Source organism: Anoplopoma fimbria, chromosome 13 (assembly GCF_027596085.1).
Source record: "Anoplopoma fimbria isolate UVic2021 breed Golden Eagle Sablefish chromosome 13, Afim_UVic_2022, whole genome shotgun sequence".
Lineage (NCBI taxonomy): Eukaryota > Metazoa > Chordata > Actinopteri > Perciformes > Anoplopomatidae > Anoplopoma > Anoplopoma fimbria.
The window spans coordinates 8,277,439-8,421,617 of record NC_072461.1 but is presented as its reverse complement, the minus strand read 5'-3'; the positions used below and the strand labels follow the sequence as shown (position 1 = coordinate 8,421,617).

Below are 144,179 nucleotides of genomic sequence, written 5' to 3'. Positions count from 1 at the left end.
ATGATCAAGATGAATGAATTAATAGAAAGATGTTATGAAAATTGTATTTCTAAAACATCATTATGGACCAATATAACTAATATTAATGCCCGAAAAGATTAAATACAAAATTTGCAACAGTTAAATAACTATTTTATTATTTACAGAAATCAGAATATTTAATTTCTCTGGAAATGTTCGCCCTGTAATATTCTGTAAATCACAAAGAAGATTCAGACAACATTCAATTAATGTTTCATTAATCATATTTGTTCACAAATAATAATACAAAAGGTATGATGCAAATTATACCGTCTGTTCAAATTCAATTGAAAGGAACTGCACCCTTATGCATGTGGTTTATTCCACTGTACCGAACTCACATTGAACCCTGACTCCTAAACGCGGAATTAATTGAACCGTGGTTTTTGTGTACCACTATACCCATTTTTAATGCATTATAAGTAAGTGGCACTCAAATGTATTATTTCCTGAAATCAAACAGCCAAACACGTCGTCTACAAAATGTCACAGAAAAGCAAACCACCATCCAGGTTACTTGCTACGCTACCTTATATTTGAGCATGATTTAAGATAAAAGGGGATTCCCGCTTCTCCCCTTTTTGGTTCTGCTTAAATAGAAGACACTGGAATCCCCCTTTAACCAAAATCTAATGCTATGGTTGCAGTCAACTTATAATTATTCAAAACTAACCTTAAAAAAAATCACCTAGTTTTCCTAAAGTTTTCTATGAGACATTGCTGTTTTTCAGTTCCTGGACTTAAAGCTTTAAATCTACCGACTCGCTGTGTGAAAAATGTTGGTGATTGTTGCAAACTCTTGTATCTGCAGTGGTTTTAGTCTCAAAACATTGCCTATGCATCAAGGCCACTGCCACGGTGCAACGTATCGACCATTGTTTGATTAATGACGGGGCCAATCTCTGCTGCAATCATCTCTCATCCTGTGGTAATCACAGCCTCACTCACTCGCCCATCTGTCTGCTCTACTTTCAAATCACACCATCTACCTGCCAACCTGTCTGCAACCAGAGCCCAGTAATGATCTGATCTGCCCTTGTTTCTTGGTGTAAAAATAGTGAGATACATAATTAACATCATCGCTCATAACAGCTCCAATAACTGACTTTCATTTGGGGGGGGACGGGGACTGAAGGATGACGGTTTGGCTCATCTGAAGGCAGAATGTTGTTAGTCCAAAAACTACTCAATCATCCCGTCTTAACACTTCCTGCATGGCGATTGGAAGGTGGCCAAACACTGCTGCAGTTCTTTATTTGCACTTAATTTAGATGGTTTGGCGCAAGGCTGTTGTGTGTTGTAAGTCTGTGTGTGTGTGTGTGTGTGTGTGTGTGTGTGTTGTGTGTGTGTGTGTGTGTGTGTGTGTGTGTGTGTTGTGTGTGTGTGTTCTGTGTGTGTCTCTAGTCTCTTCTTTCTCCCTTATCGCTCACTTATTCGCTCCCTTTCTGTCTTACTCTCCCTATTTCCTCTGCTTTTCTTTTGCCATCTATTTTCCGTTTTTCTTCCATCTGTGGTTTCACTCATCTCTTTTTCTTTTGTCTTCTAAAACTCCCCACCTCCTCTCCCCTCTTCATCACTCTTTCCCCCCCTCTCTTTGTCCCCCATGTCTCTTGACTCATGGTTTTACTTGACAATCTTCGCTGGCCGTTAGTCTGCATAGGTCGAGGGGTTATGGAGTTCAATGTGCTTTAACAGAGCCAGGTTCTCACTGTGGAGGCTGTCTCGTCTGGTTTCCCCACACCAGGCTGATAGTGGCTAGCTCAGGACGTGCTCATTATTTGCCACACAGCCACTGGTGGCCCTTTCCATACTCACACATACACAGACACACACAAGATGAAGTTATTTAGCTCGACAAAGACATGACTGACTCATTAAAATCTGAAAACTCAGACTTCGGATCCATCGCTAGTTCAGCCCCAGGTGGGATATATAGCTCACTGTGCAGGAAGCTGTGTATTTTGTTTTAACATGTAGGATAACATTTTTTAGCTGTGTGGTCAGCAGTAGTTAGTTGCCAGTTTTTACTGACTTCTCTCTTCTTTGAAGAATACATCTGAAGGCCTCTACTTCTTTATGATCTCTGAAAGTTGAGGTCCATTGCAACTTTCTGCTTGCACTTTTGTCACTGTAACACTTTGCAACTTCATATCCTGAATGTAATTCTCAAATTCAATTTACAGGTAAAGGTTTTGAATCACATCATCTTCATCAGCTGTAACATTCACTAGCCTGGGTACTTGCTGTGTTGTCCCTTTAGATCCTCTGATGACCCCCAACTCAACCAACTCTTTAGGTTCTTTGTCCACAGGGACAAAGCTGAAAAGCACTTGATGACTGCATCACGTTCACTGACAGTGTTTTCTTTTCCATTCCAGGAAGTTTGACATCCGTGGTATTATGGTTGAATATCAATGCATTGCCCGTTTCATTACGTATTGTAACTCCTGAATCTATGAGTAGAGGCAAAGCCCTCTAAGAGCTGTTGCTATTGGGTTCATGTGCAGTCATTTCTTTCCCTTGTGCCCTGCATGGTCCCCCTTACATCCACACTTAAGATGTTTATCAGCCATGCGACCATAGTTCTGCCAATACAACCAACATTTCTTCAGCTATTGTTGGTGGAGCCAGAGGGGCCCACAGCTTAGATATCTACACCTTTACTCAAAGAATCTGGAGTTACAATACGTTACTAAAGTTTTATATTGTATAAGCTTCTCCCTCTAAGAGCTGTCGCTTTTGGGTTAAGGGTGAAGCTGATGTAGTCCATGCCACACTGTGACACCAGGGTCCACAAGCAGACAACATACACCAGTTCACAAAATGCCATGTGTAAGAAGGTGACAAAGCACCACCCGTGCCATGGTTAACACCATGTCAGTCCTGGGTGGAGAGAAAAAGGAGACACACAGCAGAGTGTGATGATGAGCGGCTGCAGGGCTCCTCTTCTCCGTCTGCGATACTGCGGTTGAGGTGCTGCTTTGCTCCTGAAGGTGTGTTTCATCATCCACTCTGCTCCCATGGCTGCTTGGTGGAGATGAGCAGTGGCGCTCTGGAGGAGTGGTCCAAACAGCCCATTGGAGTGTATGGGGCCATCCAGCAATTAACATTTGATCTGGGGGGGAAGCTGCAACATGTGAAGCCAGATGTTCTGCTGCATCTTTGTTTGCTGTGCTGTAATTCTTGTCACAACCACTGTAGAACAGCCGCGTTGAGGGTCAGGAGAGCCGTCATAGCCTTCCAGATGTCCAGGGCTGGCTCTGGACTTGGTGACCATTGCATAGAGAGTGGGGGACAGCAGCAAGCGCTGCAGCCACCTGAGCTGTACACGTGGTGAGATCAGTAAAGCAAGCATAAACCTGGTCCCGAGGAGATGGCGGTGTGGGCTTATGCGTGCCAAAGAAAGTGGCCTTCGGGAGCAGGATGGATGCATGCCAAGCTTTGCTCTTTGAGCTGGACTACAGGAAATCCCTTTTTTCCGTGTCCCCGTGGACTCTAATGAAGGGCTCGTAGCGTGAAACGCACGCTCTTTACCCTGAAGTAAAAATGAGAGCAGAACCATGGAAGCATGGCTCTTGAATGTCTCAAGTAAGAAATAATGGCTCCTATGCAGGGCACAAGGGTGCAAAAAAAATATTTATGATAACTCTATACACTGTATAGAACACATTTATCATGCATTGGGTGCCAGATGAAGAAACAAATGAAAGGAAATGAAATATGCTACTATAGAGTCTCTGTGACTCAGTTTATTTACACCCGTTTTCCAACAGAATTGACTTCTCAGACTGGGGATTCCAATAAATCAGTGGTGTTTTCAGTCACTTGTTATGAATGTCTGAACCGAGCCCTGGGCCTGGCAGCATTTTCTTGGCCCTTCAGTTGAGTAGTTGCTTGTTTCCCTACCTCTCTGTCTCCCTCCCTTTATGCTCCTCTGCCATACCACCAGGGTCGACTCTGCCATCTGATAGCAGTCCAGTGAGTTCAGCAGAGCTCCAGCGAGGGGAGAAACTTCCCAGAACAAAGAATGGAGCAGTGACCTGGCATTCCATTGCTGAGGAGCCACTGCTGAACTCACTGATTGAATCCTCCCCTCAGCCAGCTCCCCACTCCCTCCATCCTTCTTCCTCCCCCCCACGCCACTCTCTCGCCCCTCCCAACCTGCCACCACCCGTTATTTCACTCCACCTGACTGCTAAAGGGATACAGAGAGTGGTATAGAGAGCCACCGACAGTGAGAGAGGAATAGAGCAGGCGAGCTCTCGATCAGAATGCGAGCGGTGCTTGACTCTCCCAAGCACACAAACAAACCTGTCTGCTGGAGAGTTTGGCACACATTGACCTGACCTTATGGTCTAAGGTTCATGTGCTCTTTGACAAACTGAAGCTCCCAAGTTTTCCTTCACCTCTTAAGTGCATAGCAGAATATCAATGGATCAAGAGTGCCGTGCCTTCAGACTCCCACTGAGAGTTTTTCTATTAATACCTACGACGACAGAAGGGTCACAATGGAGAAAATTATGCATGCACTAATATTATGGTGCTGTTGTCTCCTCTTTAATAATAATATTGTAACTGAAATCCACTTGAAGGCCATTTTATAGCACACACTGGACTTGCATCATTTTTAATCTGGATTCTATCAGTGCAGCATATTCACGAGAGCAGGAGGGCCTTGGTCAAATTCAATACAGCTCTTTTTTTCTGATTCTGAATGCTGGTTTCTCAGAGAGCACTGTTAATACAGTAAGTATGAATCTCTATCGTACTGTTGTAAATTATAAATCAGCTGTTGGACACAGTAGACACCAACACCAATTGAAAAGGTATCCACAAGGCTGTCACCAGGCATAACTATTTTGAAATAAATTCAACCTGGCATCATATTTTGCTGTTAAAATACATTGATGCTTTCATAAATGCCTGACTCCCCCGTCTCTCTGGCTTGCTGTCTCTTTCTCACAGAGCAACTCTGGGTTTTGTTCTGAGGTAAATTTATGATTTTGGCCCCATATATCTCACAGTATTTCACCATGCACAGTCAAAGAGACACAGAGACTAATTTATTCCCCCTGAAAATGAATTTTAATAATCTGGCAGTAGCTAAAATTGAAAGAAAATAAAACAAACCAGAACCAAACCTGAAACCTGAGACATTGTTGGGGCTTACCATGCATTAGGAAAGTCGAAGATCTCAGAAAACTAAGAGACTGGCAGAGTTTCTTGGATCAATCCCTTTTAAGAGCCAATGTGAAAATCTATTGGAATGTTTTTAAGTAATATGTCTTTTTGTTACTTGCTCAGTGTGTCTCTTGGAAAGTACTTTTCCTCTCAGCTTTTCCTCTCTGTGAGCTGGTCATTCTTTTGAGGGTTTGGCATGAAAAAAAGATGAATTTTCCTCCACAGTTTCATGAACGGCCATCAGCAGGAAAAGAAGCAGACCCCTGCATCACTTTGATACACACAAAAGATAAATGTTGCAGGCATACATCCCAAACTTGGTCTTTAGTTGTCCCTAGAAGTTGGCTGAGTGTAGCAGATCGTTTTCATCAGGTTCTCCGATGCAGTCAGATGGAAACAGGCTCTCCCTTTAATTAGAAAAACAGCCTCTTCCAGAGAGGTGACGCCGCTCTCTTTCACTGGAGAGGAAGTACGGCATATGGATACTTAGCTACACTACCTGGTGCAAACGTGTGTGGGTGTTCAGATGTGTTACAGTTTGTCTGTGGGTGTTTGTCAGTCTAACAAACAAAACCGTTTAAGACCATCTGCCTTGTTAATGTGGGAGCGCGGTGCCAGTAGATGCTTTGATAGCAACCTTTGAAACTACGGACATCTGTGTGTGGCGTGGTGTCTATGTGTGTGTGTGTGTGTGTGTGTGTGTGTGTGTGTGTGTGCGTGTGTGTAGGTGTATGCATGTGTCCATGTGTGTGTGTTGTTAGGAGAGATGGCTCCATCTGTTTGTATTGTTTCTCTTCTTGATTGCTCCGCTTCCAGCAAACTTGTATTCTGGGACTGTTTTGAACGCACACCCACGCATGCATACCTGCAGGGAAGCATGTGCGAAAACACACACACACACACACACACAGGATACACAATGAGCACTGAGTGACATATCCGAGTGAGTACAGTATGTGAACAGATGTGTATTTGGGAAAAAGGGTACAAATAGAAAACATTTGAAAGGACAGTGATTGTTATTGTTCCAAAGAGTCTTTGTCTCTTCTCCAAACGGCTGAACATTTGCAGAAGATGGAACATTTTCTAAACTCCATAATTAGACGGGTTGCCCAGAGGCCAAATGTTTAACAATGCGGCTTAATTATTTTTAGTTTATTATAACTAAATTGTTGCTTAATCTTCAAGCATGATTTAACATTTTCAATTTGCTGCTTTAATCTGTCACTTTCTCTCTTCCGAGGAGTTTTATTTTGCTGTGCTATTGCTTGGGAGTATGTGTGTGTGTGTGTGTGTTGGGCGTCATGTCCTGTGATGTCAGTGCGTGCATGTGTGCAGTGGCCCGGTGTCAGGCTCCTGGGATCTGTGAGACATAAGGCAGAGACAGGGGCAAAAGGTTAATAAACACACACATACGTGCATTCACACATTCGTATGCGAACAGAAATGTTAAAACACTCAACAGACATGAGACACATGCATTCATATGTCATCAATCCACATTAGTTTTTCCTTCTAATAGGTTAATAGAAGCATTGGACGCCTTCTGTGGGTGGATGATATTCTTAGCTCAGCTGAGCACAGGTCCAAGCACCTCTCGTTTTTTGTTTTAATGCTGGGAACGTACACTCAAGTCCCTGGAGAGCGCACATATTGCACACACGTACAGCCACGTGTATCGCAAACACGGCACATGTATTGACCCTGGGGCCAGCGGTGCACTGTGAAAGTGGCTTGGGGGGCCCAACAGGGACCTCGCTCTGTCTCTGTTCATATTATTCAAAAGAATAAAGCTTTTTTTTTTTTTTCTCCCAGTAAATTGAAATTCGAAACAAAATGCCGATTAAGAGCTGAGAGACCTCCCCGGAGGAAAGAGCGTTGGCATTTAACATGCAGACCCCGTTTTTAGCCCCAGTCCTTTTCAAAAAGCAACACAGCCAAACCAATCTCCCTGAGAACGGCACAGCAAATGTCTTGCGGATGAGTTTCGGCAGGAGCCCCTGATATACAAACTGAAATGAAGGCTTCATGGTTTATCAAAGCCGTAGTGTTTATTCGACCAGGAGCAAACACACAGGTGGCCTAATAACACTGGCAGTGGATATTTCCTCCGACACATATACAAGAAGACCTGAAAGCTACTGTATGGCCCTCAGTGAAATTTATGTGAACAGGCTTATGTTCACACAGAGGTGAGTGCAACTTGCATTGCACGAGATATGAGACCTTGTATGGAAATAACGAATCAAGTGGCATGAAAACACTCGCACGCACACATATATCCACATTCAGATGGCGATGTTAGTGTTAAACTGCTGGAATGAGAGACTATGTCAGACTCGGGACATTTGGTAAACAGTGGGGTGTGACTGCGCCGTTCAATGTAGCAATGTTAATCCTCTCAGGGGTCAGTGGTCAGCACTTTTAAAAGACTTGTTTGTGCGGAACAATGAGACAGTCACTAGACCAGGATTGCCAGGAGCTGAGACATAGTTGATGATCCTGTGATCAAGTGAAAGCATGGAAAACACAATGTATAATGAGGAAATGTGTGAGAGCCAATGGCTTTTTATTCTATGGTCTGTGTTAAATTTGAGCTGCTGTTGTTTTGCATCTGTGGCTTAAATGCAACCATATCTCCAACAAAACATGTATAACTTGTTGGATTTACCAAATGCATTTGAAACACATATGTAATTGCTGCCTGAACCTTTTTTTTTTACAGTCTTAAAAGTGTGACGTTCTTATACTAAGACGTTGAGGTTTTGGCATCCAAAGCAGAGGACTTTTTCATAGGTTTAGCCCTGTTTAGATTATGGGCTTAGGATAAATAACGAAGTAGAGTTGCTGAAAAACACAACCAGAAAAACCTTTGATTTACTTTTATTTGTCAGAAGCAGATATAGCAGGGGAAACAAATGAAGCAGTTGGCAATGAACATTTTGCATCATGAGCATTTTGATTTGACAGCAGCTTATGCATCTGTTAAACCTTTTTCTCATTATGATGATTAGAAAAAACTGATCCCATTGGCTTTACATGTTCTACAAAACAGTTATGTAAACGTATATGAGCGCATATTTTTAAGGGTTGCTGCGTTCTCATAGCCTTTTACCATGTTTCTCAGGTAACATTAGCATAGTAGAACACTAGCCTGTGTGCTTACACACACAGTATAGTGATGAACACAGACTGTGAGCCCACTTGCACACATGAGCACACTCAGTAAACACCACCTATCTCAGTCCGTTTGTGCCACTGCTCCGAGAGGCCTGAATTTATTCTTTGCCTATTTATTTGATGTTGATGAAAGAGTGGATCAAGTCCAATCGCATCAATCACATCAAAGAACTGCTGCGTAACGCGAAGAATGGCACACATGATGCTAACACACACACACACACACACACACACACACACACACACACACACACACACACACACACACACACACACACACACACACACACACACACACACACACACACACACACACATAGGTGCACAGGCACTCAGTCTGGTTAAACCTTTATAGTTTGATCAGTGTCTGGATCTTGAAAGAAACTTATTTTCCCCCTTTTCAGAGGAATGTGAAATATCTCATGGAGACAGTGCGCTTGTCAGCAGTATAGCAAGTCTATGCTTGGCGAGCGATCTCTACAACTACACTAAAGATGCAAGTTGTATTAACTGAGAAAGGAGGCAGGAGTATGGCTTTATAGTATTTACCCACCACCGTCTGTCTCTATCTGGGGGTCAAAGTAACGCCGTCTTTCTCTACAGCACCACATGCACACTTTCTCTCTCTTGGCATCCTCCATCTCTCATCCCTCATGCTTCCCCACATACAGTAGATGGAAAGAAGGCATTTAAGGAACTCCAGAGAGAGTGCTGTTTATTTCCCACAGGTCAGCTGATGCGTTCTCCTCACCATCATGGGCATTATCCATAGCCGGCCCGCCGCTGCCGAGCGGACAGACCTGCAAGTGTCTGTGTGTGTTTGATGCGACGGGCGTGACGAACATGATACATCTCATCACATGCTTCTCCTTAGCGGATTAACAGGCGGGCTTCCAGCAGCATTTATGCCAATGCTCCTGTGGGGACTGGCTTTGTGCAGGCAACGGGAAAATTCAATCACTGCCTAAAGGATAGGAATGGGCGGATTGTAACGCTGCTTTGGTTCCATTTCCGTGTTAACCGCTGTTTTTCAAAGCTGGAAATGAGGAAAGAGAGAGAGAGAGAGAGAGAGATGGAGTGCAACTTCCCAATCTGTCCCGCTGATATTTCTGACTTTGTCGTGGAGCGAAGTTGTGGCAGGATGGATTGAAGAAATGGATCACCACGACACACTTGGTGTCTATGTCCAGACAGATCTCATGATAAACCAGTTTCTCAAGTTTGCATATGTTTAAATCCCATCACCTGTGTTGCTTATAAATCTTGGTATATGGAAGAGATCCAATCCAAATGACATTTCCAGACATGAGAACCTCCACAGCATTTTGAAGTCAGCTTCTTGTCAAAATAAATCCCAAATGCGAGCATATGGAAAGGGAATATGAAGGATTAATCTATTCCTTTTTTATTTCCTTAAATTGGTTTTGAGTTATACAGACTTCTCTCACTAGTTTGCCTTTTTTGATCTCATCATAGCCCAGCAACAATAAGTTATTTCCCCATGACGTTCAAACTTGCATGCCCTCTAATTTTAAATTTGCACAAAATTCAAGCATATAAAAAATATGATTAAGGATGGTTTGACATTTTCTGACATGGTGTGAAAATATGTGGTATTTTAAATGAAGCACTATGAAAAAATAACTAAGACTGCACACAATAAAAGTACCTTGACCTCTGCTGGCACCAGGTATACTCAAGTTCTCAAACCAAGTTGAAAAAGAGAGAAGAGGGGAGTTTTATGTATGTGACAAGCTGCGTGTGACTTAGAATTTCCAACGTTATGCCAGAGCACGTTGGTGCCTCTGATACACTATACTAGACATCTGTTCATGCATTTATGCCTCAGAGGATATTACAGCGTTGATAGGTATCTCCTGGAAACATCTGCCGAGAAAGACACCCCAGTCCCAGGCTACATAATACAATTGTCAAATACACTCGAGTATAGTTCGCCAAGCTTGCAAAGGGAAGATCCCGACGTCTTAATTTGATCACAATATTACCTACACCGGCGCAAGCACTATGAAGGCAACTGTCAAAAAACTAGAAACCTTATCAGCACAGTGTGTTCATTATATAAGTCTTCACTCACATTTTTTTTCTCATTTTGTTTGGTTTGATCCCTGTGGTATTTATAAAAACACATCCATACATTTGCAGGAACAGGCGATCCATTCTTGAGTGTATTTGACAGTTGAGTTGACTGAGACTGAGGTAGCGGCATCTTTAAAGACAGGCTTTTACAAGTGCAGATGTCAGATATTAAGGCAATACCTGTCACACTTTCAACTATCCTCTACATTAAATCTAGTGTGGCCCAGGTGCCATTTTTACAACAGGTCAGTTTTTACGAGCATGGTGAAGAATGCATCATGACTCCTTTAGTGCCTGGAACCTATAAATGTATTATCATGAGCTTGACTCAGGACTTTGCCCCACCTCTGGCAGGTAGTTGTCTGAGGTATTGTCAGTCATACATCCAAGAGTGCAACTGAATGAGTAATGCATGTGTGTGTACTTGAATGTGAATATGCGCATGAATGCTCCGGTGCTTGTATACCTCAGTGGGCTGCGAGTGTTTGTGAGTGTGGCTGCTGTGGGACTGCAAGAGGAACAGACAGAGAGAGAGAGAGAGGGGGGGGAGATAGAAAGAAAGAGTGAGCAAACTAAAGCTGCATGACGAGTACATCGGGCACAGAGCCCCGACCTGGAGCGACAGTCCGAACACAGTTACACCGTGTCCAAGCAGACAGTGAGGGGTAGAGGAGATTTCCCTATGGAGGATGGCCGGGGAGGCTGGACACCTGAACACACACACTGATACACACACCGACAGCAAGCCTGCACTTACAGTCCCGCAAGCAACCATGTTACAAAACACAAACAAATAATCAGACACACACAAAAACGCATATATTTTGTGTGCAAAAACATAAATAGATGAGTTCACACACTTGGGACGCACACAGACAGTCGGAGATAGACTATTGGGAGGCATTTTTGCATCTCAGTGGGCTGAATTTTTCCTTACACCTTGAAATGTAAAGTTGACTTCCACTTCCCATCAGCATTGAGTCCTGACCAGAATACACAGTGCACACGAGGTGACTGGGGGTGAGTGTTGTCCTGCCCCCACCTCGGTGCACTATCACTGTCAAATTCCCCTCACGCACGTTCTCTTTCTTCACCGAGGCAGCAGGGGAAAAAAAGAAGAGGAACAAACATCAATGTTGAGGCAGGAATAATGCAAATGCACATGATGCCTGGTGCTTCCTGCAATCCCCTGAGATGTGCAATGTGAGTAGAAGGTGGGGTGTCATGTGTGTGTTTGTATGCAATGCTTTTTTTTTTAAAAAGTCATCTGATTGACATATTTAATACATGCCCTGTGATGATTCTGTGTGCATGATGGAAAGACAAAAACATCGGGCTCACAAACAGAAAAAGCTGAAGAGAAAGTCATGTATAAAGTGCTGTGGATGATAATTAGCAAGAGACAAAAGGGGAAATCTATTTATACTATAATTTACTTAGAAGGAAATAATACTTTAGGATATGCATCATACGAAAAATAAAAGACTGTGTATTGGGAATAGACAATATATGTGATTGACAAGGAGATGAAACGGTTCATTCCAGGGCGCCAAGATGACAATATTTCAATGTGACACTCTGTTCTCAAGGAGACCATCATTGAAGAAGAGCGCTAACAGCTATCACTTGAAAAGACTTGTGTCAAGTAAAATCTTACACTTATAATGTATTGTCATCCACAGGGAGGAGACGAAGAGGAGGGAAAGAGGTAAAAGAAACATTTCTGAAGGATATGTGACCAATCTAGTGTTTCTGATTGGCAAGTGTTATCCCTCAGGGTTAGTTTGGAATTGTGAGGGTGGAACAACCGTCAAGATACCTAAGTGGCTTTCCTACAGTTGATTCTGAGACAGTTCTATTACTGACGTGTCATACTTTTTTGAACCTGTCTGCGTCTGTGAGAGGATGTCGGTGACAGAGATGAATTTAGGTCCCAAATGGTTGGGGCCTTCCGCAAAACACAACCTATTGATTTCAGCATCCTACTTCTTATAGATGTTATATACAAGTTTGGGAGCATTTTTATTGCCTCTCAACGGCTCTCAACATGGCTACGGCTGAGCAACTTGCTCACAGCTAACCGTGCAAACATCGCATCGGTGCAAACTACGGCGACATTGCTGACTGTACACGACCAAATACTGTGTCTGTGCTGCAAAGCAGCTAAGCAATTTGATTGCGCTCCACATTTTGACTCAGAATTATGTTCTGTGATAAAATCCCCGAATCCACAACGAGTCGACATAGTCAAAATAGTCAAAATTGACCAAGTGCGCTTAAATAAATAGGCTAAATGGACCAAATAGACTATGATGGCAGGTTTGGAAAATGGACCCCTGAGGCCACTGAATGTCAGTAACTAAAAGGTTATGGCAGATAGGATATGTCAGTGTCATGACTTTTAATAAGTTAATACACTATCTGTTTGATCTCCAATCGTGGTCAGAGGTCATGACTGAGTTTAACCTTAAGAGGTCATGAGGTTACAATCGTTATTTTTTTGTTTCAGCTCACAGACATTCATCAATTGTTCTCACAAGAGTGGAGGCCATTCAGATTTTGATACAATTTAACATGGGGAAGAAAGCAGCTGGGGTGGTAAACAACCCAACTGGACAGCCCTGAGTGCAGAGCACAGATGTGTGCCGCTGTCTTACAGGTCTAACTGCAGTATGGAACCACCTCTCTCTGACACTCAGCGTATGTCCCTGACTAACAGGACAGGACAGGATGTAATGCTACTTATGCCAATCAATGATATTTTTATTGACCAGAGAAAATAGCTTTGTCAATGCACTCTCTCTGATTAACTAACCTCATCATTGATAGTATGAGCTATTGCGTGAGAGCATCGGAGTGCTCGTCAGAAGGGCCATGGATGAGGAGAGGTTTCTCTGGAACATTGATCCCTGTCTCTTGGGCACTGGGGTGCTGTTAACATTACAGAAGGAGGATAAAATCCTTCACAAATACTACTGAACATTAGGCAGAGAGAGTGGGCTTAAACTCTTAGTATAATAAGAAGAAAAGCTTTCAGAATGACTTTGCCTGGCTGCTACATCTCCTTTAGTTTGTCCTTGTTTTTTTAAGCCACAAAGATATGTCTTATCATCGTGTAGGCTTGGAGGTATTTCCCTGCAAGTGTACTAATATCACTGTGATTACCCTGTCAGCATGAGATGATTTTAAAGAACCTTCTAGTACTTGCTGATTTTTTGACAAGAGGGTTTTTATTTGAAGTTAAATAATTTGTTGGAATCCAAGCCATCACACCATTTAAAGCTGTTTACTCCTAAAAAACAAATGATAATGTCCAACAGTATTACCCTGTGGTCGACCTCAAGGCAGAGAGCACAAACTTGTTCTTCTCGAAAAAAGAAGAACCCGTCTCTCGTGTATTTATCTTGCAAGGTTTTGCTGAAAAGACAAGACAGCATTTTGTGCAATTACACTCAAGGTTAAAAAAAGTAGACGTCTGTATGTGTCTTATATAAGAATACAAAACTAGTAGATGATTCTTTGCTGGCATTTTTTTTCTTGAAGGCGGATGAAAAAATGTGAGACAACAAATGTCTTGCTTCATTATGTATGACTTTGTATCATTTGGATTAGATTAGTTTCACTAAAATAACTTGTGGTTTATCCAGTCTGAGCCAGCACATGACAAACGCAGGAATGCTCGACTTAAAACACTCCAGAGTGCTAAGGAGCAACAGCTGATAATGACATTTATGAGATTGGTGAGCATTTAATGACCAGAAAAACAAGAAGAATGTTCATCTCTAAAGCCAGCCTGGTAGTCCACTTTTAAACCACATCAGGGTGGAAGTTTGGCCTACAACCATAAAGTTGCATTGTATTTGCTTTAATGGAGGCTTTAATGCTGAAGGAAATTAGGAAATGAAGTCAGGCTTAGACTTAAACCTGCTCCTAATTAAGATTGGCTGAAATTATTAGTTTAGGCTACTAATTTAACTGCTGTGTATTCATGCATGCCAAGCTTTTTCACAAGGAAGCCCCCATTAGAAACTAATTTCTTTCTTTCTGTCTTGTTGTTCATCTTACAGATATAAACCACCTTAATTTTGACTGACATAAGCATGTGATCATTCTGTATATTTCACTGGCCTGTAACGACATGCTCTCAAACCAATAGAGTATCAGCCGGGCTTGGCTCATAGCAGTCGGCAGTCAGATTGCTACATCGGCTTAGTTGAATTTAAAAAATATTTATTGTTGTTTAGTTCACATCGGACTACGTGCTTATGATATTAACTGCGAGGCTGTGATATTTCTTCTGCCGTGGCGTAAAATCGATATGTTCTAAATAAACCTGAGTGGCGTCTCGGCTCAGGCGGCTGTTTGTTACGACGTCGTTCCGTTGGGCCTGTGAGTGTTTAAAAAGGTCTGATGGAGAGTCATTCATCCAGACATTCTAGACAGCCACCAACTTGCTGATATGGAATATAGCGTCTCGATAGCTTGTTATCGACTGTTCTGGTGTTTTATCATTTATTTTGATAAGTGAAATCAAATTCTGGAGGCTGGCCAGGCTGCCATTACCCACCGAGCTCCTGTGGAGGAGGCCAGTGAGAGTGTAGGCGAGCTCTCAGGTTTGTGTGGGTATGTCTGCATATATGATGTGAAACAGAGAGGAAAAAGATGGCATTAATGTCCATTTGTTATCTTTCCGCTTGGGTGGATAAATCGACAGGGAGCCTATGAAGTCAGCGGTATGCAGCCTGGGACAGGGCGCAGAGGACAAGGCGGTGCCTGGCTAGATCCCTTAAAGATGTTATTAATGGCCGTAGGCTCACACACACACACACACACACACACACACACACACACACACACACACACACACACACACACACACACACACACACACACACACACACACACACACACACACACACACACACACACACACACACCCTGTTTGCAATGCATAACTCAGTAGTAAGCCTCTTTCTGTGTTCTGTCACAAGAGATGGTGAGCAGAAAGCAGAACAGGGTGACTTTATAATCCTGCTGTATTTATACTCCACCCTGCTGACTTCTGCACTTCCCACCCTTCTCCATTCCTCCTTTCTTTCCATTTCTTCATCATTTCTCTTCGCCCATCTCCTATATACACATATCTGATCTTATCTGGCTTTCAAAACCTAACCCTCTTTCTTATATTGTATTTCACAATCGTTTTTTATTTTTTATTATTCCAACAGGGTGCTTTCGACTTTTCTCCATGTCCTCTTTTTCCATCGCGTTCTTCCAGAGGCTCGTATTCGTCATTTTCATTCCATCGCCTCCTTGTTCTTCTTTTTTTTTGCCGTTTCTCAAAGTTATAGGGGAATCACAGATCAGAGAGCAAAACTGCCCGACCACTTTCCTGTCCTCTTTTCCATCTGACCCTGTTTTACCTCCCACTGTGTCTTTTTTCTCCACTTCTTTTACTGCGTTTGCAGTTTTTTTCCTCGTACTGTACTTCTTGTTTGTGGCTGTTTATCCAAAACCCAACAAGACATGAACGCAACGCATAGAAGCAGTGATTAAAAAGCAAACATGTAAGCTAAAAGATAAAGATGGTGAGGGTGAAAGAGTGGGAAAGAGAGCTCCTTTAGAGCATGCAAGCAGTCCCAGAACAAAACAATCTCAATTGATAAATAGCACTACAGGTAGGAGGAAATTTATGAATTATTGATTTGGGTGTGAACTGTCCCTTTCATGGCTTCAGCCATGAACCACAACGTTCCTTGTTTGAGTCTGGCCAGGGACCTTTATTGCACATCGGCCCTCCTTTCCCTCTCCAGTCATTTCTTGCGATCTTTCTTCTCTGCGCTTTCTCTTCAGACATGCTATTGCCAATGGAACTTTATTTTTACCAAAGTTGTCTTGTCAGCAGGTCCCCCAAAAGTTTTCCGTGGATCCTCAGAGTTTTTAAACATTACTACAAAAAAAAGCTCTGTGACAAACTTTGAAACCCTAGAAAAAACAATGGTAAGTTATTATTATGATAGAGGACCTTAACACCAAAAGAGTGACAACCCAGACAGCTTTTCAACCTGAGTCAACAACAATAAGTCACACTTGTCTGTCTGGTCTGTTTCTTTTCTCTTCTCAATTTGAGACATCGGCTTCTTCTGGTTATTTTACTCCTTTATTCTTCTTTTGTTTCTGGTTGTTTCATGATTATATAAAATTTAATTTTATGAATCGTTTCTCTATGCCCAACATGTTGCCCCTGGAATTCAAGATGGACTAAGGTATTTTCATGATTGCAATGAATGCAATACCATTTGTTTTTATAGCTTACGCCACTGTACTCTGTTAATAAAAAAACAAGTGAAACTAATTCCTCCTATTATGTGCTTAAGTGTCGGCTTTTAAAGTGGCTAAACACCAAAGCGCTGCAGGGGCTGTGCTGTTGTTACAACTCTGAGAATATTAACACTGATGTTAAACTGGTGTGCTGGCTCAGCCACCACAGCTAAAACTTTGTGGTACAGTAAAGCTGCTCAAGCTTTTGTGGCTTCAGCTGTAATACTTCAGGTACAAGTGCACATTAGTGTGTTCCATAAAACCGCTCTGCTTAGCCGTGGACCACTGGCCATGGCGTAAGGTACGATGGGCCCCCCGTGCACGCTATTATGACGGGCCCTAGTTATTTACTGCCTCATTTATGTTGGAAAGGGATAAATACTTGCTTGGCTTGCTCATTTAATTAAAAATAATGTTTTGTCATGGTTTTTTACAGTTAATGTAGAATTAGCAGATTACTACTAACTATCTCTTCCCAAAAAAAGTAAAAGAAAACCATGATGGGGATGGGTTTGCCCTTTCTAAGGGATATAACAAATGGCACCAAATTTAGTATCACTTAAGCCTTTCTTTGAATATAAGCATTTCTCCATAGTTGCTATTATATTCACACATATATGCCCATTTTCTGACCATCATTTTTACCAACTCTGTCCACAGGTCCCCCACCCCACAGGCCCCTATGGCATCTATGTTTTACACCCAGTACAGTACAGTTTCTCAATCTTAAATATGGATAAACTGGCAGTTGAGTAACCTCAATTTTCATCAAAAATCTCCTCAAGTCCCTTTGCCAACTCTCATTATTTATTAACAAGTTAATATGCTGGTATTAGTGTGAAAGAGAAATATGCAACAATGATTGATTTCTCATCTCGCTTGCTCTCCTACAGTCTCTGTAGTAGTAGTCTCCTCCTCCCCCGTAATGCCACACAGAGGCACAGACAACTTAGACAACTTGTAAAGCCAGATAAGGAGGCTGAGAGCACATCTCACTTTGACATATATAGGGTCATTTTTACAACCAGTTTATACAATCTTTGCCCTTTAACTCCTTTTCTTTATTTCGTCTCCTCGCATGCTCGCAAATTGGATGGCAACTTTTACATGCCAAGTTTGACATATAGAGGGTCACGGGAGTCAATCGCAGCAATTTGGCGTGTGTGTGTGTGTGTGTGCATGTGTGAAGTCTGATGTGTTTAAAGCCGGACATGCTGCTGTCATAAACATAACCAGAAGACACAAAATGCCCTGTGAATCGCAGAATTCCCCTTCTCAACACAGACAGAGATTTTATTGGACACTCCTCAGTCCTGTTTGCACCTTTCTTCTCTGAGTGTGTCCGAGGGAGAGAAGGGGAGAGACGGAGAGTGAGAAAAGGGAGGGAGGGAGATTTACACATCTGCAGAGTAACAGAGTAACAAGCACTTAAGCTCGGGCATGGGCAGTGGAAGGGGCGTGGCCTTCTCTCGTTAACTTTAATAAAACACTCCCCCAGTCAATGCCCCCGGCTGTAAAACATCCCGCATCTCCACTCCAGCTGTATGTCTCCAAACTTTCCCTCTAAACATTTGATGATTCATACTCGTTAACCAAAATCTGGTAGATCCTTAAGCAGGTTAAGTCCACTCCACATAGTGTTTTATTGTACCATGTTGTATTATGATAGCATCTTTCATTTGGAATGATGCATGCGTATGAATATGTGAGGAAATAAACAAGCTCTGTGATATCATCAACACAGATCAGTCTTTTTGCCGTGAGGAGGGAAGGAAATTAAATGAGGGCTTAGGGAAGAAAAAGAGCCGGTAAAGAATAGATTGAGGGGGAAAAAAAGGAAAAGTGGAAGAATGAGAGGGTATTGGGAGGTAAAGAATAAATTGAAGAGGTACGGAAAAAATGTAGGTGTAGAGAAGGAGAGATGAAGGTATAGAGATGGATATGAGGAGTTAGGGAGGGAAAGAAGGGAGTGGAGAAGGAAGTGAGGGTCTATAAGGTGCGTAGGAGACCTGAGTTCGGAGAGTTCTTCTTCCTGACAATACTTACATGGAACATCTCAGTCTGAAATTCCTCAAACACTCCCATTTAAGTCCTATGATCCAATATCTTCTCTCCTGTAATCTATCAGGCCAACTGATAAATTAGAATATATGACAGCTCCACCCCTCTCCCAGATGTTGAAGTATATCATCAACGTGTCCACGCGTCGCCTCCCCCGACTCAGCTTAATTGAAAATGAATAAATATATTTTCTTCCGAGTTAATCTAATGTGATTTAAGAGATTAATCTTGTGAGAGTCAGGAGGGCGCTGCGCTGGTAGATCTAAATCACACCGCCACCACAAACACTACCGGTGGTGTGGACATCTGACACATCCAGCTAATCAAGGCCGAGGTGGTTACTGAGAACTGCACTCCTCACATCCTAACGACTGATGAGTTAAGGAGATATTATAACCACAACACTGGTGGGGTGTCAAGGCTGGTGTTTGAAGTAGGGTGATATGTGACTATGAAGTTATTTAATGAAATTCCAAAATACATTGCTAAATAAATAAACAATTACCATTTAAAAAAAACTGTGGGGGTGATTGTAGGCCAGAAAAAGCACTGCAGTATTCCCACCATGCCCGCAACAATGTATGTGAACCACCTACGGGAACTTACTGCTTAAACAGATGTTAATCACTTAATCAGATAAGAGGCCGAGCTTTATGAAGTTTAATATATGGAGACACACACGTTCACATGCAGACGTGCTGAGTGATGCAGCGCGGACGGCTGATTAATAAGTTGGGATGCGATGCAATCTTCATCTTTATTAAGATGTTGAAAGACACAAGACGTTAAGCCACACACACACACACACTTCGTCGCACACAGTAGGGCCTGCAATAGTGAATTTGCTTTATGAATGACCACACGCAAACACCACCATATAGAAAGGTGATTGGTTTTAAGAGCTGTGACAACATAATAAGACACAAGGACAAAACGATTGAGTATGAATATGCAAACGTGTCTTTAAATAAGCAGTGGGAGTAATTGCAAAAGGTGGTGTGTAAAGAGTTGTGGAGCATGAGGAAGAAGATGGAGGGAAGGATTGTTTTTGGCCCAAGAATAATGGACAAAATGAGTGCAGATGGAGGAGGCAGATGGTTTCATTTGTGATGGGCAGCCCAGGGCTGCCATGGTGCTAGATGGGTAATGGATATTACTCCATGGAGCCCAAGGCCCTTCCTGAGGATTGTGGCACGGTGTCAGTCACATGTTGATAGAGGACCAGTTTAGCATGTGATCCTTTAATTGTCCAGGTTTTCAGTGAGAGTAATTTGACCCTTTTTTCTGTGACAGAGGGGTGGGTGAGGGGGTGGGGAGGCAAACGTGCCCACCTGCACTTGATAACCTGGGACTGGTTGAATAACATGCTTTTGTGTACAAAACATGCAATTCATCCTCTCACGTCTCTTCGTCCATTTTTCGATCTATCCATCTGGCTTTCTGGCTGGCAATGTGTCATATATTTCTTGTCGTTGACTAAATCTTAAAAACATGTGGGTCACACTGGGTAAACTTAGGATTTTTCCATTCCCGTGTTAATGCAAGCTGAATGTTCTGCGGGTTAAATCTGGGTAAGAGAGATGGGAAGACTACAGCAATAACAGGAAACATAAGGAAATAATGGCGGCACTGGCCAAGACAAACAAGCTGGATCAGAACTCCAAGAGACTTGGATAAATGGGAAAAATGAGAGGACAGATGTGGACAAGATAGGGTCAGGCAGATGACATCCTCTCGAAGCTTCACTGATGTTTGCACGAGAAAATTGTATTAGTGTCTCATTTTAAAAGTGGCAGCAGACTTCTTGAATCCCTTGATCGGAAGTTCAATTAAACCCTCTCCCCGGTTAAAAAAGTAACCAAACTCATACATCGCTTCTGAAAAATGCCACAACAGAACACTGAAAAACCGAGTCGCAGAGGTTCTCAAAAGGAGAGTGATTGTAAATTCAAGGCAAGGTTAGAATTATCTATGTCTCAAAATCACAGGATTATCAGGCCACATCTGTTGGCCATTCACTGGCTGCATATGTTCTAATCATGATGTGAAGAGTAATTACCATTATGGAGCTTTGTGAACGTGTGAAGCAAAGACAGCGGGGCACCATATTTTTTTTTTGTATAATGCTTCACATTCCAGAAGGGTAGTTGAAAGAGTTAAGAGTGACAGATCTTTGGACATGTCACCAGCAAAACAGCTCACGATGCCCAGATAATAGGAAACAGAGGGAATGTCAGTGTGTGTTTCTGTCTTTATGTGTGTGTTTGTGTGTGTGTGTGTGTGTGTGTGTGTGTGTGTGTGTGTGTGTGTGTGTGTGTGTGTGTGTGTGTGTGTGTGTGTGTGTGTGATTTGTTGAAAGAGAGTGCTAGTGTCTCTGTGATTTGTTTATAAAAGACCGTATTTTTTAAATTGTGCATGTGTGTGTGTGCTGTGCAAAGAGAGTGCTAGTGTCTCTGTGATTTGTTTATAAAAGACCGTATTTTTTAAATTGTGCATGTGTGTGTGTGCTGTGCATGAGGGTGTGGTAAAGCTGTAAGGGTAAAGGGTTAAGTGTGACTAAGTCAGTGTGTTAAGGTTTTTATATTTTTTAAACTTAGTTACAAGACTGCAGGTTTTTTTTCTCTCTCATCAGTTTTACTTTGAATAATGACATGAACAAAATAAAGTTTAATAGATTATGGGTCAAGAAATTTGGTCAACACACGTTCCTCAGTTTCGTTGTTGTCTGTTCTCAAACTTGCTCTGCTGGGTGGCTGAAGTCACTGTCCCACCTTAGAGCATTTATGCTTTTGTTAATTTACAGTTTCTTTGTGAACTTCCCAATAGTTGTGCAGAACAAAAGAGGCGGTGATAGGAAAAGGGAAAGTCCTCTGTTTTATATCGATCACAATCCTCAAAGGAGCAAATCGTTAAATGTCTGCTCTGTAGGGACGGACACATCGTGACGGACAATTCGTGACTGCTAAGAACCAATCAGGTCGCGAATGTGGGTGTCTGCGTCAAGACTACAATGCAACCCCAGAGTATTCGAAATAACACGGTGTCGGTAGAGTTTTAATGCCTCTGTTTTGGGGTTTCTAAAACTTTGAACTAGTGCAGACTCTAGGTGGAAACTGAGCAAAAGATATGTGCTTTAAAGCAAAAAAGGTCTTAGTGCGGATGTAGCCTAAGTGACAAAGTGTGTATGTGAATGTGTGTGATTTGCTCCTCTGTTGTTGTTATTTATTGTAATAGTAGGTGTGTGTGTTTGGTTCCAGGTCCACTTTAAGGTATCACAACCAAGTTTTCCTCTCCTCTCCTCTCTTCTCCTCTCCTCTCCTCTCCTCCCTTCCCCTCTCCTTGTCTCACCTCTCATAGACAACCCAGCAATTTGCCTTAATCCATATTGACTGCTCTTCCATGACCTCACTCCATAGGGTCCAGGACTGAGGATTTACTCTGAGACAGCCAATCTAAACAACCTGATTTAACTTCTTTTTCTCAGTATGACTGTGTGTGTGTGTGTGTGTGTCTGTGTGTGTGTGTGTGTGTCTGTGTGTGTGCAAGAGAGAGACCCAGAGAGGTAGCTGTAGGTAGGTGTATGTAGAAAATGTGGCAGAGCAGCCTATGTGTATGTGAGTAAAGCTTTTCACTATCAGCCTTTGACATGATGAATGGGACAAAGATGTAAAGTCAGAGATAAACCAAAGCCCCAGTGGCTCGCTGGGAGCCAGGCCATAAAAGTCTCCTCTCTTTTCAAAACCAATCGTTAGCTCCATACATGCGGGCCTGTCCATGCAACCAAGCACATACATTTTAACAGCAGGTTTGATCGTGGGCCTGCTACATGCAGCTAAACAACCACACACAGAAAAAAACTAGACCCAGATAGACGATGAAGGGGAAATCGTTAAGTGAAAGTGTTTCTTTGCTCACTGACTGATTGTTTCTCGCCTCCAGACAGACTCTCATCAGTGTAGAACCTGTCTGTGTACAAGTGTGTATGTGCATATTCAAATTTGTGCTTTTTTTTTGCTGAGTGGGTGTGTAAATACGTGGGATTGTGCAGATTGCATGTGGGTTGGCTCGCCGAGTATTTCATGTGTATAGGTTGTACCACCAGCTGGGTCAATTTCTATCTCTTTGCTTAATTAATGGTTTGCCTCTGGCACAACTGTGTAGAGAGCGCGGATCTGCTCTGGCAGGTTTTGCAGCTAGCTGCGCTGTGTAGACACAAACAATACACGTGCACAAACCCAGGTGCTAAACTTATATGGGAAGACAAGCAGAGAACAAACGGTAGCAGCAATGCATCTCTCACGTAGAATTGCCAGCTCATAGCAGAAAATAAATCTGTAAAAATAAAGACTCTTCATTGCATCCTTACATTTTTTTTGCATGTATTTTATGGAAGATTGGGAATTTAGCAGTTTGTGTGATTCAAATGATTTCTCTGTTTCCTGTGGCTGCAGAAACCCTAGTAACTCAAGGAACAAAATTGAAAAATAAGTTTGTAGAAAGAAAACTGAATTAAATGGCATTTTTAAGGACTTAGATCACATCCTTCCCCAAGACCTACTGTATTTCCCTTAATAAGCCTTCTTCATTGTCTAACTTTGTGCCATTATTTGTTGGCCTTCCAAAACAATACCCTCTCTTCCCCTCCACTCCCCAATCGCCGGCAAACTCTCCTCAATCTGTCCTCTCCTATTCAAACATAGCCCTGAGATGTGGATGCAGCCCTTGTTTTGGGTGTTCACGTATTCTGCCCTTGTAGGAGGCAGGCATTTGATTCACTATGACTTCAGAAAGCACCGCAGATCCTATTCAGGGTGGTGCTCTTTTTCTCGTGCGGTGTTATTAAGATGCATATGTTTAATTTATGATCAGAGCCTTTTCAAAGGGGATCTCTTGTCTCAGAATCAAGCTTTGTCCATATCTTCCATATATATTGCCTCATTCTCTGTCTCTCTCCATTTCCTTATCCCCTTTATCATGCTGGTGCTGTCATGCCTACATGGTAGACCCTCAAAGAGAGTATACCCTCACACACACACACACACACACACACACACACACACACACACACACACACACACACACACACACACACACACACACACACACACACACACACACACACACACACACATTCCTGTACAGCAAGCGTTCGTCTCAACTGAACAGGCGCACATGGATTGCAGGACCCTCAGAGCACCAGGAGGAAAATCCCCAGCTGATTCCAGTTAATACCAGAAAAAACAACGTTAGACATGGCGTGTCTGATGTGCTATTGTTTCACAGGCAAAGGGAGCCTATCTGAAATATATCCTGTGTCAAGTCTGTAATGGAACAGGCAATAAATCTCTCTCAGGTTTGTCAGTCTGAGATCGGTTTAAATGGGCCAGGGAATAGCAAGAGACGGGCTGACAATGTGTGAGATAACCAATAACCGATTGGAATAGATTTGGTTAAATTGGAGCTGGGCATTAGTGCTAGGTAATAATGAAAATGTATGTTTTTTAATAAAGCGAGTCATGGCAGTCATAAATTATGCATACGTTAATCAAGTCCTTTAAATAAATGGTTGTTTGTCTTTGCTGTGTTAAATGACACCTGTGAGCGTTTTCTATCAACAGGATGTCAAAGTTGTTTTTAATGTCTTACAAAATGCATATGTGAAAATAAATAATTTGTATAAGTGTTTTTCGGAAATCTGTGTTTGATGTTTGGCTCAGGTTAGGCGACAAATGCTGTTCTTTACTTGCACAGAGCTGAGCCTTGAGCAACTTTGCAAGGTCTTACACAGAGCAGCACTGAAGATGTAGAAGACAATCTTTTTTTGATCCTCTGACCAGATAGCTACAAATATGTCAATTTCTGTTGAAGGATAGCAAAGTTACGCTACAATTTACAGTGAGAAGCTTGAAAGCGGGGAGTCTTTCAATATGTTTGCATATTAACACAGCTCTAATAGGTCTGTAAAGCCAAATTAAGACTGTCATATAAAGCTAATGAGAACAAAGAGAAAGTAGTTGCAAAGCTGAACTTATAAACACAGTGATTGGGCCACAATGGCACCCAAAGCTGAACAGAGTTTTTTAATATCTCTTCTTGCTCACCAGCACAGCCAAACGTGCTGAGCCAATCAAATCAGGAAAAAAAACTTTTTTTTTGCTATATTTTTATATATTAGTGGAGGAAAGAAGATAATGTGGACTTTTGGTAGGAAACAGGATGCTAACAACAATCTTGGGGGGACCTCTTCTCTTCCTCTTTGCTTCTCAGAGCTGGTCACCGCTGCAAAGAGTTGCCGATCAGAAAAATGTTAAAACTAAACTGAATCAGTAATTTTTCTGGTGAGAATGATCTCTTTAATACAAAACGTCAGGACAGCAACATTGTAAATTAAACTAAAAGTTATTTCTATGCTTTATGAATAGCAGCAATTGATGCAAATAGGTATGAGACAGAACTAAAGTGAACAGTGACCCCATTACTGTATCATATAAGTTGCTGTAAATGACCAATTACTGCGCAGCATGTACCTCCGCCACAAATGTTAAAAAGTCATTGTGTGATTTGCATAATTAACCGGCTGGTTGCCCGGGTAAGGCTGTCGAACAGCGACTCGCCCACTCTCACTCTAACCTCCTCTCCCTTTTTCTCTCCCTCTGCCCGTCACCACGGGGCCTCCAGGCCTGAAGTCATGTACAAATCCATAGGAGAGCTGTCATTGCTGCCTGTGTTCCTGCCTCACCAGTGGCAGGTGGTCCCATGTTCCGCCTGAGGCAAGGAAGTGAGAGAGAGGGGCTGAAAGAGAGTGGGAGAGAGAGAGAGAGAGAAAGAGGCCAGTGAGATACCGCTACAGGTAAGAAAGTGAACGTACTTCATGGGTGGCAGACAGTGAGCAAATCAAGACACGCTCATGCTCATTTGCCTTTGAAAAAAGATTCATCCGTCTCCTTTCATCGCCGCGTTTCCTTAAGATGTGAGAGTGATTGACGTGAGGGGAGACCTGTTTTGTCTCAACGCTGCTCAGGCATGACACATGCCAGAGAAACAAACGGCTGATGTGAGGCTCTTTTGCTCAACACATATATTTAGTGCAGTGCATATTACATTTTCTGCCTCGCGGCAAACACAGCGGGATACAAAAATGCTTGCTATTTGGTCCTGCATGAACTTGAAAACTACATGAAAAACTTGTGTGAAGAAATGTATCATCTGGATTGTGACAATGTTATGTTTCATGGTCTTAAACGTGATTGCTGAGTTTTTCTTTTGGGTCACAAGAGACAAGAGTAATGCATGTTATTTAATGAGCCCATGTCCCTGTCCAAGACATTACCTTTTTGAATATCCTGTGGCCTCCTGACCTAAGAAAAAAGTTTCTGATGGACACCAGATGTGTTTTTATGGACGCATGTTATCCTCTATGTGCATGCAGTACTTTGCAGTGAATACTGTCTACATTTCTTCTCCTTTTCTTGTTTTCTTTAGCAATCTTCCGCTCTCATCACTCGCTCCATGGTGTTTCTGTTGGTGTGAATGGGTCCCATGCAGAGAAACACAACAGCCAGAAACCACTGAGTTTCCACTCACACACTGCTCTCAAACTGGTCCACCCGTGGAGATGGTACTGTTTGTTGAGGCATGGGAGAAAGGTGAGGATTCAAAACAGAGAGGGGCATTACTGTTCCCCTATGGGTTGAAAATTAGCAGCCGCCGCAATTGTTTATAACTGTTGCTGGAGTTGCCCGCTGCGGCAAAACTCAAATAATCACTTTTAACTAATGTTAAAGTAATAAGGAGGGCAAAAAAGTTAATCTCTTTTGTTTGTGGTGGTGTAGGATTTCAATGTTATAGACAATCAACAGTTATTTTCAAACTAAAACTTTTGGAAGTAAGACAGGTGCTGTATGTTGGGGGCTACAAAAAACCCTGTAATCATAACATGAATGTCTGATTTTAAATATTTTTCATTCCAGCGTTTAACTGAACAACAAATTAATTCACAGCACATCGTGAGAGACTGTTTATGATGCAAATGATTTGGTTGGAAAAGTTGCTGATTGGCACAATGGCCCCTCAGGCAGCAGCATCCATTTGAGATGCTGGTGAGAGACCCGTCTCTATCTGATAGATCTCTCTCCCTCTCTTTTTCTCTATGCTAAAACATCTCAGTGGAGGCCAGGCCTGCTTGGCCTCTCTGTCAGCAAATGTCACTGCTAATTATGACAGGCTCCTTGTTCCCTAACAAGTCAGCGTTAGCGCTGCTAGGTCTGTTTGACTGGGTCCTACAGATGAATTGGGCTCCAACGACCCCTGTGCTCCGAGGGGGTGCTGCATGAAGGTAATTGCTCCAATATCCTGAGCTGCAGGGATACATAGTGCTGACAAGTTGGTATTAGTCAAACATGTTGGTTCAGAGGGCCGCTCCATGTGCTACTGGCCCGCCGGCCAGCAGGTGTGAGAGTCCGTTTGGCGGATGTGTAACACTGATACTTATCACACAGAGATGGTTGGATTTTGTAATGTGAATTATGTTTAATGCGCCTTACTCCCTTTTGGGAGTGGGTCGGTGCAATATTCTAAAACTGTCAGCAATCCTGAATCAAAAGTACTCCTTAAAGGCTTGGTTCACGAAACAAAAAAAACAAAAACATATGATCTGATTCTACCTTTAGCAGTATCAAACCATGCAGATACTTTTGGTTTTATTTTCCAAAGTTTTAAGATTTATGTATGCCACTGGGGTCTCTGCTGTTTCCCCAATACAGAGGTAAATACACATTTGATTGTGGTGCTAACCGCATTGAAAAATGTCATTGAAAAAAATTCAACAGCAACATTGTTGCTATTGATACTCAAAACATGGGCACACAAAGCCAAAGAGCTATGTGAGATAATGTTTTTTTGTGTGTTATTTGGCAGACTGACACCTAAACGCTTCACATTTTGAACAGATGTTTTCAGTGACTGTGTGAGATGCTCTGTTTGGAGCAAAACAAAAACTGCTTGTTCCACTTGTTCTAATCGCCGTAATTAAAGTGTCACACTGCAGTAATATAAGGCCAACGCTTGTTATTCAATCAGAAGGGCGGTGACATTATTTTCCCGATCCATGTGTTTAGGGAGGTGCTGATTCACTCCGTACGCAGCCCAGCCTTCGGACTGCACTCTGGTTTTCTGGAAGTCTTTGTGATTGATGTTACATTTGGGGAAACTGGAGTGACCTCACGTTTCCCTGGATCATGTCACTGGACAGGGCGCTGAATGATGACATCATATTTCATACAGGACTGCGGAGAAAACTGATGACATCCCAACGCAGGTGTGGACATTGCTCTCAAAGCAGAAAGTTTTAAGTCACCGCAACGTGTTTGTGTACACAGCATGAAGCATGTGAGCTGAATTGAGTCATAATGCCATATCTTCATTATTCTACATTATTCTGACAATGTGGCAACACCAAGTAATGCTGCTTCTCACTTTCCTTTCAGATGTGATTACACTGAACATATTTTTTCTTAGGCAAAACACATCCCAACAATTTCCACCCCATAATTTCCAGAGGCTGTATTTTCATGCCTCTGTGTCTATGTCTATGATTATGCATGTGCGCTGTTCTACTCCGACATGAGTTTAGGTGTGCACAAGCATTCAAACATGAATCTGCGTTGAGTGTCAACGTGATGACTTTTGCGTGTGTGGAAATCAGACGCGAGTTTGCCCCAAGCTCTTATGGGTACTTCATTCCTTCCATAAAAAAAAAAGACAAATTAAGAACATGAGAGGGAAATGGTCTATCTCAGTCACTGAGTGATATCTGGAGAGGGAGGATTACTGGCGTCAGCAGGATGTGAAGCATTCTCACATTCATACAGACAGTCAGGAATGTATGACTGACACAATGGGGCCAAGATTCACTAATAAAAGGACATTATTTTGTTGAAGTTTGATGTGTGTAATAACACCTCAGGAAAGAAAAAGGGAACTTTGCATGAAAATGGATGGCCCGTAGCTGGAAACATTTCTGAATATGCAATGTGCATAACAAATACCCACTCATAAATACCTCGGGGCAAATCTCTTTGTCAATAGCCTATCAGTGATACTCTCTGTGGCAATTGTATTCCTCATTATCAGGTATTCCTGTTGGGAGAAAATTATCTTAATTTGATCAGCGTTCTTAAGCCCTCGTGCAAGCTCGGATCTCAGCTTATCCTTTTATGAGCGGAATTACAAATGGCCCCGGTTAAAAAAACTTTCCATAATGGCAGTGAGAATTAGCAGGCTAAGCATACACTAATGCTATTGTAGCCTCATCAATGATGTATAGCTGAGCTCTTCAATGGTGGCCTTTTCCACAGAGCAACGCCCGCCGGAGGATGAGAGACACGGGAGGACAGACGCAGAGAAAGTACAGTCTGAAAAGAGAATCAACTGGTATTAATAAGAGATTAATGTTCTTTGGCTTGAACTGACACACGGTGCTATTATTCTGCTGCTTCGCTTTGTGCAAGTCTGGCTATTAGCTTTGTCCTGGGCCTATGAATCTATATTTCCTTTTCGACAGAAGAGTCATAAAGGGACAGTGAAACATCAATTTCTTCCTGGGACTTCAAAGAGCGACGTGAGGCCCCGTGCAGCCGAATGACTGCTGCGTTGCACACTGTAGCCAGGAATATCAAAGGCTTCTCTACATTCATTGCCATAATGAAAGAGCAGCGAGAGTACAAAAGAGAACTCGATAGTTGCCCACCCTCTCTCCTCCCAGCTTTTTGGTTGTGATTGTATGTGAGTATTACTCAGAGTTGAGGATAGCCTCTCCAAATTGAGGCCCTTAATGCAGAAGCCTGCTGAAGCACCATTCACATTAAGGAAGGGACAATGTGCTCATAATATCTATATCAGCGGTGTCCTGTCTTAATTCACTTTTATTACATCCATTCATAATGCTCTCATAATGATGAGATGGATCCCAGCCAAGGGATTTTCACAGTGTCACCTTTATTATCACATACTGTGATTTGTCATTTGCTCCTCTACAGGTCCCCGTAATGAGGATAAGTTAGACTTCTCTGAATTAGATCTAAGGATAAAATGCCACCGTGCAATGTACTCTTTATCATTAACCCTGCATTTGCCCACTGGAAGTAATGCACTTAAGGGTAATAAATGGACAGATTTTGGTTTAAAACAAGAAAAAAAAGTAACTCAATACAGTTGTAGGTAATATAACCCTTAAACTGTAAGCACATACCCACTCAGACACACACTCACACAAAAGTACACGTACTAAGTGTGTATGCTGCATGCATGTGCACACGCACAGAGTGACATACTTTGTTTCTCAGTGAGGTTGGGAGAACACACAGCACACAGCTGGAGCCGATGTCGTTAGTACGCGGTGTGATAAAATATTGCAAGACATAATGCATCAAACATAGACATTAAGAAACAAACCGCTTTGTCGCAGGCCAAATAAACATTTGTACTCCCGGGGCTGGGGGCTGTTTGTGGTTTTTGTCTGTGTGTGTGTGTGTGTGAGCGAGCCTTTGTTCATTTAACTGTGGACGGAATGGGAGAAAAAGAAAAAAACAAAACAGACAGCATTTCTGTAAGGCTGCTGAAAAACTGGGTGTAGGTCAGGACATAAAACAACTGTTTTCACACCAGCGTCGGCTGATAACATCCAGCTGAAGAATGAGGAATGTTCTTATTAATTCTTTATCAGCTGATGTTATGTCCCAAACCGCTGGAGAAACATGCCATGTGTGGACATTCTCATTCATCCAAGAAAGTAAAACTGCTTTTCGGAATATTTACTTTGCGATGAAAGATAAGACTCAAGACTTTAAAAGCAAAACTCTCTCTGAGACATGTATGATTGATCTTAAACACAAAGATGTGTGGTATGTATGTACATAGAGGCTCCCACACATGCACTCTTGCTCTCTATACTTGCGAGGACCTCTAATAGACCTTCCTTTTGTGAGTGGAAATGAATTCAGTGCAATTTGTTGAATTGGCGGACAGAATTCATTACAGAAATAGTTAGACCTTTTTGGAAATGCAATTATTCACTTTCATGCTGAGACCACTGTCATGTCTGCACAGTAAACATCCCTGGAGCTGGTTAGCTTAGTTTAGCACAAAGCCCGGAAACAGTGGGAAAAAGACTCTGTTCTAGCCCTTCCAGTCGATAAATAGTGCACCACATAATCCCCCCGCAAAACCACAATGTCTCCTTTTTTACACGTTTTTTTTAAGATAAAGTAAAGATCTCATGTGTTGATAAGTGAGCTTTAGAAGTGCTGGTAGGTGTATTTTGTTACAGTTGGACAGAACGAGGCAAGCTGTTTCTCCTTTTTTCCAGTCATTGCCCTAAGCTAAACTAAGCTAACCAAACCAACTTCTGGCAATTGCCTTATATCTACTGATTAATCTTCTCATTTAACTGTTGGTAAGAACGTGAACGCATATTTCCCAAATTTTTAATTATTCCTTCTAACCACTCTTACTGTATTTCTGCATACCTAACTTTAACAGTTATTCTCCAGCATGGCCTTACTACACGCCACACTTACACCAGACGCTGATGCTGTTGGGATACTGCACGCCTCTTAGGGTATGTAGGCTTGCTATCTAAAATCACACACTTGGGCAGAATTATGCCGGTGTTGTTTGGTTCAGTGTAAAAAAGCAAAGCGTAATGGAGGAGCTTCTTTAAGGAAGTATTGCAGAATCTCTGTATAAGAGGTTTTTTTGACACTAGTGACCGCAGTTTGCATTCTGTCTCCTACAAGCAGTCAGTGTTGGTTTCTTTTAACCTCTTGTGCTATAACCCTAGCATAAAAAAAGCATAAAATAACATACCAAAAATGAATCAAGAATAGCTCTTCAACCAGAAGGCTTATATGCATATTTACGTATTATACTTTCCACTATATTATATCCAAGTATGCAAATCCATTTATGTTACCAATCCAGAGTAAATGGAAATGTAATAAAAAAATGTAATATTATCTGTATCCTCCTTTGTCATATCCTAGCACTTAATGTTACTGAATGTCTGCTACTCTTTACGACAAACTATAAGTTGGATGAAAATACACTTTAACACAACATTTATGAATTTATACATTTGTAAAGATATCCTCAGGCAGTTTCCATGTATTGGCCATGTTAACATGTTAACTCTTTTCTTGGAGATTTACTTCAAAACACTATTCATCTCCATATTGCTATATTACAAATAACATAAATCTTCCCTAAACATTGAAATAGTAATAAACACAATACACATTAATCAATATTAAATATGTCTGAAAAGCTCCATGCTATAAAAGCTCAAAGAGTTTTAACCATGATCATGGCCTTTCATGAATTTTATCCAAGTTGTCTAAACGTAACCAAACCTTAACTAAAGAGAGGGTGGATGGAAAAAAGCTCATATGAATCATTGTCTTTACAGTCACATGGGTTCAGATGTGAATGTGATATATTTGTTTAAATATAAGGAATTTAAGTATTTTGAGGATTGACAAAATCTTCCTCATCTTTCTGTCCTTGTGAGTACATGTACAGACAATAAAACATCCACACACAAACCTTCTCCTCATCTCTCTCTCCTTTTCTCTTGCGCCTGCACAAACACCGGCCAGCCATCACCACTGTAGGTTCCTGCTTTTCCTCTATGAATAGAAGGACCTTGGCTGTCCCTATTGAAAACCTGATTCTTCATTGAATAGGAAGCCCTTGTCCTTACGTTGCTCTGTCTACTGCACTGATGGTGTACTAATGGTAACATCAGTTTCCATCTGTTGTCCATCATTTGGATTCAGGGCAGGGCCCGTCCCAGCAGATACATCCGATTAGTCCCTCTCATCGATTTGTGCTGGCTCATCATGACTTAGTCAACCCAAGGTGTCTCTTCTATGACATGCTGTCTCCCTGTGATTTAGTTTGCCAACGCTCTAAGTGCATTGAGTGTGACAATAAAATCTTTAATCTAATATGCATTCTAAAGAGGGAGACAGTGGAGAATTAAGAGCGAGTGAGGGGAGGTAGTGTTCTCGATGATCTCAGATGTAATGAGAAAGGTTTGTGTGAAGTTTATGAATAGACAGGATACAGACACTAAAGCTTGGAATGCTACACTTGATATTTGATCCTGACCGACAAACGTGTGATTTCAGGTGTAAGATGTGTGCATTAAATGGTTCGTCAAACTTGACTTCTTCAAATTATAAATATTCACAGGTGCCACTAAGTGCCTATTTTCTGAAGTCCTTGTGGAGCCCGTCTCTTCTTGCATAAGGGAGAAATAAGATTATTATCCTCTCAAATTTCACATCTGTGCTCTGAAGAGGTGAAATCGTATTTTCGGCTCATATGTTACCCAGCGTAATCTGCGTTTGCAGTTTGAAGCATACGATAGTGTGAATGGGGTTATGGGCACAATGAATGCAGAATGCTTTCAGTAATTCTAACTGACAACTATCCCATTGCCTGGGCTTTTGCGAGAGCATCATATTTATGAATGTGTGAGCTGTATATCAATGAGATTTGGTGCTACACTGTGTGAATAGATCATTACATAGATCTTTGGTACACTGCTCAATCTGTTGTATCCAGGCGGCAACCTCCGGGTCTGAAAAGTATTTACTCTTAATATCCTATTAAGAGTAAAACAGAAAAAGTAAAAAACTAATTGTGACAATTTTGTGCCTAAAAATGTCTTATTCAGCATTTGGTTGTACTAAGCTCGACCCTAGCTATACAACAAATATGGTTATACTTAGCTCCACCTAGCTCCAAAAACAAGATGGCAACCGCCAAAATGCCTTCTCTAGGCTTCAAAATTTTGAGTCCACAAGCCAATGGGTGACGTCATGTTCACTACGTCCATTTCTCATATACAGTCAATGGCTGCATATCAATGTTGCTCTGTGTCTCAGTAAACAGAAATGACATTAGAGAAATGTTATACCATGCAATACATAAAGTAGCAATGAACTGTAAAACCGTAGGGATACTTTATAGAAATTTGATGAAGAGGAAGGAGGATTTTAAAGGTGTCTTGAGAGGAGATTTTATGTTTCATTTTTACGGTTTATTATGGTATTAAAAGAAAGCCATTATACCTGTAAGGTGCCACTTTGTCTGCATCCACTCAGTGATTTACTTTATATCTCTTTTAATATAAAGGCATCTCATTGACTGATTATTGAAATCCACAACCAAAGGATACAATGGATCTCCATGAGAGAAGGCGGTTAGATTAGTTTTAATTAATGCTTTGCCGAACAATGTGGCGAGCTTTTGCTGCTGTCACATACCTCTAATTGACAGATATTTTCAAGAGAACTTGTTCAAAGGATCCTTTTTGATTTTCATGTCCCTAATTGCCTGGTGGCATGCCTGACCTGCCGTGTTGACACCAGACATGCCGAGCCACATTTTCACATCTTTTTAATGAGTCGGTGTTACGATGCTGTCTCTAATTGTGCTGTTGGCAAAAGAACAATAGCATTTTAAAAAAAAACACCCACCCACCCAGTCAGTCAGTCAGTCAGTCAGTCACCAGCCTTCCCATCTCACCCTGCTGTGACCCCGGCTGTGTGAGCGTACAGACTACAGTGTGTGAGGGCAGGAGAACCTCGGGCTTGGAGCCAGTCACTTGTCATTTTGGCCAGAATGACTTCTGTATTTCAAAATGAAGCTCTTGATGAAGCCAGTTATCCTGTATCAAAAAGGCATTACCAGAATCAAGACCAAAATTGAATTGGACAATAAAACCTCAAAGTTTAATCATTTTTTTTTAGAGGGAAAGACGAGGCTCTGTCACTGTAAAATTAAAAGACACTTTGTGTGCATAAGATATGAATGTATACAATTTATGAAAGAGAATAATAACGGGAGCTGATAGAGATGTAAGAGACGGAGAAAAAGAAAGGAGCATGTCGTGTCTGCCTCTCAAATGTCCTTCCCGTTGGAAAAACACATCATCTGATCACTGATAGCCCATGTTGGTATTGTTTTCCTCCTCCCTAATCAGTAAAATAGAAAAAATAAAAATAAACCCAGCTTTTTTTTGTGGAAATAGAGTTCACGCCATCTTTGCAATGCTCTGCTGGCACTTGCGGATGGGGGCGAGGGAGAAAATAAGCCTGCATGAGAAGTAATCAACGCGGCCCACTAGGATAGTGACAGCGGGTTAAGAGGAGGGGACGGGGAGGGAAAGCTCTGTTTCCATGCCTGAGAAAATGAAAGCAGCTGGGGGTATGCGCTGTGCGCTCTACTCAGTCATATATGCTTGTTATCAAGTGAGTTTTTGTATGAGAGTCTGTGTGTGTGTGTGTGTGTGTGTGTGTGTGTGAGAGAGAGATGGGACGCAGCAGGAGAGGAATGCAGTCATGGCTGTAAAGTGGGTGTGAAAACAGCCATGTTCACTGACCTCCAAGCTGACCTCCCCACCCCTCCTCCCAGGATAGTTGATGGTGTCTTATATATATATATATATATATATATATATATATATATATATATATATATATATATATATGTGTGTGTGTGTGTGTGTGTGTGTGTGTGTGTGTGTGTCTGTGTGCAAACAAAAAATGTGTGAGAAATTTGTGAGTACGTGATGATACTACACAACTTTGTGTGCTGGTCTTGTGTGGTTGCAGCGTGTGTGTGTGTTTGTTTGTGTGTGTGTGTGTGTGTGTGTGTGTGTGTGTGTGTGTGTAGCCCGTGTGTGTATAGCCCATGTGTGTTGATAGCTGTAAGTGAATGTCCCTGAGTTTACAATAGTCCACAGGAGGAGGTCAAGAGGATTATCTTAAAATATTAGCTGCCCTCTCACCCCATCCTCCCTCCTTCTGTCTTCCCTCTGCTTTTTCTCTCTCCTCCTGTAGACGACCAACAGCACCTGTTGCACACACACACACACACACACACACACACACACACACACACACACACACACACACACACACACACACACACACACACAGCAGGAATTTACGACTAACTGCGTCTGGTTTTCTTGACTGGGTGGAATATTTATGTAAAATCTGAGGTCTTTCTTACCATTTTTAATCTTTTATATATTACTTATTGGCTGACAGACAAAAAAAGTAAGAGGAGATAAAGAAGAGCAAACTAAAAAAAACCTCTTAAATTGCCTCTTTTGAATAATACCATTTAAGAATGTATCCTTATATTTTTATTGCTTTTATAACTTTGTATCACATATTATTTTTTGATTTATATTTCAACTCCGACTACTTTGTGCGTGTGTGATTTTAACTTTCCCAACTGCCACTTCAAACTTTTTCTTATACTTAAGAATGTATTGCTGCTCTACGTGACATATAGGCAGAATGTAAAGTTCACGTGCCTTTTCAAAAACGTATTTGTCACATCGAATCCCTCACTTTTAAAACACCCACGCACACACAAATACCTAAAAAGTATTCCATCTAACAGTCCTAAATCTTCAGAAAAACAGACTTTATGTTTAACATGCCAGGAGGCCAAGTCACTATAAACCCTCCCCAGACGTTCCGCACACTGAATCAGTATGAATTCATGTTACAGTTATTTTCGTTGGGCATTTCCTACCTGAATAAAGGGCCTGCTGCTCGTTTTCTAAAGCTTCATAAATCCTCCTTGTGAGCACCTGTCTGATTTAAGGCGCGACAGGCGCGGTTCCCCCCGGCGCACTCGAACTTGGATTTGTCCCCGATTCGAGACAGCTATCCCGGCCGGTCGCCACTGCGGGGCGTCGGGGTCGCTGGAGCGGCGCCTTGAACCCCCCTCGAGTGTGCTCCCCGCAACAGGCTGCCCTGTCAAATCCACCCGGAGCCCAAGCATAGCCGTCATCTCTCAGCATTACGCCATCACTAAGAGGTAGTGAGGCACCGGCACCCTCCGCCTCTCTGTCTTCATGAAACCTGTTGAATAGATGTGACCTTATCCGCAGTTGGATTCCTCACAATTATAGTTAAATAAACGCGTAATGTCTTTTTTCAAGTAGGAGATATTGGGGGGGGATAATGGACAATAGGTTAATGTTGAATTGGTGGAACAGCCCAATTGCAAAATAAATCTATGCGAATTTATTATGCCATATATTATGTTATAATCTGATATTTAATATAAATATTTTATAGAAACATTTATATTATTAATTATATATATATATATATATATATATATATATATATATATATATATATATATTCAAATATATATATATATATATATATATATATATATATATATATATATATATATATATATATATATATATATATATATATATATATATATATATATATATATATATATATATATATATATATATATATATATATATATATATATATATATATATATATATATATATATATATATATATATATATATATATATATATATAGCAATTTGAATTGAGTTCAATTGAACTAAGAGAGAGTAACTGGAGTCCATGGTCTTCTGTGCTTCGCTGCGTCCGTTTGCATGTAATTAAATAGCGCCGTGCGCACTTATCGGTCGGATCTGACAGTGGAGTTTCCAAAAAGCGGTCCCTGTCCTGTGCACCTCTTCGCCCCGTCCCCTTCCAGCTCTACCTCTCGGTAATTGAATTAGCTCGGTTTTGGGCGGGGGGAGGGGCTTGGCTTTGTTCGAGTGACGCCCATTCAAATCATTTCAAACCAATGGGACTATCCCCCGCTCCGCCGTAACCAAACCCACTCTCTCAGTCGGCGTCTGGAGCTGCCTGCCTGTCTTTGCCCTCACCTTCCTGCATGTCCCGGCGTCTTAAAAAAACCAGAACCAAACACAAGAACGAGGAAGACTACACATGGGAGAACGTGAGATCTATTTCTTCTCCTCCTCCTCCTCCTCCTCTTCTTTTTCTTTTTTTTTAGAAAAACCTGCACGTCGCACGATGACTTATATATGAGGACGACACTTTGGGATGCGGACATTAACGAGCGTCTCCGCGGAGAGAAGCGCATGAGAAAACACAACGCTGTCCGTCCTCCTTTCCGACACCGAGAAGGACTCCTCCCCACCTCGGCCGTGACATCTCCGGTATCTCGCCGAGTGAGGATAACAATCTTTTTTTTATTTTAACGCCGAAGGCAAAAGACCGAGTCTAACATCACCATTCATCTGCCAGTGACTGACTGTATGGCTTTAAAAAGTTGCATGGAGAACATGGACATCTGACGTGCGCCGCACGGCGTCATTGGACACATTGAGCCACTCTCTCTCTCTCTCTCTCTTTTCTCCATCACACTGTGGACTGACTATAATCCCCCCCCTGCGCTTTCGGCTGTGGAGTAAGAAGAAGTGTTGTCATTTGCCCTGACACAGGCTACATCCAGCGGCTCCCTGCACAAGAGGGAAACACCACCACACCACCGAGACAGTGCCTGTTGTGCTGCGCATTTGTTGTGTGCTGCTCTCGCTGTTTGCGCGCGTCCGTGGGAGACATATCTTGTCAGAGCCGCAGATTCTGCGTGACATCAAAAAAAAAGCCTGTGATCCATCTGGACGATCGTCCCACATCAGACAGACGACACGGTGACGCGTCGTTTTTTTTTTTTTTTTTTTTTTTTTTTGCAACTTTAAATCCCGAACAAGTGTCACCCCCACCCCCCCCCCCTTTCGAATGGTCACGTCCTCGCTTTTTTTTTTTTTCTACCGTCGCCTTTTTTCCCCACGTTGCGCGCATTTGTATTTGTTTAGCATTCACAAACTGCGCCAGCGGCCACATACGCGTGAATGAGACGCTCATCACCTGTCCCGGTTGAAGCGCCGCCCGTGTACAACCCAACCGACCGCCTGACCGACCGACACTGAAGAGGAATACGTGCCATAAGTTTGGCTGTAGTGATGGTGCAAATGGAAATGCTCATCTTCTTCTGCCTGCTGCTGTTGATGTGTGTATTTAGCCAGGAGCCCAGTTCCAAAGTGGTGGCCGACCGCTACGCCGTCTTCTGGAACCGGACCAACGCCAAGTAAGTGGCCTCACACCGGGAGGGTTTTTTTTTTTAACAATTTTTTACCGCGGAGGGTCGGCGACGCTCCCGTCCAATCCCCACAGCGCATCTGCATGAACCCCGGGGTTCGCAGGTTTGCTGGACCACATCGGTGTTTATTCTCCGCAGTGAGGGCATAATGCCAGTAGCGGTGTAGGTACAGGCTATAGCCGTGGGAAAGGGGCAGGAGTGTAAAAACGCCACTGTGTCTTAATTCCAATGCGTGGCTGCTCACTATCAGCGCCAACCAATCTATAGGTTCAAACCCGTGCGTAATAAGGCCCGGGCACAACATCCATCCCGTGGTTATTGCATCCGCTGTCAATACTGACCGTTTCATTGTGAGTTATTCTAGCTGGTTCAAAGCATGATCTTGTGTTGTTTCTCAAGCTATTTATTTACACGACCCCACTGGACCCATTAACAGCAGTATCTGACTAGTCTCTACGAGGCTAAACGGCCAAACAAGCCCCTCAAAGTCCGTTTAATGTGGCCATTCATTGACTCACTTCAGACTGACAAACTTCAATTGTGTATTGAGAGGGACAGTTTTTGTATGTGGTAATGTGTTGAGGTTATTTACTGCGTGGCTTCGTACTGATAATATAATGTAGCCTATCAGTCAATATTAGAAATGCTCCGTCACCCAATTCAGTAAAGTTACCATAATGCAATTTATTGTCATGCAGCGGTCCCAGCACACCTATAAGTACATAAAAGAGTGCTTCATGAATATAATAAAGGCAGACCACGGCAGACAATTTATAGAAAATGACAAACTCTTCTTTGAGCAATGTTATGGGGATTTTTTTTTATTTTTTTTAGGAAGTATTAATCTTTCAAATACTTTTTGAATCACTTTTTCTGTGAGGAAACGTTTCCTTGAGCAAAAATTATGTTCATTGTAGTTAAGTTCAGAGGCCAACTCAATAAAACATTTCTGTGTGCAGAATTATAAAGTTGGATTGTTAACATTCGGAGCTTTGTAAAGTAACAAAAACAAAAATCCAATTAAATTGGTTAGGATGTTTATTTCAAGCTTTTAGAGATCAAATGATAGATTTGATGAAATTTATAATGAATAATGCACACAAATTCTGGATCTTAAAACCCAGTGTAGAGTTATTACTTCACACTGTGAAAGTTTTTTTATTCCACTACGTGTAGTCTGGAAACCATGGACTTTCCCATGCAAAACTTTTAACAGTGTGCAGCGTCCTCATTCTAAAATGGATAAAGTTACCTAAAATTTGTTTTGCATATCAGTGAGCAGTATATCCTTCTCAAAATATTAATACTCAAACAGTTTATTTAAATATAATGAAATGTTTTCGGAATAAGTATGCGTTTCACTTTTCCCTCTATATAAATAAAAAGACAACGACATCAGACTCAGCACTGTTAGTAGCGAATTGAAGATTTTATGTTCTGTTCACTCAAATTGGCCACACTAGAGAACCTCAGCAAAGTTGAAACAAAAGTTTCTCAGATACCGCTCTAGTCAAACCCCTCTCTGCTCGGACAGGCTGGATTCAGTGTTCAGTGTACATGTTTGTCGAGACGGCGTTTCCCACTCAATGTCCCTGGTGGAGTCAGACTGTACAGCCTTGTCCCCGGCTTATTAAGTCTAAACACTGCTGCCGGAGTTTACAGAGATCTTTCACTCAACTGCCAACGGCACTTAGTATTTGTTGAATAAAATCCACAGCTTAGCCTCCGAGTGCGCACAAAGCCATTAATAGCACAAGCTGAATTTGTTGCACAACTATTTATATTCAGTTTGAAGTTTCGGCAAAACATGATTTATTGCTTGAAGCAATTAGTGGTCAGGGGTAGAAAACGGATGGCTGACTGCGAGCCCTCTCCTGAAGCCGGGGCCGGTCCAGCAGGGTGCGCAGATTCTCGGCCTGATATACCGTAGACCATGACTGTTGTGGTCTTGGTCTTTACTCTGACTTGCCCCGGCTGTTTATTTATGGACCGCTTTTCCTCAATAGAGGCAAACACAATTTTTTTCAGCTGAATGTAGATCCCTACTGTTGATACACTTTCATTAGACTGTATTTTTTATTTGATTTCTTTTTGACCGAAAAAGTTTTGACTTGACTAGCCGCTCTGTTAACTTGATATTTTCCAGATGTGCTGACAAGTTTTCTCAGTTTTAGTAAAGGAAAAAAAAAGAAAAGAGGAAATTTAAGTAAATCTGTTAATCTCAGATCTGTCACACTCACACTGAGAGAGGGGAGAAAAAAAGAACTCTGCGATCCACTTGGCTGCATGCATGTTTTGTCTGTTGCTCTCTTTGCGTCCGTAGTCACATCTGAGAAATAGATAGCTTCCTGAGCCTGACTGGCCCGAGGAAAAAGAAAACAGGTTTTCACAGAGGCTGTAATGCTGCGAAACACCGGTCACTCCGTTCTACTTACTCTAAATAGAGTTTGTTTGACTTTCACCCCTCTGGCTCGAGGCTGGAATCCAGAAAGGTAACACAACAACAGGGAGGAGACGGAGAGATAGCAAACTTGTCTTATTGATGACTCAGTTAATAAATATTGAGTCCCTTTCTTCATGCATTAGGCGACTGTAGAAAGCTGGTGTGGCACTGCAACGTAAATTGGCTCCACAGTCGCACCTAAGGTTCGGCTGCTCCAAGAATTCCCTGTGTGAACGCCCCACGCACATAATGAGCAGGCACATTTGAGCCAACATTACATGTTACTTTATGATGGCAATAAATGTAAATATATAATGTAGTTTGTCATAATGATGTAAGCGGGTAACTTGAAGGATGTTTCATTGTTGGTGTCTGAACACAGCTCCTTTTACTACCTCCTGAAAAAAAAAAAGCCTTTTGTTGCCATTCATTTTCTTCCCCGTTACCAAACTGCAGCTTCGGCAGACTTGAAAATTGCCCTAGCGAGATGATCCATCACACTAAAGCTGCCGTTTGAGTTTGGTTATTGTCACAAAGTCTGTTTTGCTCTGAAATCATTGTGCCCAAGTTGGACGTTTCACATCAGCGTGAGAGATACGTTGTGCTCAGCTCTCTTGATCACCTGAAATGCTCGAAGAGAAATGGAAAATCCATTTATGGAAATAGCAGTGAAAAAACTGTTTTACTAAAAAACTTTTCCGCAAACCTGTTTCCTACAATTAGTTTAGAATTTGATATTGCAAAAAAATGGAGAAAGTTTGAACTAGATGTAGACAAAATTAAGTGAAAGGGCTACTTCTGCTGTGGCTTTGAGTCAATGGTAGACAAAACATACTGGTGCAGCTGAGACTATCAGTAGTATTGAATGTGGAATCTCAGAAAACTGAAATGGAAGTTTTAGTCGTCTAAATGTTTCTGCAGGTTAGAATTTCCTGTATTTGCTTTTCCGGCAGTCAGAAATAAAAGCAAACGGTAGTTTAGTGTTTATTGGTTTAGTGTATCGTAGTTTGCGTAAGCGTTTCCACAGTTCTTTCTGCTGGCTGTTTGTGTTGTTGGCGATTCGGACGGTTCGGGGCTGAGGGGATTTCCATGGTGTCTAGTTGGCTTCAGTCCACTGTTGTGTATCAACTCCAGCATTAAACTTGCTAACTGTTTACTTTTAAACCCCTTTACTTTCTCTTTTGTTCAGACGTCTCTCTCTTTAACATATCTTTTCAGCATTTAGCTCTTCAAAAAAGTGATTTGAGGGAAAGTTTATAGAAATCTTGAAGTTTTATCTGTCCTTCCTTCAGCTTGAGATACATACAGAGACAATTCTCTCTGGTTTCTGCCCTCTGACTGTCTTTGCTTGTGAGTATATATTCTAATGAGGGGACAGCCAGTGGCTCTAATGGGGTCCCAGCCGTAATGCCGAAGAGACGGCCCTTCCCTTCCTTTCTCCCATCCTCTGCCCTTTCTTCTTCCCCTATATTCCTCCTCGCCTTTCTCCCGTGTTGCCTCTCGGCTGCTCTGCCTCTCCCCGTCTCTTTCTCTCTCTCTCTCCCTCCCTCCCTCCTCCCTCCCTCCCTCTCTCTGTCTGTCTCTCCTTGCCGGGGCACAGAAAATGAATGAATACAATTAGATATTTCGGGAGTCCCTCCGCGGTTGATGGTGGAGAAAGACGCGCAGAGGTCAGGCACTCTCTGAGAGGAGCTCAGGGAGAGGTCACACACATACGGCGAGGAATAACGAAGCGGAAAGTTGGCCTGTGAATGACAAAGTAGTAACTACAACTCTCTCCTTGAAGTGGAGGGTGTCATTAACATTAGCAGTTTGATGCAGTTGTGGTCATGGTGATTTTGTATTTTGCTGCTTAAATTGTAGCTCAACAAGCAGCCTGGAAAGTTCTAGTGTGCTGCCTTGTGTGTGTAGTATTTATTCCAAACTTCTGCAACTGGAGGCCCGCGCACAGTAGTAATGTCTGGCTGGTCTTTGTCTGTGCAGGTTTTTGTGTTTTAGAGTGCGTGCGTGTGTGTGTGTGTGTGTGTGTGTGTGTCTAAATGCAACGTACCAAATGAGCCATGAGGTCATATAGGGCTTGTTTCCTCTCCTTCAGACTCATAGATACCAGAATAATTACATCTTTCTCCCTTGGACTTCTCATTACCTGTCACAGACCAGTGGGACATGAGTAAGCGGCATGTCAATCTGGGCTTGTGTGTGTGTGTGTGTGTGTGTGTGTGTGTGTGTGTGTGTACAAACGCTGACTGTACACTAACAAAGGCATGTACGCATGGAGGTGGAATGTTAGTCCATACACCCATCTGTCTCTATTCTCTTTTTATTTAAAATTCCAATTCTTAAAACCTGGTGTTTTTTAAATCAAGTTTACGTTGCCTTTGATTACAATAATGGATAGTTTTTGACCCCATGCTAGTCTTTCTTGTCCCCCCATTATCGTTTTTCCAGCGGCTCGCTCGGAGCTGTGTTTTACTCTCTCCTCTCCTCCGCCCCGGCTCTCGTTCTCTCCCTCCGTCTCTCTGTCTGAGGGCTGATTAGTTCCCGTTAATGACCCCTTGCTCTGTCATTCTTTTACGCCTGTGGCATTGGCAAGCACCAGCACCTAGCCGGGCTGCGGGGACAGCGAATATTAGGGGGACGCGAAAAGAGCGAGAGGCAGAGGATGTAGAAAAAAAAACCAAACCCAAAATTCTAGCAAGGAAAAAACAGCAAACTGAAATGATGGTGTTGTGTGATGTAATACTTCTATTAGGTTTAAATGGCACTCTGTGTTTTCTCACTAGACCTGTAAATGCACTTTCCATTTAAATTAGTTTTTTTTTTTCTCTATTAACTAGAAAATGAGCCCAGCAGGCAGTAGTCAATGCTTAGTCAATGTGCTTGGCAGAGCAGCTGTTCCTCAGCGCGCGGTGGAACGGGGGAGGACTGCTGGCCGTGACCCTTGTGGAGGTGCTATGCGGCGGACAGAAGCAGCCCTGTCGCCGGGGGTGCCTGGTGGTCAGGCTGTTGTCTTGGAAATGCTAATTCAATGTAATGGCAGCCTACAACTGGATAGAAAAAGACATTCCCAACCTCCCTTTTTTTATATACAATATATATATATATATATATATATATATATATATATATATATATATATATATATATATATATATATAAAATTTATATTGATTTATTTATACAAATAATTTATAGATTTATTATTTCAGTAAAAATATGTTTTTCTCCATTAGGGTTTATTACTTTGGTTTTGTAATTTAATAAATACTGTAAGAAATTGTATGTTTTTGAATTATGCCTTGCAGATTCTTTTGAACATTTTTAAAAATATTTTTTGACCTTCATTTTGGTGATTAATTCATCTGTGCAAAGCCTTAGAAAACCTGTGTTTGTTAATGATTAGATACATATTTTTCATAACCTGACCAAGGTTATCGGTGTTGAATTGGTGCTTATAAATACCAGCACCACGATAAATGTTTGTTTATCCACCAAAGGGCAGACTCTTATTATACTGACAGAAATGGACAGTGTTGAATGGCAGCTTCACTTCAGTTGCACATGTTTCCCTCCCTTGCCTGGGGAACCAGGTTTTAATGTCCAGGTTTTTGTTTTCAGAGTAATCACTCCAAGGTCAGCTGGAGTGCTGAAACACTGCTATCAGCCGAGCGATCTGTCTTTTAGCCCTCGTTCAGCCCCGTGGCTTTCAGGGGGAACTCTTCGTAGAGCTCTACTTGGAAACAATAAAGTATTAACCAGCTTGTGCAGGAAAACTCATTGAAAATTACATTTTTCCAATTTTTGCTCGTCGCTTGCCACTAGATGCATGTGTTTGTTTATTCGGGGGGAAATTTTTCTCTCTATCCCTGCTCTCACCGTCTCAGTTTCACTCTAAATGTCAAAGTTGTGGGAAGTTTCCCCCCCATCGAATGTTTCTTTATTTTTCCTAAAGTTACTTTATGCCACCCCAGAGAATCTGCTGGTACAGATCTGCCTGTCCAAAGTTGTATTTTTTACTGCGAACACCTGAGTAGGTTTGCAGTTGATGTGAACAAAGTAGACAGAGAAAGATAATTAACTACTTTGCTGTGATGTTTATTTAGCTCCCATATCTGAATATCTTGTATTTCAACCTAAGACCTCATAAATAGTGATTAAAGGGTATACAGGACTGCTGCCGGTCCATTAAGGGTCGAAACGCCACTCCATGAATCTCACTATTGTGTGTGATAAGTCCTCGTTCATGGCTGAAAATGGCGCTACCATATCCTTCTTCAGCTCCTCTGTAAGATGGAGGCTCAGAAGCAGCTGTTACTGTAGTAACGCTTGGTTGATCTATCACCCCTGACCAGAAAGGGGCGCTACTGAGAGAGGTCTGATACCCTCTTGTGCCCTCTGAGCATTTCAAGTGTACAGTTTTGAGTGAAAGCGACATACATTTGCTTGATTTAAACCAGCTCTCTCTGCTTTGGTTGATTTGACCTCCTTATACTCATTTACTGTCAACGTCATATTATATTTAACGGGAACTGTACACCAGCGTGTAAAGGCCAAAAAACGACTGATGGGTTTCAAAAAATGTTTTCTCTCGCTGTCACCGTACACTATTCAGCTGGAAAATGTGACGGGAACGATTGAGACCGTTCGGTTTTTTTGCCAGACACATTTTCCACAGATAATTCCTTTCATGGTAGGCTGACTTCGGACCTTACACTGCCGTTTTCCTTATTTAACTTGGGGGGCTGCGGGGGAGTGACTGGATGTTTTTCTAGCTGGGCAGCAGTGTGGAGAATAGATCCCAGAAGAGAACACATCTCCAGCTTGTGAATAAAGACCTAATTGACGGGTTGTAGCCGGTTGTAAATGACTCATGAGGTAATTCGTCTTCACAGACAGACTGAGAAACACACAGAGGGACTGTACAGTTGTGTGGTCTGCTTTCCCTTCAGAATTCAGTCAATCTACTTGGGTTATTTCCAAACGTTTATCCAAAAATAGAATATTCAGAAGTCATAAAGTGCTGCTTTTAGCCAGAGTTGATGTTATCACCTCCTCACCTGCGTGGCGCGTATCCATGGATGGCCTCTTGTGTTTTTTCGTTTGGCGTTTTTTTCGTTTGGCGTTTCTTCACTTGCGTTGGCAAAGTCGTGAAAAGGTGAAAGCGCTAATTGTTTCCCTGGCCTTAATTTTAATATGAACACCGCCTTTGTAAAGAGCTGCCACAATTTCCCAAGGACATAAATATAACTGAACAAAGAATGCTGCTTTCACAACGTTCAGTCTACCGTTGTGTCGCGAGACAGACGTGCCAATAATAAGCTAGCTGCGTTAGCCCCGTTTGAATTGACAGTAGAGAAAAATACGAGCAGCCAATGCCCCGCCACCCCCCACCCCACCCAACCCCCCAACGCTAGGCCGTGAGACTGAAAGGCAGCCATTGTTCTGCTCTCTGTCTGTCCACTCCACACAGCCGAGGCCGAAAGTAATGCATGCGCTTTAAACGGAGAGAGAGAAAGAGGGAGGAAAAAAGAAGGGAGGGCAGAGGAGAGGAGCGAGGGAGAATGGTGTGAATGGCTCAGGGAAAAAAGGGAGAGTGCACAGCTGAAGTTGTAGTGCGCTTTCGGACAGAAAAAAAAAAAAAAAAAGGAGAGGAGGAGTGTAACGTGAGTGCCAGACACGAGGGGAGAGTCGTGTATTGGCCTGGGAGTGACACAGTGTGTGGAAAGGAAGAGGTGGCAGTTTCCCTCATTTCCAACTAGCCTTATCCATCCTCTCTCATCTGCCTCCCTCCACACCATTCAGCTCATCAGCTCCCCCCTCTCCCAGCTTGTCTGTCCTTGCCAAGGTTTAAAGATGCATGCTGCTCGCTGGCTGTCTCTCCGTCTCCCTGGTGGTGAGCGGGGTTGGTTGGTGGTGGTTCTCCAGGGGGACAGACTCTCCAGGTCTTCACCCTGAGGAGGTGTCGTCTTTGCGGTCCGGATTTAGTGACACTGGGGCTATTTTCTACAGAGACAGGATTAAGCCCGCTCAGGTTTAAACCCCTGCTTTTGTTTCCCCCTGACACTGAAGACTCCCACGCACACACACACACACAAACACACACGCAGGCCTGTGTTTACTCGGGGGTTGGTTGCTGTGACGCTTAGTTGCATCGTGGTCTTAACTACTGTGACACGTTGCCCACTGTGCCCTTGAAAGTGCATTTCCCCACCGAAGTGCGTGCATCACAGTCGGAATGCCAGGGTGCGCGTAATGTGGCGGCTTAATGGTGGGTTTGGTTCCAAAATGCTATACATCTGCTGTGGAGACAAATTGGCGCAATAAGAATGTGCTGTTTTTGTCCCCAGCAGTAGATCTACTTACCAAGCGAAGGTCATAAAACGATGCGTTCCCTTCATTGTGATGAATAATGTCCATAATTATGCATGATTGTAATTCAAATGGTGGATATCTCATTTTGTCACAAATCTCTTGGTGTTTGTGTTTGACTCTTTCTCACTCAATCTTATAAGGATGGGGGTTTGACTTAAAATATATTGCTAAATAACATTTTTGTTAAACTTAGTGCATTATATATTAAAAGTCTCGTGTCAAAATGTAAAATCAGCTAAACTGAACTTCATCAGCTACTACTTTGGCATGAAAAATCTCCGTTTCAGATCTACTTTTTCGGATCCAAGCCTTTTATTGGGCATACAATGCTCGTCTGATCTGAGCCCTAAGAAGATCCCCGGATCAAGCAGATAATGAATCATGTTTAAAAATGCATAACTCAGAACTGAGTCTGACTTTTTCAGATGAATCTTGGTTTGATGTCGAGACGAGCGAGTGTTTGTGGGTCTCCTCGTCTGTGTGCTTACATACGGGCATGTCTGTGTGTTTGCGGGCAATGATGTGCACGTTTGCGTAGTTATTCGGTCACTGTAGTAAATGTGTGCGTGCGTGGTTATCCTGAGCCGACCTCTGCACGGAGGCCCTCTTTAATGAAGCAGCAGAAACACAAACCCGTTACTACAGCAGAGCACAGCACTATTCTTGACCCAATTCTCTGAGCCTGCTCCTCTGAGAGCCGATTCATAGTTTTCCCATTTCGTGAAGTTACATTGTGTGCGCGGCGGTCTTTGTTAACGTGCTGTGGTTGGTATTCTTGTTTCAAACTGTTCCGAGTGTGTATTTTTCCCCTGAAGGGGAGAACGATTGAGCCCCTGAATGTGTGATAAATCCCATCTTCACCCTCTCCTCTCATCTGAGCCCAGCTTTGACTGGTCTGGCTTACTCCAAACATTATCCCACAAAACCAAATATGACACCCTAAAGAACATAGACCGACAGGCACACACAGACAAACACACACACAAACACACAGGTTTGAGCGGGCAGTTCATTATTTCTTAAGTGAGGTTCAAGTTGCAGGAGATGTGGTATTTATTCTACTTGTTTATTTTCTTCCTCTAAATCAGCGTGCAGTGAGCCTCGGAGTGCAGCAGCCTTTGAACCGGGGCCTATCCCATGACTGCAGCCCTGGGTATTAACCCAGAGCCACTGAGAGGCTTAAAAAGCCATCAGCTCATTGTCCAGAGACACAAACCCCTCCTTCCTCTAACCCCCCCCCCCCGCAACCCCCCATCCCTCTCTTCTCTTCTCCTCCTTCCCTCCTTTCTTAAGAATGCCTTGAGCTGGCCTCTGCTGGCATTCATATTAATCAGTTTTAAGGGTCTAATGAGATAAGTGAGACTTAAGGGGAGTCCCCAAAGTGGCCTAAGCCCTCCGGATAAACAGAGGTGATGAGCGCTGCCTATGGCTACATCCTCATGCACTATGTGTTTTTTCCCCCTTCTTTCACCATTGTCATGCATACAAAAGGTTTTTAATGTCTTTAATCTCACTGTTGCCCTTTGAAAACCAAAACATCACTTAACTAGATTGATTGAAGAGGAAATCACCAACTTTCCTTGTGAATGGCGAGGTGATGATGTGAAGGTTTCATGATTTTGGGTTCTTACTTGGCTTGTGGACGGTTTGAGAAGCGAGTGCATCTGTGAATTTGACCAATATCATTTTTTTCCCCCTCGATATCTCCCTCCTTTGTCCCAAACTCCCCCCGCTGTTCTTCCTCCCGCCAAGTAACCCCCGGAATATAGGCCAGTCGGTTTCCTCCCGCTCTTTTGCTCTTGGTGCCATATTGCCCTCTCTTTCTTCCTCCCATCCTCCCTCCCGTCCTCTCTCCTGTCTCAGAGATTATCAGATCTTTAACTGTACTGTCCATGTGTTTTGGCTCTGGGGGTCCTGCTGAGGTGACCCAGCAAGCCCACTGTCAGCTTTAGGTTCAATGTTGTGGCTGCAGCACTTGACTGACAGTCGCCTGGACTCTCTATCTCATTCCCCCTTTTTCTCTGTCTGTTTTTCTTTTTTTTAAATCTTTTCTTTAAAAAAATGCACCACTCTAACCCCCTCCCTGTTTGTACTTAAGCCTTCACCTCCAAGATAGGGAGGCAAGAGCCACAGTGTGTGTGTGTGTGTGTGTGTGTGTGTGTGTGTGTGTGTGTGTGTGTGTGTGTGTGTGTGTGTGTGTGTGTGTGTGTGTGTGTGTGTGTGTGTGTGTGTGTGTGTGTGATAAAACATGGCAAAAACCAAAAAAAACTAAAATGAGGCACCAGCAGACAAAAAAAAAGAGGTAGATATGGAAGCAATGTTGAATCAGTTTTTGATTTGAAATGTTCAAAGTAAAAAAAAAAAAATAGTATTATTAAGTGATTAAAGCTACTTAGCCAGGATAACCTTCATAGGCAAATTAAATAATCTATTATCTCTAATAATCTACCAATAATTCAAAAGGTTCAGATATCAGTGGTCAGTTACAGGATAAATGAATACAGACATTTTAGAATACCAGTTTGTTTAGCAAAATACACTGGAAAATGTAATGGGATTGATTAGAATTTTTAAATGTCGTTTTTTACATTCCTGCTTCAGAATGTATATGGGCTATTGTTTAAGAGAGGGTCTAAACTATAATAGTAGAACTACTGGAGTAGCTGGGAGGCGGGACAAGTCCTCAGAGAGTTCAGTTTCACCTGCTGTTCTGTTCCTCAGGGCTGCAGGACTCCACGACCGGAGACATTCCAGCCAGGATTAGAGCGTGCATGGCAAACGGAAGCACGAATAAGAAAAAACTGAGGGAGTGAAGTGGCTTTTTTTTTTTATCAAGAAATTACAGCGCATTTGGACTGGCTGTTTTTAGTTTAATGTGCCTTTTGACATTTTTATAACATTTTGTGTGAGATTCTCTGTCATTATTCGTGGTTCCTACAAGCATTTCGTCATTGAAGCAAACATTTCAAAAAGTTAGATTGTTTATATTGAAACACTTTTCGCTGCTCTGGTTCGTGGAAACAATAATGGCAGGCGGCATGTGAGATACAGTCTTGGTCATCCAGCAGAAGGACGTATGCCTAGTTGAGCTAGTATTCTAATTCATATAAATCTTGACTCATTATTACCAACAAAAAAGTAACAAATTGATCACAAAATGTAGCATCTGCTATTATAAAATAAATTCCCATTGTGTTGAGTGAAATATTCAAAATTGTGTAACAAATATAATTTTTCTTCTTTTACTTAATAATTATATGTCCTGGTCGACAAAATAACATTTTACAGTAAAATGCAATCCAATACATTTTTGTATTTCAGTAAAAAATAAAATAATTTATTTTTACATTGAATTTTTACTCCCTAATTTTAAGTTTAAGTTTTCTTCAAATAGATATTAATAAAAGGGGTACTCCATACTTAAATGTGATTTTTGAGCTGTAAACTAAATGATATGACTGTACTGTGATGAAATACATTAATGCTGGTGGTAATATTCATGTTAAGACATTTCTTAATTTCATTTCATGGGTTAAAAATTGCTCAATTTGCCATCTTTTATTTTATTTTTTAATTGAATTATTTAAACTTTATTTTGGGTCCCATTGAGATTTAAACTCTCTTTTCTATGGGAGTCTTGGCTTCTGTTTTAAATCAGGCCTGGACCTCGCAAGGCCAATGCTGAGAGAGATTTGACCAGTTGTAACTTTTCTACGTAATGAGATTTATATAAAAAATAATGTTTTTTATATATCTCATGGCCCCTCTAATCAGGGGCCATGGGATATGTACACACCTTTCCCAACCATAGACTCTTGCCCACTTATTTGGATTTTTTTTTTAAATTGCAGTGGGTGTAGTTAGGCTTAGACCTGGGGGTAAAGTTACACTTTAATATATTTTTTCCCCAATCAAATTTAATGGATTTGAGAGTTTGAGAGCAATTTTGGTTTAGCTTCAGAAATGTTTCCTTCTTTTCATTAAAACTTCTATGGCCTGACAATTTGCAGATGTTTCGGTGGTATTATTTTTCATTAGGTACCGAGTTGAAGTAGATTATTAGCCTGTGGGAAAAGAGATGCATCGTATTTCTCACATTGGATTAGAGTGCGTGCCTGGCTGTGGGTGGAGTGATGAAATATTCATTACTGTTTGTGATCTCTAAGAAGAGTAGTACTTGCAAACCTCTGCACGCAATTCATGAAAAATGAAGTCAAGGTAGACATGTTTTGAGCGTGAATGTGATGGAAGGTTATCTGCTAGTCTGGCTCGTACGACCTGAACCCAAAGCATCCATGGTGGCTGGTTCAACATTTACTCTATGGGAGTTTGGTCTCTTTGTCTGCTCTGAAGATTAGTTTTTGGGGATTTTTTTTTTTTTTTTTTTGTTCATAACTTTTTTGTTCTTTCCATATGTTGTTTAAAAAGATGAATAACATGCGTTCCATGATGAATTTGGCCCTGCATTCCCACTTTTCTCATTAACAGATTGACAGGTGTCAGTCTGCGATTCCGTGATAGTGTCAGCCTCGTCAATCTGAGTGACATCTGGCTCCCGGCTGCTTTAATAATGCAGCGCAGCCACACTTTTCATGTCCTCTCCAGCTCTCCATCGGCTCCTCTCTCTGGGAATGTAGAGAGCTGTCCTCACATTAAGACCAGGTCAGATTGCGTCTGCCGTCGTACATTAGCAGCAAAGCCTTTTCCTGCCTGTATCACTGGTAAGAGGAACATGGCACGAAGATGGCTGAATTATTCACACTCATAATCGGCCTTTATGTCCTGCTGCCGAGCCGGGCCCCACTGTTATTCTAGTGCATAATTGATAGTGCTCAGGAGTGGAAAAGTTAGAATAGCAGAAGTAATGCAAAGCGAAAGTGTAGTCAGGCAGCACAAGGAGGGAAGAGGGGGACTGGTGGGGTGGCGAGGGGGTGAGAGGGGTGGAGGTGGGCCCCTATAGGAGTTTTTTTACACCGAGCTTGTGTTAGCCTTTACGGGGCTTAGGTCCAGCTAGCGTGAGGATCGCGTGTGTAAAGCAGCCAGACTAGTCTAGAGGAGAGGGGGATAAGAGGGGGATGAAAGGAGGAGGGAGGGAGAGGAGATGGGGATCCAGAGTAACAAGGCCTGACACTGAGCCGGCCCAGAATGTGGTCTGTTTTTCCCCCAAAGTTACTCCGAGGCTCCACTGTGGGCAAATATGCTTTTTGAAATTGAATTCAATTTGATATGTGAATGAAAAAAAAGTTTGTTTTTGTCTTTGAAAGGACTGAGGAGGAGTAATCCCAACTGGTATCTGAACAGTAGATTTCTACTCACAGGTTTGGTTTTCCTTTGGACCTAATCCAGCACGTTTTTCTTTTTCACTGCCTGCTTGCTCAGGCAGGTAAGAGAGGCATGGACATCACATTACAACCACGCGATACAATGATCGATAAACAGCAGCCTCCGGAGGAGAGCGTGATTGGCGCTGTTCCAAAAGTAAAGAGAGGCCATCTATTGGGAAATTGAGTGAAACAACCTTTTAAATATGCTTACAGACTACAATACTCCACTCTTGGAAATAGAAAAAATGCTTTCTGTTGCATATTTCATTTAAAGTAACCTGCCATTGCATATCATCATCTTCGCCTAATTCCTCAAATGGTTCATTCCTACATTATTTTCAATTTGGTTTGATATTTCTGCCGGTTTTTGTGAGCTCCCTCCCTTGAACGCAACACCGCTCCGTGGAAGTTTGAAATTCTCAGGTGAAGGTGTTAACACAGCCACAGGTGTAGTCTATTTAACACCTCTCTGACCCTTAACAAAGCCGTACTAACTGCTGCCTAGCTCTGCCTTTTGTGCTCCATAACAAAGCCCTTTAGCTCCTAATAACACCACAGCACTGCCAGTGTCAAGGAAACCTGAGATAAGGTCCACATCAGAGAGTTGGTGGGAAACTGTTTAATCCGCTTCTCGAAACCAAACCAACACACAACAGGCGGGGATCATGTTTGGCAAAGTGGCCTGCTTTGATAGAGGGATCGGATGGTGCGAGTAGGTGGAGCCGGGATGATGGAAAATAGAAGGTAGTCTTTTGACGGAGCTGTGAAAGAGAACATCTGGAGAATAATACAGGGAGTTGTACACAGTGTGTGTGCTAATGCTCCCTCAGAGACACGCACACACAAATAGTATCACAGCAGTATTACATGCTGTTCTTGATTCTGCGGATTAATTCTGTGATTTCCTCCTCTGAACACAATAAAAGTAAATAATTTGCTCAATTACTTCAATTACTACTGTTTTTACATGTATGCATGCTATAATTTTTACTGAAATATACCGAGGAAATATTCTTTGCTCTTTAATTTTTTTAAAACAAGGACTTAAGTAGCAGTGCCAAACAAGCTCCACGTCCGAGATATGTATATTTTTTTAGTCAACATCACTTTTGCAATATATTAGAAAGTATCTTTCACCAGAGTCGCTGCAATGTGGCTATAAAACCGTCGAGTGGAAACATTAGTAGCGATATGTCTCAGAAACTCATAAAACCAATTTACGAGCGCACTTAAGGCCCATACACCTACTGGAGCCATTCTATAAAGATGCAGACAGAGATTGCACCAAACTCTCCCCAATTACCCGCATTTAAAAGTAATAAATGTGGATCGATAAGTGAAAGAGGGCCTGTTAATCGCGGACTTATCCAGTTCTTTCCAATTGGGACTCTCCTTTTCAAACTAAAATTGCAGCATTTACAAGCTTACCATTGATTTGTTTTATTGTTTTCTTCCTACAGGCTCCATGCTGCATTGAGCTGTTTTTTTGCAGTCATTCCCTAGAATGAATGCTTTTATATTTTGTAGTGCTTAAATTCTTAAGGGACTGGCCTGTATCTTATTAAAAGAGAAATTGAAAGGGGCCAGAATGCTTTTGATTGCAATTATTCTTTTTATATGCGACAAATTCGTTTTTTAGATATCCCAACTGAGATACAAATTTTAATTAAAGGAAAACTTCAATAATCAACACAATTTTAAGTAAACAACGTTGCTGCTCTGTGGCGTGGAAACAATGGTGGCTTGGTCTCCTTGTGAAATACATTACCGGTCACCCAGAACACGTAAATGTGGCCAGTCTGTGTCGTTGAGCTTATTTATTTATTACAGCTCGACTCATCGGGGCATTGCTTCAATGCTATTGGCGCTAGCAGGTATGAATTAGACCCTTTCCTGTCTCACTGTGAAGTTTATTGAGAGAACCCTCCTCCCACAGTGGACTTGGACTGTCTCAGATCTGCATTCAGACTCTGATTTCAAAGCGCTACAGTTTCACTTTGAATTTTAGTTGACGATTTCTGACGCCAAACCGATGTGGCTGATAAATCATTCCTCTGTGACCTTTTACGTGCTCCGTCTGAAACAAGCCCCCTCCCCATCGTCATCAATGTAATGTAATTTATATGATACAATGACTTATTAAGCTATCACTAATTAGATTGTACAGCACTTAGATGTGTCATCATCCCATTCCACCATTAATTGCCCCGCTAATGGTTTTACATTTGCACATTTACATGTTAGCTGTGCAATTATTCTATATGGCTTTATGTAGATACATACTGCAGCAATGCAACAGAAATGTACTTCTCCCCTTGCAACACAGGAGTTAATAATTTTCTAGACCTAATTAGTGTATTATCAAGGAAAAAAGTCTCATCAGGAAATGCCACTGCTAATCTGCCGGCTGGCATTTAGTTTAAATACCCACACGACTGATCGGAGGATGATCTACTGTCTTTTTGATACATTTGTCTGAACATGTGTTATTTATGGGCAGCTTTTCACGTAAACAGCCAATTAATTAAATGTCACAGCGAAGCTCCGATTAGCCATATGTTTATTTGCTCACAGAGCACAGCGTGATGTATGACAATTTGAGAAAAGGCAATTGATTTGTGATTGATGTGGTATTATTTGCTTGTCGTGGCTTATTATATGGATTTGTGCATAAACACGTCCATTATTAGAATAGGAGTTTATATCTCAGAGATAATGTCATTTATTTTTCTTCTATTCTTGCCCTTGAAACCCATCGAGAAGACGGTACTTTTTCTGCATGTTGATCTCCCGGTAGAATTGTGTGCGTCATCGTGTCTGTTGTGCAAATGTTTTCCTTCCACATATCTGGACACAGAGTAATTCCTCCCCTCCTGGCTTTGTTTTTTCTGTGTCTCTGTTGGTCTTTTAATTGTGATTTTTTCCAGTGTTTTACAGCCCAGTAATGATTTTATGGCGGGCTGTTTTATACCAATGTCCAAAACCTGCAGCCTGGGGGAGATTTAGTGTGTTGCCGCTGTTGGGTAGTGAGCTCTAATTGGAAGGTCAGGAGGACGTGTTTGAGAGTAGCAGGAGATCACCCGTGTCCTGCAGATTTAAAGGTTATCCAAACCCACCCGCACACATAAATATGTAACTTTCCTATTATTATATTAGCCATCTGTATAGAGAGAACTGCGTGACGAACTGATTCAAAAATTGAATTAAAAAATCTGGCTGAAACTTGCTTCAAAGGATCATTTAGATTACACCATATAGAATATGCGACCTTTCCAAAAAAGAGTAAATATGCTAATATGCTCATTTCATTACATGGTTTGTATTAAATAAGATCACACTGTATATACTGTATTTCAGTGCACAAAGTATTTGAGTTTGATAGGCGCGTACTGTGCTATTCTGGACATTTTAGACGCAAGTGGAATAGTCCTCTTGGTTGCTTTGACACCGGGAAGAGTTTTTCCATCCAGCCATGGCGTCTCTCTTAAGAACAGCTGCCTCTGGTCCTGCATGGCATGCCAGAAGTTAACCACACTGTAGGCTTGGCTGGAAGGCTGAGACGTCTGTGTGCTCCACTCTTATGTGTGTGTCTGAGGGGGCTCCCTTTCTGCATTTCGTGCCACATTTCGTGTCTATCGCCAGCCCTTCTCTCACGCTTGCTTGGTCCTGTGAAGAGGGTGTGGGGAGGGGGAGGAGGAGGAGGAGGAGGAGGAGGGTGGCGGCCGGTAGATAAGTGGTCGATGTCTGGCTTATGCTGTCGATGTAGGCCGGGGTAGGGCTGGGTCACGTGGTGGGCCCACATAAAGATCTCCCTGGATGATTCTTGGCACGCAATGTTTTGAACTCTACATAGAGACACACACACACACACAGCTTGTAGACAGACTCCTATACTGTACGCTCACACATACACACACAGACACACACACACTTCTGTCATTTGGTGCCACAGAAAATGGCATTCTAATGACTTCCAACCTAATTGAGACTGGATTTGATGTGAATTTGTGCACCTGTCTGTATCCATGTCTACTAGTGTGTGTTTCTGTGTGTGTGTGTGTGTGTGTGTGTGTGTGTGTGCTCGGTGCCTTTCCACCCACCCTTGGTAGCAACACAGTTATTGACAACAGAAGGAGGTTGAGGTGAAGGTTCTGCAGACAAAGAGGACCAAATGTGCTGACCAGAGCATCCAGCGACAAAAAGGAGCGAGGAGTGTGGGCGGAGGCGAGGGTGCAGAGAAAGTAGGTGCACCGTAAACAGGCTGGCTCCAACCAACCGGCTGGGTTCACTGACCAACACTCATCTATTTTATTTCTTCTCCTTTTTTTTCTCTCTCTCTCTCTCTCTCTCTCTCTCCTCTCTCTGTTTCTTTTTACTTCCTCTTTTTCAGCCTGCCATTAAAGCAGAAGCAATTGATTTCCCCCCCTGCCATTGCCTACCCCTCACAGCCCAAATCAATACAGTATATCTGCATGTTCACCGGGATACAATACGAGCGCACGCTGTAACAGTGTCACAGCGGGGGTCGGCTATTCTTAAGCCAAGTGTCCTCTTGTCCCTCATCCTCTCTTTACCCGTTTTCTCAGCCTGTCGTGCTCTCCGTTTTTTTTTATCCCTGTGTCTTTCCTCAACCACCTCTTCTAGTCCACACACTCTCTACACCCACCGCCTTGATTATTTCATTCAGATTACGTGCCTCCTCTCCTTCCTCTCATCGATGCAAAGATGTAATGCAGACGGGTGAGAAAGTTAAGAGACTGCAAATGCATTTACGGTGCACCCCCTTCTCCTCTTTGCCTCCTCCTCCTCCTCCAACGCCAAACGGCTTATAATGAGAGTCTGATTGCGTGTTTGTGTGTGCGTTGCATGTGCGTGTGCAGGTAATGAGAGCGATATCGGTTCCCGTGGGGTCAGCCACAGCGAGCACGCACTGCAGAGTAGGACACTCCCCAGCTTGACCCCCCTTTGCCATGTGTTGATATTGCGCGTGGGCGTAAGTGCATGTGCATTTTTGTGTGTGCAGGTTACACTATATATCCAGAGCTCACTCCATCTGCTGTCCCCCTACGCTTTAACCTTCTCTTTGTCCCCAGCCGAGCTCCGTCCTAAGAGAAAACCGAGGCAGGCGAGCTCATGTAAGCCCCTGAAACACATGCAGACCCTTCACAGTGGAGCGATCAGGGAGAAGGGCCGTCACACAGTGGGAAAACACACTGACACCACTTCTCCGTCCCTGTCTCTCTCTCTCGCTTCTCTTCTCTGGCTGCTACTTGACTACTTTTGACTGCGTTCAGCGATTTCTGTAGAGCGGCATCGAGAGCTGTCAGGCCCAGTGTGGAGCTCCCATGCTGGGCTTGCTGTTTCCTCGAGCTCCCCTCTCTGATGACAAATGACCTGCGTCTCCAGATCAGACACCAGTGTGCTGCCGTGGGGGCGGGGTGGGGGAGGGTTTAATAGTGTAAAGTGCCCTCTTATATGGACTGAATTTAAAAAAGGGTGCTAGAGGAAAAAAACACAGTGAGATAGAATGACCCATATCTGTGAGAAATGGACCCTTTGAAGCGACGAGGACCTCATTCACCTTCATTGAGTCACCGCTGCTCTGCGATCAAAATGCAATGTGTGTACTCGTGCCATGAATCATGTGTCGTGCAATGGTCAGGTGAGCGTGACGTTTAGTTACGCAAACATTTGGCACAGCAACACCACCAGGTAGATACACCCATATCTGTGTACAGTACACACAATTAAATAGACACACCTATTGGGAACAATAGGTGTGTCAATGACGCACATCATCAACACAGTGTTAGGAGAATATTCCTGGTAGATAAAAAATACCTTCCTCCTTGGCTAGAAAAATAATAGAATAGGTTACCCTTAGACATTCGGCATAATTTCTTTTAAATTTGACAAGGTGGCATTGCTGAGTAATTTAGGCCTCTTATTTCTGTGTATTACCAAGTGAATGGCCTCTGATTCACTGCTTGTCACAGAACCGGGCGGCCCAAGGGGGGCGGTGTGCCTAACAGTTCCCCTTTGTTCACACCAAGGTTTTCGTCGGGCCTTCAAGAACTCCATTTTTTAAAGAGAAATTCCTAATTCATCCCACATGGTTCCTTCCTCTCGTTTTCTTCCCTTCTTTTTTTCACATTCATGCGCACACATCACACAGGTCACTCCATGGCACACCCGCAGCGGCCCGAGCAGTCGCGTACGTGTACAAACACAGAGGAAGATGCATTTACATTTCCATGCTCGCGCGAGCACACGCACCTCCACCCTCGGCTCCCGCTTGGCTGTAGCTTCCCCAGTCGGTCAGTCAATGTTGGATGTTGCTGATTCAGACAGCTGTCGCAGCAGCATCAGCACTGGGGGCTACGCCAGACAGACACCATGCAAAGCCACGTAGACATTATGCTGTGTGTGAGTGCTTTGGGAGGGGGATGTGTGCATATGTGTCTGAGCATGCATCAGTGGTTTAGGTTAATTCACTTTATATTGTATTCAACCACCATGCATGCTGCAACTGCGTTCCCTATATTCTTTCATAAGGGCAGACAGGCAGCCGTGCTGTTAGAGAGATGACGCCATAAATGAGAAGTCGCAGATTTGACAGCCAGTGTTCAGCGCTGAGTGCTCTTGATGTTGCACCCTCACCTGCTCATTCATCAGAATTTGGCCAGCATAAAAGTGTCTGCCAAAGGAGTTTATTCTGTGACAGATTGGATATGACAGCCATTTGATGGCAATAATGTTTTTTTAGTGATTTGATTCGGAAGAAAATTCGCCCCTGGAATTACCTCCGTGGGAAAGTGAATTAACCTCGAAGTCAAAGGGTCAGTTCACCGAAATTTCAAAAACATTTACCTGTAGTTGTATCTAGTCATGCAAAAAGTTTTCATTTTAGTGGGTTTGAGTTATCCTTTTCTCAGACTTCTGCCTTCACCCACTGCCTCCCACCCACTCAGCAACTGGATAATCCATAAACCCAGAAAGAGTTTTCATAGGCACTATTTCTCTTGTATAAAATAGTTCCAATAAAAACATGCTGAAATCTTATTCTGTGGATTTTCCAGAGTAACTGGGACATGAAATCTAAAAGCCAAAACTATTCACATGGCTAGATACATGATTTATGTTTGTATGCACGGATTCAATGTCACATTACTCTATAATTTATCAGCTAATTTATGCTAAACAGGAACAACAACAACAACAACACGTGTCACTCGCTTCCAAAACATACATCCCACATGGCTCAACGTGACGATGAAAAGTAGCTAAAGAGCGAGCCATCTCGTTTCTTTCTCATCTCTGTTGCACATGTGCAGTACAGCATATCACGTTAGCCAGAGCTAGCAAAATGCCAAATTTTTTCTCAATATTCTACTCGGTTGAAAATCTGTCAAACTACATTTATTTTAGTTTTTCCGTACTCTGTAAAAAGTTCAGGTATCTCAATCGTTAAAGGAAAGAATGGTATCGGAGCACTCCCAGTTTGATGTGTCATGTTTGAATGCATGAGTCATGTGGGTGTTGTCCTTTTTAGCGAGGAAGTCCATCGGTGGTTGATGACTGTGAGCACCACTTGGGGTCCTTAGATCCCAAGAGGGGGTGGGGATGCCCTCCATAGATTAGACACCATCTGTTAGCTGGCAATTGACAAACACATTGCCTTCCTCTGCACACACGAACACATAGACAACCTTATTAACATTATTTACTAATTTCCTTCCTTCTAAACTTTTCCCACCGTCAGCGTCACCTTTGTCCTTTTAACTTTTCACTAATCTTGCTTGTGTGTTGCCAATATTTAATGCACCCATGTCCTGTTTTTCCGGACTGTACTTTCCCTCCCTTTTTCCCTTCCTTCTCTTCCTCCTTCTCCCTCACTTCCTTGTGTCTTGTATCCTCGACTCTTGCTTTCCTCCCTCCTTAACCCCCCCCTCCCTCCCTCCTGTCTGGTGGGAGTGTTTGGGTGTGAAAGACATTGTCATTAAAGAGATGCCCCCTCTCCTGCTGGGAGTAATCATCTATGAAAGAGGACACATTAATGTTACCAAAGCTAACACTGTTTGCTCTGTGTGTGTCTCCGTCTGAGTAGCCCATGATGCCAACATGGCCCACTTTGTTTCCCCCCGTAGCACCCCCTCCTCACACTCTCGCCAAATCCTCCCTCAAGGTCACAGTCACTCAGGCCATACGCTGTGTATGTGTGTGTGTGTGGGTGTGTGTGTGGTGTGGGTGTGTGTGTGAATTTCTCAGTCTGTTGCTGATCCCATGACTCTTGCTTTCTTGTACCTTTATGAATAGAGCTCATTCTCTCCGGAATCACAGGCATATTTTTCAATTCCTATTTTTGAAATTGGCATATAATCCGCCGACCAATTTTGCCGAAATTGATGCTGAACTAAAATAAATGTGTGCATACCTGTGTGAGTGTGAGGGAGTGTGCTTGTGTCAGCAGTATGTGTGTGTGTTTTTTGCGAGTGTGTCGGTGCACAGGCTCTATTTTTCTGTCAGTGCTGTTTGTGTTTGTGTGTGGCATCTCTGTGTTTCATCCTGCCTCCTTGGGTTCAATGCTCTCTGGCTATTTTGAAGGTCAGAGATGACACCGTGGGAGAGGGGTCAGTCATCACTGCCACCCCTCCATCTCCTCCTCTCTCCATCTCTCCATCTCTCCTTTCATGTGTTCTCATCTCTCTCTTGTTTGGCTCTTGGTATGTGGACTTTATTAAATTTTCCTCCGGGTGGGTGACGGAGAAGACAGGAGGGGGATCAGGGGAGTCATCCCCTCTTTGCTGCTTTCATCTGTCTCTCCTCTTTCATTCCCGCGAGGGGACTGTGGTTGGAGGGTGCACGCCGTGAAAAGGTAGCCCAGGAAACCTCTGCCCTCTTTGGGCACTGTGCTCCACGACAGCTCCCTGATTCCATCTGGAGGTCAGCGAGTGGAAGAGAGATAAAAAGATCTCTCTGTCTCTCTCTTTCTCTCTTTTCACATATCACATGCTGCACGTCTTTAAGGCCTTAAGCCTGACAGAAAAGAGAAAAAAATATTGTTCTGCAGCTCTGCTCTTTCTTGTCAATCTTCCTCAATCAATGGAAATTAAGAAATGTGCTTTGCGCCAGCAGAAAACGACACAGCCAGGGAATGCTTTGAAAACTCAGTTAGTTGGATCGTGAGCTCCTGTTTTAATGAACAGGTCAACACTATGGTTTTGCTAATGCGGACACATTCATGATCATTAATATGTGTGTCTTTTTGGTTCAGGGTAGATGGATGTAGTTTTAGAGAAATTGTAGCATTACAGACGTTTATACATTTAACACTGTATTTTATTCGATCCTTATCTACTGTGATAAGGCATTCTTTCCGTTGTGGTCAGAACATCAAGTGTCATATAAGTGTGAATATTATGTTTATAAAACTGAAATGGAAGCCTGTGAAGCTTGATGATTTGAATATGAATCCAAGATAGAAAGTGGTAAAACCCCCTTTAAGTTGAGTTCTCTTTTTCTTTTGTCCAGTCCTTCAGTAGCTGCTCAGTCCTGGTGATACTGTGTTGTTTGTTTTTTCTTTTCTTTTTTTTTCACCATTATGAATCATATGGTGGTCTTCCCTGGGGCTTTTTGGCTCACACTGTCTCTGTTGCAGCCAGGGAATCAGCTGAGGTAATTGATTGCTTGAAATGATCCTTTTCCCCTTTTGTTCTCTGCTTACGCTGTCTGTTTACTGTAGCTAAAGCTTGTTTATTGGCAGGGATTAATTATCCATATTCCCCATTGGGAAAATGGGTAGATAATTAATTAAGGTCGACATCATAGGTTCTATTTTGCCATCAAATAGGGCAAACAAGTAAAGAGGGCCTGCTATTTAAATGACACTCTGTAGTTTTGATAAAACACAGAGACAGAGTAGGGGGCTGTAGAGCCATTCCCTTTGAATTTCTTTATCGTTTCCTAAAACAAACTAGTTCATCCTGGGATGTTCTACTCCCACTCTCCTAACCTTAATGGTGGCCTGCACAGCAGATCATTTGAAAGGAAAAGAGGATGGTTAGTGAAACAGGCAGATGACAATTCTTCATGTACAGAGTTTCGTCCACAGTTTTGAATAATGCAAAACTGAATATACAACTGATTGGGAATTAGACCTGACCTTTTATTTGCTTAATGTGATCATGTCGAGGTCACTGTCACAAGAATATACCAATACTAGTAGTATAGACAAACTGTGTCAGACCAGACATTGTGTTTGCACCCATTGGAAAATTAAAAAAAAAAAATTGACAGGTAAACTATTGCTTTCCCTCTTGTTTTACTCTAAAATCTGCAGCCAACAGAGCGAGGTTAATAATTTGTGTTAACAAGAGGGATGCCAGCCTCCTTCCATCCATCCTCAAATTGTGCCCCTCTTTGCTTCCACCCCTGTCACCCTGCTGATTATACCTGACAGTTCCTCCTTCTCATCGTCAGAGATGACAAAGTGTCTCTCCTTTGCTCTCAGAGAATCATCCCTCACCCACGGATGGCCCAGATCACAGTAGGAGCAGATATGAGACCAGGGAGCAGATCCGTCTCAACTCCCCTTTCTACCTGGAACTCATTTTTCAGCTCCAGGATAGGCGAGCGTGTGGAATCTCTTAGTGGTAAATGTGATTTATCCACAAAGCTGTTGCTTGGTGGCGGCCAACGTGGCTATAGGAGCAGCCAGACTTACAATTAACAAAGATTTATCTGCTAGCTCGACTCTAAATCAGCAGTGTTGATAATGAAGACGCCTTTGGTCGAACACGGGTGGAGTCTTTAGTGTTAAAATCGATTGAGTCCATTTGTCCTTATTTGTGTGTCCGGAAAAGAAAGACATATAGTAAGCCTGTTTTTTTGTTTATTGTCCAGAATGTGTTATTTGAAAATGTGTTATGTATTATTCGTAACTATAGACTGTATATGAGAAGTGGATATAGTCAACATGACGTCACCCATTGGTTTGAGGACTATGGTTTGGAAGACTCGAGTTGGGCTTTTTAGCCGTTGTCATCATGGAATATTAACTTTCGCCATCTTGGCTTTTGGCCGTCGCCATTGTTGTTTATAGTTCGTCGTCATCTTTGTTTTTGCCATCACAATCTTTGTTTTTGGCCTTCGCCATCTTTGCTTTTGTTTCTGACCGTTGTGATATTGTTAATTGTCCATTGTGATCTTTGTTCCTGCCGTCACCATCTTTGCTTTTAGCCGTCACCCTCTTTCTTTCTTTTTTCGCCCCCTGCTGGCCATTAGAAAGAATGCAAGTTTAAGCCACTTCAGCATTGGCTTCACTTTCCAGACCTAGAGGTTGCCGCCTGATTGTCACTTGTAACACTTTATAGGGCACTTTTAAAGAGAAATGGAAGAAAGGCCGCAATACCGATGACAGCTCAAATACCAACTTGCCCCGGTCACTCACCAGGACACCTTATGACCTTGATGGTATATGAGTATTACATAAAACCATGTTCTATTCGTATCCACACTACTGCCTTCGTTTTTCTCCGGTGCCACAATAGAAGGAAAAGCTCCGCCACATAATTTAACACAACACTAGGCTGATATAAGACATTGTATGCAGCAAAGACAGACATTTAGCAGTACGGCATTAGACAGGATTAGGATTATTCAGTGTAGAAAAGAGGCGCCGCAGATGACAGCTTTGGCCACACGTTTCACTAGGTGTCATTTAATACGGCTCCACTGCTGAGACAAAATTAATTCCCTCATGATGACTTCTGCTCGTTTCGTTCTCTTTTATTTATATATTAACCCTCGTTGCATTTGTTCCCTCGTCTCCTTTTTGCATTCCCCACAGTTTTAATGGATTTATTTAATTCCAGCCTTTCTTTCCAATGTGGCAGCATTCAGAATACCACCAATTTGCAGGAAAATTAGTCCATTTCATCTCTGTAATTATTGACATGAGGGGAGGTTGGGGGTGTGTTTGAAACACTCACACTTGGCCATTACTGGTTTCTTTGAAGCATGCAGAAGCTTGCTCTGTCAACAGGTTTGCCAAGAAACCATGACGTGATTTACTGTCACCCGGACAGTTTACTTCACATCAAGTAGTTTACACGAGCATGCAGCGAAACAGTTACCACAATTCATAACCGGTCAGAGTCATAAATCAAAACAGTTTTTACGTCATCTCTCCCGAAATGTTGCCGCATGCCACGATTCATTGATGACAATTTCCCCTCACTCCACAATTCTGTCTGTTGAGATTTGGTGGGGGAAAAAGTAATGTTTGTTTCCAGGGGATTTGGGGAATGGCGGGTCTGAGAGGGGTGACAGGGTTTCGGTTTTAGCTTAATCTAACTCCAATCTGGCGTCGTGTGAAGAAACGCTGAGATTGGCCCATGGCTGGAGGTTAGGTCAAGTCCCCCGTGTAAACCTACAGCATTCCTCAAGCCCTAATGGTGTATTGCATTCGTGCCTCCTGCTGTCTGTGCGTGTGCATGTGTGTCCGTGTGCATTTTCACACCTCTACCATATCAACTTATATTTCCACTGTGTGGCGTAGCATGGGGGGCAGTGGTCCCCGAGGGCTCTGGGTTTATGCTAAGACCATTATAAAGGATCGTGATTGCGGCCGATTGTGTGAGAATGTGTTTATGTATGTCTGCATGGGGCGCCAACAGGGCCCTCCCTCGGGGCTTGGTTTTAATTCCAAATGGACGTGTGTGAACGGGTGAAAAGGGTGTGTGGGTGGGTAGGTGGAGGGGGTCCGTGGATGCAGTGTGTAAAATGGTTATTGTAGCGTAATCAGTGTGTTGACCCGAGCCAGAGTTAATATTGAGGAGCTTGACCTTTTTCTGTTGGCGGGAGATGAAGAGTGCCCTCCATCCCCTGTGGCTTTATGCTTCACCCGACCCACACACACACACATATGCGTGCATATACTCAAGGCATAGTCAGCATTCTCTCAAATGCCAGATATATGGAAGAATCAGAAACAATAATCCCCCCACACACATAAATATATAAAACACACAACGCTCAGAGATGTCAGTCCTCCGCCTCAGTTTCAATCCATTTACAGAACAAATAGACTCCAAAAAACGTATTTGTTTCGATTAAATAGCTGAAAAAGTAACGTCTTCTGCTGTAGCTGAAACTAAAAAACAGGCTGGACGGCTCCATAAGATGCAGGGACAGACTCGTTGGGTGTTCTAAGCGAGTCATTGTTCTTCCAAAGAAAGACACCTTATTCACTCGCTCTCATCTGTTGTTTAATTTGCATCTGGGAAACCTGCCCAGTCATACCTACCCATGCCCGGGGGAAATGGCGACGTACTGTGATCACAGAAAAGACTGGTTTACTGGCAACATCTTTGTCATCCTTGCCTTTCCCCACTTTTCTGACTCAGTTCTTCTCTGACTTCATCTGCTTTCATAACCTCCCGTGCTCTCTCCCTTACTCTCACCTCTTAAATCCTCCCAGTAGTATTACATTTGTGTTTATCCCTCCAGCCTGCCTCCCCCCGTGTCCTCCGAGTCCCCACGGACACATCCAAAGCACAGAGCCCCAGGTAGGGAGCCCTAGGCTGGGCTTGTAGCTGCCGTGGGAGCCCTCACAGGGATTTGCAAGCTCTAGGGACCCTGTAATAGCTGCACAAGGTCTGGTATTGCACCACAGAGAGGTGTAGAATGAGAGCGGGCAGAAATAGAGATAGATTGAGGGGAAAAAATGGATTCAGAAAATAAAACAAGTGGTTCTGCGCACATTTAGGATCATAAACATTTGTAATTTGCTGTAAATCTACACTGCTGGATTATAAATGTAAAGGCCACCGGCATGTATGCCTCGAGCCCCTCCCACATATGAACCCCTGCCTCCCATTTGTCCGACAGAGAGGGAACAATTGGTCACAGCGGTTTCAGAGGCCCTGTCTCGGCCTCGGCTTTGTACGCGGATAAGATGATGTCCCATGCTAGGAACAAAGCTGGATAATTGACCCCCCTTCAGTTTCGCCAGCGCGGCTCATGTGGCCTGTTGGACACAGGCGGCTTCCTGTGCACACATGAATGCACTGACAAGCGTAATCACGCTCACGCACACACGGGCGCTCCAAAATGCAAACAAGTCGCACTGGTTTCACTTTGATTGAACTAAAACAGTGCGCGAGTAAATGTAAGCTCTGTGTCATTTCTGTCTCCCCACCGTCATGGCGCATTTTCACTGATCCGCTGAGTGCCTTTCAGTAGCTGAACATATACACCCTGTAATCTTTTTTGCTTTGTTATGCAGCCAAGGTGTAAACTTTCAGCTTTGATGGACAACTTTACAATAGGCGGGCTTTTTTCGCATTCTTCTGTGTGAATGGAGCGTTCTTGGTGGTAGACCGCTTTTAACTGTTATAGAACATTGGGAAATATTAATGTTAAAATTGTACTAAAAGTAAAAGTTTGGATGGAGTTGATATACACCTTGTTCCGCCTTTTTCTTCATTTCGTCTCTTAAGTCCTGGTCTGTTCTCATTCTCTCTGTGTGTGTACATACAATATAAATACATCATTTCTTGAAAATCACTTCCGTCACATTTTAATTGAAAAGAAAACACATCTACTTTTTGGCTTACTTTAAAAAAAAAAAAAAACACTCTCATTTAGTATTCAAAACAGTGTTAAAATGACTCATGAGGGTTTCAACCTTTAATCACACTAATTGATTTGTTTGTGAGAGAAACAACAGAACAAAAAAGTTACCAAGATAATGTGCTTGAATCTGTGGCCCTGCTTATGAACCAGCGCTCTCAACTCTCAGTGTTTGTTTGTGCGTTTCTCTCTCTCTCTCTCTCTCTCTCCCTCACTGTTATTGAGCTTGTGCCCAGTGCGGAGGTCAGTCACATCAGTCATTCTCAGATGGCCAGAGTAGCAATATACTGTATGCTAATTGTTTGCTGCTTAATATGCTACATCAATCAGGACTAATTATGACATTGTTCCAGCGCTCAGCGTTATGTCAGCAAATGAGCCCGAGTGGGCGAAAGAGGGGGAGAGAGAGAGAGAGAGAGAGAGAGAGAGAGACGGGAAACAAAAACGGAGAGAGACGCTCCATAAGCGGAGTATAACACGAATGCAAATGCAAGTGAAGATGTGCAGTGTATAACAAGCGTCTACGCTTCGTGTAGTAATTCCTGTATCATGATGACTCCGGTGTTGTTTAAACAGAACGTTCTATTTTGATGTGAATTTACTTCCTGCTGTCGCGCTTTCTCGCTATTGGTTGACTTTTGCATTCTTTCAAGAACAGAGGCAATCATCTCCGGCTGAGCAGGAGCTTCAATTACATGCGGCAAAAAAAAAACTAAATGCATAGCACAAATATTATTAAAATGTAGTTTAGCTGGAGCTTTCTATGATTTTCCTCCGCGTTAATCGCCTTTCATGAGTGATTACCTCAGGAATTCCTTTTTAATGGGCTCCCACCGCATGGTAGAAGTGCCTCTTGTTACGCTGAATTATTGTCAGATATTGTGACGTGCCAGGCTATCAAAATATTATTTCTCTGGTAAAGAAACTTTAAAGTAGACACACATGCACGCTCAGCCGTGTACACACTCACTCTCTCACATACACACACACACACACACCTTTTAAAAACTTCTTGACTGCAGTGTGTGATCTCCTGGTCGTTGCCAAGTGCCTGGGATGGGGGCCCTCTGGCTTTTTAATGGACTCCTAGACAGTCCATTTCCATTGTGTGTGGAGAACAACCCTGGTGAATGCAGCAAATTAATCACATTTGGGCCCAGATTGGCTGCCACTTCCCAGAGTGAGCCCCCTTGCTAAGGTGCAACTCAGAGGACTTGCGGGGTCAGACAAGCACAAAATGGAGGGCCGAGGGGAGAACAGGGGGAACTCTTTAGTTTAACCCTCAGCTGAAAGAGGAACAAGGCTGTCATTTTGTATTCTAGCATGGCCCCTTTCGTGCTCCTGCTGGCATTCCTGCTGCATTTTGTAGTAGCAAGTCCACGTGCCATTGTGTGTTTGCGTGAGTGTGTGTTTGCGTGTGGGCAGGCTGAGACAGAGAGCGTTCTAGCTGTTTTGTTGTGGCAAAAGGTCAGCTTGTAGTGCCAGCTGGAGAGAGGACTGTGAGGCCCACTGGGTAGGCAGACGAGGAGAAGCAAAAAAGAAGGGGAGAGGATGAATGAAAGTTGGGGGAGGTGGCGGTGGCGGCGGTGGTGGTGGGCTGGGGTGGGTTGCGGGAAATGATGCAGAGCAGTGTGTTCTATCTGATGTAGTGATCTTTATTTCATCACATAACACATGAAAAGCGGGTGATGCTCTCCGATAAGAAAAAAAAACAACATTGGTTGGGCAGAATGAGGGTATCCTGGGAAGGAGGAGGAGGGGTGGGCGAAGGAGATGGAGGGACGGGAGAGTTTAATGGGCGAGGGAAGGCGAAAAGCATGGAGAAAGAGGGGAAAATAGGCTAAGCAGCTAGAGGAACCCCCTTGGCTGGCCGTGGCCCCTGTTCAGTATGCATCCCCGCTGTTGGGATGATAGTGGGGGCAGAAGAAGCCCATTGTTCCTCTCGGATCTTCCTCCCCCGTTGAAAAGAGAGATGGATGGAAGAGAGGAAGAGAAGAAAGCTAGAGACAGAGAGAGGGTTAGGGTGTGGGGCTGACCCGTGACCCCCCACCGACCCGCAGACACCCGCCACAACCGGGGCTTTTGTCTGAGGATGGGGCTCTCTGCGACCTCCTCCGTGTAAAATCGAACCCTTAGAATGCCCCCCGCCTTGGACCCACTCGAATGTGACAAGGTCAGGGTTCAAACACTGCAAGGGGCCCGGGGGCAGTCAAATAGAACTGGGAAGCGGCATAGTGCATATGTTTTTGTGTTAGAACGTGCGTGTGTGTGCGTGTGCCTGGATATGTGGATATGTGTTTATACGCTTTTGCGTGCAGTTGTTAAAAATCTGTGGTCATGTAATGTAATAAGGGGGAGGGTTAAAAAGAATGGCTCTCCCTGGATTTTAGGGTGGTTAAACTAATGCCGGCTTTATGTTCGTTTCAACACCCTTTCAGTCCTTTTCTACCTGTGTGTGTGTGTGTGTGTGTGTGTGTGTGTGTGTGTGTGTGTATGTGTGCAGTTACTCTGGTTCCAGTTTGCTGCAGGAGCTCATTATCATTTGTCCTCTGGTATCAGCGTATGGAAACAGCCAAACTAACTTGAATGTGTTTACCATTCATGGGTAAGAACGACTTGAAATAAGAAAGGCTTTTTCGTTTAGTATTTTCTCGACCCCAAAGCTAAAGGTGACATCAACCCAGTGTATCTAAAATAATCAGACACACACATTCACACAATATGTCTCACTCTGTTACTTCTTTACCCCACTTTATTCTCTGTTTAGGCTTTCATCATTGGTACATCATGGTTTATATTCATTGGAGAGCCCATATACTGCTGTGAAATCACAGGAGCCTGACTGTTTCCATGTGTTGGCTTTTATTGCCGGTTTCCTGCCTCACTAATGTGGATTTTATCAACTCAGCATGTGGATATTGATGTTTGAGTGCAAAGTAACGTTTCCCCTTCTTTTGAAAAATTCCAACCGAAACCCTCCACGACACAGTCGGTGCTCAAGCTTTGGGGATATGCTCTTGGACACATGTAGACTTAAGTAATGTATAATACAAACACATAAACACTGGTTCTCTTTCTCGCTTTCTCTTTCAGACACACACACACACACACACACAATCGCCACATTCACACTTTATAATAATATGCTTTTTGGAATAAAATAAATCACCGCAAGATCACACGCACCCGCCGTCAACCCCTTTGGCACAGCATCCACCAATATAAACGCATTTCATAGACCTGGCCAGTGACTTGAAAACATATATTAACATTTTCCTCTATATTTCAAGCTTGTCAAAATGAAGGGAGGGTAGATGGGACAGACCGCTTGTAAAAAACTTTTTGACCGATGATTGCCGACTGGAGTGGAGCATTTAAAGCTAAAGCAAGTGGAAGGCAGAGCGGGAAAGAGAGAGTGAGAAGAGCTAAATGTGGAAAACATGAGGAAGCTGGCAGGAAGGCAGGCCGTCGAGCAGTGGGAGATCAACAAAGGGATGGTTTGACATGGCTCTGTCAAACCAGTGTAATTACTAAACACCCCAAATTACATACCCTCATTTAGTTGTACCCTATAATTTACCACTATCCGCATAGCGCTCTTTTTACTCCTACTCTCTGTCCTGCTCATTCCTGCTCTCTCTCTCTTTCCTCCCTCCCTCCCCCCTTCTCTGCTTTGTCTCTCATTCTTTCTCAATTACGTCTTTCCGTTTCTCTACCTGCGATTCTCCTGAGGTCTCCAGTGTTATGTTGCATCCCTGCAAAGTGTCCCGGTGTTATAAAAATTTAATTTCCAAGTAGGCTACACAGTTTTGTTTTTTTTCTCGTAAAAGGTAACACATCTACACAAGTGAAGAAACAACGACCGGGGTGGAGGCCTTGAATAGCAACCAACAGTCATTTGTCCGTCCTAGATACACTGAAAGGAGATATGTTTCCACTACATGGTAAATTCAAACTCACTGGGGGTGTGAGGCCTTGTCGTGAGAACATTTATTTACATTAGTCTCCTGACAACGAGTGAAACATTTCTTCCATAGGCTCAGCCTCTCGCGTTTCCATGGGCAAAATGGAGACATCCATATGTTTAGAAATCAGGAGCTAGAAGCGGGGTTAGAGTGCCCACTACGTACATCTGCGGTCTCCTTTTGTGTATACGCCCAAGTGTTTGTTTGCACACGCTTGCATATTTTTAAGTGTCTTAATGTGCATATGTGCTGATGGGTGTATGCTAGTATTAATCCCCTGTGATTGTCCTGTTCTGATTACAGCCTTGCCAGTTTGCTTGGATTGGCACTGAACGTGGCGTAGGCAGACACCAGACAAGTAGCAAAGCCCCCTGCCACAGACTAAATACCAGGCTAAAATGCCTATATCCAGTGTCCCTCTGTCTCACCCACAACACACTCGTAGGGTTTCCTGTTTGTCTTTCAGTGTGTACCTTTTTGAATGAGCTGAAACCGCTCTCCGTGCCGTCTCGCCTTCTGAAGTGCCTCCGTTCTGTTTGAGAAAGCATGAAGCACTTTGGAGCGAGTTGTGTTCCAACACTTTGTGGCTGTTTGCACGACTTGAGACCTTGCAGAAGGATCAGACTGTCGGGGCTCTCTGTGCCATATCTCTGCTGTGGCAGCACACTGATGATGTCATAAACCTGCTCCAGCCCCTCTAGATCATGGCTGACATTTTCACGGTTGATGGGCCTTCGAATGGGCCGAGCACCTCACATCAAGGAAGGGATTCCATTATCTCGTAACTCATAACTCTCACACACACACACACACACAGTCTACCACGTATTCCCAAAAGGAAGACTTGAGCTGGAGGACACCCGCCCATTTGACACCCATTGTGCATGTCTGAGGAGGTGTGTATCATTCCCAAAGAGGACATTTGGGGTTTTCAGGGTCGAGGAGTGTGTGCTCAGTTGGTCTCCGCGGTGATAATCGCTAGGCGCGGCCTCTGATTTATTGTCCCATCAATGGCCACGGAAACCATCATGGGGGCAATGCAGATGAGCGGAGGGGTAACGAGTTGAAACACGGCAAGAGCAACGAAGAAAGAGAAGGGGCTGTGATCAATAAGAGAGAGTGGTGTCCATTTAGGTAATGGACAGAGGATCATAAGTAGACAGGGTCAGACGCAGTTTCATTATCCACTCCATCCCGATCGCCGTCTTGTGGCCGTGTGCATCTGCCTCGCAGGTATATGCATGAGTGCGTGAGCATCTTAGAACCAGTGTGTGGGAGTGTGTCTATATACCAGTGTCTATATATACACTGGTATATAGACAGGTTGCGAGTCAGCTCCATTATCTCGCTCATCAGCTCTTTTTTTCTCGTCTGGGCCATGTTAAGTGAATTAGAACTGAAAGAGAAGAGGCTGATTAGACAGCCAGTGTGAGAAGCTGACACGTCTTTAAAGAGGGCATTAAGGTGGTGTTCATGAAACGTCCACACAATAAAAACAATGACGCTCTCGGTCCACTCGTCGGATTTGATTACCTCGCTTGAACTTACACAACTCAGGTGCACAGCAGCGTTTGCAGGCGTTTTGAAGATGCAGGTTAAGTTCCCAAAGTCACCTCCTAGAAGCCCATCTCTCTGCAGCATTCCCTATCTGATCCCACCTTTTGCAGCGATGCTTTGAAGTGTATTTGCATTGTGGACTGGCTGCCAGGTGCTCTCTTACCCCCGCTCTCTCTCTTCATTCGGTCGCTCTCTTTGTTCCCTTCGGCATTTTTTTTGGTCTAAATCTTTATCCTTTTATCTCTGACTCTCCTTACCTTTTCTCTGTCTCTCTATTTGTCTTCCGACCCTTTTTCTTCATTTTCTTTCTATTCCGCCATTCACACTCTTCTTTCTTCATTTTTTTTTTTTGCCTCTAAGCCGAAAATGGACTTAAATGGATGAGGTCATGGAAAGTTGTCAACACTGTGATCATATGGCCGCTACCGGCTCTGCTAACAGCTGATAATGCGCTTTCAATGGCAACTCTGTGTTTTGTAGTCACAGGAAAAGATTGAGGGATTCATTTGCTGTAAATAAGGACAGGCTGAAACTAGCTGGTTTCAGGAAAATAAATATTAGAACATAAACTAACTGATCTCAGGGATGCGAATGTGTGGGCACAGTTAGTCTGACTGAGGTGGTGTACCTTTTCAACACACCCTGAGACATCAGAGAGAGCCTGTGAGAAGGTGTTGATTTGATCCCACATCCCTAATACACACACACACACACACACACACACACACACACACACACACACACACACACACACACACACACACACACACACACACACACACACACACACACATATACATACCCTTTATCTGAGGGGTTTCCCTCTCCGCCCAGGAGGAACATAATTAATGATTTTCAGACACAGATAGGATCTCACACATCTCACATGCACCCAGCAGGTAAGATGTAAGTATAGGGTATAGCTCCCTTTCTGTGTGTTTGTAAATGTATGTATGTCTGTTTTCATCTAGCCATGTTTTTTTGTTTATTGCCAGCTTTTTATGTTGAAATCAACAAATGGTGGCATGTTCAGTTGTCGCATATGTCTGTTCCTGAAAAAATATGTAAATAGAGCATAGACATTCACAAACCTGAGGCCGGATTTATTTTACAGGGTCAATGGATATTGGAGGGGGCCCAAAGCCAATAGTGTTTTCTTTATTCCACAAACATCTGAAATATTAACTTAAACAGCAAGTTCAAAACTACCTTCAGTCAATGAAAAAGTGTCTATATTTTGACCCAATACTAAAGTCATTCAATCTAGTCAACTGATGTTAGTAAAAGACGAAAAAACAATTGAGTTTGGCAATCTATATTAGCCGTTCCTCTGAATCTCTCAGCTCTTCATTCATCCCTGTGGTTCTTACTTGACATACACTGCTGTTGTTGCTGATATGCCGACATACTGCCACCGCCGGCCCGGACCTCCTCTAGCCCATTCCCTAATGAAACACTATACTTGCCATGGCAAGGCTTGTCTCTGGAAGTTACGTAATCCATATGTCAATAGTAAGTGTTTGCTGTGTTGTCTCCTCTTACCCCTGGGCGGTGAGTTAATCTTTAGCATCCAGCTGGATTAATGCAGCCAGGACTCAAGACAGCAGAGCCTGTATTGTCAAGTACAACCATATAAACAGTCTTCCTGACTAATCAGCGGATTTGAATGGTACCTGGCGTAAAGCCTTGTTAATACTTTTGCGAAGTACCGTAGGGCGGCCCACCACAGAAGGCACGCGAGCTACGAGCACGGATAAAGGCGTTTATACTCAACGCGTTGTCTGTGCGAAGTTCTCCGAGACCCAACAAGGAGTCGAAACAAATCATTCTGTAAAGAAGTCAACGAGTGTTTCTGGCACAACACCAAGGAGGATTTGTAGTTAACAGTAAACTCATGTCTCATATCAAATATTCATGGTCATACTTTATTTCCATTATACAATTCCTGTAGTTTACTCAAATTTAGATTTTTTAAGATCTAAAAAAACGTGCTGTAATACTTTAAAACCCTGAGACGTAATAGTGAAAATTAACCAATTATTTAACTTCTTGATTGAGGTGATTTGTGGCCTTGTGCGGTGGACTCCTCAAGGCTGCGAAAACTTCCGGAGCCTTTGCGCTTTACGCTAAATACGTGATGACATTACTTTTGGCTAGCGCACCCTCGCAGTGGGGTGTTTCACAATCCTTATTTGTCCCGGGTCAACATTTACACTCACAACCAGTAGCGAAAAAATCTCACAGTTTGGCTCCAAGTTGTTGGTTTGTTTGCACATCCTTGTGAGCAGGATTGTGAATTGCAAGTAAAAGTATCCATGCAGCAGGTATTCAAACAAGCTAGTCAACATGTGGCTAGTCCTGGTAAGATGCTAATGTTCTTTGTGTCACCTCCAGGTTCACGTAGAGCCGCCCTGGGCTACTCTTGTTTAAACATGGACAGCGTAGGCTAATGGCTAACAGCATGTGTGTGTTGCGGATGAGGTGCATCTGCTTTTTAATGTCCCCCCTGTCTTCTAATCACTCCACACACACACACAGTCGCTCTGTCTAGCTGGTTATAAATGGCTGGGTGTGTTGTGCCTGCAAGCTGTCATTAGGAAGCCATTAGGAGCATGCAGGGGAAGGACAAAACGAAACGGAACAGAGCAGAGGAGGAAACATGCAACTGAGATCGTCCTCGATCAGCCACACTACGTCTTCCTCTTCTTCCTCTAGCCCTGTAGCAAACTAGAGGTGCTTGGCTAATGGCTACCACACCTCCCTCCAACTGCCCCAGGCCCCCAGCTCTGCTGTCAGACAGAAAAATATACAAGGAGGATGGGCTGTTGGCGACTGGAGGGGAGGGGGAGTGGAGACAGATGAGGATAGAAATCTGGCAGAGCAAAGGGATACTGGTAGTGGAAAATAAAGAGAGAGAGAGGGGGGGAAAAAAGGTGAAAAGAACAAGAAAAGGGAATAAGGATAGAAGAGACTAAGAAATTACACTTTTGATTTCACAAGTGGCCCCTTGTGTGACACAAAACAGGAGACGGGGGAGGGAGTGAAAAAATCAATAGTCTGACTTTCTTGTCCTCCTCTTCAAGTTTCCCCTCATTTCTCTGCAACATACAGTAGAAACCCTCTTGCAGCCTTCTCTCCCTTTTACTGGCTCTTGTTCTCTCTAAGTTCATCTGGCCCTCTCTATCTTTCTCTTTGTTTGCCAGATAGTGAGAGATTAAGTAATAGGACAATAAACAGATACAGTGAATCAGAGTAAGAGGTAGAAAAACAGGGACAGGGAAAGAGAGAGAGAGAGAGAGAGAGAGAAAGAGAGAGAGGAGTAAATACAAGCTTGTGAATAGCTGCTTGAAGCGTGGACACAGGGTCTCCTAGCAACCGGGACCAGCTATGCAGTTCTTCTCTCTTTGTTTGATTTCCTTTAAAAGACTCAAAGGGAAAAATACACTTTGATTAGGAAAAAGGGTACTGTGGTTTGGTTCTCTATTGACCAGCAAAGGGACAACAACAGGGATTTAGTGCACTTCTTAGAAGGCCGGGCTATAGGGGGAATGGGATGGAGAGGACGGCAAGTGGACATTATACAGTAAAAGGACTTAATAAGGGGGGGGGAAACGGGAAAGTGATGAAAAGGGTTGGCCCGAAACCAGGACACAAGGACACACCCTGTTATGAGAGAGGAGTTGGACCTGTCTTGGGATGATGTGAGGGCTGAGGCAGAGCAAAGGAATGTAGGCCAGACGGTAATCCAGAACAGAGATTTTGGATCGAGGAGGCGATGAGAACAAAAAACGGCGGAAGGGAGGGATGGAGGTGAGAGAGGGTGAGGGATGAGAGGAAGGCAGGCAGGACGGGAGGCAAGAAGAGGGAATAGATAAATGGGAATTAATTTGGAACTTGTACCAGCTGCCCCATATCTGTACCTTCTCCTATATGCACATCACCACTGCTCCAAAACAACCGCGATCAATCTGCAAATTTTCCGTTTGTCTTCCTATTGATGTGCCAATGTTGACATAACCACTGTGTCCAGCAAGAAGAATGAGGATAAATGGCTGTTCGTGCGCATGTTTTGGGGCCCCATAAGCAATGCATTCGTGCAGACGTGTTAAGTTTGGGCTTTTGTTGCGATAGCAGTTTCTGAATTACAAACTGTGAGTGAAGGAACTCATCTGGGACACCACAAGCTCCGAGTAAAAAAAACCATCCGTATATGTGAGTAAGCTTATGTGGAATTGCTTGTGTGTGTTTAAGTATTCATCTCATCTAGCATGAGGGAACAGCGAAGATAAGTGGAGGTCCGTTTCCTGGAAGAACAATAGATAATAGGATCAAAAATATACAGTAAACAGCAGTTATTAAAACTCAGAGGATGGTTTTCAGGAGAATTACAGCTAGTGGAAAACCATAAATAACACTTTGTACCAACGAGGCATTGCTAAACAACAGCATGTCGTGTGCTGACGGAGACGGCGAGCGCAGTTGGCCTGGATCAGAAGTAGACAGGAAGAGAAGGAAGCGGTTCAAAGACGGAGAGATTAGATCATATCTCAAAATTGACTTGGTGGTGCCACCCTTGACTTAAGATAATTAACACCCGTACCTACAGACAGATAGAGAGACAAACTTGGCAGATGGATGTGAGGGAGCAGAAAGCAAGACAGTCACTGGTGCATGGCTTACACCTATATATAAATGTGTTCAGGATTTTTTTTGATTGAGAGCCACTTGTCAAAGAGGACAAGATTGTGATTACAAATGACAGCGGCACCACCTGTTTTGTCAGTTGTAGAAAAAGACAAGACATATCAGAAGGATTTTTTATCAGAGATAGTCCCGCACAGTGGGCCTGGTGCAGGAGGAGAAATTCCGAGTAATTTCTCAAGATCTTTTTTCACACTTTCTAATTAAAAGTAGTATGTCATTTGATCGTAGCTGATTCCAGATAAGTGTATTTCCTTTTCTTTTTTCCTTGTAGCTAGGCAGATGTCTAACATTACTTTGCGAACTCCCTACAACTAATTAAACACTGTGTATTCAACATGCCGCCGCTGCGCACGCACGCCGTCGTGGTCGGCCTGGTCATGTGTGTGGGCACCATGCAGATAATTCACACATGTGTCAGAGTGACAATATGCTGCTGTGTTTGGTGCTTCTGGGGTGGTTAGAGCCAGCCAAAGACACACACACACACACACACAAAAAGAAAGGCAAAGAATGAGGATGAGGGCAGGGTGCATTCCTGCGTAATAGCCAGCCAGCCTGCCAGCCCTTGTTCTTGTTTACTGTAAACACCCTCATGCCAATCACTCGATCCTCTCTCAGTGCTCCGACTCCAAGCCAGCGCATTGCCCCGGGCAAGTTTCAGACTTTTTGTTGAAGCTTGCACTCACATGCAGGAGGCAGCCTTCGGTTGCATTTCCACAAACAACACACTGTGTACACACACACACAAACACACCCACACACACACTATCATGTGGACAACTTTTTACTTCTGCGCAAACGTCCTATTTCCTGCGCGCACGTCATGACGGGATGCCTTCGCAGGAACAAGGAAGGACTTGTGATCGGTGGATACGTGATACCGATACATGCCACAATCCTTGCCAGCAGTAAGTCACCTAATCATCGTCCCCCGAGGACATAACCGTCCATCTTCCTGTTATTCCAATGAACCGAAGTTTCTGTGTGTCTCCCAGCTGGCCAATCACTTCCACACTGTGTATTTGGATGTTTTTTAAGGTGTTGGTGTGCTTGTCTTGGAAGTGTGAGACAGTTTCCTGACAGGCAAACCGCAAGCGAGCTGGAGGGCATTGCCGAAGAGGGGATGCAAAGCTCGGCCAGGTGTGTGTGTGTGTGTGTGTGTGTGTGTGAGGGGGATAAGGAAGGAGTGAGACAGGAGGAGACAGAGAAGAAGATAGCATGACCAATGGAAAGGAGTAGAAAGACGTGTGTGACAGATTTCTCCGCGAGGCGCTGCAGCTCTTCCTGCGGTGGTGGTGTGGTGGTCGATCCAGCATGATGATGACCCGTGATGGATCAACACCGGGGCCCAGGAGCCGCTCACGCCTGTTCTCACCAGATCCGCGTGAAGAGAGGGGGGGGAAACAGCTCCCCGGCTGAGAGTCAAGACACGGAGCCAAGATGGAGAGAGGACACTTGGGGCATTTGTTTATTTATTTCCTCCCATATGCTGTATCCTCTGCAGTGCTACAGTGAGTCAGCTCAATGAGGCATGAGGTGAATGCTCCATCAACTCTCCGAGGATGGGCTGGCATTTCTGCCTCAGGAGCAGCTTACTCAAACTTCCAGCATAGAAAGTGGACCTTCCGTAGGTTTTGGATGGGAACTTCTTCTTTTTCTTTTTTGGCATTTCACTTTAGGCCAGTGGGCTCTTGTAGTTCTTTTTACCAGCTGTCCAGTGCCCTCTCTCATGATACAGAGTCCAAGATTAGATGGACAAGAAAAGCACAGCAAACTTGTGTGTCCATGTGTGTTTTCTTTGAGGCTGCCTGTGTGACAATTTGTTGGTCTCACACCGACGCGTTCACACATTAGTTATAATCTCTCGTGGCAGGCTGAGCGTGGCCCCGAAAGAGAGAGAGACACAGAGAGAGAGAGGGAGAGAGAGAGTCCTCTAATGCCCACAACTTGAGAAAACTGTAACGACGCCATCTCATTAACAAATGTCCTTCTTTGTGTTTGTTTACACCATATGGAGGGTTTGGAGCCAGAAGGGTAAAAGAAGCTTTTGACTCATTTTTACATCCCAAATAGTTTTGACCTTCTCATTGAAATTTAATGTGAAATCTTACCTCTTATTAGTGCTGGTAGGTTCACTGGTTCACATTAGTATGTACAGCAAAGGCCAGGGGGAGGGTTGCAAAGGGAGAGAGGATCAGACACACACACGCACACTCCCACCTGGAAGCTGTCCATTATGGTTATTTACCTAAGCACCGTGCTCAAGGACAAGGGGCAGGCAACTCTCGCACCATCTTTGTGCAGATTTTCATAGTTAGTTTTTTGCATTCATTTGTTTGTTTACTCAAATGCCTTAAATTGCCCATGTGTTTTTTTTTTCACTTTAAAGGGCTGTGCCGGTTATTTTGCATGTTTAAGACAATTATGCAAATCATGCATGGTTCATTTCAATGCATTCCATGTGTTTAAGACACACTATTTGTATTTATAGCCTATACTGGATGCTTCAGTTGGGCAAGTAGGGACTGTTACGAAACTTTTCTCAGTTGTAAACTGACATCCAAGACGTTTTCATTTTACCCCTCAACAGCAACCTTCCCTATGCAAGAAACGACCAAATTGTCATTATCCTTTTCACACCATACATGTATTAATTTTTCATCTAGAATTGATTTTCTGACAGCGTAACTTGTGAATGTGATGCTTTTTGGTAGCTGACTCTTCTGAATCTTGGATGTTGAAGCTTGCTTCAAGCGAGGGAACGCACCAAACGCATCCAATAACCAATGTTAATTTGGAAATAGAAAAGCTAACAAACTTGGATGCTTGTACATTACATTTTTTTATTTCATCCTCACCCTCTAAAAGGAGCTGACAATCCTTGCCACTGCTTTAAACACCGGCCTAGAGTTTAGTATAATCCTTTAAGACTACACACATCATTTCAAATCCAGTCAGGATTAACAATTTAACTACTCTCAACCGTGGCAGTTATGTTTCAAATGTTGCCTAGTGCACTATATTATCCACGCCACCTTAATCCCATTCATCATCCTCCACTGAATTTCTAGACAATAGTGCTCATCTTCTTTTCCTCAAGAAGATGAAGTTCCCTTTAGAGATATTAAATTCTTGCGATGGATTTAGGCAATCCCCGCTCGTGATGACAAAACCCCCACACACAGTGAGTATCGTCGAGGCGAGAGAACTCGGGGCTTGAGAAGCAGCAAACTTCTTACATGAGTTGTAGCAAGGCAAAATGAATTCCCAAGGCCTAAATCAAATGAGTGTGTGTCCAATCACAATCTGATACGTAAATACACACCAATTTGAGGAGAAAGCCACATGGAGATGAGATATGGACAATGAAGGAGGAGCGACATTGTCACTGCAGAGGCAGAAGTGTTACCGCTTCGTTATGGGGAAATATGTTACATGTTTATTTAGCGCTCTGCCAGTTATATCTGTGCGTATATTGGATAAGTGTGTGTGTGTGTGTGCTCAATATAGAGCGAGAGCGTTTACATATGTGTATCTAATGAACAGTAATTTCATTTAGCGAGCAGTTAGATGGGTGGAGCAATCAGGCATCCCATTTCCAAACTCTACCCCCCGGGTCACACACACACACGCACATGCATGCACACACAGACACAGACACACACAGACACACACACACACACACACACACACACACTTATACAGAGTGACTCTGCGACTCCAAATGCATACAGAATAAATGTCTCCTGGCTGCTATCTAGCTATCTAATTATTCCTTTTTTCATTAAATGGGTAAATCAGATTCTAATTAGCTGGGCTGTCATTCAGTGGCCTGGGAGGTAGAGATGGTGAACATGCATTGGACAGCATTACTTGGTGTGTGTGTGTGTGTGTGTGTGTGAGTGTGTGTGTGTGTGTGTGTGTGTGTGTGTGTGTGTGTGTGTGTGTGTGTGTGTGTGTGTGTGTGTCTGATAGCATATGCTCTCCTCTCTGTCCCTAGGGCGAGGTAGAGGTCTCTGGTAATTACTTTTGTTGCACCAGGAAAGAATGCCGGTAGAGAGCAGGAAGGGAAGCCAGCAGGAACCAATCAGGTGTTAGACCTTTGATTAAAGCTTCGTCAGACGTATCAATATGCACGGTTTAGAAGGTAGACACAACTATCCTTAGGATACATGTTCAGTAATTGAAGTACGATCGAAAAACAATGCACATTTGCATGGCATCCGCTAAAAACAACATCCAAACCCACTTTAAAGAACTGTTGCACGTTCCAGCGTGTGAAATGCAAAAAAAATCTGAATTGACCATCCACCCCAATTTGCCCTGCTTTGTTGTACATGTTTTAATGGAGGGTAAAAGAGCCATCAGAGGAAATGAAGCGGAGAAGAGGCTTGTGTAACATTAACCATGGCTCCTCGGGCTAATTGGCCCTCAAGAGACTTCCCTGCTGGAGGAGGACACTTTCTTCTCGTTGCTGTCCTGCAGAGGGGCCACTGTGGCTGCTCTGACTCGCAGTGAGAACATGGTTTGCTAGGCTTTGGTCCTTAAGGGCATGTGTTTTTGCACATATGTGAGTGTGTGAGTGTGTTTGCGATGCTGCGTGGCGAGGGGGTTGTGTGTGACAGCATTCCCTGTCTGATTGGATGCAGCGCTGCTGTTTGTCTACACCCCATTTCAATCGGTTGGATTGATGTAAAACACTTCAGAAATGACTATCTCCCCAAGATAAGATAAACATCAACTCATCAGGATTTCCAGCTCGGCGCGTCCGAATACAAGCCTGCCAAAGTTTCCCATCACCAAACCTGGTGCAGAATGTCAATGTTGCTCACTAACTGATTCTGATTCTAATCCTAACCCAGGCCCCCTCTCTCTGGGGGACCCACTAAAGATTTGTTTGGGAGGCTTTTGAAATTTGCAGGACCTTTGCATTTGGCTCCTTGTTTTGTGCCTGCCTGGTGTTTTAAAGTTTTAATTGCAATGGGGAAATAAAGAGCGAAGACTTTGTGCTGTTTCGATGTGTTCGTATGCGTGTGTCCCGTGTGTTCAAACGTGTGTGTGTGTGTATGCATGTGTGTGTGCGTGAGACAGTGTTTGTAAGTACTGGTGGGAATTTGGATTTGGTTAAAATGGGAACAAAAACATTCCTGCATAATGTTCAGTTTTGAGAATCACCACTCAAGGCACTTTCTCTCTCACACGAACACACACATACACACACTCACAAACACACACACACACACTTTGGGTTTCAAATGGGGCAGGAGGTTGGAGAACGTTTGCATGGGTTCATGGCCTGTCTTCACAAGTTTGTTGCTTTTTGAGTTTAGCCATTTCTGTGCTGTTTGATGGTTCGCACCTAGAAGCAAAGACGCAAGTGGGGCAACGTTATTACAGCACCTCAAAGAGTTCAGGGACACAGGTGGAGTAGATGCTTGGATGAACATGTGTGTCACACTAGGACACCTACTTTGTCTCCTAACGGAAGTTAATATTTTTTTCTTTTACTCAAGACCACAATCATTGACTCAACTTTACTGTAACCAGGTAGTTTAGTTGCATGAACTAAACCACGCGTTGTATCATCCTTTGTTGGTCATAAGAGTCTTTTTAGAGGGACCCTCATCATTTTCACAGATACTGGCATCGTTTTATTTAAAGGCCTTTACACGCCTGGGCCATTTTTTTTGTGCAATTAATTCGCACATCAATATATTTTTCTCGATCTGCCATTTTTGTCATGACTACTCTCAGACAGAACATGAATATTACGTGGCAAAGACAGATTTTTCTTAGCTTTTACGCGCCGAAAAAAGGCCTCAACCAATCACGTTTTGCAGAACGGACATATTGAAAGCATACACTAGAGTGTACAACAGGGAGGCTCTGTGGTCAAACTTCACCTTAACCTTGAAAAAGGAAGCACAGACCATGTCAACACCTTCCACTCTTACCTTTCACAATAAAAGCCCAATATATTTACACTGTGAAACTGTTTACCAGAGGGAACTCAAATTTTGCTAAAAGGAAACTCAATGAAATACCCAACAGTAGCTTACTTAGGCTATACAACATTGTAACTGAACATAATGACAGACGCTGCTCTGGGTCAATATGATCCCTCTGCCTGCTCAAATCTATTCAAACCTTTAAACCCTGCTGGTATGAATAGTTTAGATGCAAAATAGTCACCGGCGAGAATTTTACATTTCTGTGCCGTTTATTCGCCACGCCCCCCTGGTAAATAATGGCCTTTTGAAATGGCAGTGTTGCAAAGGAGATTTTCAAACGTGCTCCTCAGAAAACAACAAACGAGTCATCATGTAAATAGTTTAAGGCTCGCATTTAAAGATATTTGATCACTCTTTCAAACTGCTTCAAAGCAGAAGCTGTTAGCATATTTATGATGGTCTTTTTCTTCATAAACAGCGATTGAAACCTATCCAGATGAATCATCGTCAACAAAGAAAGACAAGAAACTTCTGTCTGCAGTTACACACTCCTCAAATGGATGACATCACCACTTAGGAGGTCGAATTGTATGCATGTAAAAGGTGTGTGTGGTATCGGTGAGGTTGTAACTCATGAGACATTTAATGGAGAATAAGCTTTTGACGATATTACAAGATGGAATAGATGGGTTATCATTTCTTTTCCATCTTTCTTTAATCATTTTATGTGATTACTTTCTGAAAACCATCTTCTGACAGAAAAAGAGAATTCTCTCTCTCTCTTTCTCTCTCTTTTTTCTCCCATGTTTAACACTCTGTCTCTCTCCCCTTTTCTCTCTCAGTTCTGTGTGGGTGTTCTCACCACATCTGGCTGCTGTCTGAATGTACACTGTTATTCCGGCAATTAGGCTTAAAAATAAATAGAATACATTCGGTTTATGCTCGCCCGTTTCCATATAAATAGCAACGAACACACTCGCAAACTGCCCATCTCGTCACGGCGGTCAGACACACGAACACACGCATACGCACACGCACACACACACACACACACACACACACACACACACACACACACACACACACACACACACACACACACACACACACACGCACACACACCCATAATGACTGTTGCTGTTTATGTTTGTCATCCATTTTTCATGACCAATTAGGTGAAATGGAGTGCATGTCTCACTGAAACCTCAGCTATGGCAGCGAATCTCCAGCTTTAGAGGATGCAGACAGAGATGAGCTGTGAGTGAAGTAGATCGGGCCACATGTGTGATTATCATGTGTGCCCCCCCCCCCCAGGAATAAGTCTTTCGCTGTTTGTGCTGTCTATGTGTGCGGACGTGTGTGTGTGTGCTGCTATGTAGACCTTTGCGGTGTACAGTAACATTTCATCAGTTTGGGACCCGCACATCAATCACAGCAGATTAGCTGACACCTCTCCAACCCACACTGCTCTGCTCGCAGCCTGCAGGCCCCCTGACTGATAGGTGGGTGCTACAAAAAAACTACACACACTCTCTGGCCCGATAGCAAACAGATATACAAGGGTTCTCCCTCTCTCGCGCACACATATTCATCCTCCCCCCCTTGCTTATTTTATTTTTCTCCGTCTTTGCTTTTCTCCCACTAACTCAATATTGTTTCTGCCCACTCACTGGATCAGTCTATATTCATGTATACTGTTTTCTTGTCGCTTGCGTGTGTGTATGTGCCTATAGCAGTATTTGTGTGCTCCGGTCTTTTCTGTGTGTATATTCCACTGATTGTCGTGTCCCTCCGCGGTGGCTTATTGCCCACTGGGCTCGCTATCAGCCTGATCAAACGCCCAGCGCTCTGTTTGCCCGATCACACAGGCAGACGAGCGGATCCCCGATGATAGGAGCTCCGGATTACAGTCTGCTCTGGACCACCGACCAATTCAGCCCTGAGGCTCTGGCCAGCTGGGACTGACAGTCTGACGGATAGATGGACAGCCGATAGCACCGTTGGCATGAAATATCCCAGTATAAATTAGCACTATGATATAGATGTTGTGTTCACTTGACCTTCTAACAGAGATGTGGTCCCAGTAGAGACTAGTAAAGGATTAGTCATCACTTGTTGTTTTTTATAGGAGATGTAGGAAGAGAAATGGAAACTAAAAGTTCTGCAAATGATAAAGAATAATCTGTGATCATAAAAGTGAATATAGCAGCTGTTCTCATACTTGAAATAGCAAAGTGTTGTGGCTTCAGGCTTTCGAAACATTTGAACATTCCTACTTGCAGAGCAGTGTTCAGATTGAAAGCAAGGCCAACGTTATAGTTCGCTTTGTTCATGTGAATTTTGACCACTGTAGTGTTAAGAACATCTGCGTTTTAGTGTTACATCTCAGATCAAACTGATCAAAACCTTCTACAAACAGTCCTCCAGATTCCTTTATTTTTTCTCTCCTGTATGTTCATGAAATGGTTTCCAAAGCCTTGGCATTTGTGCCATAGACATCTTCCCTTTGCTTCTGTTTGTGTCCACCTGCGTGTTTGCATTGGCTCGACACCTACCCCAAAGACTTAGTATAAATTAAGTCAAATGAAACACATCTAGAGCTCATTGGACTACAAAAAAAAGCATCACAAATTAAAATCATGATCGCTTTTACAATACATGGCTTTCTCCAGACAGCAGCTGGCACAAGCTTGAACAATGGCAGTGTTTGAGCTGTAATAGGCACAGCGAGGAGTGATATGGATGGCAGGTACTATGAGGGAGCTGTAACGGTGAACATGACTGGCCCTCTCTGCTGCGGTCATATGGGCACGAGCACCGGTGCTACGTTTGTCAGATGTTTATAGCACGTGATGCAAAATCTAATTTCTTCACCGGAGGGCTAGAGTGTGAGCTGACTAATCATCTCAGCATGAAACAAGATGAAGAGAGAATCATAGCAATGCTGAGAGATATCAGATATTACAATAATGAGAACCACCTGCCGAGCTTCGCAAGGCCCTATGGTGGAAAGACGCCCTATCGTATGGTAAAATCCCTGCGCGGTATGTCGTCTTCAGTAGCTTGAATCATACTCTCTTTAAAAAATATATGGGCTTACACAGGCACCAACGTGCGCACCTGAAGACTGCGCCTGCTATTGTGTCTGACTTGGCTCAGTAGACCAGTAACATCAGCCCATGGGACCAGCTCAAATTGGCGGACCACACAGGGTGGGGATATGTGTCGGCGCTGCATTTCTGTGTGTGCGTTTTGAGACTACTCCTTGCCTTTTCTTGATTAATGGAGTGTGAAGGGATTATGCTGATTCAGTTCATAACTGGGGCACGGTGACACAGTCATTACACAGGTGAGTGTGAGTGTGTGTCCTTGCATGACTGTTTTTCCACTCACACACACACAGAGACACACACACACACACACACACACACACACACACACACACACACACACACACACACACACACACACACACACACACACACACACACGCAGGCAGGTGAATGGAGATGGCAGAGCAGTGAAAACGTCCCAGTCCTTTTGTCCTCTGTGCCAAAGGCAAACATGGCAGAGAGCTCTCACTAATCCCCTCCTCTAGCCTTATCTAAACAACACCTGAGAGCAAAGGAGAGGGGAGAAGAAAGGGAGGGGGTGTGAACAGAGAGAGAAAGAGAAGAGTAATGCGGAAACTAAAAGGGATAGATGGTGAATGCGTGCCGGAAAGATGGAAGGAAGGGTGGAATGACATGCTGACAGGCAAGAATAGGAGATATAACAGGTGTGAAGATTGAGAAAGGGATAAAAGAAGTGAGTTTGGCGAGGAAAGAAACAGAGAAAGAGCAGTAGAATACGTGGTGGAAGTAGAATAATTAGAAGCTCAGTAACAGTTACGCTGTATGCTATCACCTATGACAATCTGTGAGTAATGTAATACCTAAGATGTGTTCTGCCTGCTATCAATACAGACAAGGTTTCAAGGGGAATTTCTGACTAAGAAACTGAAAGGAGACCACATATTTTGTGTACTCTGGCAAATCTCCGTCACTTTACAAAATGAATTAATATCCCAGTAAAAATGCAAAACACATTAGCCACCAATGTGAGCACAATCCCGAAAACTAACTATTGTTGTCCACTTTTTTGTAAAAAATCATGCAGATATAACCAACCGGTCAGTAGAGTCCACGTTAAAGGGCTTTACACACCGGGGGCATGATGAATAAACAATGTGAAATTGTGAAATACTAGCCTGCAAACGTTTAGCAAAACTATTAGTACCAGCAGCAATGCAAATGTGCGACAGCTGCAACCCTTTTTCATTAAAAAGTTTGAATAGAGTCGCTCAGGCAGAGGACCAACTACCAGGATCCTGTTGAACCAGAGCAGCGTCTGGCAGTCTGTCTCAGGTAAACTGTTGTATAGCCTAAGCTACTGTAAGCTACTGTAAGCTATTACAGTAGCTATTACAGTAGCTTAGGCTTTTTGCTTTGATTGAATTTAAGTTCCCTCAGGTAAACAATTACGCAGTGTATATGTCTTTTATTGTGAAAGGTAAGAACAGAAGGAGTGGATCAGGTCTGCACGGCCTTTGTCAATGTTGAAAGGAGTAATAATGTTTGATGTGTTTCAGTCTATGGAGCCTCCCTGGTGTTGTACACTGTAGTGTATGCTTTGAATATGTCTGTTCCTCACAACATGATTGGCAGATGCCTTTACTTACTGGCGAAAGCTAAAAAAATCAACCTTGCTCCATAAAACAACCACGTCTCATTTTTGATGCATCATATTTGCGTTCTGTTTGACACTTACCAAGTTAATTTTTATAGAAAGAGCAATTTATCCAATTGGGTTCATTTAAGGCCGAGCATGTACAAATTAACGGCTGAGCATGACTCAGATCCCCTGAAAACTTTGTTAAAAATCTTGAAATGTTTCTCGATAACATGAAATATGTATCATTGTATTGATTACTGTCTGACACAAAAATGTATTTCATTGAGAGCACCACTATCTTTACAGTTTTTTTATTACAATCAAATCAGACACAGTGCTTGCTTTCTTGCCTGGAACAACGCTAGCCAGCACTGCTGCCAAGCTTAAGCATTGTAACACATAACACAACAGGTTTTACTCTTGTGAATCAACAGAATCCAAAAAAACGTTAGTCAGTATTTTAAACAAGACTAGTAAAGAAGGCTGGGAAAACATTGCTGGATTTCTTGCCAATTCCTTGAACCACTTAAGTGCAACATTTCCTTTTGTTTGAGAGACGCTATGATGTGGGATTTTCTCAGCTGCTGTGATAAGGCTTCAGTTAAATGCAAAAGCAGTCTTGTTGGCTTAGACAGAGGGTACAGTTACATTATCGATGTTTCCGGCCTGATCTAAATGAGTATGTACAGTAGGGCTTTACTAGAGCTCCTTCTTGGTTTTTTTTTCTATTAAATGTGCTAACAGGCTCCATCCTGTCACAGACACAACAAGCTAATAGATTATCACATTGTGTTACCGGAGGCTGCTGAAAACTAAAGAGGAGCAGAGGATGGATAGAATGGCAGAGAAGGGAAAGGATTAGAAACACGATGCAGCTGGTTGTGTTGGAAGAATGCAAAAGATATTTGTCTCCCTCCTTCCACCTTCATTCTGTCTCTCCCATGTTCTTGCACTCATCCCTGTGTGTGTGTGTGTGTGTGTGTGTGTGTGTGTGTGTGTGTGTGTGTGTGTGTGTGTGTGTGTGTGTGTGTGTGTGTGTGTGTGTGTGTGTGTGTGTGTGTGTGTCTGTTTACTCATTTAATTCTGAATGCCAGTTACAAGTGTGGAAAGCAGGAGCTGCGTCATGGCATGTTGAAGACAGACAGACAGACAGACAGACAGACAGACAGACAGACAGACAGACAGACAGACAGACAGACAGACAGACAGACAGACACAGACAGACAGACAGACAGACAGACACCCACTCTCACAAACACTCGGAGTGTTTATGTGGAATCCAATAAAGATCGTCCCAGCTGTCTGTCCATCCTCTCTCCAAATCCCCACACCAATAATCACACAACTCTTCCTTTCTGCTTCCACCAAGTCTTAAAACTCTGGTTAAAATGCTTGCATGAGTGATGTGTATGTCTCTGTGTTATAAAATATATTCTGTGTCTCTCTTGGGCCTTAAGACCCATGTGACAATATTCCTTCTGGATTTTTGTTCTGTTTTTTAAAATAATATTCCCATCTCTAACTTCAGCTTGGTAGCAAATGGGCAAATGCTTGATTTATGTGTGTGTTGAAGGAGAAATGGAGATAAATCAAGCCGCAACCAAAACAAAAAAAACAACTGCTTTTTTTCAGCAAGCATGTGAACCCATAAACTGCATGTTTTCATGTCTAACTAATCTTCTAGTGGGCCTACTGCTGTGGTGTCAGAGTGTAAGCAAACAGGACTTGGCTTCAGACGAAACATGTCACAGTAGGTGTTTGGCCAAAGGCGAATCTTGATGACTAGTCTTCTGCATGTTCAAGTGTGTGCATGCATTTAGTGTCAGTTTTGTCTTTGTGTGTGTGCGTGTACGTGCAAGTGTGTGTCTGTGTGTGTGTGTGTGTGTGTGCATGATGAAGTGCCAGGCAACGAGTTGATTGGCCATATGTCTGCACAAATGAGCTCTTTATTTAATAAGGCCGATGAACTAAATTGTCATTACTGTCAACATTTAACTGTGGTCCTCCCTGCCAGATGGTATTTGGTAATATATCACGGTGATGAGCTTTCTCGGATTACTCTTTACTCATTACATGATGAATCCATCCCAGATTACAAAAACGCTCCAGTTTTCTTACAGTCGGATTACCTTGAAGCACTCTTCAGATTTCTCTTCAGCTTGCACTTAGTGTTACCTTAAAAGCCTCTTCAGATATTCTCCAGATATCACTGTTTTTTCCCAACATTATAGTTATATTTTCTGATCTGATTTATGTGACACTTGTTAAGTACAGTTATTTGTATAAAGTTTCACAAAATGTATACCTACCTAATACCTAATAATTACTTAATTAGAATACCAATGCCACTGCCTTAATTGAGGCATTCACTATGGCCCTGTTCAGACCTGCATCAACATGCGTCTTGGGTAATCTGATCACAAGTGTATAGCTCTAACTACTTCACTTCTCACCTGGCATTAGAATGAATCTCCTCATGCGGCTCGAGTGACCACTTGTCATTGGATCACATGTCCCTCTATATGCATATAAACACATGGTATTCTCTGCAGGGAACAGGAACAAAAACACCTACACATCACCAACAAGCTATTAAGCCATGTAACTATATTTTAAGATGCCTCTTGATGCAGTGTAGGCTATATGTCTAGGGCTTTTATTATGAAAGGTCAGAATGGAAAGAGTGAAGCTGTTATCCCTGTTGACAATATGGGAGTAACAAAGTGTTTACTGTTATTTTATTACTTTTATATAATATAGGCACAACGTAACCCTTGGCGACACAAGCTGTTGTGGGACACCTCTCTCGAGTACACACACACACACACACACACACACACACACACACACACACACACACACACACACACACATTGTCCACTTGTAACAGTATCAACCATGAAAGGTCTGAATAGGGCTGAAGTTTGTCTCTTCGGAGGTCGTCTCACAGCACGTCACCCAGGATAATTTCCGTCCTGATATTGGCTGAGCGATAGTGCTGCTCATTCTACTGCTGGCAATAGAGGACCGCTGATGAAAATGTCAGACATGTTTGTTAATGATTGGGATGTCCCAGACGAGGTCAGGAGCATGGGAAGGCAATCAAACAGGGGCTCATCTGTCCTTTCAGCGCAGTGTCTAGCCAGCACTTAAACAGGAGGACAGATATAACCGAACCCTGAGGCTCACATTCACAATATGCGTTTTTTGTTTTAAAATGCACAACAGGTATCCACCCTATGCTGACGTTTTCAAACCCCTAAAACAGAAAACGCAGCTAATTCTGTTTGAAAACTCCCATGTTGCCTTTTTAGTCTGGACTGAAATAAACGGAGACGTTTGGTAACGATGACGTAGCCACCAATGCTTCGCTCCTTGATCAGTCCCCACGTGTCCTTTCCTGATTCACCAAGCCCCTTATCATGTGACACTTATCAGGTGTGGAACAAACCAGATACCAGTCACTTAGATGCTTTTGGGCTAATTTTGCATTCTTACAATTATGAGTAATAATACTTTACACATTGTTTTCTCCAATATTTCCCCTGTGTTACAACATTGCCTACTTTCTCCCTCAAGTATCTTATAAAACACAGCTTGGGGGGCTTCCACTGTATGTGCACATACACATCTTCTTTTGCATTATGAGAGTATTAGGAGGATGGATAAGGGTGACATAATGACAAGGTGAAAGTGTGACAGAGAGTTGTTTCAAGGCCAGGAAGAAAGACTGTTTTGTGAGGAGGAGAGATGAACAGAGGAGGAAGAATAGACATCAAACAATTCTCACAGTCTGCTTGTTGTTTCTTTTGTACATCTTTGTCCTGTGACTCTCTCCCCAGTGCAATTTATTCTGGCAATACTTTAAATCAATGGTTCTGCCATGAAAGCTTCACTCGATGGGACAGAATTAAGTGCAAAAAGACAAAAGGGGAGACTCAAACTCTGCTTCCTTTCTTGCTGTCAGGGCAATACTTCAAACTGCTTATCACCCTGCCAGAGGAATTCATTCACAGATTTTTGGCTTTGGATCAATGTTCGGATTTGAAAAGATATTACTTTAAGAAAAAAAAAGAAGTAACAAATCCTCTTGCTGAGAAGGAAAAGTGAAAGGAAGACATATAAGTCGAGTCATAACAAATTTAACCACAGAGTAGTAATCAGTTGTGTCTAAAGTGGAGACGTGCTGTGGGCTTGGCAGTTTGTCGTTGCGTGCTTTTAATACCGCGTGTTGAGAAACAAACTCAAGAGACAAGGCAGAAGTGCTCGCTCGCTGTTGATGTAGTGGGTGCAATTTTTCCATTCAAGTCAAGAGATATCTTCTCGGTAAGACTGTACAACGTTCCCATTCATACTGAAAATGTTTCTGTGTTGAGTTTTTGGCCATTTTTCTCTTTCTGCCCCCATCTCTCTGTCTGTCTCTCCCTGATGGGGGTTAAGTGTGCAGGTTAATTGCAGCCCAAAGTGGAGCCCCCTGCTGCAGCTAAAGAGGGAATTTTCACACCATCCTTAATGTCCTTTATACTTTCTCTCACAACATCATGTGTCCTCTATTGTTTTTACAGCAACCCTTTGGGAAATACAGTGGGCCACATCACATCTCTGTCTCACTGGCTCTCTCTCACTTGCACAAGGTTACTTGGCACATCTGCAATATATATATATTGCTAAAGCTGGTGTATATTTGTGAAAATATTCAAAATTGTACCCAGAGCCGTTTCATTACCGTTGTTTACAGGGCTCTGAATGTGAGCGTGGTAGTAAAATCCTCAAAGCTTACAGTACGATGTTTCGAGGTGCAACAACAGACAACAGCCCATTTTTTCTCTCCTTGAAGTCTCCGTCTCTTGTTTCTTCCCTCTCATCTGTCATCCCTCCTGTTCTGCCAAAAGACAGCCAGGAGGCAGGGAATAGGAGCGGGGGTAATAACAGGGAGGAAAGGAAGGAAGGAAGGATGGAGAGGGAGATAGAGAGTGGAGAGGGGGAGCGGTGTGTAATAATTGCACAATAGAGGGGTTTTCACCTGCTGCGCTGAGGCCTCTCACAGAGCAAAGGTGAAGTTTAAGATCTTCTTCAATTTTGAAGTTATTGAAGTTCATACACACTGAATATATATATTGGTATCAACGCAGTCATGCAAATGTTGCCAAGAGGGCAGATTACAAACTCTACATACAGCTTTTGTTGCATCTTACATGAGTTGAGGCGGTTCTGAGTACAATTTTGTGGCCTTCATCCAGCAAAGAAGGGTTTCATTACTCTTTAAAGGTGCTTATTAATGTAAATAACTATTTGTTATAGTGGAGTTTTAGCGTTCTGAGCAGATAATTAAGTCACACTCCCTCTTCATGAGTTGGAATCTAAGCGTCTTTGTGCTTTGTTTACGTAGCATGTGACTCTCTCTGTTGTGCCCTACTTGCTAGCTAAGCGCAGCCACTCTGGTTTGCGCTCATATGGACGTTACCGCTGATAACGCCGTTGCGACTAACAGCGTCGTAGAAGCGTAGCGCCCCCCTCCCCCAGGTTAACACTGTTTGCTCTTTCAGCACTGTTTATGCTGTTATTTGCACTGTTCGTCGTTAGCCGCCACCAGGATGAGAGCCGCAATCATAGCTGACTCAGTGTTTCTGTTTTAGTCCTTTTCTTTTCAACAAATATGTGAAGTGTGCTGCTTTGATGAGAAAAGATTTACTGTAGATTTATAGGCCGCTCATCATCCCTTCTCTCTCTCTCACTGTCTCTGTCACTCGCTGCTTACTGTCATTCTACTTCCCCTTCTGTTGGTCTTTATTTGCCTTTGTTTCTTACTCCATCTCCGCACTGACTTCCTCTCTCCCTCTTTCTCCTCTCTAATTCTATTCATGAGAGGTGCACACTCCATCATTCTGTCTCCCTATATCTCTGTCTGCCCTTCATTTTCTCTACACCTTTCTGCACCAGAGCGAGATGAAGGAAGGGAGGGGGGGGGCAGAAAGAAACAGAGAGGGAGAGATGGACAGATTAGGTGACAGTGATAAGCGATCGATCTCAAGGCCAAACAGCCCAGAGAGGATCCCCCCCCTCCTTCCCTCCCTCTCTCCCCTCACCTCACCTCCACTCTATTCTTTTTTTTCTCCACTCTCCACTCCTCCGCACCTCTTCCCTCTCTTCTTTCTCTCTAACCTTTGTTCCCCTCAAACTGACAAGGGTTCATTAAGGATCCACTTTGTGTGTATAAGTGCATGTAAGTGTGCGCGTCCATGTGTGTACGTGTGCGCACCCTTTTGCCTGTCTGCTTAGTTGATAAGTCATGAAGGATTGCTCCCTAAGGTGCCCCTAAAGAGCTTTTAGTGGCTTTCGATCACACACACACAAACAAAACACACACAGACACGCACACAAACAGGTCTCATTAGAGCTTTTCACAAGCACAAAGCACTTGGTTAGTGATTGTTGGACAGTCTTTGGTGCACGTTGCCTTGCGTCCGTGTATTCATTTTGCACTCCTTTTCCATTTCTGCAAAAGGAAACACCGCGAAGACCGTATACCACCCGCCCCCGCCTCCCATCATCCCCCTTGTGCCTCAGAATGTGCCCGCCACAGCATATTGCCCTAACGAGGTTGTCTGTTGATCAATTGATGGTCTTTGTTCCGTACGCCTAAATGGACCTTCAGCCACTCTCAGCAGGCCTTTATGGGAGCTGCTATGGCTTTGGCCTGATTACAATAGAAGCACTTAAAATGCTCAACGCCTGATGTTTTATGCAAGAGCACGCCCGGCCTCGGAAGCGTACGTCTGCTATATTTCTTCGCTCCCTAAGTGTGTGCATTTCAGCTTGTTTTACCTCACGATGCTCATTGGTGGTTGGCCATGAGTTTGCATTCGACATGAGGGAGTATTTGTTTAGCGTAGATGCTGCTGATGAAAATCTGAGCGGCTCGATTGAATCTAGGTGTATAAACACAATTTCTGTTGATTCGCTCAGTCTATTGATTGTCTATGCGTGTTTAAAATTCCTGTTTGTACAGTTTATGCATGTGATTTTGGTTCTTGTCGTGTGTTTGCGTACACGCGTCAATGCTCAAATATGTCGCTGTGGCCTCCTGTGTGTCGGTTTAATTCAGTGCCAATCAACTGTGACCGTGGAAATATTACCCACAATCCCTCTCACTAAATCCCAGGTTTCCCTCCTTTTAGCGCCGCCATCACTTTGCCACCCCTGTCGCATCCTCCCGATAAATAAGCTTTTCCCAGACAATCATTTCCTCCACTGTTTATTCATGATGCATCCACTTCAAATATTTCACCATTCATCGGGCAATATATTGAGTCGAGGCTGATGAATAATGAAAGTGTCTTCGCTACTTGTGTCTGTGTGTGTGTGTCTAATAGTCTATCCGTAACATCATTCAGTGAGTTTTAACGGCAGCCTCGACTTTTGTAGTATTTTGTGAAACACTGATTGTTTCTGGTATTACTTTGATCCATTGTCATCTGTCAAATTTGCTCAAATGTGATGTGCAAGTGCTGTCTATAGTTTAACAGATGCCTCCTCTCTCTGCATCACACTCTCTCTCTTTCTCTCTCTCTCTTCATAAATTGGTGTTTCACATGAGCCTTTTTCAGTCAAACAGCATAAAACTAGAGTCTGATGTTAAACAGACCCCTGCGTATACTGCATGCTGATGTGCTGAACTTCAGAGATGGCCAACTAGATAGCAACACATGATTTTAATTCTAATATTTGGATAATCTCCTTTCCTTTACTTCTTTTGTCCGTTACCTTATGACATTTCTTTCATTCTGCTCTCACACCTTTAATATTCTTTGAGATATTACGTTTTTTGTCATGACAGAAATAGTCATGAAGCTTTTCTTGGATCTTTTTTTTCTTCTCTTTTCATTATCTGGATCTTTCTTCATGTTTAAAAAAACCCCAACTAATTTCTTGAAAAAGGCAGTGGATGAGATACGGCCACATCTGTTAACAGCTGTGTAATGTCAGGAACAAGCAGGTGAGGGGCGTGAGTAGGGATTAATGTATGAAATGATTTGTGTTTGAATTGATCCCCAACACCTGTGGGAGGTTTCAGCCAACCCCTTCTAAGTACACTGCTGACTTGATATGGACCATCTCCTCGCAAACACAAACACACACACACACACACACACACACACACACACACACACACACACACACACACACACACACACACACACACACACACACACACACACACACACACACACACTTGACTAATGCCTCAACTGGGACATCTCTCCCAGGCATCTGTGTGTCTGCGTGTGTGTGTCCGTGTTGAAGGGGCCCCTGCTGGGCCCTGATGGGGACATCAATACCAGGCAGTTTAGGCTTTCGACACACTAGCATCAGAGTGTGGAGAAAAAGCAGCAGGTGGAGTGAGACAGGCACAAAATGGAGGAGAGGCCGAAGTGATAGCATGGGACTATTTTTTTGTTGTAAATGTAATCACGAACAATGTTGTTGCAAATAAACTTGAGAGAAGGTTGAAAAATACATTTAAAATGATATGAAATCAATACAGCCCCAAACTATTAAAGATTGCTGTAATAATACACCATATGTACCATATGCAGTACAACATATGGTCTTAGTTTTAGTCGTTAAGTAACAATTGGGCCCTCTTTTATAATACTATTTGCTAGTCATTTTATTTTATGAGGTCTTGCAGTACCCAGCCGCGGTATGTGGTGAACGTGCAGTATGCGCTGTTGAGGCAGGAGGCCCTGACAGCCAGCTCAGGTCAGATGATGAGATGAAGGAGACAGCTGGGGAGGAGTGTATGTTCAGGGATGGATGGAAGGCATTCTCCAACTACGCTAACTTTAGACCACACATGTCGGTAAACCTCCCCAAACCTGTCCACAGCGTGTCACCACTTGCTTCCATAAAACCCCCTTTGCAAGTACGAGTATGTGTGTGTGTGGGGGGGTATGTCGGGGAGCATTTCTCTGTTCGCCCGAACCAACTAGACCGCATAAATAAACAGCACAAAGGGACCGAATCATTTGCTAGTATAACAAATCCTGTCTCTGTGTTGAAATTTCTTTTTTTCCCCCAGAAGCTTATTGTTTCAATTTCCTGCTCTGCTCTGCGAGTTCGAAAGTTCACGATCTCACAGTTGGAAGTGTGAACAGAATGTAGCTTTTGCCCACCAAGACATGACCTACAGACCTTGTTTCAGTGCCAAAAAAACTTCTGTGTCTCTGCACACGGGGAAAAATAAAGGCAACCAGGCCAATTAGTTTGAATTCAGAACTAGTTTTGGTTCAGCAAGAATCAATCAGAAACTCTATTATCAGAGGGATGATTTGGGAAGGGATTTGTTCGTGCGTGGGTGTGTGAGTGTGGATGTATTTGGATGAGTGGAAAGATGAGGTTTGGGTTTGTGTGCGCAGGAAGGTAACACATGTTGCCCTGCTTCATATTTTGCTTCCTAAGTAATGGTTTAGACAAGGATAGTCAAGATATTAACACAAATGCACAGACACACACACACACACACACACACACACACACACACACACACACACACAGTGGTGCGCTCTCCAGGACAGCACAACAAAGACCCGCTGAGCATCTTTTAGCTTGTTTGACGTGACACAAAGCTTCGGTAAACTGACAGAGTTCCTGCTCCGTCAAACTGGGCCTTACTTAAACGGGGGTGAATTGGGATCAAAGGCAAGGACAGAACCGACTGCTCCCACTTTGCAGAGTTTGATCCCGCTCGCTGCTCTTTCCAAAGAGAAACACACTTAGTCTCCTCAGAGGGAAACAGAAAAGGGAAGGAAAGTTCTGTCGTTCGTGCAAAGTATTCATATGCAGGTGCCATTGCAAGAAAACCTTGTCAATTCGTAACAATTTTGCCTGGAGGTAATTTACGCTGGTGAGATTTTCAGACAGCTGTGATGCATTAATTAAGCCTTTTTTATATATAGAACATGAATCTGGTCCTGGAAAATATATAGAACAGGAATAATATAGGAATATAAATATACCACTGATCACCACTGCAACTTAATTTAGCACACAAGGGTCTCAATAAAGCATTTGTTTATGCTTTTTAAAACAAGTTGCTTCCATCATTTTCCGTCAGATAGAGTTGTCTGCCAGATTGTGCTGTCTGCGTGTCAACACTGAACAAGGTCTCTCTGCAATAAATGCAAGAAAAGTAGCAAGACCGGGGCCTCAGCAACACAAGGATAAACAGCAAACTGTCCCTGAACTGTACATTGTAACATCCAGGGATTTATGTGTTTAGATTTATACCATGTGTATGTATGCATTGAGATTTGTGTAGGTGTGATTGTGTGTAAGCTCGTGTCTATATTATATAGTGACCTTTGCTGCCCTGTATAACACAGATGTTGCCCACATAAGACGCGCAGCACAAGTAGCCGACACACCGCTTAACCCCCTGCCTGGGACCTTGACAGCTTCTCCATAGGAGGCTGACCCTGAAGGTCCTGGAAAATACTTTGTTCATACCAAACACACACATACACACACACACAGATTCTCGGTACATTAATACAGACACATGCGTATACAGGGTAGGAGCTAAAGGAGCATATAGCTTTCAAACAAGCATGAGGAATTAGCAGAGAGGCCAACGTGTCAGCCCCCCCACTGACAAAAAAGCTGTTGGTCCCACTGGAGTTGAAGTTACTGCTCTTTACTCCTGACCGGCTCTATAGATCTCCCTCAGACACGCACATGTGAAATAAGACCTTGAACTATATGTAAAAACAAATATGTAAATTTTTGAGTTTTGGACAGTTTTTTTAAACAAAACAAGCAATGTGAACAAATCACCTTGGGCTCTGAGAAAATGGGATTGGAAATTTTCAAACATCCCCAAAATGAATAGACTAAATGACAAATCAATTTGTCGAAGAGAACATAGACCGATTAACTGATTGAAAATAGTTGTAGTAGTAATGCATCAATACCAATACAATATCAGATATCAGGCCGATACAAATAACTGGATCGGTGACAATGGGGCTGATATTCAATTCAATTTTATGTTTGTATACATTATGGACTGGCATTATTTCCTGTTTGAGTTTTGACCAATTTGTTGCTGCATTAAACACAATTTTACACAAAACACAAGATTTTTTACCAAGTTGCTAGAGTGCAATTTATTCATTTAAAAATAAATAACAAGTCAGTAAATATGTATCTAAGTTAAAAAAGCCATGTTGACTTCAAGCCTGATGTTAAAAAAATGATCCCAGCGACTTCCACACTGGTCTCTGCTAGCCGATACCTAAAAGCCTAGGTATGGTTATCAACGACTGTAAAAGTCAGATCAGTGCATCTCTAGAAAGTAAACACTAGCCTAAAAACATGGAGACTATGCATGACTATAGTTGCATCTATGCAAACAACCTTGTTTTACAGCTGATCTAAGGATTAAAACAGATCACTCTCTATGTCTATAAACAGCAGTCTCTTGTTGGAAATCCTTGCTGCTGTTGCCGTGTGCCGGTGTTGGTTATGAAGGAATTCCATCATCTCTCCATAACCATCTGCTCTTAAAGCACTCTGCATTTTACAATCAGCAGATGCTCTGGAAATTACATCCTCTTTCCCTCCACTGCCACATCAACCACATCTCTCGTCTGGCAGATCTGCAGTTCAATAACAGAGTCATAACACTGAGGACGTCGGTGATTTTAGATTGTTCTTCAAACTTATGATTGAACTTGAAAGTTGTTATCTGACTGGAGAGAAGACAGTCGTGTGGTGCAGCCCCCCTTCTGATAGTTATCGCCATGATAGATGTTCACTGTTCAGATGAAAGTATGCATTAGCACCTTTGTAAACACCAGTTTCGTAACTTGATTTGGACAGTTCCCAGGATGATAGCTATCAGGGAATATTGCTGTTTTCCCCGAATGTTATGGATGTGTCACCACTGTCTCTTGGGGCTGTATTGTGTTGACTACGCTAAGACTAAGACAGGGCTGCACTGTCTAGACCGATGCAGATGATAAAGTTGGCAAAACATGACATGATGTGATAAAACATGTAGCCACATAAAGTAATCTGTTAGCCCAAGTATTTAGTAATAATACACCTTGTTTATGAGCGTCCGTGGGAATAAAATAAAACAATAACGCTGGCAGATTTCGAGCATGGACTGGTTTTGTCTAATGTAAGATGCCAATGTTGTACTGCATTTCACTTGTATTGCCTTAGGAGAGTAATTAGTGTAATTATGAATGGTTGACGTATCATCTCGTTATGTGAACAAGCTTAAATCCATTAAATGTAATACCTTGTAACTTTAACAAGGGGCACAAGCGTGGGAGAACTAGAGGAGGAAAGATATAGATTATAGTGGAAAATGTGAGAAAATCCATTTAGAGCAAACATTTGTGATAGGAATCCCAAACAAGCTTTGCTCAAATAGTTTTAACTCAGCGTTGTGGGTGTTTGATGCCTAACAAAACATTTTTCTAAAGTATGGTTTTGATTTAAATCGGGCTCACGCAATATGAAACCATCCAGGAGCAATCGAGACTGAAATCTAGGAATGATAATGGAAATATGAGAGTTAAGCCCGGGGAGGAAGTCTGAGTATTAACCAATGTAAAACCCTCATTTAACGAGACTGTTTACATCCGGAAAGATGCCCTGCCGCTCACTTGCTCACATCTTAAGAAGCAGCTATACAAGTTGATGTACAGTAGATCAATACATTTCATATAAGGGCAGCATGCCAGGATGAGTCCACGTACTGTACACAGACTTATAAAAATGATGATGAATGAACCTTCACTGTAATCATTGTGATCAAATCACATCAACTCACAATTAATTGGTACCGTATTGGAACTTCCAGATTTCCACAATCTTCAAAGGCATCCCATATGAACCGTTTCTCAAAGGCAAACAGCAAACACATGACAACAGCGATGTATGGACAAGCACAACTATAGCTACAATCTGTCAGCAAGGCAATTACATCCCACGGATAAACACACAACATTTGGCTTCCCATGGCTCCCTCTGTGACATACCTAAATCTGCTGCAATCACAGAAAGCTTGACACACACACACACACACACACACACTATGCATGCACGCGCGCACACAGCAACACATGCAGCGTAGCAGTATACAGTCAGTGGTTTGTGAACTGTGAAAGGGGTGAGGGGTTTTATGAAAGTGGTGACATTATAACACCCTGACACAGCTCCATGGCAACCTACCTTGAAGGTCAGTGCGCGGTTTGCCCGTGTGCATTTAGTCTATGGATATATATGGAGGTGTCAGTGTGGGTCAGTGTGTGTTCATGGCCGTGCTGCCAGACTTAATGATCAGTGGAAAAACAACATGTGCGTCTAGATGAAACAAACAAGACACGTACGCGTTTGTTTCATCCTTGCTTCTATGTTTTCTTCCCACATGTTTACCCTGTTCTCCGAAGCGTTAGCCGCCATCATTTGCAGCTTTTACACCTCCGTACATGCCTTTTTTCTTCTCCCCTCCTCCCACACTGGATCTCTTCTGCCTCTCCCACATGGTATGCTTCCTTTATTGTTTTTTTTTTTCTCTTTATCTGCCCTTTTCGCCAGTTTTCCCTGCTCATTTCACTCCTCCATCCATCTGCTGATCATTTGTCCTGAGAGACAGAGTGAGACAGGGAGTGAGTGGGGGGGGGGGCTTACATAGCAACAACAGAAGAAAAGTGGGCTGACATTCTTCTGTAATGTGCAGGGATGCACCGATCCGATTTTTTCTGTCCCGATACCGACACCTGGGTCTTGGTTATTGGCCGATACCGAGTACTGATCCACCACCAGTTTCAAATAAATAAGCTGTAATCCCACTGTTTGGAAGAGACTGGGGTTCTTCTTTTATGTGTCAGTCAAATTCGGCTTGAATTCAACATTTCCTTCGTAACGTTGCAAAACAAAATGTAATACATAAATACATATATCTACTGAATATATAATATGTTATTAAAATAATAAATTGTACAAAGCTATTGGTCAAAACTTGAACAGGAATGAGTATTCCAGTCTATAGTGTATATAGTGTATAAACATAGAACTAAATTGAATAAATTGGTGCTATTCTCACTGATCACTGATCCGGCTATTTGAGCATCAGCCTCCAGATATCCGATCATGAATCACGAAAGAAGGTAGGGGAGAGGAATGTGCGTCATAGCGTCATAGCCCTTTCATAAAGTGGATATTATGTAGGTCTACTGATCACATACCGCCTTGTTTAAGACAATTCCTGTAAGTCGCTTTGGATAAAAGCGTCTGCTAAATGACTGTAATGTAATGTTATGTAATTCTTCATTACAGAAATGCCTGTTCACTAGAGACGCACCAATTGCAATTCATGATTATTTGAAAGTCTGACCTGCAGATTACGATTTTCTTTCGTTCTAATAACTATCATTGACAGCATACACAAACATTTTTGTTACTTTTCTCTGATGGAAAATTGAAATTCAACGGTGTGTTCATAATTTAACATTGACTATTAAATAACTTATAATTTCCCCAAATCTGCCCCAAGTTACAAGAACTTCTCTCACTGCCACTCAAACAAATCTCAAACTAAAAGTGCTCCAGGTTACTGGACAAACAAAATGAATTGCAGTATATCCAACTTTATCTAACAGGTTTTACTTACCATGAAGAAAACAGGTGCAACACGTCTATACATCAACACATCCCATTTAAATCAAAATGATATGTGTGTGTGTGGTTGTGTCGCTCTACTGTGTGCTGCAGCTGCTGTGGAGGTCGGTCTGGCTATGCGTGACTAGTATGTGAGCATGGTGCCTGTTTGTGTGTGTGTGTGTGTGTGTGTGTGTGTTGTGTGTGTGTGTGTGTGTATGGCACTGACGTTACACATCTGGCTAAAGGAGATTGCCAATGTGCTAAAGATTGCTACCAACGCCCTGTGTGCTGATGGATATATTATGTGTAATTTCCAACAACTATCACAATATTTTAAAGTATAGCAGTATGAGTTGGCTGTACTCACCCATCTTTTAATTGTTTACATACTGACGTTATAGAGGTGAATATTGAACTGATTCAATTTGGACAGAGATCATCCGATGTAATACGATGCAACAGGAGAGTCGGTTGTGTGCTTGCTGTTAGGGCATGGTGTTACTGTCTGTAAATTTGACCGATAAAAAAATCAAAATATGACATTTATCCTGGCAGATTGATCGGTGCATTTCTACTGTTCACAAAAGCAGAGGTTGGAATGCCAGGTAAGAGGATTTGTCAACGCTCAAACTCTACTTATTAAGCTGTAATGAAAGTTTGCCCAGATGAAGGTCTCGGCTTCATTAAATTCTTGCATTGTATTAAAGTGTTCAGAGTCTTTTATTCTCCATATTGGAGTCCTCGGGCCATTCTTGCACACAAGCATTGTTCCCTGAGTGCAATGATCGTCTCAAAAGTATGAGAGAAAGTGCACAATTTTAATTTAGAAACGCCTTTTACTTAATCCAGCCACAGCTTCACCGCCTTTGAAGAGACTCTTTTACTTCCATTTAAGGTCTACACCAGGGACATTATGTAATGCAAGTAAGCATTGTATTCTAAGTACGATGAGAGGAAATGGTGCACATTTTAATTTCAGCATGGTTTTTTTTCATAATACAGTGACTTACTTAGCTGGTGAGACCCTTTTGAGTTCTGTTCAAGCTTTGCATCATTATGAAATGTTTACAATGTAAACATGCAGCGTTTGCTTGTATCTGTGTTTTCACACACATGTTGCCACCACCTATCAAAGTGTTTTCCTTGTGTCACTTATACTTGTGTAAGCATTAACTGCTGCAGACACACAGCAACTTTTAGTAGACATGTGGGCTGATTGTGTTTATCTAACCTGGAACATGTTCACAGCTAGCAGGTAATGGAGTAGACACCAGACCAGCCCTGTCCCTTCCTGTATAGGATGTCCTTCTCTCCCTGTCTCTCTCTCTCACACACACACACACACACACACACACACACACACACACACACACACACACACACACACACACACACACACACACATTAGGAAGACATGTTACACGGCTCAGAGACGTTTCATTGCTGCTGTTCTGTCTCAGCTGCCAAATACCTTGTCACCATAAAACAATGACTTATGATTAATGGCAAACACGTCTCCCACTCGATGATGTATAGCTATTAATTGACACTAACTGCCCATGTGTGACCGCGCATAAACTCGCATGCATCTATGGGCACGCACGCCGACACACACACACACACACACACACAGCGTACAGTATTTACAAAGGGACTGAAGTGGGTTCGAGTCAGCAATGTTTCAGGAGAATGGCCCCGGGGTCTGACAGGATGTTGGGGGATGTGTCATTTTTCCCTGACTCCCTTGGTGACGGGCAGAGACATAAAGAAATCCTTTTACACACAGGGAGATGTACACAGACCCACAAACACACATTCAGCCATTCACATGCATCTACACACATCAGTGTTATACAGCCATAAAAATGGTTGTTTGGAAGAGTTGATGAGCTCAGAGGAAGTCTTTTTTTTTTATTTTTTTAATCCTCTTCCCCTCTGTTTTGGACTTGAGCTGCAGCATGCTAATGCAGACTACATCAAACACTCACTGGAGCCGTACATCTCGCCGATTCACTCGGCACCGAAAGCAGAACAAGAACTTGTCTGTCGCTGCTCTTAATTCATTGTCTCCCTGGGGGCAAAATGAGCGCTGACAGACATAAACGGCAGAAATGAATATCGTAAGATAACAGTCAAGGGTGGCGAGGTGGGAGAAAGAGGGGTGATAAGAGTGAGGAGGCAGATAGGGGGGGTTGAGGGATGGCTAGATGTGTGAGAGGGACAGAAACAGAGGGAGGAGAAGTATAGGAGAAAGGGTCGCGATGGGAGGTTGAATACTTGTGAGAAAGAGAGATGAAGGAATGCATGGGTACGTCCCTGTGTCCCTCACTGCTGACAGTCAGTATATTATACTGGGCTGACCACCTGCTCTGAGCCTGCAGTACTCCCTCCATAAAGCTACAGCAGATGGACACAGTAAAATGCACCATGACTAGCAGATATGCATTCATACGTTTGTGTGTGTGTGTGTGTGTGTGTGTTTGTCCATTACAGCAGATATCCCCCATAAATATATAAAAATAATGCCTACATTCACACACAGACACTCACGAGCCCTCCACCATGTCCCGGAGGCATTATCAGTAACATGTGATACTCTATAGGTCTGATGTCTCCGTGTCTTCTCCCCGTCCCCTCCTGGTGCTGTAAGCCTATCGGCCGGTTAGCCAGCAAGGAATGTGGCTGTCAACTCGTATAACAAGCGACACTCTCACATGTTCTTCCTCTGACTTCACTGCCCTCTCCTTAGGTGTCTCTCTACCTCAATACTAGTATTTTGGGGGGTTGTATCTCTTCCCTTCACAGTATAATGTTCTTCAACCAAATCCGAGTGACAACTTCAAACAAGCTCGTAGATTTTAGAGGATAGCTCGGACACCATTCCATCATCGGTACTAATTGTGCATTGGGTTAGGGCTGGGCGATATGACCAACAGTTTCTATGACGATATAGTTCATTTCAATAACAATATACGTATCACAATGCAGCATGCTTTCTTGTAGTTCAATAACGTCTTCACGAAATAACCACATGGTAAAGCCTAACTCATGTGTGAATTAATTACTTGACAAATGATAATTTTCTCAATTAATTGGAAACTTTAGCCCAAAGCAGTTTCAAGTGAAATTGTAGATAAAAAAATGCATAAATGTTTCTGTCTACTCACTTACTATGATTACATGAACGCACACACATACAGAGTAATCCGATTAAGGATATAGTTTTATTACGCTGAGTTTGATCAGACTTTCAGAGGAATTTGAGTGATATGTGCTTATAATTATCAAGTAAGTGATTCATTCATTAATTAAATGTGTTTCTCGATATCTTGATATATGATTTCATCAGGATACAATTCCATTGAAACAATAAATTATCATATAACCTTATTGCCCAGCCCTTCATTGGGGTCAACAATTGATTTCAATCATGGGGCATGGCAACTTTGCCAGAACCAAGTACGACACAAACAATAATGTCAAATAATGCAGTTTAAAAAACAAAAATCCGTATAATCGACCCCCAAATGTCCAAAAAGACCTACTTCTGGTTCAACTATAACCATGTGCGCACACACAAAGTTTGACTGTGAAATTAGGTTATTGTTACCAACATTTCAGATGGTCTAGATGATCTGGCTAAACCTTTGGCTTGTTCACAACCCGTCTGAATACTTTTTGAGCAGCGTTGGAGCCCAGTTACAGCCAGTGTTGTTGTCGACTGAGAGGTGTGATTGTTAGACTGGTAGATAAATAGTCTGTTGTGTATTAAGAGCTGTCATATGATTATCCCAGAGGGTGGTATTGTCACTTCTTGCCTGTCCCTCAGACAAAAAGAAAAATGTTTTCCATCTCCAGGTTTAAACAAAAAAGAGAATTGCTGAAATGGTGGTCTGGTGAGGAATTAATTTTACAGTCACGATGATTGAGGAGTGGAAACATTGGATGCAGCTATCTGTTCCTCGACCCTCTCGTCACTCCTTTGCTAATCAGTAATAACAAGGTGAATACCCTATTCGGACAGGCGGCCAAGTCCATTCCTGACAGCTGTTAAGATCAAGCACGATCAATCACAACAGTCTCTCGCTTTTCACTACCTCTGCCTCCATTTGTCTTTCAATTCTTTCTTTCTGCTCCCCTCGGTCTTTCATGCTCTGACACCAAACCAATCATCTGTAATTAGACAACTGCACAAACTAAATCGAGAAGTGTTTGCGATGTGCGTTTGCTTAGTACGTGTTGAAAGGTCTTGAATAGGCCCTTTTACGTGTGTACTTTAGGCGGGGTTCAGTCCAAGTTCATCTCCTCTTGGATAAACATATATTTTCCCCCCGGACCAAAATCAACAAATGATCTTTCACTTGAGGAACATGCACACATGTCCTCGTAAGCATACACACTCAACAGGGTATCACATGGTTGCCTTTTAAGGTCCCAGTGCATTTTACTTTCTTTTTTCTTTGGGTTACTGTGATTTGATTTATCAGGCAACGGAACATTGCCTGAGGATATTGAATTGAAAATATATCAGATGTATGAATTTCAACAGGGAGAGGCGAAATAATGTAAATAAATCTGATTTGGGGTCATGAGCGGGACTGGGCCGAGCGAGAAACTCAGGCAGGCGGAAAAGAAAACGGGAAAGAAAAGGGGTGGGAGCGAGAAAATACAGAGTGAATGGAGGAAAAAAAAATGCATCGACAAACAAAAATGATCTTTTATACTCAGGTAGAGGAGGCTTTGACTTTGTAATGCATGCAGCTGTCAGCAGTGTTTAAGCGCTGCAGTCTTGACAGTTCCTGTCAAAGTCTCTGCAGCTTTTGTTTCAGGGATTTCTTTTTACATAAAGAAGCTCACCATCTTTATGGTATGTTTGTCACTGCTCGTTCATCACCCGTCCATCCTATAAGTCAACATGTTGCAGTTTTACAGTGACAGCAATAGCAATCTCTCTCACAGTGTGTGCCGTTTCATCCAGAGGTGCCCTGAGGTTTAGCCTTGAGAAGTGCACATCGGCTTGCTTGGTGTTGCGTTGATTTCATACCGTGTTGCCCTTCATGTCTAAACAACACAGGAGATAGATGACAGGAGAGAACATTTCCTAGAGTATATTTTCCCATAATAAACAAGAAAAACATTTCACACAGGATCTTTATAAAACTCTGACATGCTTTTGTAAGTAATCACTCTCCGACTCCCCAGGGTCACACCTTTGAGCTCTGGTATTTAGGGCAGCGCATTGTAAAGTTCCTCTTTCTATTGAATCTCACTTATTCAGCTGGTTAGATGACTGGGATTGCTCCGTGCCTCTACCTACCACTGAGCTCTTGCTCTGCTCCTTTTCTCGGTCTTTCTGTTTCGCTCAGGTTAGCTATCTGTCCCTGTCCTTCTAGTTTTCTGTCTGCAGCCGCCGGTGCACAACTCAGAGAGGTGGCTGATGGGAGTTCATTGGGTACGGTGTGTGTGTGTGTGCGTGCAGGGCCAGTGTGCACCAGCGTAGTTGTGCGGGTGTGTTTGTCTCTGAGTGTGTGTTTGTGCGTGTGTGTGTGTGTATGTGCATGTGCATGTGCACAGCGATGTCACTGGGCTGTGTAATTGAAATGGAAATGAGCCAATCAGCGACTGCAGTAGTGTGCCACCTCACCCTGCATTCACTTCACTGTTCCAGCTCTCCCAAACTCACTCTCTCTGTTTGTGACTCTGTGTGCAACTGTCTCGATGTATCTGTGTGAGTGTGTGTGTTTGTGCTGACAATACTTGGCCCTTCAGTTTCAGCCCTGCGGGCCTGAGGGGGCGGTGTGAAAATGTAATCAGTTGGTAATAAAGATTATCTCCCTTTTTCTCTCTCTCACACTCACTCACTTATTCACTGACTAACACACAGACACACACACACACATATATATGCACCCACCCTCTGTGTCCAGTTGATTTCCCAGGCTTTGTGTTGTGACCCACAGCGTGCTGGGGCAGCTGTGGCATAACAAAGACATGTAATTATCACCATTTGACAATTAGCCCACCATCCAACTTTGCTCCTTAATTACCGATTTTACTGCTAAGGAGGCCTCCGCTGCCACTCTCAGCTGCTGCTCTTTACTCATAAGAATGAGGAAAGATTGTCGCTCATGATGTTGTCATCAGTGTGTCGTAAAACGGATTGATCGTGATGGTTGGGCGAAGTGCGTGCATGTGTGTGACTTTGGTGGAGGAGCGAGGGCAACTCCATCTGGACGATTTATTTTGTGATTTGTAGCAGCTTTTTTACCGTCGTCTTAGGATCTTTAATGAAAATAAACATTTATGCTATTACTGTATGGATTCTGGCGTATGCCACCGCAATGATTTTACTTTTTAGTGTTTACTGGTAACATGAAATAACTACATATACTAAGGTGATGCATAAAGAAAATTGCATATTGATAAATTAAATTAGCATTTATTTCATTTACTAATGTGTCATATGCCAATTCACAATGAATTTGCCTCCTGCTTTCACATTTAAAGCTTTCGTTTTGTATATATGTGTATACATAAATGCATATATATGTATGTTTGTATGTGTATATGTATATATGTGTGCATGCATGTATGTATGCAAGTATATAACACATTTGTGAACGTAACAGGACACTTTATTCACACCAGGTATGTGGATATGACATTATATACAGTGTTAATAGCAGTGCTTGTATTTATATTGTTAGTGATGATATATATATGTTAAAGAACAGAAAGTAATTAAACTATGAAATATATAATTTATCCGTAAATTAAAAAAACACTATAAGGCTGATTTAACTGTTCATCAGAACACGGAGCAAATGTATAATTATTCTGGATGCCCCCTCCAAACAAAAAATATCGCTGACACATACGCGCATAGCAGCCAATTTTGATGCAGCCGTAATTTACATATTCTTTTGTGCCCACCGGATTAGTTGATCCCGCAGTATCTTCGCAATTACTCTCTTCTATTGACCCCAGTGTTACAGTACCGTCTCCCCCGCTTATATTTCACTCTTTGGTTTTCTCACTGAGCGCAGCCTTGATTTACATTCCGTCGGTGCAACCTCTCGGTGCTCCTGTGTCCTACACAGAGACTGATGTATGTTTGAACTGCACACGTCTGTTTTGCTGTGAAGAACGCTTCCCTCTTTCTGCTGCTGAAAAACTGGAACGGTTTATAGAACAGCAGCAGCCGATTAAAGTTGCCATCGCCATAAACAAGACACCAGCCACATCTAAAACTCCCACATTAGTCCCTTGATAACAGGGTTTATTATAAGGACAATAAACACAGCTTTCTCACAAGTTTTTCCGGGAGACATCTTGGTGATGGCCTCGCACTGAATAGACTTTAAAAATTCACGGCTTTGGCTGCAAACACAGTCATGTCATCCACATACAGTTTTAGTAGATCTCCCTTTAATGATAAATGCGTGGTTGAATAACTCCCGCAAAGACTTGGATTCACTGTGAGCCTGGCAATACTATCTGCATTATTCAGTCTTGCTGCCTCTGTTTTGTATATTCCCTCACCTTCTCTTGGAACCAGGTCCCTTTCTCTCCCCCATCCTGTCTGTTTCTCACCCTCACTCTCTTTCTCACTCGGTGCCATTAGCAGCTTCTGGCTGTCTCATTGCTGTTCCTTTGCCAATGTGAGGGAGCTCACTGAACTGATAATACAAACCTAATGTATGTGCGTGAGCATGGAGGTGTGTGCAGGGTGTGTGTTTGTTGCATATACAGAATATGTGTGTGTTGTGTGTGTGTGTGTGTGTGTGTGTGTGTGTGTGTGGGGGGGGTTACATGTTACAAATGCCTGTCCTGTCCCTTTTATGTGCTCACTCACCCAAACATCCCCTGCTTCATTTGCAGTCAGGGCCACGAGCCACTATTCTGACTGCTGAGACAGGGAGAGAAGGGCAGCTGAAACATCACACACACACACACACACACACACACACACACACACACACACACACACACACACACACACACACACACACACACAGACATGCGCATACACACACTCATTCTTTTCTCTCTCTCTCTCCCTCTCACACACAAACACAGTACACTTACTCACATACACACACGCTGGGGCGAGCGGATGGGAGGATGTGACCATTAAGTCAGTGACATTTTAAAGCAGTGAGAGAGATGCATGGCTCTTCCTGGACCTCCGCCGACATGTTTTAAATGAGATGTTACAGATGAGCTACTCCATGCCTTGGTTGTAAACACCCTCACATTGGTATTTACCCCACGCGAGTAAACACAGCAAAGAGCCATTTCATGCTAGCTCATGCTAGCTCATGCTCACATAAACACACACATGCGCTTGAATAAATACACAGAGCACAACCAGCAGACACATATGATCACATTAATGAGAAATGGCTACGCTGCGATTTGACGCCTTTTTGATTTGTGATATTAATCGTACAAAATAATAACATGAATTAAGTGACGGCGCCAAAAATTGCTATTTGATCTTCAAAACAGATGGTCTGGTTTGCATTGTGATTGTGATTCTGTGCAGTTTCTCTTCCATCGTATGCAGTGATTTGATCTCAGAAAACCCATTCTTTAGATTTACAGCTTAAACATCACATCGAGATAATGAGCAGAGCTGTAGGTTTCATAGGGAGAGCAGATAAGTGGGTGGAAAGACAGCGACACGGAAAAGGAGGCAGGAAAAAAATATAATTACGTTTTCATACCATTGTGCAGCATTGTATTTTCATTAACATCTGAGGATTCAGCTGGTATTTTTAGATCAACTGCATAGAACGAAAGAAAGAAAGAAAGAATTGTCTGTCTTTTGAAGCTCTCTTGCTGAATCTTTACGTCATAATGGACACTTTGTACACGAGAGCCACAGAAAAGTCCAGTCAAGCCAATTTTATGTATATAGCCCAATATCACAAAACTGAAATTTGCCTTTAGGTGCTTTACAATCTGTACAGCACACAACACCCTCTATAATTAGATTCTCAGTTTTGAAAAAAAACTAAACTTTAACAGGGATACAATGGTAGAAACCTCAGGAAAGGCTCAGACATGCCGTTTTGTGTGACTAGAATAGACCTGGAAAATACAGTATGGATGATCAGGATGACACAATTAAATCATAAACCACTGTTCCTGATGCCGCCAACGCCAGACCCGAACCACGCGTCCCGCTATCCACCTTTGAGACGTGAAAAAAGGACAGACTGCACAAACACACAAGACTGCGTGGCAAAGAAAGAGGTCACGATGTTGTGTGTGTGCTGCTTCAGCATGTTAATCCTGAGCCTCCAGAGTCTTCAGGATAAAATAGTTTTAGCCTCTTATACACTGCGCCTGCCCCTTGTGCCTTCCCCAGGCTTGTGGAGCCCTTCTTATAGACAGCAGTGGCACTTTTCAATTAAAAGTTTTGTCTTAACTCTCGTCAGGTTGTGCTCTTACAGCACTAAAGACCTGGTCTCAATTATGAGCTCACAGCACCTGGTGAAATGAGTCACTGACACCAGCTGCGTGTGTGTTTGTGAGTGCGCTGACATGCGTGCAACTTTGTGGTTTGCATCGATCCGTCACTCTCAAGGCGCTTCAACTGTGTGTGTGCTAAATTGAGGGCATCTCAAGCAGGTTCACAGGTGCTCAATGTTTTCTCTGTGTGGCCCATCTGTGACCCCAAGGTTAGGGTCATACCGTCCCACACACAGCCAGAAACTCACAATACAGGATTGCTCTCTAATTTTGGTAGCTGTGAAAATTCCACAGGTGAGAGAGACCTGTTTTGTGGGCAGCAGAGAGGAAATTGTGTGTGTTTGTGTGTGTGTGTGTGTGTGTGTGTGTGTGTGTGTGTGTGTGTGTGTGTGTGTGTGTGTGTGTGTGTGTGTGTGTGTGTGTGTGTGTGTGTGTGTGTGTGTCTAGATGGGAGCTTGTGACAGTGTGTGGCCTTTTGATGAATCTGCCTGTATGTATTGAAGCCCTCTGACCCTGTGTGGCCCGTTCTAGATCATTGCAGTTGTAAAGATGCCTCACCAGACAACCCTCAGGGACACCCAGGCTCTGTATTTTTCCGATCATGACATTTACTGTCTGGACCATCCTGTATCCCCGTGTTCATTTTGGTCGTCTGCTCTGTATTTTCTTTTTTTTTCCTTTTTTCTTTTTACGCCAAAAAATGTTTTCTTGTAAGCATATTTTCTCAGACTGGGATACTTGAGTTTGCTTTCATTGGGAAAGCAGATGTGTGTACGTGTGAGTAAATATCTGCTGCAATGATAGATTTATGGATAAATCCACCCTCCCAAAATTTATTGAAGCCAGAAGATGAGAGCGCTGGAAAGAGTGCTGAGAGATCAAACCTGCACTCTCTGCATATATGCCGAGTTCAAACAGCCTTTTATCCGTGATAATTGAGGCAATGTTGACACATCAACACAGAGATGAATAAAGATTATAATATTTGTCTAAATAACATCACACTTACACTTCATCTAAATATAAAAAAAGTCAACTTTGGATTCAGTGCATCATGCCGCGTTGCAAATTGTCTCTGATTCCGGTTTCGGTTCCGGTTTCGGTTCCGGTTTTGGTTAATGTTTCTGTATAAGGCCATATAACACGAACAGCCTCCTTATCTTTGATCTCTACTGACAACAAAAACTCTAAATAGTTGCAACCTCCATTCATGCTGTTTTTGGAGAAAGACATTTTTTACTTCATTATTTTCATAGGCATTCAAAAACAGGATTAACGACATTTGATCCCTGAATTTGTTTGCCCTTAATATCGAATGAAAATTCTTTGATTGATCTTATTTACTGGTTTGTTATAGTGTCTTTTATAGGACATTTTTATGTTTTCCTGTTGTTTTTAACTTGTTGCTGTTTGTTTTTTAGGGGGGTTGTCTGCATTTTTATGTGTTTTCTTTCATGTACACTGCCATTTTGACAAGGACCCCCTCGTGAAGGAGATTTAAAATCTCAATGTGTTTTTCCTAGAAAAAAATAAAGGTTAAAAAGTAAGATAATCAAATTAACCATTCTCCTCACTCTTCTGTTTTCCAACCAGGTTCCACCGTGGAGACTACCACATCGACGTGTGCATAAACGACTACCTGGATGTCTACTGTCCTCACTATGAAGAATCGGTGCCTGAGGAGCGCACCGAGCGCTACGTCCTCTACATGGTCAACTACGACGGCTACAGCACGTGCGACCACACCGCCAAGGGCTTCAAGCGCTGGGAGTGCAACAGGCCGCATTCCCCGAACGGGCCGCTCAAGTTCTCAGAGAAGTTCCAGCTCTTCACCCCCTTCTCTCTGGGCTTTGAGTTCAGACCTGGCAGAGAATACTACTACATATGTGAGTCTCCGTCATCACTGCTGCTTTGCACAGCGTACATACCAATTAAAAGAAAAAATAACTTGATGTGTTTATTTAGGCTTCTTCCTCTAATCCATTCCCCGTCTGTAGAAACAGAGATTGCAGTAACATATTCTAGAGCTACAGTGACACTGATTAAGCTAACCTCAATATTCTTTATCATATTAATATTATGCTAAAAATACTGTTTTAAGTTTCCAAACCCTGCACAAACCCCACATGCATTCAGAGAAAAATACTTGACACAGATTACAAACCTAGATGGCCCTTTCCTGACCTAATGTTATTCTTTTAACACACCGAGCCAGACAGATATAGAGACAAGCACCCCATTCCTAACCCGTGTTTTCACAACTTCACCACAGAGCTTTGAGAGCGGCATTACAGTGATCCTAGTAGACGCTCTCATGCTGTGCTTTCAGCCAAGCTTTTCACGCTGCTCTCATCGCTCGTGGAGAACTCTTCCCTAAAATGGCAATGGAATTCACAGGCGGGAGTTAAATTGAGACAGTTTGAAAAGTTATACCTCACTTCCCCCGCTGCACAATACTGTCTCCCTCAAAAAGGAGGGCCCTCCTCTCCGCATTATGTTATGCTCTTATTCAGCTCATGTTAGATGTTAAGTTCTCTGCTTTTTGGCATAGAAACTGAGCCTAACCGAGTTCATCTGAAGTTGAAGCCCCTGGGAAATTAGGTTTTATCAAAGCAAGGTGATAGAGTGGTATTGAGCTGAGTTTGTCCTCCCACTACAGACTTTATGGAGGAGTTACTGTCAGAAGGCACAGTCGCCGCCACTCGCTCAAAACACATTTGTCACATGGATACGCTGATATTAGAAAACAGGAAGCACGGGTCTGCTCTCATATTTGTGGCATTAGTGCAATATCATGCAGTGGAATGCATTATTGCTTCAGCTGTTGAGGTAAAGTTTAAACTTTGTTGGCCAATGTATGAGGGGAAAACTGTATAAATTCCTTCTCAGCAAGACGTGTCAGTTATGACACTTAACTCTCTCCTGTTAAATGCTGGTGGTTATGCTATACTTGTGTCTGTTTATCAGTAAAGGTTAGACGTGTGGTGTTAATGCAGCTCTGGGTGGCTGTCAAACCCCCGCGTCTTTGCGTTCTCTCCTTCGCTCAGAGACAGCGTTGAAAGAGTCGGGAGTCTGTTTTCTAAATTGACACCTTTTTTATGAAGCAGTTAACCTGACAGCCAGCCAAGACTTCTGTCCTTTTTTCCCATTTCATGTGTTTTACTCTCTCGCTCCCTCTCTTTCTCACTTTTTTTCTTTCTCTCTCTCCCTGCTCCGCTTACACTTAGCAGGAGAGCTAGAGTCTGGAGTGAAAAAACAAAAGAGTGCCTCTGTAATGTTTGCCGTTGCTTCCGCTGTTAATAGGTGTTTTCTCTCTCAAGCTTGTCCACTAAACAAATAGCCTGAGCGCTTTTCCAGAGGCCCTTCAACAACCAGGTGTTTGGCCATTTGTCTGTTAAAAAGTAATCAGATTTTCTTTTGCTTTTATAGCCGATTTGCATTGACAGTCATACTAAATGAGACAAGGGAAAAATGGATGGTCTCAGAAGTTGGGAGCGTTGATGGGGGTTAGGGAGGGGTTATACAATTCATCTTCTCCTGCAAGTCTCTATTTCTAACGTATATATATATATATATATATATTTTTTTTTTTTTTTTTCATTTCTGTTGAGAGATGCTTGTCCTAAAGGCTAGATTAAATTACACCGCGAACGACAGGGCTTCCATGGAACACATCCATTCTGCTGTTGCACGCCATATTGGTTTAGTGGCCCGCGGCTTCATTGGCTATTGAATGATTCTGGCGTATAGCCTCTCTGGCTACTGCGGCGGATATTAAAGTCATCTACCATGAAGTCATCTGACATGTGATTTCCCACCGCCATTGTGTCCGTCCTGGATGTTCAAAAGTAGCAGAGAAGATGGCTGCTGATGGATCGGACAGTCTCTCTTTAGTGGACAGCATGTAGACCAAAAGGAGGAAGATTGAAAGAGGTAGAGAGGTATAGTTACATTACCGCCCCTGCCAATTTATCAGCAAAATCTATCACTACCATCATCATCATCATTACAGGGGGTCTTTCTCATCCCCTAGCAGTAGAAGCATACGAGACCCTTCAGCTTGCTTTGGGTTTCGTCATTTTTGTTCTCCTTTAATCGTAAGAATTCAGTGATACATTTGTACTCAAAAACTTTCTTACTGAAGAATAAGTAAACATGCTGCAAAAATCACAACAAGAATCTTTTCAAAAGAGTATTACCCGATTACTGTGTTTTTTCTCAGGGATTACGTTTTGGCTGAACATACTATTATTATAAATATTCACAAATTAAGATGCTAAAAAAATATGATTGTCTTTAATCTTTTTAAAAGAGAAAAACTGAATGCTATAGTACACCTGAGCAGGTCATGGTCATTTCACTCAGTGTAAACTTTTCATGCACATTTTTTCAAGTTCTATATCCCGACGGTACTTTATGCTTACATGCACAGGTCATTTACTTAGCAACACCAAACTTGGTCCAACTGCTGGTCAAATTTTGAGATTGTTTGTTGAATCGGTATTCCTCTATTCTCACAATAACTCCTTTCAATTAGATGGTGAAAATAGTAACACCACGAAGTATTATCAGCTCGTTAAGTTATTTTGACTTTATATGTTACAAGACATTTCATATATCCCTTAAGTAATCCAGTATAAACAGAGAATTTTGACTTTTTTCTACAAGTACGATCTCATGGATCCACGACATGGACCAATGAGATAGCTGTCTGTGGCAGGTGATTGTGACAACTGCTGGCTGTGATCAGTGAACACATGATATCCTCTGCTTGAAAACGACAAATCCTCACTTGAACTAAGCCTTGCACTTGAGCAGTGAGTCCATTGTCCTTCATGGCCAATGCTCTGGTGCACAACCTGAATTTACCCATTTTTTTCACCCCACAAGGATCATTAAATATTCATCTTATCTACTGTGCATAGAGATGCTAAGTAACCAAACCCGAATGTCTAAATAATTCATCTCAAACAGTAATTAGTGACTGATTACTTTCAATTTTAAACACTTAGTAACTTATAATTTGAATTGACATGAAGTCTATGTCTATGTCATAAGTCCAATTTTAAATTCAGTGAAGACCACAAACAGTGCCTACAACTAGCTTCAACATAGCAAAGACATTTCTCCTGTTTAAGGTTTGATGATATATGCTCTTCAACACAACACACAGTGGTCAGACTTTGCCCTCGTCGCCCATTTGCCTACATTGTGTGATTGCGTAGTGTAGCGTAGCTAACAGGGCAAACCTTACGCATCATTACCCTCTAAAGCTGGCTATCCTGCACACCTACACTGAACAGAAATGTCAATGTGTCCCAAGGCAGAGGCCACAATCCATGAGCACAAGAGGGTGAGGTTACCAATAGTTAACTGCGAAAGGGCTCATGCACTTGAGACATAGCAGTATATCATCGAGGGGAATTCATGAAATGTGTAATTTCTTTGGTTTTGTAACACTGCTGTAGTAGCACAGACTTATTAAAACTAGAAAATGTATTTATAATCAATATGCCACTGATTTCACTTGAGTATTTGTGTAGAGTACCCGATATTTAACCACACACAGAACAGCAGATACCTTATATATAAACGGTGCTCATATACACAGTATCAGAATATTAATCTTTTTTCTCAGCTCTAATAACTTTCCGTAGCCAAATTACCTGAGGGGATGGGGGATGAAAAATCCGCCCTCTGTGACGTGATTGATCAGCGTTCTTGTTTGTAGATGAAAATTAAGCTGTCAAATCATATTCCCGCCGAGAAAATGACCGTTAATGGTGTTTTCGCCCTACGAGTTCGATGCGGGTCGAGGGTTGATTTGTTGCATCTCTGATAAAATTAGAGAGAGGAGACAGGGTTCTGCTGTCATCTGCTTCAACAACAGAAACAGCTTAATCAATGCTAGCAGGACGGCGGGAATTTACTCAAATGGAGATCATAATTCTTCATTTTTGTTAGTGTCAGCCTCTTGTCTCTGGCAGGTAATTGAGGACAAGACGAAAGCCAGAGTCAGTCAGGAGACAACATCCAGCAGTGATTTCTTTTACAGTTCAACACAAGGCAGAGCAGAGAGAAAAAATATTAACAGAGAAATACATTAAAGACGTAAACTGTACCAGACCCAGGGAGATGCAGAGATTGATGTAATGATGGCCACATGGAAGCATTTCTGCAAAATGCAGTATTACTGCACTGTAGCAGTGAGTGAGTTACAGCTCTGAGGTGTCTGCCTCTGTGACAGACGGAGGGGATAAATGGATAATTTGGAGCCATTCTCGGGTCGGAGTTCACAGTGCGTTCATGGTTTAAGAGAAACCCATCTCACAGGATGCTGATGCAAGCACGTTTGTCTAATATGGACACAACCCACAATCTCGCATTTGAGTGAATTTAATCTGAAAAAGGCAGCAATCCAATATCAGTGGCAGCTCGCGGCAAGAGATGAGGGAGCCGAGTTATGGTGTCTTTAGGCGTGTAAGATGTGTGGCAAATAGGAAACCACTTGGTGTGATCATGCAGCGGCAGATTGTCGGCCGAACAGATGTCGTTTTCTTGCCGTCTGACTTGTTCCCCTACATGGGCTGGTGCTGCTTCTCTCGGAAAACACAATCAATAACACTTTTGCGTCTCACTTGTGGATGTTATTTTGTGGGAGTTCTTTTATAGATATTTCTTGGATTCACACTGCGAGCAAGAGGGATATCACAGCTACACCATTGGAGAAAGAACACAAAGACCCAGAGGTGGGCAATGATTCTACCCATGTTGGAAAATGATATATTTTTTTGTATTTTGCTTAGGCTTCAATCACTTTGCGGATGCCCGTAGGCCAATATGCAACATGCGACACAATTGATCATAAATACCAAGCAGGGAAACCTTTGAAATTCTTAAGGCTTTCCCACAAGATCTAATAAGGTATTTTTCAACCTTTCTGGACTGCTACATGCACACGCAAAGCTCAAACAGATTCTCAAAGTCATGGACTAGCTGGTGTCTGATTGATCATAAATCCTGTGATGCAACATGCTCCTTAAAGCTGCTCCCAAGAGGAGAGCAGAGTAGAGATGGTAGAGAAGCAGCAGCAGCAGAAAAATAGCATTAATGGACAAATGAAACAGAGGCAGGGGACGGTGTATGCAGTCTGTATTTTGTTAGAGCTACAGGAGGTCTGCTAATAATGATGAAGAGCCGGGGCCGTTCCATTTGTGGTTCAGGGAGGGAACATGCATATGGACACCATCATAACTCAGCCCTCTCATTCATTCACGTGAAAAATCAAGCCTGTCATCGGGATTCAGAAATGATCCGGCAACATGGAGTAATGTGAGAGAAAGACACACACAGACTCGCATGGATACACATGCACTCGTATAAAAAAAAATCCATACACATGCATGAACAGACATACATAAAAGCCACACAGATCCATGCTGTCTGGAATGCATTATTATAATCCTGATAGATGGATAGACATTCCATCACCTCTGCCTCCCCTGGTTACTACATCAATTCTTGGCTCCCCTTTTATCCCATCTCTCTCGTTGGATTTGAGGACAGTACTAACAAACTAACCCTCCCCGTGTCACTTTTGCACCAGATATTTTTGCACGTAATGGAGACACTCATGCTGGCCATACAGACCAGTGACAAATTAAAGGAAAACCGTGAATAAAGCGCAACAAATGCAGGTGCCTCCATACAAGACTGTTAATGCATGGTTTGTTAGCATATTAAAATCATGTGAATCATGTGCAGTAGCTTTAACTGTCTCAAGATGTCAAGTGAACACCCATGAGAGATTTTGGAACCCTCTTCACAACCAAGATCAAAGCAACAAATGAGGTAGTGGTTTCGGCAAAACTAGCAGAATCAAGTAAATGCGTATAAGCTAGTCTAGTGAAAGGCCTGGTCATAACAAGCTTATTGGAGTTTCAAGAATATACAGGAAACAGTCAAACCAGCGAGCCAACCCACTGGCCAGACTTGGTTATTAATACACCATGAGCTAAGTAACACTGCTCTTGTTGACAACCCAGAGAGAGCAAAGCGAGCGAGAAAAGTCTCTAATCAAGTTACTTTGAGTTTGACCGCCAATAAAGTAGTCATCACTTTGTCTGCTGGGAAACAGCAAGGCCGTGAAAAGCCGAGAGATCAGAGGAAAAGAGGGCAGTGGAGGGCTGTGATTCAGAGGGCACGCGGTTCCTCTCAGCATATGATTCATGCTCCTAACAGCCGTCTTAAGGAGCTGATTATGATTCACTGTAACAAAGACAAGGACATTTTATCCTTGGCCATTAAACCATTAACACATATATTATTAACCCAGTGCATTGGTCATTATTTTTAATTGGTTATTGTTCATTTATTCATTCTTTTTCATTCCCCCTCTATTATAATACCCACATTTGCGTACAGGCACACATCCACAGTTTTTCTCATTTATTCAGTGGGTGGATTCACGGGCCATAATAATAATATTTTGATTCTATGGGGTACACTAAGTGCAGTAATGACACATTATTATGCATAGTGATTTATTATTGTGTGCCTGCTTTAAAAAACCAAACTCCCCTTAGATTAATAAATCACTGAGTTTATTGTAATTTGAGTGCAAGGATGTGAATGAGCTGATGAACTTCAAGGGTTTTCAGACTTTCAAGGCGCTTTTGATTTTAAAGAAGATAGAGCAATTTGTTGGATTGTCATTATGCGATCTTTCACAAAATGACGATACTTGATGTAGATTGATGTAATAGCGAATAGGAAATAATTGTATCCCCACACACAATTGTGTGATGGAACTAGTGCAATGTTTAATTAAGCATTATCGATTTCAACTCCCTTTTCCCTCTCGACTCACATGCTCTCTCCCCCTCCATCCCTTGTATCTCTCTCTCTTTTCCCCATTGCCTGTGACCTCGTCACCTCGGAGCAAGCGGCATGAGGAATGACTTTGGTTCACTTTTGGCGGCGGTTGAAAGATGCAAGGAAAGAGCAAAAGGCCAGCTATCACCGGGGGGGAGAGTCTCCCTCGGCTGCCTGAATCCAAGTCCTCGTCTTTCACTGCTCCTCCCAGCTTCCCCATTCCCTCCCATTGTGTGCTCGCTGCAGTAGCATCTGGTTAATGGGCCTCTTCGGTGGATAGTCTCTTCCATCTTCTTACACGCGCACATTTTGTGTGTGCACACAAACACACGCAGCCCGCAGTGCAGATAGTTTGTGTAGAATGCGCTGGTAGTATTGAATCTTTTTATCATATTTTTTTCAAATCTTTCTGTCCTGGTAGAATAGTACGCTGCTTTGTAACCGGCTGAATGTTGGAAGGACATTCTGTGAAGGACACTCAGTAATTCAGAGTGTTTCTGTACAACATTCCATTTCATATGGGTTTGTGCTTTACCACATGTGTGTGCTATTGTAAGCTTTAAAGAGGTTGTTTTGGACAGTGCAGCGGTTGATATTACCGATTGGAGGGGGTCGTATAAATATTCCCCCCCTTCCTCTCCATCTGAAACTCCCTCGTTTCTTGAATTCAAGGTTTTTCTTCCACTTGTTTGGTTTAACATTGTCCTCTTTTGACTGATTCCATACCCTGAAACCGAACTAGGAACGTTAATGAATCCCAGCAGTGATTTCTAAACACGGAATAGAGGAAATGTACTCTGGCTGCAAACTGTCTGATTAACTGGATGGAGAAGATGCTACAAAGGTTCTAGAGAGTAATGCTGCATGTGTTTCTGTGTGTCCTCTCTCTTAAACACCGGTTTATATAAACTCCTGGACCTAAACTCTGATGGTGTAAGCCACATGAGTAATCTCGGCAAATCAAAGACAAGGCCAGCAGCCTTCTTTTTTTTTTCAGAGCGCTGGCAGAATTAGCTTGCTAGGAATGCTCAGCGCTGGACACAACATTACAGGGCATTCTGTTTAACCCACCCCGTCCTCCTAACAAATAAGCAGGGATCAAAGGATTAGAGCACCATTATTAAAGCCAGCTGGAGACCTGAAGCCGACTACAGGCATGCTAACATGATGCTATTAATGTTACATGTCCACATGATGGCATACAAGTCTATGCTTGGCTTCTTGCTGTCACCGGACGTTTGGATTTGTGGACATCGGGGACAAGTAGCCTCAATGAATTGTTTACTGAAGTTGTAGTGGACCACTGCAAACCTCTTAAACATAGTTGCCATAAGAGGGAACTTGAAACTGCACATGATTTTAAACCATTCATGCCGCATTGCTTGCTAATCTGCAATATTACATTTGGTGTTGTGGTTTGTGGTGATACTGCCATATGTCTGCTTCTCAGCAATGTTTCTCTGACTATGAGAAAAACCCCAGATGACACCTGAGTCGAGAAAAATAACAAACAAAGCCTTCTCCCAGCAGTTTGATTGACTCACCCTGCAGTATTATTTTATAGCTGAGCCATTACAGCTCCTAAATGACAGATAAGAAATCAATATCCTACCATGATATCATCTAGTGTATTAAGCCAGCGTAAACTTTGGTTTTAGCTCCCCATCGCTACAGACACATGGTTTTATGTCCTCATGTCTGGAATGTGCTGTTGAGTCTTTCATTGAAAGGCAACGGAAATGTGTTTTCCAGATAACATTACAGTTGCAATAAAGCTTGGCTTGGGCTGTGATTGAAACAATGCCGCGCCTAAGCCGCACTGAGCCCACCTGTTTGTTCTTCCGTAATTGGATTCTGCTTCATTCCATTTGCCTTAATGCTGATGCATAATGCAGTGGACTAAGGGGACCAGCCATTACTAGCCAGGGGACAAGGCTTGGAGGAGTAACCCGACCTCGCCTCCCTGCCAGTCCTCCCCCCTCCCGTCTCTGAGACATCATTTCAGGGCCTCTGTCCTTCAAAGCAGCCACTTGCGCAGGCTGCTGGCCTGATGGGGACCAGAATAGCAGGTGTTGATGTTACTGCCTGCAAGAACAATAAGCTGGCCCTCAGCAGCATCTTAATCTAAAATAAACACAAGCTGGAGCGGACGGTTTGGTGGAGGGATCCTCGTCAAACACACGAGTATGAAGAGCTGCTACCAAGAACGGAATGTAGAACCAATGCAATGGCCACATCCAAGCTCAGGGGAGCTTATTTAGTTCATTCATTGTCACATACTATATTTAAAAAACTGCTAAACGAAAACGTAAAAAAATAATAATTATGAATTCCAGTATAGCTATGTAACATACAATTTGTGAAAGCTACTTTGACCACGGCAATTGTGATATCTGTCCCATCGTGCACCGTATGTCGATGAGTCTTCTTGTGTAGGAGGTGGAGAGCGTGTGATTGCCAAATCTATAAACATCACAACAGCTTTGCTAACTGTCATCATGACAGAGACTCCCACTTGCGTTTTTGCCACTCTCATCAGGGCCATACTTCTCTCATGATCAGCTGCCTTTGCTAAGTGGCTGGTGTCGATGGCTGTGACTCAGCTCTGCCCACAACAATGATGAAGATAAGACATCTGGAGATGTGTGCGTGTCTTTGTGCGTGGCCATATACAGTTTGTGCACACATTAAATATGGAGCATTAAGAAGTGTTGGAGGGGAAACGTGGAGCAATAAAAAGAGTGACATAAATTCTGTGGGTACTGGTATAAGACTGAGTGGGTGAGCGACTGTGGTCAAGGTTCATTAGCGGCTGCCTCCATACCAAAATAATAAGGCCTCTCAATATCTCTCTCTCTCTCTTCCCTCCACTTTCTTCTCCCTCTGCATCTGCTGAATATGAACTGAGCTGTGAAAAAAGGACGACTGATCTCAAGTCACCTCTCTTGCACACTGACACATGACTAAGAAACAGCTGATGAAGCTTACGACATTAAAATGGTAACTGCGAGGATGAGGGGGATAGAGAGGGAGCTTGATGAGCTGTGTAGAAGGCTTCAGCAAAATGAAAGTGATTGAAAGAGTATGCAGTATGCATTTGATGAAAAACTGGCATCTTGATCTCAGGGTGCGGAAAAAAAGGAATAGATTTCCATCTCTTCTGAACCTTTTCCATAGTTATCAGTCAATAACTCTGTTAATGAACATATCCCCTGGCTACAGAGACAGTTCACTGCTTTTTCAACTGCCTCCACACGAAATAGAAGCTGGGACATCGATTGCAGCGATGTGTGTAATTCTGCAGACCGGGAGAAATTAGAGAATTGTAAATACTGTTATTTAAGAGGACGAGGAGCAACGCTTGCAGACAGATATTAAAATCGGTATCCTGTGTGCGTATGTGCACACATCGGTCGGGGTGTGTGCCATAAAAAAAATTAAAAAGACGAGTCAGTTGAGCTTTGATGAATGGATACGGCCGCGCTGACAGACGAGAAGAGAGGGTGACACAGCTGGGAGAGAGGGAAGGGAAGGGAAGGGAGGGGTTAGGTAAAGGTTCACTAGAGGGGAGTTGACAGATCCCAAATGGTCGCCTTTGGAAATGCTTGGCTTCATTGCATCAGCTGTGGAATGATTCAGAGAAGACATAAAATGATGCCCGAAAGACATCTCAACGGGCAGTATGGTCTCTCTGGAGATTAGGGTAGTAGAAATGAAAACTAGTTTACTTTATGTAGCATTCATATATCACAATAATGGGCAAAGCAAAATATCCTTAATTTGCTATGAGGTCCTGACACAAGCTGTGTATTTTTAAACTACTGTACTTTCCCCTGCCATGATGGATGCTTGCATTACGCACCCACCATGCTCCAACTGACATGTGTTTGACCCCTATCCTCGTCTACAGGAGAAAGCACCTGGTGCCTCACCACAACACCATTAGTGGTCAACCACACACACACACACACACACACACTCGCACACGCTCTCCACATGAGATATTTTTAGGGGATGTGATATAACCACCATGATAGCTAACGCTCAGAGATTCACACCCCATGGGCTTGACAGGAAGGGATCCATTTCCTGACAGCAACCGCAAACCATCCGCACACGCAGCACATACATCCTCATTGTGTGGACTCTGTGTCCCTCGGAGAACGTTGAGGCTATGGAGAGGAAAATGCATGAATGTATACATATGAAGTATTCGCAAAACATGATATCTTCCAGTTTTTAGTGTTGTTTTTTTTTTTTAGATAATGCAAATTTCTTGATCCTTATTGAGCTGCTGCCAGTTGTAGAATCTAAAATGCTACAATTAAACTGAGCAAAGCACTCCACTTTCCCCAGAGACATTTCCCAAAGCACATCTGTAAATACTTTCTGGCTATAATTTCACAAGAACCATGACTAACCCTACAAAATCCACTTAAGAGTCAACATTAACATCTGAAAGTTTTTATTTTTTTCTTAATAAACTACCTCAGTTTTAACTGCCTCTACGGGGATTTATTCCTTGTTAAAAATCTATTCACGGAGACCTTTTATATGAAAGGAAAATTCAGTCAGGAACTTGTTAAGTGCATGTGTGTCACTATGTAGTATTAACACCTTCTTTACGTTTGTCTTGTGATTTTTTTCAGCCTCCACCATCGCTGAAAACGGGAGGAAAACATGCCTGAAGCTCAAAGTTTTCGTCCGACCATCAAGTAAGTGTTTGCATGCAGCACAAGGCTTTGTAATAGAGCTTGTTGAAGTACACATTTGGATTGGAAATCAAAACAGTTTATGTCTACTTCTCTGGTTACCTCACCTCCTCCTCAATTACCTTTTTGCTCGCTGTCCAACATACCCCTTTAATTTATCACAAAAAAACGGCTCTACTTGCTAAGAATTATTTTTCTGAAAACATGAAAAGGATGATACATGATCACATCAAATGAAATCCAGGTCACTTCATACTTCATCTGAATGTTGCCATGAGCTTTGTTGCTTGGGATGTTTGATTTCAGTGCTGAGAGGGGGGGCTTCAAATGTCACTAACCTATTTGGCATAAACCTCTAATGATCTCTCATTCTCCCTATTTTCTGTTATAGACACCTGTGTGAAAACTATAGGCGTACATGACCGCGTTTTTGATGTAAACGACAAAGTAGACAATACATTAGAACCACGAGGTTAGTATGGCTTCCTGCTTTTTTGATTCTCTATAGTGTGACCGCCCTACATCTGTATGTGTGTCCTGTTTCTGTGCCTGTTTCCTTTGATGCTGTTTGTCTGGAAGCTGCTCTGTCCTTCCACATCTCTGCCTGATGCTTCTCTTTTTCTTCTCCAGATGTTGTGTCATGCCACTGTTGCTTGCATATTAAAAGTGATGGACTTTACTGCATGTCGATATATATTTGTATGTACACTGCGTGTGTAGTGTACATAATTAATGACATATATATCACATTCATGAATATGTCAGTGTACAGTACTTGTGATGGTCTCTCAGATGTGGATGTTTCTCATTCTCACTCTATTTTCAAACCTTTTCACTTCCAGCTGCATGTTGTGCACTTGAGTGCTAATTTAATCATATATAAAAACTGCCATATATATATGGCAATTTGGAATTTTACTTTTCAGTCCTTACTGAGTTGCTGTTTGGCTCTTTAGGGCAGCATTGATTATATTCTGTACAGCATTTTTAACGTCTTCATACATGTGTCTTAACCAGTCCCTGCACTGAAACACCCCACATCACCACCATACTGATGTCTTGTTCCCATCGGCAGTTCACTCTAAGATATAAAACCACACAAATTAACATGTTAAATATAGACCATTTAAAAATGTTTAATTTGGAAAATGAAATTGTAATTACTCACTTTGAAGATCAGAGTTTATCATAAACTGATATTTAAATGGAATACACACACACAATAACATACATACACCAGGCCAGACCCTAGGACATTTGTGGTGCCGATCTGTCTCTCCTCCTGCCAAATTTTCTATCTGCCTAATTTTCCAGCCTTGCTATCCTGCTTGCATCTTTTGATGGCTGCCTCTCACCTCGAATGCTTCCTCTGGCTCACTCCCCTATTATGCTCTCCAAAGGAGGGAAATTAAAACATTCATCCGTCATCTACTGTTGCCATGTCCCTCCACACCCTACCACACACACACACACACACACACACACTTTATAGTTATGTAACTGCGTTGCCCCCTGTTCTGTCAGCTGTCCTTTGCTGTGCATGGTTCAGCTACTTTCCCATGATGCTGAGGGCACATTGCTGATCAGAGATACTTATGCCGCTGCCACACAAGAGGCACTTCACCTGGGAGTTGATTAAAAATATTTCTGTCAAGATTTGAAGCATGACATAGCAACCCAAGTTCACATGGCAACTCAGACGTCACCTTTCCAACTCTTAGAACCTAATGAACATAAGCCCAAACATCTCCGTAATGCACGCCACAATTTAACCTTAAATATAAGATTTCAAATGAATCGCACAATGTTGTCTTTTGTCGGTGATGCAATGTTGCAAAAAAAGCAATTTTTAGCATAAATAACAATTCCTTGTTTCTTTTTATTGTCCTTTAGACGATACCAGCCATGAACCGGCTGAGCCTTCCCGAAGTGACGAAACAAATGCTGCGCCACACCTGCAGAAAACAAGTCCACTCCTGGCTTTGTTGCTGGTCTGCCTATCAGCACTCTTCACTTTATAGCGCCTCCCTCTGTTCCCGGAGGGCATTTACACCTAGCGTGGCCTGAAGCTGCCCGAGGCTGCAGGGAAGAGGCGGGATTTGGGTGGAGCGTGTTTGCTTGATTGGGCATCAGAGCAGGCTTCTCAAGGAACCCTCTATTTTTTTCAGAAATATATTTAAGTGGTCTTTCTCCGTCTGTGAGTGAAAAAAGTTGATGTTGGAAGTGGGAGAGATAGTTCCCCCTCTTAAACTTTCAACTAAGATGCCAAATCCCGTTTTTTGACACTTAGTGATTCTTATTTTCCAGTGACTTTTGACATCCCTTTACATCATGTTTTATTTCATTGCAGCACTGATGTTTACCCACACACACATACACACATATCCATCACCATACACAGACACATGCTTAGAGAGTCAATTACACTACATTACATTACACTAGCAGTCAATAGCAGTAGGGTTTTTACAGTAATATACAGTAGCAGCAGTAGAAAAGTGATGGGGCTAGGTTTTTAGAAAGAACTGTACATACACAAATAAAAATTGTCCCGAGACCTCTCAAGAAGCCTTTCGAAAACAATATTGATAAGGTTCTGCTTGGTTAAAGGAAGCTACATTTTTACGCCTCCATTTTACAGGGAACTGAAGAACAAAGCTGAAAGATGAAGATGTTAGAAAAGAGAGTTATGGTTTTAAGCAGACTGCAAACCACAGCACTGACAAATACGTGTATGGCAAGCACCTTAGCCCGCTGATTTTCAGACTGACCTGGTTTAAAGATAGCGCCCAATTTCCTCTTGAATACAAAGTGTGAGTTTAGGCGAATAAGCTGCTGATAGCTTGAGCGAGTGAGAGTAAAACCTAAGGAACCACCAGGCATCTTTTTCTTGCCCTCCTGTGTAAAGAGCACGCCAGTCAGCTAAATAAAACACCTCTCAAACACATTTGCTTCACCATGACTCACAAAACAGCTAAATTGAAACTTTCTCACCAGACACTTTGCAGACCACTATTATGATCGAGGATCAATATCTTTTGAAAGTTGATCACACAATTTCACGGCAACAGTCACACTCATTTTATGCAATGTTTACTGAGCAGGGCTGCAATTGTTCTCTCCGTTCTATTGGACTATTAGTCGATATTAACACTCCCATAAACATTTGCATCCACAGCTCTCTTTTCACTGATATTGAATGTTGAAGTGATTGTTTAAAACATGATTCCCAGATAAATTTGAAACTTTTTTTTTCTCTTAACTTTAAAGTTTTTCTACTTTTTTGCCAATTGTGTCTCCAACCTATGTATTTGATAGTGGAGACACTGTCTGTGTCACTTAAAACACAGCTTTAACACATAAATATTAGTTAGCTGAATATCACATTCTGTTTATTGCTGCAGGTAGTGCAGGTAGAGCGAGGAATGATGCATAGCTTCAATTAGTTGAAAACACATAGTGTGAATGGAGAAACTATCCATTTATTTCAAGGCAATGCACGGCTGTATTTAGTCCGGCCAGGTTTATGTTAGCACTTACATGAAAAAGGAATTCAGTTTTTAATGGTATTCAGCATCCTTCAGCTCCCACAGGTGCACATGGTCAGTTAGCATAATGAAGGCTATTATGTCTCTTTTTAAAAGAAAGGGACTTGTTTCTGCTTGCTTTTAAAGAAATTTGGATGGATAGAGAAATGTACTCCCTCCTTTTAGAGCCAGTTCTTTGCATTAGAGATATGCGCCAACTGGTTTGGACAGACGGATAGAAAGAGAGAAATAGAGCAAGAAAAAGGAGCACAAGAGCAATTGCATGTCCACCTTCAGCTCCTAGTGTTACAGGTTTAAGTGACCCTTTAATGAGGTTCACAATGACAGGCATGTGGACCCCATGTTGTGGCGAGGGAAGTTATTCCTGGTATTAAAAATAGATGGCGAAAGGCTTTGGGGGTCTCGGGAGGGGGCGTGTAGATTTCCTTCGTGGGGGGGGTTTAAAGCACCAATGACCTTGCAGCTTAAGAGAATTGGTTAGTGAAAGAGATGGAGAAAATGAAAGGGGGAAGCTAAAAAAGAGATGGAAAGAGATGGGAGGTAGCCGAAGAAAGTGTGACTAGAGTGCCTAATAAAACACACAAAACAAAACAACTAAAAATCCATGCCACACTACTGAAAAAAAACCCTGATTCAATGACAAACATGTTGTTCAGTTACATTCTGTCTCAAAAGGCATGCACTGTTTTGTTTTCGCTTTCTTTTTATTTTTGTTGCTGCCTTTTTTTCTTTTGGGTTCTTTTTCTCCCTAGAAAGACTGCCTTTGCCTTTTGCCATTTGTTTTTTGCGCTACGGTAACAATGCTATTAAAGCAGAATAGCAGCTCAGCTATGGGGGGTAATAGGAGCCGAGGCCATTTAATGAGGTACTAATTTTCTGGAGAACACCACAGGGAATGAGCACCGCATAAGATTCAAAATGGGCGCTTGTCAGCAGATTAACACTAGACTTTTATCAGATACCAGCTTCAATTGTACTCTCTTATACCAATACTACTATTCGTCATTATTGCTATTATTACCATGGTTTATTCTGTACACACTTTAACCTGGGAAATGAGGATCAACTTAAAAACTGGATACTGTGTATCCTGAGGTAGTCAACCATAGAACAAGTAGTCTTAGGTTAGTATCTGTTTTGTACCTTTCTGGAGGACAAAAGAAAAAAAAACGAGATCATTGTTAAAACTGTATAATTATTATTATTGTTATGATGATGATGATTATGACTATTATTATTAGGAAAACTTCTTGATGTAAATAGTGTTTGATATTAAAGTATTAATTTGGTTCGTATGTCTTTTCTAAAAAACGAATACGGTATTATCTCTGGGTTTTCCGGAGTGCGTACTGTCCTCCAACAATGCATTGTGTGCTTTGATCCTCAATGCCTATGGGAACTTTGAGCTAATATGAAGGGGAAACCTGTGGGAGCAGTACACAAGTGTACAGAAGGCTGAACATTAGCCAAAACGAGTGGCTCACCTGTTACATGTTTCAAACCAGTCACCAACCTTCACATCTCTTCATAAGGATCCTGCCTTGGAAAGAAACATTTTGGACTTAATGGACGGCTTATTTGTACTTTTTTGCCTTCAGCGTTTGAAAGCATGTCGGTCAGCTCAAAGATCTGACATGAGTGGATTGCTTTTTTTAATGGAAGGATCTCGGCAGTTTCATTATGTGGCATGCGCATGAACTTGATGACATGTATAAAAAAATCAAAAAAAATCAAAAAAGTTTCAAAAAGAAAGTTTTCTTTTGCTCTTATTTTCTTTTCCTTTAAGTCGTGTTAGATTTTCAGATCACTTTCATGTTGTGTGTTTTTGCATCCCCATTTGAGTGATGTCATTAAAGCTGTGTAGTGACAAACTACAAATGTACATAACACAAACCATTGTTGTGAAGTTACAGTGGGGGTCGGTCATTTTGTAGTTCAAAAGCAACTCTTTTTTTTTCCTCTGTAGAATGACTCTTTCTGTACCCGTCTACTGAATTCATCCCATGTACTTGCAGTCTGTCTCCTCTGACTATTCATCCTCTTTCTGCTCTCCCAAGAGGAGGCGTTATGGGAGTGTACACATCAGTGTGTGGACGTTTTTCAGTGTGAAAAAATGTTTGAGACCTTTGAGTTTGTGTGTGTGTGCGTGTCTCATTTGCTGTTGCCGCAGTGAATGGGAAGCGGCAACCCTCTTTGGCAACGAAGAGTGTTTCCCATGCCTTAGCCCTTCAGCCTCTGCCCTGGCAGCCCCGTCTGTGTACAAGACGCTTTCTGCCATTGTGCTTTTACACGGAACGGCTGCTGGCGTCGAAGAGACTACAACAGGGCCCTTCACTTTCTCTCCCTTTTTAACAACCCTGAATCACTTGTCCCCACGGTAGACGTTGGTCCTGGGCACAGTTCAAGGATTAGTGCACCCCCTCCACCAAATCCTGAACTGGATTGTTAGCGGGGTAGAGCCTAACATCGATCCAGGTTCTGTGCGTTCAGGGCAAAGCCTCTCTTTTTCATCAGCTCCCCTCTTGCCGATGAGCCACTTGTTCATTTTGTGCACCTGTCCTGTCCCATTCCTCTTGTGCTTGTAAAACCTCCACCACACCACCTGATGTTCTTCTTCCCCAACCTTTGAGACCCCGCTCCCACTTTGCCATCAGTGGGGAATATTTCCAACCTGCTCTTTTACAGTATATAAACAACAACAAAAAATTTGACAAAAAATGATCTGTATTTGTATATACACGTGTCTGAACTATGAGTAATACAATAAAACAGAAATACATTGCTTTAATCATTGTGCTACTCTTTGTCCTCTTCTTGAACCCATATGCAGTGGGATGAAAGTACAACTCACATGCACTGCAATCATTGTCAGACTTGTAATTAGAAGCACTGACAGATTTGACAGTGCTTCTGATTACAAGGCTAACAATGATCATGATAAGGTATGTATACTGCATTAAACATTCCTACCGTAATACAGCAAATGAACATAACCTCTCACTCAGGTAGAATCATGTCTCATCATATGCCAAATTGAATGCACACACACACAAACACACACACACGCACTCACTCACTCACCCCTCTATATGTATCTCCCTATCAGGGCCACTGCCTAGGCGTCTACGCTGGAATAAGACCCTCTAAAGACAGACTGAGAGGAACACCATCCATCAGGATCAGAATAAGACCTTAAACCTCCTTTCACTTCAGTCGGGCACTAATGAGGACACCTAATAACCTTCTGCTGGACCCCATCAGTGCCATTTAGCTTCACCCTCCATTATCTCTGGTAATTAGACTGAGTGCCAGCAAGCCCTTAGGACCAAAGGGGTGGGGGAAGGCCTCCTGATAAGCCAATTGGAGTGATGTTATGAAAATCTGTGAAATTTGACTGAAGAGAATACTAACACTACTCTCCATGTGGAAGGCACATATAAATAGACGGATTTGAAAGAGAATATGATAAATATGCAGAAAGCTTGGATTCGTGGAGCATAGATATGGTATGAAAGGCATTTTTAGAGGCGCTGTGGGCTAAATTGAAGACTTTGTAGGTGAGAGTAAAACGTGTTGGCAGAGATGTCATGAAATCTCACCCAGGATGCAATCCTCTCCAATCTCATCCTTTTCCAAAGCTGGTACTCTTTTAAGCATCAGAAAAAGTACATCTCTTTGCATGAACACACTTGACAGGATGAGCCAATTAGTGTCAAGTTGTTCTGGTGTTATTACCAAAGGAAGGCTCTGGAGATGCAGGTGTGTGTCTATGAAGACCAATAAAGACAAATCACTGCAGCTCATCAATAAATCTCATGTAATGATAGCTTCGTGTGAAGATGTGTCCCAGATGTGCTATTAAGCTATGATCATAGTAAAGGTCTGTGACCAGCAGTAAGTGTGAAGAGGGCATTGGGATGAGATGGCGTTCAACTGAAACCATGTCACCCTTGAGATGGCAACATGAATGTGCACCGATTTACCTGTGCCTCTGATTCTATTTCTCTTCTGCCAGTGTAGCTTTCTGATAGAAGAAGTTTTATCTTTATACAATAACAACGCAACTGACAGTCTTGAAGAGGCCACTTCAGTAAAAGGCTTTTGAAGGCATCATTCTCAAGTCAGCTGGGTCCCTTATTGGCTGCATGGTGTTTCGTTTCCATGTGAACAATCTGTTTGATTGACAGCTCTGAATGATGTCTTCAGTTAATCGCTCCAGTGGTGTGAAAAGGTCATAAATCACCCAATTATGTTGCCCCGCTTTATGAATAGATATTTTTTGGGGAATATTTAAAATGCCTCCGAGGCATATCAACTTAGTCAACCCCATATTTATTGAGAGGGAGTTGGGGGGTGGCTGCTTGTGCCGCAAATAACTGATAAGCTGAATGCATTTTCAGAGTCACACTCTGGAATGTCACTGTGTTACTGGGTTGGAAAGTTGGAACTGAATTCAAGGTCAGGATTTATGATTTATGACAGCTTTGACATGTTTCAAGAACACGTTCAGAAAGAAAAATAGAAATAATTATAGGGGGACGTAAAAATAAAATTGAAAATGCTGGCTGGAGAAACAAAAAGATATATTTTTTTAACATAGCCATCAGCACATTGTTTTACAGCAGATTTATCAGCACAAAACATATTTATTTGAAACACCTTGTCTCTGTCAAAGCAGGCGGAATATATCTTTCCAGTCAGCTTTGTTTGATCAATACCCATCAAAATAAAATGTCTAAGTTACTTTCATTGTACTTGCAGAGTCAGTACCTCAGAGGAAACAGCAAGTCACAGATCTCCAACTTGCAGAATGTATGAAGCCGTTGCAGAATTTCCAAAACATAAATCAGGCAAATGAACTGCCTCAACCCACTGAAAGATGTCAGGCTGTAAATACTAGAAAGCAACACCTGTAAATGATAAGGTGAAACACTTTTGTTGCAAAGATGTTTGGGGAAATGGTCTGCAGTACATGTACTGTAGGTTTTAAAGATGTTTTATTTGTACGAGGGTTTTTTAATCAATTATCAACCCCAGCTTCTCTCCACCTGTCTTTGTACAAATCCAAGGGAGGTTGCCACCAGCTCAGGTGGAGGTTAATGCATTGTGTTTCACGCAGGTTATTTTCTTTTACTGATGCCTCTCACATGTTGACCTTCGGGGCTGAGAGATGAAGGGCTGCAGCCAATCCAGAGGAGGATTACTGGAAGATGTGACGCCACTACAAAATATCAACTTGAAGGGAAATCAGACAAAGATTGAAAGAGGTGATAGTGGTAGGTGAGGAGCAAGACTAAGGAATCCATGCATGTGTGTCTCTATGTTTTATGTATTAAGCTTGTTTGTCTAAAGTTGAAATCTCATTTTCAAATCATAACTTAAATTGAAAAAAACGTTCCTGTAAGATGTGAACTACAGTAGGATGGATTGTTATCAGTGTTGTGTGTAGGCAGTCAGATGCCATGAAGAGCTATGAAAACAGCAGGTTTTCACACATTGTTTCACACCATGTCTGATGTGTTACAGTGAGTATTCACACATGCTGAAATGAAGGTTTCCTCATTTGAAGTGACAATTCATTTTCAAAGGCAATGTGACCCAAAAGATTCACCACGAAAAACAACAGTAGTGTGTGGCATGTTTGCTGTTTGCAAAGAAACTTGTTACAAGTAAAAACACTTTAGTTTATCAAGTGTCAAACTGTTTCAATAAGATGGCACATTTTCCGTTGTCAGTAAGTGTAAACTAAGATTTTTTTGGAATCACATCTATTTAAAGTGTTAATCAAAGAGTTTTTCCTATTGAACTCCTTAGTTAAATAAACTTCAGAGGCGTTGACTCAGGAAACCTCACTGAGTTGAGATTAGTTTATTTTAACAGTTACAGAATGTAATTAGTGCAGACAATTTCGCTATGCGGAAATCAGATACCAGAGTCAGAATTATATCCTGCACGTCTGTCTGCTTCCTCCCTCACAGAATGGAGAAGTCATATTTGTGGCATACTGCTGTGGAGCACACCAATTTACCAGCTTTGCCAGAGGGTCTTGGTCATCTCCTGAGCAGCTCGTTCTACTCAGTGTAAGTGTGTCATTGAAATGAAAGTATTTCCTGCCAGTGCCCATTGAATGAATAAAGCAAAAGCGATGACAGGGATATTAAATTGACGTGCCAACACTAGATCATAGAAAAGTCTTTGCCCCAGGGTCATAAATTAGATTTTAATGATTTTGTCATCCTGGTAAAACAATAACGTTCAAACCTAGTCCCTCTTTTTTGCTTCCATAACCTTTGATTTATGCTTTTAATTTTTTGATGGCAAGAAATCGTCTGACACTTGCACCATTATGATGTTGATGAGATGAAATAGTGTCTCGATTCATTTTCTTTTTCTGGCTTAATTAGTTTACTTTAAAATGCCATCCATCATAACTGATGTGGATGAAATGTAGAGAGTACTGAGAGCAGGGAAAGTTGGCCAAGAGACTTTGTCTTACAGTTGACTTCCTGGGAAATAAACATTGGCTGCATTATTCATGAAGCTCGCCATGGCTTTAATCTGATTTCTAATTCGAGACTTTCTTCCTCTGACAATATTTCACGTCACTCTTTCACAATTTCTTAGAAGCCTTCATCTGTGCAAATGTGTCTTCCGGTGGATTATCACTCCAGCACTTGATAGCATCATATTGTATTTCAAATGAGAATGCAGTATGTCGGAGATCAGATTGGCAGACAGCTCGAGTTAGTGTTCCATCTTTTCATTATTCCAGGTATAAATTGTGAAGGTACAGTCAGTAACAAGACAAAAATAAATATGACACTAACGTTTACAAATTGCCAGTATGAATGTACAGAACATTTTGGTCTGCAGTTAAGTAATATTACTACATTTTAGGATATAGAAACATACAAAATCATTCCAATGTACTTTTAAAGAAAACTGATGTCCTTCAGTATTCTTAGAATGTAGCTCTTTCAGTCCTTTATAACAAATTTTTTTAATTGGAAACATTTTTAAATAATGACCATTCACAAGTCTTACGCTTTGATTTCATTGATGGATGTGGACTGCCCATGCTGTATTATATGAATTATCAATAGATATGATTCCCATTTTCATCCTTTGGATAACATATAATTCAGCACTTTTAATTAATATTTGGACTGTCAACAGTTTCACCTTTAGACTGAAGGCAGGAACAATTTCAATGTGCTATGGAATTGGACTTGAAGTAAAAATAACAGTGCAGTTGTATTCATGTCAAAGAGCACATTAATCTAAATAAGCTACTAAGAAGAATTTCTATTTCCCTGACTTTAAAAGCTGATACGCTACTTTACTGTGAATGAACTTCATAGCTCATAAAAATAATTTAAGTGCTGCATACATGGAAAAACAATGAAATTGTCAAACGCATAAATGAAAAGGATTTTTTTTCCCCGTAACTGTTGACCTGACAACAAGCTAGAGGAAATCTTACAAACAATGTCTTCAAATAAATAAAAATGGTCAGCATGATAATGCTTGGACCTGTTGAATTGTTCATATTCAAATGTACATTAATGGAACATACATAATTCATATTCAAATTATACATTTTAAATATGCATCTTATAATGTATACACCAATTGTAACACTGAACATCAGAGAAGTCCCCAAAAGGTAGTTTAGGTCTACAGTGTGTCATAGAAAGTCATAGTATAGAAAGTCACAGCATACCATAAAAAACATTTGTATGTCTCCAAGATGTTCACACAATCACACATTACTGATTACTGATTACTGACTTTCCAAGTTTGTTTGCCTTTGAGCGGGGCTATAATATGTTGAAAAAAGTAATAGTGTAGTACATCAAAATAAGTCATGAAAATGTCAAATTCTAGTGTGTAGGGAAACTTACAAATAGTCATACTAATGCATGACAAAAAAAGTCACATATAAGTATGTCAAAAAGAGTCAAGTACAGTACGTTGAAAAAAGTCATAGTATAGTATGTTGGAAAAAATAGCATAATATGTCCAAAAAATCCAAAAAGGCATATATTAGTTTGTGAATGTTTGTATACATTATAAAAGTCCTAAAAAAGTTATAGGAAAGTTTGTGGAAAAAAAATATTATGTCAAAAAATATCAAAGTAAAACATGTCGAAAGAAAATAACAAAAAAAATTAAAGTCATAGTATAGCATTTCCAAGAAAGTCATAGTTTATCGTGTCGAAAAAAATCAGATATTAGTGTGTCAAAAAAAGTCATAAAAAGTTTTAGTAAATTATATAAAAAAACCTGTCCTATCTCTTAAAAATACTGTCTCCCTCACCATTCATTATGAAGCAAAAAGGCCAAAATAATGTCATAGATGATCGTGTTAAGAAAAGAGTAATGGTATAGCATGTTGAAAAGAGTCGTCAAATAGTAATAGAATATTATGTCAAAAAAGTCATTAAAAAGTCGTAGTATAGTATGTCTTGAAAAATATGTGGTTACAGCCATTAGCTGTACTGTAGTAGTACAGTGTGTCAAAAAAGTCAAAGTATAGTATGTTGAAAGCAGTCATAAAAAGACATAGTATTATGTGTTGAAAAAAGTCATACTATAGCGTATCAAAAAAAGTTGAAAATGGATGTCAGGAAAAAGAAGTCATAGTATAGCGTGTCGAAAAAAGTCTTAGAAAATCATAGTATAATATGCTGAAAAAAGTCATACGTTTTTAGTTTGTCCAAAAAAGTAATGAAAAAGCCATAATATAGTAAGTCGAAAAAATAATATCATAGTTTGTCGAAAAAAACATAATATAGCCTGTCGCAAAATGTCATAAGAAAGGCATGGAATAGTATGTCAATAAATGTTGTGAAAAAAGTCCACAGTTTAGCATGTCAAAACAGTCATAAAAAAGTCATAGCATAGAATGTTAAAAGGTCATAATATAGTATATTATTGTATGTCAGAAAAAGCCGTAGTATGGTATGTCAAAAAAATGTCATAAAAAAGCTATGGTATAGTATGTCAAAAAATAACATAAAAAGGCAAACTATGGCATTTCAGTATTGTAAGTCCAAAAAAGTCATCGAAATGTCATAATATAGTATGTCGGTAAAAAGTTAAAAAATCGAAAGTATAGTATAAAAAAAAGTCATAAAAAATCATAGAATAGTATGTTGAGATTAGTTATGGTATGCTAAATAGAGTATTATAAAAGTAAAAATAAACTATGCCATGAAAAAGATGAAGTCATTCCTAATTCTTTTATAAGAATTTCATAACACGTATGCTATACAAATGTCAGTTAAAGTCATAGTATAGCATGACATAAAAGTCATAGAATTGTATTTTATTACCCATTTCATTTTGCCAATAAAAATGTCCCAAATGTACTTACAAACTGTCATAAAAAATGTCATAAAAAGTCAAGCTGTAATAAGTCATGGCATAACATGTCGTAACAAATCTCATAAAAGCACGTATAGTATAGAATTAATAGAATTAACTCATTCTATAGTATGCCATTAAATAGTTTAATTTAGTCATAAAAAATGTCATAAAAAGTTAGTATAGTATATCATAAAAAACTCATAGTATACTAGGTCATGAAAAATGGCAAGTCATTGTATGGAATTCCATAAAAAAAAGCCAACTCATAGTTAAGTCTGACATAACAACTGGAATAAAAGGATTTAGCTTCTATTAAGCTTCTGGTTTTTAAAACACTGATCCGATGGTTGATACTGGCAGCAGAGCGTCGTTCCCTCTTGCGTCTCCAAACTCTGTAAACTTTGTGGAAATTTGTGAACCGTGTGTTAAAAGCAGTGAGTTCCGACAACCGTTACTGGTTTTAGTCTATTGCTTGCTTAGACTTCTGATTGCTTAGACAATCTCACAAACTTGATACACCTTAGTTGTCCTTTCTTTAATTGAAGGTTTAATACAACACAAATCTGTTTCCAGAGAATATCTTGGTACAGCTTACTTCTACAACTTATAATCACCAACACCTTGGAAGACACAAAACAATGCTGTGTGTGTAATCCTTGGTTCATGCTGTTGAAGTTTAGAATATTGACAAGACCCTCATCTTATCTTCACCTCCAGACACCTAGAGGCTCCACAAATAAGGCACGCTGAGTGTGAAGAGCACTGAGGATTTTCAAAATACCATAGACATGACAATTCAACAATATTACATTAATGGTGATATTTACATGTCTTCATTTTCTACAACACTTTCCGATTTATTTGATCAGGAGATCAACATCACAAAAAAATGTATGACTTGAATAAGGTAAAAGACTCACTGTGACTAACTACACTCCATAGACAGTGCAAAAGCCTCTGGAGTGACACAAAAAACGAGGAAACCAAAAATGCATTCAATGTTTAAGCTTGTCACACAAAAGAGCAAATCAACATGTTAAACATTAATTATTAATAACCTCACATCTTAGGTAAAAGGAAAATATAAATAAAAGAAACCTACATAACCACAAACACTAAAATTATAAGATACTAAGCTATTTGCAGAAGATTAACATTCAAACTCTTACGTAGATACAAATGGTTTGTTTACAATGATTCTTTTTTTTGCACACTTCACAACATAACCAAAGTAACTCAGAACAGATTTAGGTATTGATCTTACAAATGAGTACTGGACAAAACATACATTATTGAATACACAATTATCTTTAGTTTACCCATTACTATATAAGACCTAAAATATGGAAATATATTCCATGAGCCTTTATTAAAAAAAGTTAAAAAAAGTATAAATTAATAAAATAAATAAATAAAAATAAAAAATAACAACAGCTAATAAATGTAAATGATTTAAACCTAATACCTATTAAATGTAAACACAAGCAAACAACATCACACATCATATGATTTCTTATTCATAAAATTACATCATCATTTCCTCCCAATCACTTAACAGATACAACTATATATAAGACTTTTTATGTTACGCTCCTTCACGTCTCCTGATGTCCAGTAACAAACTTTGTCTAGTAGCATCTTTTCAAGGTTCTGGCAGGCCAAAAAAATTAAATGTCAGAGAGGGTCTCACATGTCTTTCGGTGACACCAAACATGTTATCTTATTTTTTCTTTAAGCAATGGCTTTATTTTTTTTTAAGTTTTGGTTTTCATTCCACTTCACCAATTTTGACTGTTTTGTGAAGTACTGTTGAAGATGAAACATCTGACTATTTCAAACCTGTTGTCTTCATAGTTACAATAGCTTTTCCATAAATATGCCATCCATTCATTCTAACTTTCCTGAGATTAAAATGAATTGATTGAGTTGATTGAGCTTTGCAAACAAGATTATGCGACTACAAATCTATCCATAGCACTAATCTCTCAGCTGCTGGGTGATTTAAGAAGACATTTATATCACAAAGTGTGGGAACATGTGCAACCTGGGCTAACACATGGATGAGGGACTTAGGAGACAAGTTAAACGTGACTTGCTTAGTAGCATAGTGAGCCAACAGAAACAGAATCTGTATCAACTGTGTACAGAATATTTTAAAGTTTAAAAACTATTAATAAATAGCATATGAGAACAGATTTGGATTGAATTCCCAGAAGAGGTCATACAACTAAACTCAAGGAAGTGCACCAACTGATTGTCCTCACAGCGTAACTTGTTAAGAAGATGCTCCAGGAGGCTAAGCATACATCACAACTACACCTGTTTAAGTGTTTTCAGCATGACTTGAAAGATAATGGGTGTCTCGTAATGTCATTGCTAAACCATCACCAAAAACTTATACAAGGGTTTTGCATCAACTCTGTTCTAGTTGATGTATTTTTTATGTTTAACAACCTTGTGTAAATAGCTTATCATCTAAATTCCTCGATGGGAGCTATGCATCTTGGTGTAAAGGGGAGGCTCTATAGATAGAATAGTTGTGTTGTAGCTATTTTGTGTGTGTGGAAGAGACATGGCAGACGGCAGATGTACCCCAAATAGTTAACTCTTGGTTGATAAAACAGCAGTTCGGCACGGATGCTCTTTAACCTCTTTCTGTCAAAACATTTAAGAAGGAGAATAGTGTGTTTACATGCTTCTTCAGAAGTAAGGTGCTTGCATTAGGTCAACAAGGTCTCCCTTTACGTCTGACATATATTGCAGAAATGATACTGACTATCATGAATCAATGGGGAAAAAAGAATCCAGATCACAAATCCTCCACTGTGGAACATTGTGGAATCATGAGGTAATGAGGCCAAATTAGAATTTGTATCAGTCAAAATGGGACTTTCAGTTTTTCAGATCTTGAAATCTCTTAGCTTTAGATATAGAAAGAATAGGTGTATCGCAGGAGAGCCAGTCTGCAAAATGGGTTCCAGATCAAAAGGTTAAAGTGTGTAAAAAATACAAAATAAACTGAATTGAATTGAATTGAGACAGCTAAGATAATATGAGGAGGAACAATTTGTTCATTAGACAGGTTTACTGCAAACCTTCTCGACCAAAAACAAATGTGAGTGGGGCTTTCAAGGAAGTGGGCTGAGATAAGAGAGACGGAAATTGCAAGCAGAGCTGGCATCAAGAACTCCAGAAATATTAGAACTACAGTAAATCTGGGTAACCAAAGCACACAATGCATCTATTCAATTCAATTCAGTTTATTTTGTATAGCCCAGAATCACAAATTACAAATTTGCCTCAGAGGGCTTTACAATCTGTACACATGCGACATCCTCTGTCCCGGAACCCTCACATCGGCACAGGAAAAACTCCCCTAAAAAAAACCTTTAACAGGGAGAAAAAAGGAAGAAACCTATGGGAGAGCGACAGAGGAGGGATCCTTCTCCCAGGATGGACAGAATGCAATAGATGTCATGTGTACAGAATGAACAGCATAACAGGGTACAACACATTCAATGTATATGACATAAATGATTCATATAATAAGAGTAGTAAGCAGAGTAATGAAGGGGAAAAAAATGAAGACTACTTATAATAACAGCAGCAATTATTATAGTAGAATTATAATTATGAAATAGGGAATAGTAATAGTAATGTGACTAATAATAATAATCGAAGTAGCAGTGGGTGTCAGCCGGGTCACAGCAATCTCTACCTAAAAATCTCTACCTAAAAAAACTCAATGGAGAATTGAAATAAATCAAAACTAACCGCCTGAGCTGGCTTTGATACTTTGCAGGCTTAATTAACTCAACTCAACTTAGACCAGTGATTCCCAATCTTTTCGAGACGTGACCCCTAGTTTACTTAGGTTTAGCTTGCACCTAGTCATTGTCAAATGTTCTCCAGGGACTGTGGATTTTTGTTACGATCTGTAACTTTTACTATCCCCTGACCTGCCTAAAATTCTTTGTCAGAAACTCATGTGCATCAAGACAGCCGATGACAATAAACAAAAAATACATTTATGATGAAAATGACATGTCTTCGTGTCTCCTGTTTATGCTTAATTTAGGGAGTTAGGCCTAGCAAAAGTATTAATGTTTGTTTCTTTGTTTAACAAATTCAGAAGTCATTATCTGTATCTGTTGAAACAACAAAATCATCTGTCTCTGTCTGTATTTGGATTGAAGCCCGGAAGTGAGTATGATTCATATAAGAAGTTATGTTCAATCAGGCAGATGTTGTATGTTCTATGCAAATATTTATTGGACATTGGTTCATTAGCATTAGCAAACTTTTTGTTTACACTTAACGGGTCATCGGTGTGCCACAGATCTCCCTGCCCCTGTAGGTGCTGTTTTATGTCACTGAGATGGCGCGGACTGCAGGGTGTGTTGGAAACACCGTGTGTATACGGATACAAACAGCAAAGTTAAAATGCATAGAGGTTATAAATCTGTCATGAAAAAACAGTAAAACCCGTGAAGGGAAGAAGGGGGGACGAATATTTCCATTTGTGTAGCATAATACAAAATTATAACAAGTCTGTTATGGTAATACTGTCCAAATTATGCATTTTAAATCATATTGTTAGTGGATCTTATTAAATGTCATTATCCTGAAGTATTACTGAATACATTAATTGAGGGAAAAGGCAAAGCTAATTGTGAGAGTTCTACTGTTTATGGTTGTTGTAATAATGCACATGGAAGGGAATGTATTTATCTCAAATTGGCAGAGTGAACACACAGTATTGAAAATAACCCCTATAATAGCATTCTTGGTTAAAGCCTGAGGCTATGGCAATATTTCCAAAGCTCATGCAAATGACCTTTGCATGATCTTGCTTACTTCCAACTCTCTATGTTCCTCCCTGCTGTCCTTTTTCCTGTTTTTTCACCCATAGACACACACACACACACTTACATACACAATCACTCTCTCGCAC

General features: G+C 42.1%; 1 protein-coding gene across 1 annotated transcript; it reads left to right on the top strand.

Moving 5' to 3' along the window:
- The first annotated feature begins 38,621 nt into the window (after positions 1–38,621).
- Positions 38,622–128,369, top strand: efna5b (ephrin-A5b). The gene is made up of 5 exons (XM_054611568.1): positions 38,622–38,885; positions 114,313–114,605; positions 126,243–126,308; positions 126,697–126,777; positions 128,199–128,369. The coding sequence occupies exons 1-5, from the start codon at positions 38,761–38,763 to the stop codon at positions 128,324–128,326; spliced, it is 693 nt and encodes a 230-aa protein (XP_054467543.1). The 5' UTR covers positions 38,622–38,760; the 3' UTR covers positions 128,327–128,369.
- Positions 128,370–144,179: the final 15,810 nt, after the last annotated feature.

Bases quoted from the DNA above. Each gene is read 5' to 3' on its own strand.
- efna5b (XM_054611568.1), top strand. From the start codon at position 38,761: ATGGTGCAAATGGAAATGCTCATCTTCTTCTGCCTGCTGCTGTTGATG. The intron at 38,886-114,312 runs GTAAGTGGCCTC...TTTTCCAACCAG, and splicing joins TGGAACCGGACCAACGCCAA to GTTCCACCGTGGAGACTACC. The intron at 126,778-128,198 runs GTTAGTATGGCT...ATTGTCCTTTAG, and splicing joins CAATACATTAGAACCACGAG to ACGATACCAGCCATGAACCG.